The following is a 144179-nucleotide window of genomic DNA, read 5'->3' on the forward strand; positions in this document are numbered from 1 at the left end:
GAACAATAAATATGTTTTAGATAAAATTAGAGTTTCATCTCACATATTATGTCGTTCTCCGCATCCTGTGCTTGCATAGAACCAGAAGGTACATTAAAGTTCCCATGAGTAAAGCTAATAATTTCATTTATCAGAGTAAAATAATCTATATGCCATTGCACAGTTGGCAAATTATATTCAGACCAGGACAAAATTTTTATTAAGTAACAAACAGGGCCAAAATGAGTAAAGTTATCTAGAATGACAATTTTATACCATTGCACTATGGCTGAGTTGAATATTTGTTTTATTATCGGCTAAATGGGAAGGAGTGCACGAGCTAAGTCCACAGACGCAGTCAGATGCAGGTTGGTGACTTCCATTAACTTTTTACCACTAAGCTTTCATGCAATCAGATGTGTATTTTGAGTATTAATTTTCCAACAATATTTTCATGCAGTCAGATAAAGTTCAGTTCAGTTAAATACGCAGTCAGATGCAAGTTTTATTAAAGACTAAAGCAGTCACATGCAGTTCAGTCTAGTTTATATAGAGAATTTATATTAACAACACTTTCAGGTTAGCATGGGAGCACATACACGTCAACTGCTATTATCCATACAGTAAGCATGGCGACAGAGTATTCGTTTGAAGAACAACGAGATATGGTTTTTGTTTATGGACGAGCCGATGGTGACGCGCATGAAGCTCGAAGATTGAATGAAGAACGGCATGCAGCAAGATGCCACCCACACCCACAAACGTTTACAGCAGTTCACAAGCGACTTTGGCGAAACAACCTCGTAAGCGGGATATCATGGTGACGCTGGAAAACCTCAAACACGAGGGGATGCTGCATTTGAAGAGACTGTTCTCGAAGGCTTCGTGGAAGCAACTACGACAAGTACTCGAGCTGTTGGACACGACATGTGGATCACTCATTGGTGAGTCTGGGAGGTTTTGAGGGATGACCGACAGCATCCATTTAGTTTCCACCCTGTCCAAGATCTAAATCCTGTCGTGGAATATGAACACACGCTAAGGTTTTGCCGGTGGTTTCTGCGAATTGTTGCACGGGATCCCGACTTCCCCGACATTGTGTTGTTTACCGACGAGAGCACCTTCACCCGGGATGGCCTTTACAACACTCGAAACGTTCATTACTGGGCAACGGGAAATCTTCATGTCACGTACATCCACGGATACCAGGAACCATTTTCCCTGAATATTTGGGCAGACACTGTGGGTGACCATCTGATTGGGCCGGTCGGCGTACCACCTCGACTTACCATGGAAAATTACCTTCACTTTTTGCAAGAAACTCTACCCCTACTGCTGGAAGATATTTCCCTGGACATACGACTAGGCATAAGGTGGCGGCATGATGGGGTGCCCGCACGTAACAGTCGTGCTGTGCTCGGATATTTAAAAGAACTCTTCGACGGCCAGGTAATTGGCAGACATAGCCCCCATGATCATCAGACCACACGCCATCGGACATTTTCCTGTGAGCATTCTTCTAGGTTCTAGTTCACCCACCATATAAGAAACGAAGAGGAATTAATGGATCGCATCCAACACCCGCCGATCACATCAGGGCAATGCCAGGAATCTTTGAAAGAGTTCGGCAAAACACCATTAGACGTTGCCAAGCTTGTGTCGCGTCAGCAGGTCGCCAGTTACAGAGCCTGCTTTAAGTAAGCAATGTTCTAGCTACAAAAGAGGCCATTTTCAGGGCCGAAACTGTCTGTAGAAGGCTTCCTGCACGCGAACTAACAGCCATTGATGGGTTTCTTGCCGGGACGTCTCATCTTGAAACTACAATGGATGTGTCGGGACGACGGTGGATTCGCTCCCAGGCCCGCGGAGTAGAAGGCTGGCGCACTAACATCCGGCATTCAAAGCATTCACGATCATGCGTTGTCCATAGTATCTGGCAACAAGGCAGTCCCGCGGCCAATCGGAGCGTGTGGCGCCAAGATTCCGTAGTTTAAAACCGGTGCCTTATATAGAACATAAATAAATACTCTATGTCCAGTGAAATATATATTTGAGCATTATGTAAAAATTTATAGTAAATTGATCAAGACCTCTTCATGAATGTTGGTCTCAATGTTACACAACGACTTATTGTTACACAGGGTGTTAGTAAAAGGTACGGCCAAACTTTCAGGAAACATTCCTCACACAGAAAGAAAGAAAATATGTTATGTGCACACGTGTCCAGAAACGTTTACTTTCCATGTTAGAGCTCATTTTATTACTTCTCTTCAAATCACATTATTCATGGAATGGAAACACACAGCAACAGAACGTACCAGCCTGACTTCAAACACTTTGTTACAGGAAATGTTCAAAATGTCCTCCGTTAGCTAGCATAAATGCATCCACCCTCCGTCGCATGGAATACATGATGCGCTGATGCAGGCCTGGAGAATGGCGTATTGTATCACAGCCGTACACAATACGAGCATGAAGAGTCTTTATATTTGGTGCCGGGGTTGCGTATACAAGAGCTTTCAAATGCCCCCATAAGTGAAAGTCAAGAGGGTTGAGGTCAGGAGAGCGTGGAGGCCACGGAATTGGTCCGCCTGTACCAAACCATCGGTCACCGAATCTGTTGTTGAGAAGCGTACGAACACTTCGACTGAAATGTGCAGGAGCTCCATCGTGCATGAACCACATGTTGTGTCTTACTTGTAAAAGCACATGTTCTGGCAGCACAGGTAGAGTATCCCGTATGAAATCATTATAACGTGCTCCATTGAGCGTGGTGGAAGAACCTGGGGTCCAACCAAGACATCACCAACAATGCCTGCCCAAACGTTCACAGATTATCTGCGTTGATGACGTGATTGCACAATTGCGTGCGCATTCTCGTCAGCTCACACATGTTTATTGTGAAAATTTACAATTTGATCACGTTGGAATGAAGTCTCATCCGTAAAGAGAACATTTGCACTGAAATGAGGATTGACACATTGTTGCATGAACCATTCGCAGAAGTGTACCCGTGGAGGCCAATCAGCTGCTGATAGTGCCTGCACACGCTGTACATGGTACGTAAACAACTGGTTCTCCCGTAGCACTCTCCATACAGTGACGTGGTCAACGTTACCTTGTACAGCAGCAACGTCTCTGGCGCTGACATTAGGGTTATTGTCAACTGCAGGAAGAATTGTCTCGTCCCTTGCAGGTGTCCTCGTCGTTCGAGGTCTTCCCCAGACGCGACTGGAATGTTCCGTGCTCCCTAAGACGCCGATCAATTGCTTCGAACGTCTTCCTGTCGGGACACCTTCGTTCTGGAAATCTGTCTCGATACAAACGTACCGCGCCACGGCTATTGCCCCGTGCTAATCCATACATCAAATGGGCATCTGCCAACTCCGCGTTTGTAAACATTGCACTGACTGCAAAACCACGTTCGTGATGTACACTAACCTGTTGATGCTACGTACTGAGGTGCTTGATGCTAGTACTATAGAGCAATGAGTCGCATGTCAACACAAGCACCGAAGTCAACATTACCTTCCTTTAACTGGGCCAACTGGCGGTGAATCGAGGAAGTACAGAACATACTGACGAAACTAAAATGAGCTCTAACATGGAAATTAAGTGTTTTCGGACACATGTCCACTTATCATCTTTTCTTTATTTGTGTGTGAGGAATGTTTCCTGAAAGTTTGTCCGTACGTTTTTGTAAGACCCTGTAGAGCAACAATAATGTAGGTTTTTGTGGATCATACATGTTCAAAAATGTGTAGTCTATGTCCCTGTGAACGTTTATTAGATTATTAGCTGAAATATTGAAGTAAATTGGCCAGGAACCTTACGAGATTTTTGGTAACAATGTAAAGCTCCTCTTTGTCTTGATACAGCTGCATAGATTTCCGACTGCTAGATATTGCCTGGCACCCTAGCACCTCTACACACTTTCATACACATTCAGCAAACTAACAATCTGAGCTTTTGCAGTAGTGTACTATTCTTGGTACATTTTTTTTGTATGCCGTCCAAAACTGATATCGTTTGAGGCTGAAGAACACACAGTTGGACGGTGGCCAACAGAGAGGAGGGGAAAGTCTCTCAGAAAGTCGAGACCCGTAAGAAGAACCCTGATAGCTCGCAGCACTGTTGCCAGCTTTTATCTGTGTAACGCTAACGGCTACAGGCCAAAACAATAGCTGCCAATAAAGCTGTGACCAACGCTGAGGTGTTAGTACACAGTGCCAGGCCTAGTTATCAACTATAGCTTTTGTTGTGACAGGAAAACGGGCACACTGTGCCTGACTAACATGCCTTCTCGCACAGCCCTCTCGCTGCTAATCTAAGCTACACAGATATTAGTTTAGCTCAACTAGCAATGCTCTGTCAATAATGTAACGTAATGATCGCATTAGGGCCGACGGGTGTGGCCGAGCAGTTCTAGGTGCTTCAGTCTGGAACCGCGAGACCGCTACCGTCGCACGTTCGAATCCTGCCTCCGGCATGGATGTGTGTGATGTCCTTAGGTTAGTTAGGTTTCAGTAGGAGACTGATGAACTCAGATGTTAAGTCCCATAGTTCTCAGAGCCATTTCAACCATTTGATCGTATTAGGTATATGTTTCGAAGAAATTTAATGATTTTACGTAGATATTGTTGAATAAATATGTGGCTATAATTATCATCAGTTGTCGTTAACGATGTAGTGCTTCAGATGCTTCCTCTGAATGTACTCCACTGATGTATAAGTCTGTCAGATCAGAAACTGCGTATTGTTGTATGTACATACACAATTGAAAAGTGTACCGTGCCAAGAAGGAGTAATATAGACCAGACACATGCAGGCCAGCTACACACCATTTATGTACATAATAGTTGATTGCTTACACAATATCTACAGACGGTGGTATGCTCAGTATATGTATTGGAACTGAATTCGACACCATACATAGTGTCAGCTCTTTGTGGGCAGGGAGCACTTAAGTGCTACTACATTCCGTGAATTAAATATTGGCTCTGAGCACTATGCGACTTAACTTCTGAGGTCATCAGTCGCCTAGAACTTAGAACTAATTAAACCTAACTAACCTAAGGACATCACACACATCCATGCCCGAGGCAGGATTCGAACCTGCGACCCTAGCGGTCGCTCGGCTCCAGACTGTAGCGCCCAGAACCGCACGGCCACACCGGCCGGCAATTAAATATTACTTTGTACTAAGGCGTAGAGAGCTTTTACCGCCGCAGTTATTAATTTCAGCGACACAGCTGTACATATGTGGTAGAATGTTGTCGAGAATATCACAGGGCAGATTACGTGTAGAAACCCAATTCATGTTATTCTGAAGCAATGGAACTACTAACGGTTTTTTTCGAACAATACAAATCAGGGTGTAATAACTGGATTATGTGGTTGTACCAGCGTCTTAAGCGGGAACGCGGAGCTGTAGTACTGCTACATCACAAGTTGTATCTTTTATCTTATGTCTCTGTTCTGTAACTCTATTTCCATCATGCCTCGGATTTTAGGTGATCTTAACAATTCGTAATTACTACGACCGCCGAGAAAAAGGAATGAATCCAATGTGCTCCCTCTCTCTGACTGTCAATTCTGTTTTCTCTAAGAACACTTATACTTCAAATGCTTGTGCATTAAAATGTACCACTCTAGATGGACAAATTGTAATTCTTTCTTTCAGACATTCTCACGTCATTTAGTGACACGAGAATGAAATTTTATTCCCGCTCCGAGATTATCAACTCTTCCCAAGTTTGTACTTGTATCCACTTGCTTTTAGTTCTCCACTTTATTGGATGTGATCGATTGTAAATTCACGCACACTATCATAAATCGGATTTTTACGTATGAACAGCTCCAAGTTCTTCTCAATTAGTTCTACCACATGTTGTAGTTCCGCGGGAGTTCCCTTTGTGCCTGGCGTAAACCTGCTAGTATTGTTGCGGAGACAATAGTGCAGAATTGCTTAATGCAGCATTCATGGGTAGTTGAGACTATCCATATGACGTTCTACTGCGGTTTTAGGGGTGTCTGCTGTTTCCTGTACGTGTCCCACTATGATATTCAAGTTATATTTGTCTACGCTGTCCGCTGTACCAGACAATGTCTTCAGCAATTTGCAACTTTCCTCCTATGTCTAACCATCCTCTTTTTCTTTGAACTATAGCGGCTGTCACGAAAATAGGCACCTCGTGGCCATCTCACTATCCTACAGCATTTCCAGTGACTGATAATTTGAAATGTTAGTGAATATCCCGGAAAAATTCTCCAATCTATATTTTTAGTGTTGAATGTGATGGGGTACCTTCTAAAAGAAAATCCTTCACAACTGCTACGAAAAAAAAACTAACGTTAAAAGAAATTATGAAGGGATTTTTTTTTTATTTCAACCTGTGGAAAAAGCAGAACCACTAATATATTTGGACTAAAAATAATATGTGAACATTCTCAAAGTTTATAGATGCGTGTGATACATGTTTTATTGTGAAAACATAAAAGGAATCCAAGACAAGAAATAACATACAGTAAGAAAAGTGAAATTGTTCCACCAGTGTAACGGAAAATGTCGTCCCTGGTAAAACTGAGTTCTGTGGGTCCTTGTAAGAGATTTCCTGCTAGAAGATCGTTAAGAAAAATGTGAAATTAATTTTGGTTGTGTCTGAGACATAGTTACTACATCGTGTCAAGTATTTTATTTACTAGAGACTCCGTGCACGACAACGCGTGAGTACTTTCATGCTGCCGCCAGGGTTTTAGTTCCAACGGCCCGCTTTAATATGGCTGACAATATTCCTTACTTGACGAAATTTTTTTATTTACAGCTCTTACTGACCCGTCGTCACAGAATCCATCACCATAATCACCGATACATGCTGTACAAGGAAGTAACTGTAGGTACTTTGACGCCAACATTTCTTTTGGAGTAGAGTGAAATATATTTTTGCGGGTGTTTTTGTGCAACCCAAGTTTTATCGGAATATAATACAAAACTATTGTCTTCACCATGCAGTAAATGCTTTTAAATAAAACGTCGTTCTTACTGCTGCAACGTGTCCGCATTCCTTTAAAAAATTTTGTCCTTCATTACACTTTCTGAAGTAAAATCCAAGTGAGTGGAGAAGGTACACAAGAAACGGAGGCCTCTGAAACAGAATAATCAATTTTTTCGCAGAGATCTTTCTGTAATTTTTTGACCGCCGGATAGTCTCCTCTTTCGTGGTATTGAAGTACATTTCCATGCACTAACTTTTTGTCAAATTCCGTTGTGATTTATACGTCTTTCTTGGAAAAAGAGAACACATACTCCCATGTAGAGATTCTGCGATGTTATTACAATGTTAATTTTATTGCACTATTAATGTGTAATACGGTCGATTGGGAAATACAAAAAGGTTTTGTTGTCATTTCATGAACTTGCGCCAAATTTATCGTTTTCCTGGTTTCTTCACTGTTGGTCAGATCACTAAAAAATTTATGTACGTTCAATATGACAGTTTCAGATTGTTTTCGAACATCTTTTCGCGCTTTATTCACGCCGACTTGAGTAGCTGTTGCTCCTGCACTTCGCTCACTACCAAACACACGTCAGTGCACCGTTCCACGGAGGACTGAAACCACACGTGAACACACAAAATCGCATGGAAACACGGAACATTCAGCTGCTGGTGAGCTGCACCGTTAACAGTGTACATGCAGCAACAAGTCTATGAGGTGGGCGTATCACAGTGCTTGCCGCCGCGAACCGCAGCGAGCGGGTGTGACCTTCACGTGTCTTAATTTCGTGACACCATCTGTAGCGACTGTGATTCCACGTTTGTTATTTGCTTTAGCTATGTTGTCAGTTTTCTGTACAATAATCTCAACTCTTAGTACGTATCCTGTATCTGTGATAGAACTTTCTGTGTGTGCTGTGTGTACTGTGCTGCACTCCTTGTGTAATTCCAAGAATACATCTCCTAACCTGCAAACCTCGATCTCTGTTTCCCATATGTCGAAAGCCAACCTCGGTGTCACCAATGGCCAGTCAGTGACACATCATGTTGTCTCGAGAAAAATATTTCAGAATTCAGAAGCTGATTCTGAACTGTAGTCAGTTCTCCTCCCCTACGAAGTGTAGCAACATCTGGACTACGCCAGTCCTCCCGGATGTGCATGTTTGTAGCCTAAGAGAAAGGAAAGTTTATCAGTTCATTCCTGATTCCAAAAATGCGTGCACTCAAGGGGGAAAAATGAATGGAGAAACCACTCCTATCCCACCTATTGACAAAAAATGGGTAGAAAATACTCCCGAGATCCATGACCATATGTAAGTAGGCTGTTTAGATTTTTATGTTGGTAACGCCACGTTGCGCTCTGTATGAAAATCACTGGCTGTGCAGTGTGCAGTCTGTGGCTGGTTGGCATTGTTGGAATATTTGCTATTGTAGTGTTGGGCAGTTGGATGTGAACAGCGCGTAGCGTTGCGCAGTTGGAGGTGAGCCGCCAGCAGTTGTGGATGTGGGGAGAGAGATGGCAGAATTTTAAGAGCGGACGATCTGGACGTGTGTCCGCCAGAAAGAGTAAATTTGTAATACTGAATATCATGGACTGATATGTATATATATATATATATATATATATATATATATATATATATATATATATATATATATATATATATATAATGACTTTTGAACATTATTAAGGTAAATACGTTGTTTGTTCTCTATCAAAATCTTTCATTTGCTGACTATGCCTATCAGTAGTTAGTGCCTTCAGTAGTTAGAATCTTTTATTTATCTGGCAGTAGTGGCGCTCGCTGTATTGCAGTAGTTCGAGTAACGAAGATTTTTGTGAGGTAAGTGAGTCACGAAAGGTATAGGTTGTTGTTAGTCAGGGCCATTCTTTTGTAGGGATTTTCGAAAGTCAGATTGCGCTGCGCTAAAAATATTGCGTGTCAGTTTAGTGTAGAACAGATAAGTAATGTCTGAGTGCGTTCAGTTTTGCTCAGCTGTTTAAAAATCAAATGACGTAAGAGGCTTACCAACACAGTAATTCATGAATTTTTCAAAGGGGACATTTCAGTACCCACTGACCAATTCTGTACTATGTTAATTTCCTTCCACATTGCCCCATCAATTCCTGATGTCCTAAAATTTTCATGTTCGCTCGCTTCAGATTTTCCCGAACTTCACACAACCGTTCCGCCAATTCCTTAACTGACTCTCCCTTAGCTTCAAGTTTAGGTCTTATTACGCCGAAAGAGACGTGATCTCTTGCAGCACGTCACCTCGTATGGCGAAAGGCCAGTATTGCTATCTTCAAGGTGACAATTATTGAACTCCATTAAAAAACATACAAAGTTACGAACTACGGCGTGCACACACTTTATTCAACATGTAAACGTCACTACAAATATTCGGACATAGGTTGTGACATGTTCGATATGCCTACCATCATAGACGATGATGTGGCGCAGACGAATAGCGCAATTCAGCATGACCCGCTGAAGTGTCGGAGCCCCGATGCTGTCGATGACGTCCTGAATGGCTGTTTTCAGTTCAGCTATGGTTTGGGGGTTACTGCTTTACACCTCGTCTTTAGTATAGCCCCATAAAAAGAAGTCGAATGTGCTGAGATCCGGAGAATATGGTGGCCAATCGAGGCCCATGCCAATGGCCTCTGGGTAGCACAGAGCCAGAATGCTGTCACAAAAGTGTTCCTCGCGGGCATCAAACAGTCTCCTGCCTCGATAGGGTCGAGCTCCGTCTTGCATGAACCACATGTTGTCGAAATCATGGTCACTTTGGGTAATGGGGATGAAAACATCGTCCAAAACCTTCACATACCGTTCAGTAGTCACCATGCCACCAAGGAATATCGCACCGCTTATCCCTCTGTTGGATATTGCACACCGCACAGTTACTCGGTGAGGGTGAAGAGACTTCTTGTTCGGATATGCGGATTCTCAGTCCCGAAATGAGCCAATTTTGCTTACTAACTAACCCACCCAAATAAAAGTGTGCTTCATCGCTAAACGAAATCATGCATGCGCATTTAATTTCCATCAAGCCCCGCGGCCAACCGTGCAGTTTGAACTTCCTAACACAAACCGTTCAGAAGTTATGACGATTTTGTTTCATATACTTCAAACATTTTCACCCGTTATTTGATGTGATAGGCCAAGACTATGAATTCAAAGTAGTGTCCCAGTTGTTGTTTTCGCTGTTTATACAGTGACTCATTATTAGACAAATACACGGTAACAAGTACGATTTCTGTTCACTCATTTGCCTGTGGATGAAAAGGACTTGCTGGGGGTTTCTGAATGTGAAGCAAATGACACATTTGTTTCATTATAGTTGATCCGAAATTCATCCCTTGTTCCGCAATTATGGTATGCGGTACACCAAACTGGAATAGCTTATGCTACTGTCTTAGCTTGTTGATGAGAAATTGCTCCCATAGCATGAATTCGATTGACAATGCTAGCGAGAATTCTTACAACACGCTTTCCAAGAACTGCAGAGAATTTTTGTTGCCACTAAGGTGTAGAGACCAATGAAAAACCGGTTGATTAGAAGGGTTTCATTGTTGTGCTGCCACCATGTAGTCTCCGATCATAGGAACCAATGCCTGATACGAGATAGATTGATGGTCGATAAATCAATAGTAAAGTGTCTCACGAAGTAATGCATCCCAGTAAATGGTCAAAATTTCGCTAGGACGAGTGCAAACGCGGTGAATGACTCGCGCAATATGGATGTCTGAGTATGATATGATGACAGGAAAATTTTATCGATGTTCACTGTAAATCTAGAGCTGATTTACCTGTGTTGTGCTGCATTACTGATTTTTTGTCGAGCATAAAATGAATTGAGATGGTATCGAAAACACTCCATATGATAGTGTGCTACAGATACTGAAGCAACAATTGGGAATCCGGTCTTTTCTACTGAAACCTAACAATGGTATTGTCCACAGAACAAGGTGCATTGGACATTGGTTCACAGATCTGTTCGATTTTCTGGACCGATTACCTCAAAACGCAGACCTTCGTTCAACATTCAATATATTTGCAATGAAATGGGACATCAGATACTTACCTGATTAGCACGCTTAAAACCTCAGAAACTACGGTTAGGAGATGAGCCTGTGGCAGGTAAAATATTTTAGTCAATCAGTAAAGCATACTCAAATAGCATAAATAGTTGCGCACTGTCTGCGAAAGACTCGAATCCAGGCATGGCACACGGTTCTAACCTATTAGCAAGTCTTTTCCAAGGAGTAAAAGCCGCAATAGTAGCAAGGAATTCCTACATGGTTGGTATCTTTAGAGAGGAACCAAAGTATCTGCTGACTTACAGTCGCGTTTTATTTAATGCTATGTCTTATAGATAAAGCAACCAAGGAAAATGCTGCTAAAATTAATAACAGCAACTTTAATTCTGTAACTATGTAGTAATACTTTCGCTTTGGTAAGCATGTCTAAGTTGAGGTACGTTTGTTGATCCCACTATGGAAGTGAATTTAGAGGTGAGGGATTTGCTGCATACCTTTATTACTGATAAACATTGCGCCTGAGTACAGCAGTTCAGTAGGCGGTATCAAAGAGAAGGATTTGGAGTATCAGCAACATGAATGTAGGTAGAGTACATTAAAACAGTTCCACTTCTGTAAAACATATCTGTTTTGGTCTAAAGCTAAATGATTTCAGTTATTTTGTACAAAACGTGTTCTGAAACAATTAACATATTTCAAACATTCACTACAACTAACAAAGACAACAAAGGATTCATATTAGGTGATAGGTGTCTCAGGGTTTCTTTCCTGTGAGTTAGTTATAACATTGAGCCAAACTGCAAAATTGGAAGTGTACATTTAGTTGAGAGCATTAGTGCACATAATTCTGTAAAATCTGCTCCACGCTTATTCTTACAGGTGATTGAAAACATTGTACTGTTCATTATGACAGGAAAATCTTTAGTGAACAACACTGGTCGCTCTTCCATCAGAAACTCTTTCTCCCACGCTCAATGAAACGCACACTTTCCAAAATGTCCACTTGTAAAGGCCTTCCTGCGTTTCTTGAGAAATGCTTAGTAAAGCTTAGCGATATTTGCAAAACTCTGTTTTCATATGAATCATTAATTTTCTGTTCCTCTGGCCGCTTAGACTGGCGCTTCCACTATGCTATTATTGCTAACCTCGTGGGCCAACAAAGCATTGCCCCTTTTCAGCATACAATAACACTGGTGCCCTCCTGGAATATCATTGTCTGGCGACTTTTTCTCAATATATCTGTTTCTCTGAAGGTAACTCCTTTTAAATATAGTCCAGTATAAGTAACCAAATATGCAACAGAGTTCTTGTTTCCTAAGACTGGAGGCTAATATCCAGCCCCTGAAGTCACTGTGTTTGACACTTTTAATATAAACATAGATTAAACTTGATCGTGAAATCCACTTGAGAGTTACGTAATTGATATGTAAGTAAAAAAATGTTTCAAATGTCTCTAAGCACTATGGGACTTAACGTCTGAGGTCATCAGTCCCCTAGACTTAGAACTACTTAAACCTAACTAACCTAAGGACGTCACACACAGCCATGCTCGAGGCAGGACTCGAACCTGCGACCGTAGCAGCAGTGCGGTTCCGGACTGAAGCGCCTAGAACTGCTAGGTCACAGCGGTCGGCTTATTTAACTCACAAGTGGACAATAACGCGAGATGGTTTACAGTTACAGGATCAGCTGATCGCGACATTCTGGTTGCTAATAAGATAACCAATACCACAAGCTAAACTGATAACCATGCTTCTCGTATCGGAATTTACACGGAGGTGACAAAAGTCACAGGATAGCGTTATGCACATATACAGATAGCGGAAGTATTGCGTATGCGAGATAGAAAAGAGCACTGTATTGGCAGAGTTCTCATTTGTACTCAGGTGATTGACCTGAAAAGGTTTCCGACGTGATTATGACCGCACGACTGGAATTAACAGACTTTGAATGCGGAATGGTAGTTGGAGATAGGCGGATAGACATTCTATTTCCGAAATCGTTAGGGCGTTCAACATTCCGAGATCAACAGTGTCAAGGGTGTGCCGAGAATACCAAATGTCAAGCATTACCTCTCATAACAGTCTATGCAGTGGCCGATGACCTACACATAACGACTGACAGCAGTGTTTGCGTAGAGCTGTCAGTCCTAAAAGACGAGCGACACCGCGTGAAATAACCGCAGAAATCAATGTAAGACGTACGGCGAACGTATCAGTTAGAACAGTGGGGTGAAACGTAACGTAATTGGGCTATGGGAGCAGCAGACGACTGACGCGAGAGCCTTTGTCAACAGCACGACGTCGCCTGCAGTGACTCTCCCCGAGGAATCGTTAGCGCTAGGATTTCAGCCGAAACAAGTCCCGCCCACTCACCTCCGGTTTTCCCAGTCTTCGTTAGGCGCCCTGGCATCGTTTCAGTTGACCCACGTGGTTTACCGCGTTCGGCTGCACTCGGAGTGAATGTTAAATTAATATTTGGCTAGGCCTTAAATTTTGCCAGATAGTTAAAAGTCACGTTACAAAAAAGTGCACAATCGGCATCAGCTGTGCCAGGTACTTCCACAGCAAACAAAGAGAACACAATTTAGCACTGAATTCTTTAAATACGAGAACTCAGTATTCAGATGAATAGCCTATGAAGAAACATACTTCCATGTGAGAAAAAGCACCCAAAGCTAAAACAGGAAAAACCTACCCTCAAATAATAATTTGCTTGGAGAAAGAGGAACCACAGTATACTTGACACTTAAGTATCAGAGCTCAGACAATGTATGTGAAACAAGCACCAAAGTTGACTATACTTTCAGAGGGCATTAAAATTACTTTGTTCATGCTAGATCGATGCAAGCTTTTTTTGCGTGTTATTCACTAAACAGTTTTGCTGAAAAGTTGTAAGGGTGGAAGAAGAGCTAGCACAGCACGAAGGACGTTATACAGCCGTGAAACACTGCAGCATTTATTTCTTCCATAACTTCTCTGTGAGAAACATGCACATCATCATTATTATTTTTAAAAAAATGGTTTTCAATGACATTTACTAAATTAATAAATCTTTTGGTTAAAAGCAGACAGGACAAAGAACAACGACAGATTATTTTCCTGAGACGTTTGCAACAACATATAGAACACTAATCACATAGAAACAGCCACAATTCTTTATAACCTCGTTTATAATGCGCAGGTATGGCATTAGAAGAATTTACAAGTTAAAATCCACCCATTACCCACGCAAATACTAACGAAATATGTCATATAAGCAAATGTCTTACTGCTTACATTAGGCATTTCTACTTTATGGCATTCTTATATTCTTTAATTTTCTTGAGCTACTATGAGGGCCTACATAAACAAAAAGAGTTTGACTTCTTTCTATATAACGTTGATTTTAGACAACAGAGTTATTCGACTGCATCCGTGGCTTTACTACCGACATGACAGATTCAAGGCCATTGTTTTCGCTTTGTGTGTTTGCTATGCTGTTTCCCTCAAATAAACGTATTATAATAAGGTAATCAGTTAATGAAAATTTGTCCTTATTGCCATTAAATAACATCACGTTATTTTTTATTTTCTATTGCTGGTGATGCTTTCAGTTCTCTATAAATATTTTTATTTCTTTGATAATGCAGATTCATATTATATTACTATCCAGAAAAACTTAAATTTCTTATCATTACTGAATTTCATCACAGTGTAACATGTGTTGGACTGTTACGATAACAACTTTGATGTAGCTTCCAGTTTGCGGAAATGGCGGCTGTTTAGAGGAGAGCCTTACACGACGGATAGGCATGGAGGGGGGTGAATAGGCGGGACTTGTTCCGGGTGAAATTCTAGCGCTAAGGGCACGACTCTCCCCATCTCGTGACCATATCGGTTGGATACTAGACGACGGTAGAACTGTGGCTTGGTCGGTAAGACCTGATGTGGCAAAGATCTCATGAAGGCATGGGCTATTTTTCCATGGAATCGACTGGGTTTTGTAGTCCAACTAAACCCGTCGTTGACTGCAAATAGTTATATTCGGTTATGTGGGGACCACTTGCACCCATTCACAGACTTCTTGCTCTCAAACACCTATGGAATTTTTATGGACGACAATGCACCATTTCACTGGGCCACAGTTGTTTGCGATTGGTTTGGAGAACATTCTGGACAATTTGAACAAATAACTTGACCACCCACTGAACATTTATGGGACAAAATTTAGAGGTCAGTTCAAGCAAAAAATCCTGCACAGCAACACTTTCGCAGTTATGGACGGTTATAGATACAGTATGGCTCGGTATTTCTGCAGAGGATTTCAGACGACGTGTTGGGTCCATGCCACATCGAGTTGGTGCACTATGGTAAGCAAAAAGAGGTGAAACACGATATTAGGCGGTATCCTACGACTTTTGTCACTCCAGTGCAAACAGAACTTTGAAATGAAGGCTATGACAATCGATGTTGAATCTTTGGATCTTTCTAATCATACTCGAACTTATTTCAACAATATGTACGAGACCTAATTGTACCAAAAAACGTTTAGAATGGTTTCTATGGTTGTCCTAGAATGCACTCCTTTTCAGTTGATGTAGCTCTTAAATCTAGCTGTGCAGAAAAGCAGTTGACTAGTACGGGATTTATGGATCTGTAATGTTCTTCAAAGCAGTTATTTTGTTCCTAGCACACAGCTTAGTACTAACGAGATTTCATGGTGAAAATTGTAAAAGTATTATAAAATGGCACATGACAGCACCGATGAAAGAAACAAAGAGAGACAAAGAGATATCGAAGAAACAAAACGCAGAAAAATGGAGTCTATCCATAGGCAAGCAGAGAACATCCCGTGTCTCCCGGCTTCGCAACAATACTTTAATCCTGGTCATTAGGAGGTCCGATGTGACAGCACGGCCTGCTGTCGAAGAGCATAACCAGCAGGTAAAGAGGAACTGACTCAGTACGACAAGTATCCACAAGGAAATAATGGCCAAGGTGAAACATTTATCAAAGGGAGAGAGGAGTTTGTTGCGTGGAACCAACATTGCCTGGTACGTCAGTGTGACAGCTAAGACGAAGGTGGCTAGGACGTTCAGGAGGAGCGCCGGCCCGAAGTGCTGTCGGCAGAGGCGGGCGCTGCGGTGCAGGACCAGCCTGGCTCGCTGCAGCCGCCGAAGCCGAGGCTCCAGCGCCACCGCCGCCCCCAGAAGTCCAGCGCGCATCACCATCACCTCCAGTTCCGCCTCGCTGTCCACTGGAGGGCGAATACTCCTCAGCAGCTGCACGTTCACACCGCCCAGCCGGTCCCGAACCGCCAGCACGATGCTGATGAACTGGACGTGCCAAAAGGTGGAAAATACTTGGAGTGTAAGAAACTCACTTATGCCTGGTACATAGTTGAACATGCCACTGATGATACACACGAGGGGTGCACTTGCGAGAACTACTAGGATACCCGTTAACGAGGTCGCTATTTTTCGGGTTCTGATGTATTCTGTCATGCCGTCAGAGTTTTTGCAGCGGGCGAGTAATGTATCTACTTGTTCCAGGAGATCAATTGCTTCTAGTAGATATCGGTGTCTAGTAACCAGACAAGTAATCAGTATTGCAGCAGGCTCCACCCAAGCAAGCAAAGATGAAAGTACATTCGTAACGCAGATTAAGGGTGTGAAGTCAGGTTGCTGTCCTGATTTAATCACGTTGTATGTTCCGCGTATTCCAACAACAAGCACGGCAATCAGCCACAGAAGGCTACAGGAGGATCCAACGATCCATGTCAGACACCCTTCAGCACCTTTAGCTCCTTGCCGTTTCACACAGCACGTCACTGGTGCGAGTCCGCACGTTTGGCTCAAAACAAACAATTGTCTGATGGCGATTGTAAATCTATATCCACTCATGATCTTTTGGTTAAGAGGCGGTAGATTCTCCCGCATCTCCAGGTCCATGTATCATGTGAGGCACTGTTACATACAAGTAGGTGTAGACTCTCTTTTGTTTCATACAAACACACGTCCACCCAGTGAGCTGGAAAGCAGCAACCGACTATTCACTACGGAGTAATGTTCACTTGACAACGCATATGTATTCTAACTATTGCCTCAGATAGGTGTTTCTTCTCTCTTGACAGTTATTGGATGTACTGCCACGTATTTGACCTGCTCTGCACTTAATATCGTTAATGTAACAGCGATCGAAACTCGTTGGCCTTTTTTCCTTTTAGTCTGTCGTGCTACAATTCTGTGGAAATGCAGGCGTTAATTCACATCATCGTATAATTAGCCAAAAATTGGTTTTCTCTTTCTGTGCGCGAGGACGTTCAACACATTATTCGAAAGACAGTTCTCTTAATTGTTAACGTTTTTTTTCATCTTTCAGATTCATTATCATCCTTACATTCTGTATACTGAAACTCTGCAGATAAATTACAGAACAAAACCTTTAAGTTTCACAGTTGTTAATTTTTTTCTGAGTTACTTTTACACATAAATTTGCCGGTGACAAGTTTCCAATATAATTTTGTATCGAGGATGTACTTCTTCATAATTTACAGATCTAACCTTTCCTCCGTTCGTCACTTAATAAACTTAATGGGCCACTGTTTCAGAAATCTCTTTCAACTGCGTCTGCACGACTTGTTCCCCAAATGACATTGTACAAACTCACACTGTTCTGTCAAAAGAATGTCAGTAACAGAAATCTAGGTTGTACACAACATTCACGACTCGGACGCTTCTATTAAAGTTACAAATGGTTAAGAAGCCAGGCGAAACTAAATCACTGATTTTGTTGCAATTTCAGTGGAATTCCTTTTAGATAGTAACGAAAGCAGAGGTGGCACTAGATCTTTTTGGATGCTCACCAGGCCACTTTGGGTGTGGAGGGGCTCCACTTAACATTTACATAAAAGGGGGCATAGGCTTCCGTTTAGAACGGAACTTTCCCATCCTGCACCCTGCATTTTCCCTACAGTACCTGCCCACAAACCCTATCACTACCGCTCTCAACACGCGTGCCATGCCGACTGCGCCTGTACCGGCTACGGTATTCTGTGTGCACTCTACACTGGTTTGGGAAGTTTGCTCAATAAGCCACGCCAATCTGTTTTGGCTCCGCCAGCAGTGTGCAATAATACAGTGCCACGCTGGTTTCAATTTCTTCCAGGTCACAGACATGTACACTCGACAGCAAAAAAAGTGCGTCACCCCTAAATTCCAACGTGTAGGTTGCACCTGAATGTATGCAACCAACATAGCATTTGAGTCTCCGAAGCGTCTCTGTAACACACACTTGTCGTTCGAGCCTAACGATAACGAATCTGGCAGCCCACCTCTGAATTGCTTCGATGTCTTCAGTCCGACCTGCTGTGGATACCGGAAAGTCGAACAGTACTCAAGAACAATTCCCACTAGCATTCTATGAGTGGTCCCCTTTACAGTGTCTGCACTATGGCCTAAAGTTTTAGGCTGGAGGTTTTAGTGTATTGCAAAGTGGCTGGCTCCTCCCTTTTTTCCTTGCGGTCAGCCAGCCACTTCCATCTGCCATATTGTTTCAGCTCCCTCTACCACTTTCTTCCCGTGTTGTCCATGTTTTACTGCTGACGGCATGTTTCGTCCCACGCTTCGGTGTGGGTAGGCACATATTTTTCCAAGCATGTTACCTGTGTTTTACGTTCTGTTTTATCTTACTGTTCTGAGTATTTTCTTGACACCCGTCTCATTCTGTTACTGAGCGGGCACTGAAGACCTTCCCGTCGTGCGCCTATACAACCCTCTACATCATCACACTTTACAGGTGAACCACTCTTCCCTAAAATTCTCTCAATAAACCCAAATTGACCATTGGCCTTCCACTTCATATCGCTTTGAAACGTTACGCCTAGGTATTTAAGCGACTTGACTGTGTCACGCAGGGCACTAATAGTACTGTATCCGAAAATTACAGGTTTGATCTTCCTACTCATCCGCATTAACTTACATTTTTCCACATTTAGGGCTAACTACCATTCATCACACCAACTGAAAATTTTGTCTAAGTCCTATGTCTTCCTACAGTCACTCAACTCGTACCATACACCACGACATCATCATTAAAGAATCGCAGATGGCTACCCACCCTATCAGCCAAATCCTTTATGTGTACAGGGAACAGCAGTGGTCCTATCACACTTCTGTGGGGCATTCTTGACGATATCCTTGTCTCTGATGAACACTAGCCGTCGAGGACAACATACTAGATTCTATTACTTGAAAGTCTTCGAGCCACTCACATATCCAGGGTTATCACAATTAATGGCGTAAACGCATACAGTTCAAACTACACGATACGTGAAGCAAAAAAGTCTCAGTAAACATAGGGTCGAAAATGCATACCTTATCAGCTACAAGCAATTTTTTATCTTCGATACTGTGATACAAATCTCTTCTACTGCAAGCTCTGTGCTTTTCATGTTTTTGAAAGTGGCAATATGGACCAAAATAAGAAAAAAATGTCCCGCAAACATGTGCTCTAAAATGCATACCTTAAAGGTTATGAGCATTTGCTGATTAGAAGAGTTATGTTTCAAAGTAGTGAAGATGAAAAAGTGCTCATAGCTCTTAACGTATGCATTTTAGAGCACATGGTTACTGGACATTTTTTTCATGTTTTGGTCCATACTGCCGCTTCCTAAAATATGGAAACCAAAGAGCTTGCAGTAAAAGATTTGTTTCACAGTATCGAAGATAAAAAATTGCTCGTAGCTCTCAAGGTATGCATTCTCGACCCCATGTTTACTCAGACTTTTTTGCTTCTAGTATCGTGTGGGCCCTACTCTTAACTGTGTGCGTTTACGCTATTAATTATGATACACCAAGTCTATGAAATTTTTCCATATGCTTGTTTCTTCGTCAACAGCCTGCAATGGGGCACTTCTGCTTTCCAGAAGTCTAGAAATATGGAATCTGAGTGTTGCCCTTCATCTATTGTCCGCAGAATATCTTGTGAGGAAATGACAAGCTCAGTTTAGAACGAGCGATGCTTCCCAACACCATGCTGAATCGTGAACATAGGCTTCTTAGTGCCAAGAACGTTTATTATATTTGAACTGAAAATACTGTCAAGGATTCTGCTGAGAACGGAAGTCAGGGATATTGGTCTGTAATTTTGCGTGTCTATTCGTTTACCTTTCTTATGTACTGGAGCCAGCTCCGCTTTTTTCCAGTCGCTTGGGTCTTTGTACTGGGCGAGATATTCTTGCTAAATGCAAGCTAGGTAAGGGGCCAATGCCGTAGAGTACTCTTTTAAAATCGAACTGGGATTCCAACCGGACCTCGTGATTAATTTGTTTTCACATCTTTCAGTTGTCTCTCTACGGCAAGTACCTCATTTGAGTGTCGTCCATACGGGAGATTGTCCCATGGTGAAATGACGGTATGTTTGTACGGTTCTCCATTGTGAATGACGTCTTGAAAGTGAAATTTAAAACTTCGACTTTCGTTTTGCTATCTTCAACTGCCACACCAGACTAGTTAATAAGGGACTGAATGGAAGCCTTAGACCTACTTATTGGTTTTACACACGACCACAATTTTCTCGGGTTCTCTGCTAGATCTTTTGCTAAGGTGTGGTGGTGGTAGCTGTTGTATGCTTCGGGCATAGATCTTTGCACAGGCGCTCGAATCTCAGCTAACGTTCGTTTGTCGCCATTTTTGCGTCTCCTTTTGAACCTAAAGTGCAACAGCCTCTGCTTCCACAGCATCCGCGAAATTTCGTTATCTATGGTGGTGGTAACTTGATCAACGAATAAACAAGGCGGTGACTACAGGCTAGTAACACAGAGATAATTGTAACTAAATCAGTTATGATCTTCATAAAACACAGTAGTGCGAGGTAGTCTAGTTACAAAAGTGGGTCTTTGCCAGCCCAAAAGTTGGGACAGTATGCTGATCTCCATGTTGATGCTGTGGGTAGAGCCACATGTAAGCGGGAAAACGTAGACATGTATCAGAAATAATGATAACTTGTCGAGTCCCTGGAGACCCAAGAAACCTCAGGAATTTGAATCGAGATTTTCAGCAATGATCCACCAGTAACCACGTAATACGACTACGCAGAGAGGAGCAACGTGATAAAGCTTACCGTTCTAACGTTGATGGGACCGTAATGCTGATTTCTCGTGGTGCAAACGACATATTTGAGTCTGAATAACAAATGTATGTCCTACAGCGTTCTCCTGTGGATGCTGCGAAAAAAGGTGAAAATAACAGTACATGTTAGCTTCTAAGGTGGTGGAAACCAACACACGTATTGCGAAATAAGGGGGCCACTTCCGCACTATTACTAGTCAGGAAGTGATGACTGTCAAGAACTGCAAGAGACTGACATTGGGAAAGTTCATCTCAGAAACTTTGGTCCTCAGACGCTGCACTGCAGTGTGTTTTCTCCGACAGAAAAAGGTTTCTGTAGCCTACGTGACTGGAGTGGCAATGCAGATGGTTGCTATGGCTGTATGCTCTAGGGCAGCTTGGTCCGCCCAGCGTACAGGTCAGGCATTCCCTGTCAACAAGTACAACAGGTTCCAGAAAATACATCTGAGACTCCATAAGACGATACAACACATAAAATTCAATAAAACATACAAAAAGAACGATTTAATTCCAGTTTATATTAATTTACAGGTTAAAAGCAGTTCTGCAGTGGCACAAAAGTCGAAATCAATCGCAGAACGATATTGATTACTAATTAAATTAAGATGCTATATTTCAAAAAACAGTACCTAAACATGATGCTCTATGAGACTCATCTAGAATTGGGACAAAACATACGAAACCCCACAGTTCTCATGGCACTTGTAGAAAAAACTGAACACAACACATACACAGCAGTGAAACATTTACGAAACAAACATAAACAGAAAATAATGAAACTAACAATAAAAAATACACAAAAATATATTTACATTTTAAAAGTGAAACCACAAGAACACCAACGCACATTCCATCCACGTTTAGTTACCCTAACAGAGATAGAACTACACGAAAAAAAGAAAATGCTCTTCGAAAAGGGTTGACACACTGTATCAATAGCAAAGAAACAACCAGTCTCATAGTAGAAACTGAACGCATCATTACACGTGAAGAACAACGAAATTATTGTGAAATAAACATAGGACTGACAAGAGAACTAGTAAAAAAAGGAAATGAAAGGCATAATAAAACAAACACAGCAGACACACAATAAGGACAATCAAACAGAAGCAGCCACCATGAAAAGGTTAAAACAAAAGTTAATAAACAACAACATACTAATAAAAAGAGCAAACAAGGGAAATGTAACTGTACTCATGGACAAGGAGGAATACATCAGAAAAACCTAGGAATACATAAATACCAATGCCATACAAAAACTGAAGTCAGATCCAACTACACAATTCCAGGCAAGCCTGAAAGTAACACTGAAAAACATTGAACACACTCACAGACAAACAGAAATACCACATAACACAGAAAACCTCACAAGCAACCTACCAAAGGTACATAAAGATGGAATGGCAATGACAGCTGTTATTAACTTCAAGAAAGCCCCAACATACCACATAGGTCATGTTAATTACAAAACACTATAAAGCAGAAAACAACAAAACAGTGATATACACAGGAAACCTAATAGAACACATCCAGAACATACAGGTACCACACACAGCATCACTGATTTCATTCGACATATAAAATATGTATACCTCCATCCCCATCACAGATACAATAGAAATCATAGAACTAAATCTTTCATCCTACACCAAACCTCACCACAGAAGCAATAAAAGAAATAATAAATGTGCTCAAACTGACAGTGGAACAAAACTGCTTTCAGTTAGAGAATGAATATTATCTACAAAGTGATGGACTGCCCATGGGGCCCCCAGTATCAGGAACATTAGCAAACATAGTCATCAGTCATCTAGAAAATCAGGCATTTGAAAAGATAACTACTAAAGAAAGTTTCAAAATCATTTATTGGTACAGATATGTAGATGACATTATTTGTTTGGTAGATGAGCCAATTAAAAAAAAATAGATAAACTACACTCAGAAATCAAGAAAACTCATCAGAACATAAAATTCACACTTGAAAAAGAAAATCAAATAAATTTCTTGACACAACAATAAAAACAACCATCTTTAGAAAACCAACAGCCACAGACACAATAATACATTCCACATCCAACCATCCCTGCAACCAGAAGCTTGCAGCACTAAGATATATGTTACATTGATTAAACAGAATCCCACTCAACAAGTGAAACAATGAAAAAGAAATGAATACAATCATACGAATAGCTAGGAACAATGGGTATTACACACATGTAGTACACAGGCTCAATCAACAAATAAAAGCACAAATACAAAACAAGCACAACACTTTCGCCGGCTGGTCTGGCCGAGCGATTCTAGGCGCTACAGTCTGGAACCGCGCATCCGCTACGGTCGCAGGTTCGAATCCTGCCTTGGGCATGGATGTGTGTGATGTCCTTAGGTTAGTTAGGTTTAAGTATTTCTAAGTTCTAGGGGACTGATGACCTCAGACGTTAAGTCCCATAGTGCTCAGAGCCATTTGAACCATTTTTTGAACAACACTTTCAGAATACAAGAAAACTCACAAACTGAAAACTTACAAACACACTCAACAGACACACACAATGACAACACCACACAGAAAACAGCCAGATTGTACACCATGACCTACACACATAAATTAACACAGTGTTGCAAACATCCTAAAGAGACAGAGTCGAATACCATATAAGTTTGGGCAAACCCTCCAATCACACCCAAGCCAACGAGCTATCAAGAGGGATAAATACCAACGATCAGGAATATATAAACTTGAATGTCAATGTGATGCAGTATACATAGGCATGGCATGCAGGAATTTTAAAAGACGATACAAACAACATTTCAGGTGTCGGAAATACGAAACAAACCATTCCACATCTTCAGAATATTTAAAACAACATAACCACCATTCTAAAAACAAGGAACAAGGAATGAAAATATGCAACCATGACAAACATCTTGTACAGATACAAGAGATCTTCCACATTAAGAAAGCCATCGCTGAAAACAAACATGTGGTAAATGAACAAACACATATCAGCACAGGCTCACTACTACACTTAATAACAGAAATGATAAAATAAAAGTCGTCCCTCTCACACAAGCAGAAGAAAAATATCTCTCCCTCGCCTTTGCCTTCTTTACACGCACACGCACGCACACATACACACACACACACACACACACACACACACACACAGACACAGACACACACACGTGCACACGCACGCACAAAAAATGCAAACACAAACAGATCACAAATTCTTCAAAAAATTACACTCGAAAGGTGCCAACACCTTTCGGTCTTTGACAAGAGCATCAGACAGTCGGCATCATAAAACAAAAACATTGCATCAAAACAAGTGTTCAGTTCCTAGTGCTGTTAAACGTGCGAAAAAACCGCAATGTAGAAACTCGTCCACGCAACCTGTAAGTAGAGTTCAAAATTTTACTACATAATAGCAAAATCCCGCCACCACAACTGTTTATGACCTATAGGTACATTATCCAAAATGTAAACCAAATAGTTTCAAAAGCTGATGACTGTCAGTGCACTAGCAGTACTCACCCACTACGGATTTTCAAGAGAGGAACAGTGTTACACAATGATTAATAAACGCAAATGGGATTTTCCTGGAGACTTATCGAACACGTATCGTTATCCTAATGGGTTTTCACTTGCACTACAGATTTACTCATATGGTCACTTAGTGATGTGAAAATATTTGCCAGTAACCTTTCCTGTTTGCCTAAAGACTCTCACGTTCAGTGGCCTCACTGGTTATGGAAAGGGCCAGAGCGCAAACTGTTGTGGTGCCATATGAGGAGGGGGGAGGGAGAGGGGGGGGAAGTGCAGCCAGTCTGGTGAGTGAATGGGTGGCTAAAACGACAACAAACGTGGCACGCTGGCTCGTATGTACAGGTGGTCGCGCGGAGGGGGTTGAGGGGGAGCAGTGGCCTGTTATGCAGTCAGCTGGTCACAGCTGGCTTCTCTTTGAGCCTCGTCCACAGCCAAAGTAATTGTAGCACCACTCCAGTGCCGCAGTTACCAGTCCATAGACTACTTGGGCCCTGAGTGGCATCCACTTCACACCAAGCTGTTTCCACTCTGAACTGTTCATGGTAACCCTCTGTTTCTATGACTGAAGTTTCTGTTGTATCCTGCCTACTCGTCGAGTATGGGGTGCCCAGGAAACCTGCGTTCTCGGATCGCTAGACAACAATTCAAGCAAATCGTATTAATGAATTTTATTTACAGAAAATAAATGATAATACTTAACTTTGTGAAGTTTACAATGACGTGTCGCAAGCAAAGGGTGACATGCAACATACGCAGTCTCTTCAGTTCATACAATTCGTAATACAAGAGAAGTAATACCGTTCCTAAGTCGCTGCTACACAAGTGCCTATTCTTGATGCCGCTGTCGAAGTAGGCGAACTGCTACTCTTCAACTGGGCAGCGGCCAGGGTCGCGGCGCTCATGTCTTCTTCGTATCGAGGGCGCTGCCCTCGGGTTGTAGTCCTAGAGAGGGGTCGGCCAGCGTACAATTGGCTGACGCCTTCTCCACAGCCCTCTCTCCTCTAACGTTCCCGCCTGGCGTGCCGGTGCTTGATTTTACTCCGGAACAGCTTCACTGCCACTCTCGCACTCCTGTAGGAGCTGCCAGGGACGAAAAATCTGTGGTGGCTCACTTTGAAGCACTCCTGTCTCAGACTCCTGGTTTTTCATATATGTACATTGAATAAATTAGACATTATAATACCTATGGAAAGGTAAACAGACTCTTCATGAGTTTCAGTTTTCTCGGCTGCCTTCCTTTCTCAGTGGTGTCTTTCATATTTCTTGAGCATTTTGATGTCTTTCTGTTTTGTGTCATTCGTACACCCCATTTTAAAGACAATATCGTTTCCTTTAACTACTTCTCAAATATTAATGCTTAATTAATTGCTTCCCTGGGTTTTACCCCTCCTGTTGAGAAACAGACAAACACTGTTGAATTCATTTTTTTCATTTTCCCTCCTTCTTCTCTTTCCGACGCTGATGAGTGAATGTCTCTTCTTAGACTGTGCTATTTAAGCAGAAGCTCTCAGACAGAACGGCTCTCAGACAATAAGGGAAGTGCCTTTCCTTTCTCTACAAACTATCCTATAATCATGGGAGTCGCTGGCTGAAATGAAAGAGAAACCAGACGCCATCCACTGGGCTGTCGATCTCTTGTCGAGCTTACTGTGGATCATTCCTGCATGTTGATAACCAACATTCATCTCGTTTCGTCTCCCAAAGTCTGTTAGGACCATGATGCTTTCTGCTCTGGTTCCTGGTTATTCCATAATCGTCTTTAATTTCTTCCATTCGTGCCTTTTTAACTCACGCATCCTGGTTCATTTATGTACCCTTCGTTAAAATTTTAATCCGCGTTCCTTATATTTGGAGCCTCCATTTTTCGTGCATGAATCTACTTTTATGCAGTGAACAAACACAATCTTACGTCATTGTACTTAGTGCATATCAGCGATACGTGTGTGGATGTCGCGTTTGCTATCTATTGATTAAATTACTGAAGGGGAGTTCAATCACGGATAAGTCATCTGATCCGGTATGTATTCGGCAAGTATCTGAGGTGGGGGACGCGTATTTCATTATTACAGTGGTTACATCAAGTCACGCATGGCAGTCAACTGAAGGAAGCCTTCTGCTGAGAGACGAAAAGTCCCCATGTTGTTTCCACGAGAGACGAAAAGTCCTCGTGCTGTTTCCACCTCGGCAAGTATCTGAGGTGGGGGACGAGTATTTCGTTAGTACAGTGGTTACATCAAGTCACGCATGGCAGTCAACTGAAGGGGGCCTTCTGCTGAGAGACGAAAAGTCCCCATGCTGTTTCTACTGTCCATAGCTCCACCCACTATCTCCAAATGACGAAATGACAGTAACTCAACTCAAATAGCAACATTGGACTACAAAATAAATATGACAATCGGTAAATAAACCCATAGCAACCGGAATAAGAATATGTAAAACAAAAACGCTACGAAATTACGCAGCAACCCATTATCTTTCACATCGACGGAGACGGCAACGATGGCTCCAGCAGGTTAGAAAACCCAAAACTCGGCCCATAAGGTTATGTCACGATCCAGCTAAATAACTGACTTTAGTTTTTGTCACTTGACAGTACCGTTTGCTCCTCCAAACTGGGAAAAGTTTGGTGAGGTGTCATCAAAAATACGTGAGATTGATTTACTATGAAGTTTCAGCTACTGATTCGACACAGTCTACATCAGTCCCAGTTCCTCCTGAGTTTGTTTCGTCAACGCCCAGGTTAGGAAGCAAATCTTTGATGGCAGATTACTGTCTGGCAATGTTCTGACTTGCACAGTTGAGCGTAGAGTTTCTACCCCAGTACTGGTGCTGAGCGAGTCAGCAGAGAGTCAGATGCTATTTAATAAGAGGCCCAGTGTCCAGTTTGAGTATCGGAACTCTCAAAGAGTTTTTCTTTGTAAATTCCCGACTATGTGTTCCCATGTGAAATTCAGCCCAAATTTAACTGTCACTTTCTAAAAAGTCTACATATTACCAAAACTATGTACCCGCAAATTCCTATCCAATTTAAACTTGTGTGGTACAATTTGACTAAGCAGAACTTAATTTGAACTGAACTGTAACTGGTGTGAAAGAAAAATTTCTTTACATTTAAACTCGCAATTTCAAGTGAAAAATGTATCTGCCCCTAATCAAAATTTCCACCTACCTCGGGTCTGGACAACATTTCGCTAATTCCTTGAAAGCACAACGGTAAACAACAAACAGGCAGCGGCTGAGCTAGATTTCTATTTTGAAATTCAAATTCCAAACAATATCAAATCTGTTGCATACCATAAGGTACAGTGTGGTAATGCATAAAATTAAACCTTCCTTAAATAGTGGCCGCGTGGGGTAGCCGCGCGGTCTAGGGCACCTTGTCACGGCTCCCCCCGTCGGAAGTTCGAGTCCTCCCTCGGGCATGGGTGTGTGTGTTGTCCTTAGGGTATGTTAGTTTAAGTTAGATTAAATAGTATGTAAGCTTAGGGACCGATGACCTCAGCAGTTTGGTCCCATAAGACCTTACCACAGATTTCCAAATTTTTTTCCTTTAAACTGTAGGATGGGTGAATGACTGTCCCTATTGCTGTGGCCGCCCACTTCATACATCGTAGCGCCTAGTGCACTAGTATCCCACTTTACATCTAACCAACACGGGATGCCTGCATTACAGGGCATATATTCAGCAGGAAAACCGTTGTCATCTGTGTTGTCAAAATAAATACATACTGGCGGCCACAACACAACATAACATCAGGTCTCCACCAACGGCAGCCACTGACCGCTACCCGTTCGTAGAGCCTACAGAACAACTTCAAAAGAGGTCGCAGTTAGCTCAGGAACTATTTTGATACGCCAGGCACGTGATCGCAAATAGTTCCGGCAGATACCTCCGCCAACGGGCTTTATAAGGCGGCGCGCTGCCGGCAAAAGCCAATTCGACGCACCGCTTGGAAGGATACCGAGCTGACGCCCCGCAGCCACAGCCAGACGCCTCTTCCAGCTGATCGATCTCTTGTAGATGGACATGGTATAGCCGACGAACCTCTTGTTACTGTATAATTGTTTATTGTGTTCTCTCCCCGTGAAGAGTCGGGCCTTTCCTACTGCCATTTCTTATCTTATATTTGTGTCGATCCGCAGTTGGGATCCAGTCTGTTGTTATTTTGGAGACTTTATTATTGTTTCGTTTTGGCGAGTCCAATAAATTGTTTTCGGACTTGTGTTTCCCAAATTTCTATTCTGATAGCGCAGATAAAATAATAATCCAAGATAAAGATTTTAGAATGAAGTGTGTATTCAAAAAGAGTAAAAGTTCCCGTGATCTTCGCACATGGCATTGATCTAAGCAACACTATGCTTAACGTTAACAGAGAATTTGTATGAAAATATAACACCTTTATCAGTTGGTATGTTACTGCACGACTCAGGGAAGTGGAATGGTCTTTCTCGCAGCTCCGAGGAAGTGAACAAAGTTAACTATCTGACAACAATCATTTCGACAAAGTAGCTGCGATGTGCTGCAGTCTTAAGGTAAATCTTCTTCTCTTTAAGAGAAATAACACTACTCAAAATTTATATTGTTTACGCCATTCAGTATGTAGATCATATTCATTCTTGCTGTCCCTTATAATACATCTTTCTTCATCTCACAGATACAATCACGAGTCAAAACTGCACTGTTGTATACGTCCGTCACCCACTGCACTTCAACTAGGAATGCGTCAGACTGCGCAGAGGCAAAGGCTGTGCTACAAAAGAGACCAAAGACTGTTTAACAGTAACCTACTTTGCTCTCTCTCCCACATGCACATCGGTAACTTACAAAAATCAAAATGACGCACCCACCACCAGTTCACCACATGGCCCTCTTACAGACACAAAGGAAATGATTCAATTGATATGCCAGAGGATGCCAGAATGGACATGAAGGCATCTTTGCCCATTGTCAGCGTACAACAGTCTTGAGAAATTCTCTTCATCGTGTATTATTGGCAAGAAGAGCGAAATCGCTGAAATATCTTTAGTGAATGTCAAGGTCGTTCCCCTAACCACTGACAAGCCTCAAATATTCAGGGCCAAAACAGGTCTGGGCAGGCAAATAGTAAGTCGGGAAATAAGTGAAATAGTAATTATTGGCCAAATAACCCAAACTACAGGAACGTCACGTCACTATATTTTGTAAATTCGCGAGAACTAAAGCATAAGTAAACAAAAAAATGTGTGTGAAATCTTATGGGACTTAACTGCTAAGGTCATCAGTCCCTAAGCTGACAGAATACTTAACCTAAGTTATCCTAAGCACAAACACACACACACCGATACCCGAGGGAGGACTCGAACCTCCGCCGGGACCAGCCGCACAGTCCATGACTGCGGCGCCTAAACCGCTCGGCTAATCCCGCGCGGCTACAAGTAAACATTAGCAGCGTGCACCTATACGCAAGATGCAGTAGAGTGCCCCACCTGTGGTGATGGTTTTCATTACCAAAGTCACGTCGGAAAACTGGAAACCATAACACAGTTACTACCACTTGCCGTTTGTAGCGACCTGAGAAGGCAAATGAACTGACCGTTGAATCCTTCAGAAGATGAGCGCCTTGTCAAAGAATGATCCTCAGTTCACCTCTGGGGCCTGGATCACTGACATGCGACAGCATGAGGTTACGATAAATCGGACGAGTATCCGTCATGTGGCAGCAAATCCGACTGAAAGATGTTTCAGAGAACTAACGAAGCTGTCGGAAATTCACTGGCGCACGAAACACTCTAAATGGGTAGAGTATTTTGGTCAGTTCTAATAAAATAACTAGTAATCTGATCTACAACATTTTTCGTTATTCACCACCCGAGTTGATGTTACATGGACCCTTACTCACTCCAATAAGAGAGATATCGAGACTACCCTCTTCCCTAAGAAACCAAATTAGCAGTTGGGTTGAGGAGAATCAGAAGAAAGAAAGCTTTGAGAAAATAATGGCACGACCACACTTTCAACTTGGAGGAGAATGGGGAAAGTGTGCGATCTATTTGAGTTTGAGCAAGGGCAGATTGTGAAGGCTTGGAGGCTCGGCGCGAGCATTTCGAAAACTCTATGACTTTTCGGGTGTTTGGGAACTGCTGTGGTGAGTTTCGTCAACACGTGGTGAATCCACTTCCAAACGTCGTGGGGTTGGGCAGCCACCCCTAATTACAGTTGTCGGACGTCATGTGCTGGGCAGACTTGTAAACCACTGAAGGCTGCGAACTGTGGAGAGACTAACATCAGACTTTAATGCTGGACAGAGTACAAACTGAAATGAGAAAATTACTATCAGCGCTGGACGTTGGCGCAGTGGCAGAGCGTTGTATCGTCTGATGAATTCCGATACCCTCTTCATCATGCCGATGGGAGGGCACGAATCCGTCGTATTCCCACGGAACAGCTCTTTGACACCGGTAAGGTGGGTTGCTGGTGCCAGCTCCATTCTGCTCTGGGGAACATTAATATGGGCATACATGGGTCCGTTGGAGCTCATGCAAGGCACCATGATGGCTAAGGAGCGTCGTGCGTCGTGCACAAGGTCAGGAGTGTGATGGAGTTGATCGCGGATTACAGTTGATGTACTGCCACCCCCCCCCCTTCCCCCCCCCCCCCACCCCCCCACAAGTCGCCAGATCTAGCCAATCGAACACGTCTGGGATGCGACTGAATGAGGCATGAGAGCTCATGACCTCTCTGCCCGGAAGTTACGGGAGTTGGGCCTCTTGTATGTGCAGATGTGATGACAACTCCCTTCACTAACTTATCAGGGTCTCACTGCTTCCATATCACGACGCGTCGCCACTGCTATCCACGCCAAAGGTGGACATACCGGCTACTAGGTAGGTAGTCATAATGTTCTTGCTGATCAGGCCTGTGTATAATTATAAGTTATTGCACGGTATTTGATAAAACCAGATGAGTCGGCGCAATGAAGCCGGCCCCTGTGGCCGAGAGGTTCTAGGCGCTTCAGTCCGGAACCGCACTGCTGCTACGGTCACAGGTTCGAATCCTGCCTCGGGCATGGATGTGTGTGATGTCCTTAGGTTAGTTAGGTTTAATTAGTTCTACGTCTAGGGGACTCATGACCTCCGATGTTAAGTCCCATAGCGCTTGAGCCATTTGAACCATTTTTAGGAAATGAAATTCCAAATTGAACAATGGGAACATTTCTAATATGCTCTTCTGTTTGACTTCAATAGATGGGTAACAACGGCGGAATCCTTAAGAAACATTTGCGTCATGTATGGAGATACCGTCATTGTACAGTTAGATACGGCAGTAAAATAGTTTTCCCGCTTTAAGGAGGATTGTTTTGACGTTAGTGTCTCTCCACGTTCATAAGACCTGTGAGGTTTGATGAAGGTCGTTTAAACGCATTAATCCACAATGATTCATGTCATTGCACTCGAGAACTGGCAAATGTGATGAACTGTGATCATTGCACTATCGTGCGACATTTCATGCGTGGGGAAGGTTAAAAAATCAGATGTATGCGAACCATAGGCTCTAAGCTAAAATCACAAATATCAGCTGGTGGCCTAATGTGCAACTCTGCTTGGTCATCACGGATTGGCTCGTGAACAGCACCGACAATTCCTATCCTGTATCGTTACAGGGGACGAGATATGGTGTCTTTAAGCTAACAACGCTAACATAAGGGATCTCTAAGTCCAAGAAAAGCAGCGTCTCCCAGTAAAAAAGACCTGCGCGCGTCTGCAAGGGATAATGTTGTACATATCATGGAACAGAGCCGGTGGGATGTAATGCGAATTGCTTCCACGAGGTGTAACCAGCACTGCTGACGTTTATAATCGACAACTAAGACGTCCTGAACAACGACCAGGAAAACTGCGTGAAATGATGTTAATCCACGATAACACACGCCCGCGTTCTGCCAGACTGAGAAAAAGCGCTATACAGGAGTTGGGTTGGAAAGTCATTCCACATCCACCTTATTCGCCTGATCTTACGCCCTCAGATTTTCACCTTTTCTTCTGTCTATCGAATAGTCTTCAAGAAACATTCTTTCCGGATGAAAATGCTCTCCGAACATGGTTCGACGAGTTCTCCGGCTCAAAACCACGTGACTTCTACGGTTGCGGAATCTAAAAGTTACCCCAGCTTTGGCAGATCATTATAAAAACTGAACTCCACCAGAAAAGGCCATGAAGGCCCAACGGTACTGACCAGCCACCGTTTCATCCTCAGCCCATAGGCGTCAGTGGATGCGGATATGGAGTGGCATGTGGTCAGCACATCGCTCTCTAGGCCGTATGTCAGTTTCCGAAACCGGAGTCGCTACTTCTCAATCAAGTTCTCCTCTGTTTGCCTCACAAGGGCTGAGTGCACCCCGCTTGCCAACAGCGCTCGGCAGACCCTGTGGTCACCCATCCAAGTGCTACGCCAGCCCAACAGCGCTTAACATCAGTGATCTGACGGGAACCGGTGTTACCACTGCAACAAGGCCGTCGGCTCGTTGTAAATAGTGATGGAAAATATATTATTGATGGCTAAAGTCTCTATTATGTGTGTCTGTTGTGTTTCTTAAACTTACAGAAAAACGCACCTAATATTTGATTCACTCTTTCTGCCTGAGGGGCTACAATGAGATGCAAACCCAAGTTCAAACGTGCCTCTGTAATCAAAGGTCGCAGCGCTCAGCGCACGACGGAGCGAAATCCACAGAAAGTACACTACCGGCCATTAAAACTGCTACACCAAGAAGAAATGCAGATGATAAACAGGTATTCATTGGACAAACATATTATCCTAGAACTGACATGTGATAACATTTTCACGCAATTTGGGTCCATAGATCCTGAGAAATCAGTACCCAGAACAACGACCTCTGGCCGTAATAAAGGCATCGATACACCTGGGTATTTAGTCAAACAGAGCTTGGATGGCGTGTACAGGTACAGCTGCCCATGCAGCATCAACACGATACCACAGTTCATCAAGAGTAGTGACTGGTGTATTGTGACGAGCCAGTTGATTAGCCACCATTGACCAGACGTTTTATATTGGTGAGAGATCTCGGGAATGTACTGGCCAGGGCAGCAGTCGCTGTATCCAGAGAGACCCGTACAGGACCTGCAACATGCGGTCGCGCATTATCCTGCTGAAATGTAGGGTTTCGCAGGGATCGAATGAAGGGTAGAGCCACGGGTCGTAACACATCTGAAATGTAACGTCCACTGTTCAAAGTGCCGTCAATGCGAACAAGAGGTGAGCGAGACGAGTAATCAATGGCACCCCATACCATCACGTCGGGTGATATGCCAGTATGGCGATGACGAATACACGCTTCCAATGTGCGTTCACCGCGATGTCGCCAAACACGGATGCGACCATCATGATGCTGTAAAAAGAACCTGGATTCTTCCGAAAAAATGACGTTTTGGAATTCGTGCACCCAGGTTCGTCGTTGAGTACACCACCGCAGGTGCTCCTGTCTGTGATGCAGCGTCAAGGGTAACTGCAGCCGTTGTCTCCGAGCTGATAGTCCATGCTGCTGCAAACGTTGTCGAACTGTTCGTGCAGATGGTTGTTGTCTTGCAAATGTTCGCATCTGTTGACTCAGGGATCGAGACGTGGCTGCACGATTCGTTACAGCCATGCGAAAAAGATGCCTGTCATCTCGACTGCTAGTGATACGAGGCCGTTGGGATCCAGCACAGCGTTACGTATTACCCTCCTGAACTCACCGATTCCATATTCTGCTATCAGTCATTGGATCTTGACCAACACGTGCAGCAATGTCGCGATACGATAAACCGCAATAGCTATAGGCTACAATCCGACCTTTTACAAAGTCGGAAACGTGATGGTACGCAATTCTCCTCCTTACACGAGGCATGACAACAACGTTTCACCAGGCAACGCCGGTCAACTGCTGTTTGTGTATGAGAAATCGGTTGGAAACTTTCCTCATTTCTGCACGTTGTAGGCGTCGCCACCGGCGCCAACCTTGTGTGAGTGCTCTGAAACGCTAATCATTTGCATATGACAGCATCTTCTTCCTGTCGGTTAAATATCGCGTCTGTAGGAAGTCATCTTCGTCGTGTAGCAATTTGAAGGCCAGTAGTGTAGATCCTTTACTTCACAATGCGCAAAACGTAGAACGTAGAACGCAAAACGCTTTCTGTCGTCTCGACACCATGTTTACTGGAACTGAAGTGGGCGCACAACGCTGATGCCAAGCGGGAACCATGTAAAACTCGAGAATTTGCTCTTTCCAACAGTACGTTGTTCACGCACATATCTCAAATAACATAATAGTTTTTATTTTTTTTTAAATCGGGTTGCCGGCCACTGTGGCTGAGAGGTTCTAGTCGCTTCAGACTGGAACCGCGCTTCTGCTGCCGTCGCAGGTTCAAACCCTGCCTCGGATATGTGGGTATGTGACGTCCTAAGGTTAGTTAGGTTTAAGTTGTTCTATGTCTAGGGACGGATGACCTCAGATGTTAAGTCCCATAATGCTTAGAGCCATTTGCACCATTTTTTAAATCTAATTGTTGTTTCCGATACACCATGGATAATGAGTACACTTTGTGTTTCAACAGCGTTGAGTGTAACAGATGATGTTAACTAGAGCGTCTGTATTAGATATACCATAGTTCACATTGCTGTATCAGTTTCAGTGACTACTTGGTATTACGCTGCTAGTCGGTAGTGCTAAATGTAATGTTCGAAATGATAACAAAACTAATAAAGCAAACAGACTAGTTGGCCTGTATTTGGGAAACATTTCGATTGATTTAACGGTAACGGTTCTGCCAAGTTACATACTGCTGTGAAGATATTAAAATATTTGTTTCCAAAGATATAGCAGATGGGGTGTACAGTGCACCGACCAGAAAGATGGGCGTATGGCTACCTGAAATGTACAAAAACATACGTAAATTTGATAACAAACATTCACGAGGAAAGGTAACGAATGTTTTTAAAAAGCGAATGAAATGTTATCGTAAATCTCTTATTGAAAAATCAAGGTCTAATTGTTTTCTTGCTTTCATGATAAAGCACCATACAAATGAAGCAGTTCGGCAGCTACCTTGAGTATGCGAAGATAAGAATGTTAGTGGAGGAGGGGAATGAGCGTGAGGGGTGGAAGGTGCTACCCCCACCCCTGCCCCTGTCCTTCACTCGGGTCGAGTCTTGCCTCACTCAGGTTGTGGACACGGCGGATGTCGCACGCCAGCAGCAGCTCAGAAGGCAGCGAGGTGACAGGTAGCTGAGGTAAGCAGGTGTTTCTTGTCTCTCATACAGTCGGACTGGCTCAGATATTCTCCTGATAGTGTAATACTTCTTGTCGAAAAGCAGAATTTTTGGAAATATTTTTTGCTCCCAAATGGTTCAAATGGGTCTGAGCATTGTGGGACTCAACATCTGAGGTCATCAGTCCCCTAGAACTTAGAACTACTTAAACCTAACTAACTTAAGGACATCACACACATCCATGCCCGAGGCAGGATTCGAACCAGCGACGGTAGCGGTCACAAGGTTCCAAACTGAAGCGCCTAGAACCGCAGGGTGACACCGACCGGCTTTTGCTCCCAAACAGCACACTACGATGGTGATTTCTAGTACCACTGTTTATACTTTCGTACCGAATTTCCCAAATATAATCGTGTTTTAGCTATTATCGCATCAGTTTTTCATTCCATGAACGAACTACCGTTCATTCATGGAATGAAAAACTTAAGTGCCTTGCTTAGGGGCAAGCCAATGTATTCTCATTATTATAAGTGGAACCCGTCCTCCTCCACTCAATATTGTGTACTCGCCATTTTTATATTGGTTATACAGTGTGTTCAGTCGTAATGTTCTTTCTTTCTCTCGCTAACTGATTTTGGAGCTGCAACTCCTTTCTACCCATGCTGTTTTAAAATGTGGATTAAAGATGTTCCTGAGCGGTTCTAGGTGCTACAGTCTGGAACCGCGCAACCGCTACGGTCGCAGGTTCGAATCGTGCCTCGGGCATGGATGCGTGTGATGTCCTTAGGTTAGTTAGGTTTAAGTAGTTCGAAGTTCTAGGGAACTGATGTCGTCAGAAGTGAAGTGCCATAGTGGTCAGAGCCATTTGAACCATTAAGGATGTTTCTCCTTGACATCCTTCCGTTGCGCACGGGAATACTTGAGGAGAAATAGTTAAGCATTAAAAAGCTTGTAAATGGCCAACATGTAAATATGAACTTTCATTTATTTTTTAGTTGTAAGTTGCATATAAGTGTTCTGTGTTTGTTCTGTTGGCACAATCCACATCACAACTTTTAACGTGAACTTCATTTTCGGAGCAAGTAACTAACTAATTTACGAACTATTAAGGACTACCTTTTCTGGGCATTACATTTTACTTAATTTATCTAGAGAAAAACCAATTAAAAAAACTATTTATAATGAATACCTCACTTATTCCGCCACGAAGTTTTTGTCTTCTGCATCAGTCAAAAACCTCCACATTTGCATTTAATGTCTCACAAATGACTGTACTTCAGTGCTCTAATGACACATTTTAGTTTTTCATTCTAGGAAGTAATGAAGCAGCAAAAGGGTCATGTTGGGGTCGTTTACACACCAGATAAAATACAATATAATTATTCAGTGTACTGGCTCTTAAATATTGTGAATTCATTCTTGCATGTATTGCATATGATTTGAGATGATTACTCGTAATTGTCTGACACAAATCTGTCGTCTCACTCCACTTCTGTTGATAAGTGTGTAATTTACTCATTTGAACATACTATGCAGCTATATTATCCTGTCAATTTTAGTTTGTGAAAAGAAATGATATGAGGTGCAACAGTCTATTGTGAAGAAGTGACAGTGTGTGTTGCAAGAGGAGAAGTCGTAGGCGGAGAGATGAAGGCAGGTATTACAACTAACATAATTATTCCCAACCTAAAAGTTACAGTTATGGATAGCCATTGACTAAATGTCTGTTAATAACGAAAGCAGGATGGGTTCGTACGATCTCCAAGCTGTAATCTCGTACGTATCGTGTTGCTCTGTATGTTAATACTACTGTAACGTGTTGTGTCGTACGTTCTCGTCACTAACAGTACTCCCAAACAATTTACCAGGACTTTGTTCGTAACTTTCATACAATTTTAAGGTAACCTCACCAACGTTCTGATGACTGTCGGTGCCCTAGATATTTTTTGTAAATTTATTTTTATGTATTCATCTTATCACGAAATTACTTGGCCAATGACACTTCACAATTTGTTGGAATATTTTGCATCTATATCTGTCTTCCTTCATTCAAACTTTTGCAGTTGCACGATGCTCTGTCGTTCATTAACGTCAGTGTTGTAGAAGATGCCTGTCGGTGTAGTTAGTTCGTTGTCTATTATCTCCACATTTTTCTTCAAATGTATACAGGAAAAAGATCAACACGATAATTATTTACAAACTGTGATTAGAGGTTGCTGTTACGCTTTTAATGGCGCTCACGCCATACGTTCCATCTAAATTGTGACTGTAGATTCCCGCGGCGTGTCAGTGTAATAAAATCTTCTCGATGATGTTGCCGATCGCAGTGTTAGCGCGACGTTTTTGGCGAGGACCCCGTGTATCTCAGTAGGTTATTACATCTAAATTATGTGTTTTGCAGTTCTTTCTGTGTTTTTCGTACTTTCATTAGTCTTATTCAGTGCCGGAAAAAATTGTTACACATCTTTAGAGGTTTCCATTTCACTCAAGATTTATTGTTGCAACAGTGCATATCGAGTAAACGAGATGACTACATTTTTACTAGGTATCGAACCATGCTGAAACACTCACATCAGAAGAGGTTTCCATTTCACTCAAGATTTATTGTTGCAACAGTGCATATCGAGTACACGAAATGACTACATTTTTACTAGGTATCGAACCATGCTGAAACACTCACATCAGTACGTGGTGTTGCCTCCCCGGGCGGCAATGAAGGCACTGAGTCTGGCATTCAGTCGATCGTACAGATGGCGAACACTGTCGTGGGCTACGTTATTCCACACGTGCTCGACCTGTTCACGTAGTTCTGTGGGACTAGTCGGTCGACAAGTCGCACGAAGCAGCTCTTATCGCATCATATCCCGCACGTGCTTGATTGAAGATATGTCTGAAGAACGTGCTCGCCGTGCAAGTTGCTGCCCATCTTGCAAAGCACGTAGAGTTTCACGGGCAGTATTTGGGCGAACATTATTCTGCTGCCACAACACATCATCTTCAAAACAAAAAAAATATCTAACTGCATTCTGCGTGTACCGAGCGCTGGTTAGCGTCCCTTCCAGAACAACAAACATGAACGAGGGTTGTAGCTTATCGCTACCCAAACGATGACGTCTGGAGTGAGGTCAGTGTGTTTTGGATGATTGAACTCTACGAGACAGCGCTCACCAGGTCTACGTCGTACCCACCAATCAACATCACTTTCGTGCAGGCAGAAACTGTTTTCATTACTGAAGATCACGGCGTGCCATTCTATCTTCCAAGCGATCTTCTGAGGGCACCACTCAAGCCATACAGGCCAATGCTGTGCACTGAGTGGAAGACGGGCTACTTCAGTCCGGAACCACGCGGCTGCTACGGTCGCAGGTTCGAATCCTGCTTCGGGCATGGATGTGTGTGATGTCCTTAGGTTTAAGTAGTTCTAAGTCTATGGGACTGATGACCACAGATGTTAAGTCCCATAGTGCTCAGAGCCATCTGAACCATTTCAAGACGGCCTAGAAGTGTGCGTGCCTGCACTCTCACTACTGATAATCGGCTCGCCACTGTTCGTGTTGACACGTCTGGGATCACAAGCCCTCTTATCTGCGCTGCGGAAAAAAATGGTTCAAATGGCTCTGAGCCCTATGGAACTTAACTTCTAAGGTCATCAGTCCCCTAGAACTTAGAACTACTTAAACCTAACTAACCTAAGGAAATCACACACATCCATGCCCGAGGCAGAATTCGCACCTGCGACCGTAGCGGTCTCGCGGTTCCAGACTCTAGCGGCTAGAACCGCTCGGTCAGCCCGGCCGGCTGTGCTGTGGTAGCTGACGGACCTGCCACTGCTCTTACAATACGACGAACCTGGCGGGCGGATGTGCTTTCGTGGAAGTCCAGAACCTCGTTTACAGATGTGAGAACGTTCAGGTGGCCACTGATATCAGCGTCGTTCAACAACTGACGCAGATCGTCCAGCTTGTGTAGCTGTCCTCCGAAAGGACTACCCTCTGCTCGGTAGGCCATAATTTGAAAGTTTCAAACTCGCTGAGTGGGCAATAGGAATTACGAGTGCGTCTCTGTAGTACAGCTGCCTCCTTGCTTCACACCCCTGCGCCACACTGAGCCTTCTGGTTGCGAGCATTCCACATTAAATGGTAGACAGAGATGACGCTCTGGTAACTCCGACAGGACGCTATCTGTTGGCGGATGACCTTGAAACCATAATCCCCACGTCTATTATCCCCATATTGCATATGCAATCATCGGATCAAAATCGACGTCTTCATTGCAGGTGTACTAATTTCTTTTCCGGCAGTGTATGTCCCGCTCTGTCGTTGCGCACATAGGTAGTTAGCACTCCGTCGTCAGGCCACGAGTGGCCTATCGGCGCCATCCGACCGCCATGTCATCAGCAGAGGAGGCTGCGGATAGGAGGGACGTGGAATCAGCACATCGTTCTCCCGGTCGTTATGATGGTATTCTTGACCGAAGCCGCTACTATTGGGTCGAGTGCACATAGTTTCTACTGATTACTTGACGTGTGTGGTTTCACTTATAATTTGTAGCCGGCCACCGTGGTTCTAGGCGCTACAGTCTGGAACCACGCGCCGCTACGGTCGCTGGTTCGAATCCTGCTTCGGGCATGGATGTATGTGATGTCCTTAGATTGGTTAGGTTTAAGTAGTTCTAAGTTCTAGGGAACTGATGACCTCAGACGTTAAGTCCCATAGTGCTCAGAGCCATTTTATAATTCGTATTTTGTAGTTGGCTGCATTTAATAGTGTGTGTTTTTGTATCAGAAGCATTCCACTCAAACATCATATCAGTTTCATTCAGTTAAGGTACTTATAACTAAAGTGCACCCGTCCATATGTAGGTAACCTTCCTTTGGTCAATTGGTAAGTCTGTCACTTTTCATAGGAAGTAATGGAGGAGTGGACGAGGGAGCAGATCCGTAAGCAGACGCAGCCCCGCAGCGCACAGTTGGAGGGAGAGCGCCTGGGATTGCTGCAGATGGCCGGCCACGGCAGGGAGATACGGATGGCTGGGGAGTACCAGCTACTGGACAACCACGACGGCGCCAGCGACTCTGGCTGCGACAGCGCAGATGAGTTCGTCCCGGTGGGCGACCTGGAAGCCCAGAGGCTCCATCAGGAGAGTGACACTGGCGACGAAGACGTGGACTGCAGCGACAGCGACTGGGATGGCACTGTTTGGTTGGACGGCTTGTCAGATGAGTGGACAGCAGGCTTTTCTCCGGTAGGAAGCTCTGGAGAAGATGGTTCCGATGAGGGAGAGTTCTCGGACGGTTCGGTTTGTGAACCTCTAGAGGAACTCGTAACAGATGATGAGACTCGGTACAGCTCCACAACTTTGTTAGGGGACGATGAAGATTTAGAAGGGGAACTATCGGAAGAGTCTCCAAGCCTGTCTCCAGACAGACAGACGTCAGGCGAGTGGTTGGACTGCAGCTGCTCGGCAGGGGGCGGCTCTTCCGGAGGCGGCGAACCAAGGGACGGATCCACACAGTAAACGGCGTGCCGTACACATGTAAGTTAAATACTGGTCAGTAAATGAAGCATCAGTATATCTGTATTTGCAGACACTAAATTATTCGTTCGAAACATTAATTTCAGAAACGTTGTCTATACCCTATGTTCATTCACGTGCTTATTATTGTACTCATTTTACAGTCGTCGATCGCCGGCCGGGGTGGCCGAGCGGTTCTAGCTGCTACAGTCTGGAACCGCTACGGTCGCAGGTTCGAATCCTGCCTCGGGCATGGGTGTGTGTGTCGTCCTTAGATTAGTCAGGTTTAAGTAGTTCTAAGTTCTAGGGGACTGTTGATCTCATCGATCGAAATTGTGCATGCTCAGTTAGTTACGTAAGCTCGCCGGACAAAAGAACTACCTACCTGAGTGCACACGGACAGATGAAAGGTTACTCCTTTAGAGTTGGAACAGCGATCGAGCCACATGTTCAACAGCAGGCGCACTGCCTCTGCGTGAGCATAAGCCAGCCGCAGTAATTCAGACATTTATGTTTCAAGGAGACATTGTATGGAAACATGGGTAAATACGAGTATAAGGACGCGATAAAGTGACTAAACGGGCAGACGTGTGTGACCGTTCCCGTAGCCACATGATGTGTGAATTTGCTGGGTTTCTTGGAGTTTCAAGGCAGAAAGTTCAACGTGGCTGCAGGCAATGGTGCAAGACACGTGGCCACGTAAAGATTGTGGTCGCAAAGAGATCCTGACTCAGAGGGACTGGAAACGCGTTTCACAGCTTCTGAATCAAAATCGTTTCTAAGCCCCACAACAATTTCGCAGGCAGTGAATGAAGGTCCATCCTCATCCGTTACCGAGAGAAAATTGCGCTAACCTCGTAAGAGGCCGTTGCTCACAAAAAGGACGTAAAACAGCTAAGTTCTTCGGGCTGGAAGAATATGTGATTGGTTTCTTTTAACAGCCCACACCCTATTACATCTCGACTTGCCTGCAAAATCACCTGAGTTGAACAGAGCAGAAAATTTGTGGGACATGTTGGAACAGCGGATAAAACACTGACTTCAGCATCCCCGCAGTTAGGTGTAAATATGAGCTCAAATCCTTAGCGAGTGGACGCGAAGTTCCTGCACAACCTTGCGGTCTCACTTCCTAACCGAGTCCAGGAGATTATCAAGTCCAGGCGCGGAATTATCCATTGTTAAATGATGTTCGTAGAATTGTCCTAACGGTGTCTAATTTTTGTGCGATGAGTTTAAAAATAGTTGAATGCACGGAATATTGTATTTAGACTCAGAGAAATCTTACCTACTTCTTATCCTGTGTATTTCTGGCGAAGGAAAGCCACAATTTGTTTCATTTCCGACACACCAATATGAATTTCATTACAGAGTATTTGTTTTTCTTTACTACAGCTGTCCGCCTTCACAGCACAGTGTTCAGCGTTTCTGGTTGCTGTATGGAGGGTCAAGGCTCGATTCACTAAACCTTATGATTGCAACTGTGGAGCTATTTACGTGAGAAGCAGCTGTTACGAGATCAAGAAAACCGACAACGATCGGGAGAGCAGTGTGTTGACCCCACATCCGTCCGTACGGCATCCGGTGACACCACTGAGCGAGGATGACATGGTTGTCGGGAGGTCCCGACTAGCCCACTAGGGCCAGAACACCCAGCCATGTACTTTTGCTTTTATAGCAGAGCTAGTCGAATAAACATTTAACCTCTAATAACTGTATATTTACTTTTTTCATGTGGTACAAATGTCACTAACTCAACTTATAGCTTGTCAAGTTTGATAGTATCACCTGGTACATTCTCATTCCAATATAAAACTGCCTTTGAAATTACCTTCTTCTGCATAATGGAAAATTATGTATGTTTCATGTAAATATACTGATCCATTCAATCCTTTACTTGGTATCGGGATTATAAGCACAAAACATTTAAATTTTTCGCTTCACTTTCTGCGAATTATTCGTAGGTACAGTTACAAGTTCAACTAACGAAGCTAATGAAACAAGAGTGTTCTTAAAGCATCCTTCTTGAAGTGCCGTCCTCCAGTTAATTTTCTTACTGTCGGAGCGGTGTTCCAATATAGATTGTAGTTCCCTGTGAAATCTCTGCTTCTTCCAGGTCGAAGTTATAAAATTTGCAGTGGGTCGACAAGTCAACTGACAGTACTGTGCTATTTGGAAGTTGCAAAACAAACAATGTTGTTATATGCAACTGCAAATACATGTGGACTTTAGGATGATTATTGTTGCAATTTCTTAAATTTCATTTACTCTATATGACTATTAGTACTTTTTTCTATATGTATTTCATTATTGCTTTCATTAAAATTCTTCCCACATAATTTGTAATTTGCATCTTTATTTACCTAACCAAACTTTTCTCCCTGTCTCATCTTCATCATGGTATGGTTTTATTGCTTTGTTTACTGAGTGGCTGTTTATTCTTCAGGTAATGCTGTGAATGACAAACATTTGACTGTAGGTACTTACATAAATCGCCACTTAAAAATGTTCCCAAGTTACCAGTGTATCAGTGCTTGGTATTATAGCTGAATCCTTGTAACACAAACATTGCTGAAATGGTGATTTGACATAATATGCATCTGCAAATTCATTGAGGAGGATTATGTGTAACCCTAAGGTGATGACCTTGTAAAACTAATTTATAAACTTGTTCTGTTCGCTGGCACCTTAGGAAAAGTATTTCACAAATCACTTAATGGTTCTAATGACAGTCAGTGTTAGTCACCTACCCAAAAGGAACATAAGTCAACAATTATACTTTCAACATTCATAAAGCAGCTGTTGTATAATAAATTCGACGCGGCTTTAGAATACAACATAACAACTTCTGCAACTATTACCCTATGGCTGACAACACATAAATATAGAAACTAGCCGTGTGTTAGAGCTGAGATTATACATTGTTTTCTAAAATAGAAAATATGTAGGCAGGAAAATCTATTTTTTCTTTGCACAAATGCATAATGTGTGTAAGAACATAGAACACACTTCTTCCAAAGATCATGAAAGAAAATTTTCACAGTTAACTAAATGTGATATTTTCATATATAATGTTCTAGAAATGATGACAAGAAAATTTTCAAACCCTAGTACTATAAGGTGAAGCTCCTTAACTAATAGTAGTAATGGCTATTACTTGTTAAGCAAAACAACAAAAATGTTAAGATGCGGTTATGTTTTCTTGTCTATGACTCAGACTTTATTGGTCCCATAAATTACACTGCGTACATATATGTAATCAGAAAAATGACAAGTCATTATGCCTGTAAGGTAGATAATGTATACAAATAGTAGTTTACGAAGTATGCATATTATTTTATGTGTAACACAGGAAGTTTTACAACTCACAGTTGTTTACATGGTGTGACCTATGATAAGGGAATTGACAAACAGTTTAAAATTATGGTGCTACAACATACATTAATATCTTAACTGCAAATGAATGATATAACACAAGAATAATATTCGAATTTCTATTAATGTGGCGTATAAAAATTTATTGGACACAGGATGCTTACTGTTTGCCCACATACTATGCCATTCTTTCTTTATGAAATATTTTTTCAGAATTGCAGGGAAAGCATCAGTATTGAGACTGTACGTTTCTTGGCAGTTCCTGTATTATTTAATACTAGAATATCGACATACGTTTTGCGACCCGTGTCGAAAGCACATGAGTTGTTTTCTGTTTTGCTTTGTGAATATGAACTATCTCAACTATCTCATTGGTATCCAGTTTTGCAGGATCGTGTAATGCAGCCAAAATGCTCCTTCATATATATATGGTGTGGGGTGCTACTTCCGTTCGTAGCAGGACGACTTCGGTTTCCATTTGCGGCACTCTTACAGCACAGCGATGCATCGACTATATTCTGTGCCCCATGTCGTTCGCTTCATGGCGAGCCATCATTTCAGCAAAATAATGCTCGCCTGCAGTTGGTGAGAGTCTCTACTGCTTGTCTTGGTGCTTCCCAAATCCTGCCTTGGCCAGCAAGGTTGCCAAATCTCTCCCCAGTTGAGAACGTTTGAAGCATTATGAAACGGGTCCTTCAACCATCTCGTGATTTTGACGATCTAACGCGCCAATTGGACAGAATTCGGTTCGATATCCGCCAAGAGGACGTCCATCAGCTCTATCAATCAGTGCTAAGCAGAATAATTGCTTGCATAAGGAAAAGAGGTGGACCAATGCGTTATTGACTATCTCAATTTGTGAAGCTCTTTTTCTGGAATAAACAATCCAATTTTTCTCAAATTGTAATCATTTGTTTGACTGGACATCTGCATTACATCTACCAATTTCCATCCCATTCGGGTAATCCCTTCATGGTGTATGGCTTTATTTTTGTCTTACCGTGTATAAGTCTAGAGTCATGTGTGATGCAAAAGATGATCTGCAAATATCTATAGTTAGGCAAATATCTATGGTTAGTGATTTGTCCTCACTATCATTTGATTTCTAATAATCAGTGCACTGTAGTTAGGTGTAGTGGGAGATTCAGCCAATGTCTAAATAACATACTATCCTACTGACCACATATAAGATCTAGGACACGTTGGCTAAAGTTTCCAGTCGTTCTCTACTTGATTATACTGCAACAACGACAGTGTGTGGTAGAAGGTGACAGGATTGGTGATACAAGTGTGTTGTAGATATTTAGAGTCTAAGATGTGTTACAGAGGCTGGATTCAATTGTATTTCCACTATCGACAGGTTTAGCGAAAGTAACAAGAAGTGGTGAGACAGCCACTGTGTATTATTGCAGTAGCAGCTGCTGGCCGGTAACCACATTCTGGTAACGTGGGTGTCAGGAAAACATCCACATAAGCAGATTGCAAGACACTGCGGTTAACAACCAGAAAACTGCACCATGCAGTGCTAATAGCAGCAGCAGGCAGTTCGGCGTCACCACACAAGGGGAAATCTCTTGTTATGGGGGACGTGACTAGGTACCAGGTTTTAGTGAAACAAATGTGGCTCGGAGCGATGTAAATGTGTCTGAATTTTGAAGCAGAGGCATTGCTTTTGCTGGAGCCCAGCAGCACCACCATAACGCCAGGACCACGCTGAACTGCAAGTTGATTGGGCATTGCCAGCAGCAGCCATGGGTTCAGGACTGGGCTGTGCCTGTCGCCTCTGGTACTGAGTTCCTCAAGGGACTTTGTGCCACAACACCGTCAATCTGCCGTCCGCGCCTGCTATTGGCTGCACTGAGATCCCCACAGGTCTTAGTGAATCAATGGCAGCTACCCTTTGACTCCTGCCAGGGTGCAGTGGGACGAGTCTCGTGCACAGCACTCTTCACGTGCCGCCACGGTGAACATATGGCGTCGAGAGGTTGCTCCAGCACCGTTGCCAACGGTGTAGTAGTGAGCTGATAACGTCACAGCAGTGACCTTCAGAGGAAGCTGTCATCCACAGGTCAGTGCCAGGCAGGGGCAACAGAGTGAGTCCTGTTCTGCTTCACTGAGCCATGAAAAAACATACACCGATGTCGGATAAAAGATTCTTTACTGTCAGCAGTGTTCCCACTGCGCCCTCTGGTATGTTGCCACCACTACTCACATCAATGAATGAACTGCGATCTTCACAATTATTGCTTATGGGATAGGGTTTGACAAAAGTTAAAGAACATGGAATAGAACAAATGTTCTGGGCTGGATACTAGAACTAAGTGAGTAAGATGGATTGGGGACTATACTATCTCGATGCGTAACGTATTGAGATGAACAGAAGGAGGGGTAGCATCAGTTGAAGATACTAGTTTGCTAAGTGGTAAGTTTCTGTGAGGTGTAGGATTCACAGATTTACAGATTATTTGTAACTGAGCTCTCCCTACTTGAGCCAGTATAAACGGAAAACGATTTACCGTATGCATACCCCACATTATATGAATGAAGTTAGGATTATGCGCTGCAATATTTGCACTATTAGTAGTGTTAGTACTGGTACATCGAAGTAGGGCTGAAACGAGAGCATGAATGTACGTTACGGATGCAGGCAGTCAATATTGGCCTAGGCAACGTGAACAGGGTCTTACTCGTAAAACTGCTTTATCGAAAGACGTTACTCGTAAAACTGTTTTATAAAAGTGCCTTACTCGTAAAACTGTTTTATCAAGACAGCAGTAGTGCTGCAGATGCATTAAAGAAATACCAAGATGTACTCTTTCTGCACCTGGACTGAAAAACATGATTCCGATATTCGAATTTACTGGCGGTTTGGGAACTGTTCATGGGGGAGACCGATTGCCAACTGCAAGTAAATTGTTGAAAAAATTACTGTTACCACGGCTGAGAGTTCTGGACGCAGTGTGAGAACTTCGAGCAGTGCACGAGTTGTGTCACGAAAGCTGAACATTCCATTCGAAAAGTGTTGCGAACAACTGTAAAATGGTATCCATATTGTCGTGGATGCAGATGGTCGTCGTACTGTGCAACGTTTGAAGCTTGAAACGTAAACGTGGTACGTGGTTAACAAATGTCACATTCTCTTATGGAATTTAAAATTTGTTTCTTTACATGGTTTATTCGTTATTTTTCTTCCGCCTGTCTTAAAAATGTTTACACCTAGTTTTATCGTCTTAAGATCAGTCGTTTTTCATGGAGGCCATCTCAAGTAGCGAAATATTATTACCATGCTGTATTATAAAAGCATTGATAACTTTACTAACTAATCTAGGATATATGTAAGGGAGAGTAAGGGAGAGTAATCGCACACAGAAAGAATATCACTATTGGCCTTTTGTATCTTTCTTTATGTACCTATAGTATTTACAGTCACTACATAAACAAACTTTACTAACAAAATTACGGCCGCACCGATAACTATATTAAGAAAGAGGTAGGAGCTTCGTAAAAGCTATGTTCTGGGAAAGGTGGGCCATATAGCTGTACCAGTGATTAAAAACCGTACGCCGTACAACAATTTTCAATAAAGGCTATGTTCACTACGCTAATCATTACAATAAAAGCAATCTACAGTGTATCACACTCACCACAGGTTTCAGGCCATTATCCCCCAGTTGCAATCCTAAACAACTTTTCCTACAGATTATCTGAGAATCAAACTCTAGCTTTCCAAGATGAATGGCAGAAGAACTATCCAGATATAATGGGGAACAACCATTAACTACAAACAACATACTTTTCACTGAAGCTTGTAGTGAGCCCCCACGCATTCGTAAGAAATGTTCGTGAGTTGCAATAATCGAAATAGATGTTTGATGAGAGATACGAGAGGAATGGTTGTACAATGTCCATTGAATTTACTATTTCATCTGCGATATTTGTAGCAAATTTGGGATACAAATTGCTATTAAAACTGCAAATAAATATGTAAATGAAAACTCTGTTAAACGTAATGCTATCCAGGGTCCATCCATGCCCTTGATGTGTTTTAGATGTCGAACCATCCAGATTTCTTAGTAGCTGTGGCCACAAAATTTCATCATATATCTGATTACTGCACTCGAGCAAAATGTTGAGGTCCGTTTGAGTCTGCATTCCAATATACGCTGCAGTGCATACAACAAGAACAGGAAATTCAAGGTCGAGCCGTTATTACAGTAGCGCTAAACACGATGCAATTAGACTCTTGAACAATGTGGTAGCATCGCATTGGCCTCTGTCTCACTTAAAATTACAAGACGTGAAGATACCGTGCCAGAAGAGTTGCATTACTTCCTCTAGTATACAGGTGTACAACGACCAACGGATGATACAACAAGAAATCGTCTGCAGTTATTCTCATAAATGGTTATTGGTTCATAGATTTAATCCAAATCTCTATTCGCCATTAATCTGCCGAATGATTCTACTTCCGCCGACATACATTGCGCGTGAGGATCAAGAAAATAAGAGAAATTAGGGCTCATACTGAGGCGTACACACAGCTGTTTTTCCCTCGCTCTGTTTGCGAGTGGAACAGTAAAGGAAATGACAAGTAGTTGTACAGGGTACCCTCCACCAAGCACCGTACTGTGGCTTGTGGAGTATGTGTTTTTAGATGTAGATGTAGACGTAAAGGCTACTGAAGTGTTACACTTGGTGCTTTATTCTTAAGTCTGTAGCATTGACAGTCCGCAGTCAGTAGGTAAAGTTTTCTGGTATGTGGCAAATAATTCTGTAGCAGGTAGTAGGTTGTTTACCGCCTGTTGCAGTAATTTATCCGACAGACTGTTTGAGAAGTCAAGACGCGGAATTGACCACTCTGCTCACGTTCATCGCTATCTCGTCAAATAATTCTGCTGTGGGCTTGCATTACAGAAAAGGACTTATCGTGTTAAGAATACCAACAGCTTCCGTGGCATACCTAACAATCATCCCATTTCAGTATTGAGCAATCAGAACGTTTAACGAATAAAGGTACTAATTTCTGCAAATGTGACAGGTGAGACAGCCTTTGCTTAGTCAGTCGCCAAGTGTTTATTTAGCCTCCAGCTGCGCAGCTGTTAGGGCAAATACATTGTTATTCAATTTGATTACAAATTACATAAAAATGCATTTGATCAGTTTGCATTGAGTTTTAGACACAGTGCTCTCTCTTACTTAACTGTATAATGTCCTTAAAAACAACACAGACATGTAAACTTCATTATTATAATTTTTTTCTTTATCAATTGATGTAACAGCCTCATGCACAGAATGTTAATAATTAACAATCGTATTCACCGCCGTACGTTTTACGAGGTTCTAGCAGCCCGCCTCTGAATTGTTTCGATGTCTTACTTCATTCCAAACTGGTACGGAACCTAAGCAGTAGAGCAGTCTTCAAGAATAGGTCGCACTAGCGTCTTATAGGTGGTCTCTTTTTACAGGTGAATCACTATTTCCTAAAATTCTCCCAATAAACCGAAGTCGACCAATCGCCTTCCCTACCATAGTTCTCACATGATCATTCCACCTCAATCGCTTTGCAACATTACGCTCCGATGTTTAAACGATGTAACTGTTTCGAGCATGACACTAGCAATACTGTCTCTGAACATTACAGGTTTGATCTTCCTACTCATCCGCATTAATTTACATTTTTCGGCATTGAGGGCTAGCTGGCATTCAACAAACCAGCTGGAAATATTTTCTAAATCGTCTTGTATCTTCGTACTATCACTCAATTTCGATACCTTACCGTAAACCACGGCATCATAAGAAAAGAACCGTAGATTGCACCCCACCCTGTAGGCCAGTGTAGTGAACGAATTTTTATATTATCGGTTTGTTTGTCTGGAAATGAGTGATGAAGCGATTCTTGATGCATCTCAGGCGCTTCATTCGTCCCAGTGCACTCAACAATCCATTACGGTTGTGTTATTTTTAATTCCAGGGTAACTGCTAATGATGGACATACTGTATGTAATGCATAAGGAAGGAGAATATAGTTCTCCCCACACATGCTTCCTCTACCGACCAAGGTAACTTCAGTAACCAGTGCAGGCAAAAGGAGGCCTATAATCTGCACGTTCCATATTGGGACCTCAGTATCATGATGCTTCAGACACGTTTTCAACAAAATACACTTTTCATTCAACAATCACAATCTCAAAAATATAAGTATCTCTATACTGTAAGATCATAATGAAATCAACGGTGAGTTGCCCACTGATACAAGGCCAGTTTTTGTTTTGTAAAGAAAAATTAAAAGTTCTTGATGTGGTACGTTTCTCGAAGTTCGGGCTCTTTTATGAACTGTCCATTACCACGTACTCCCAAATACAGTTTCAGTAACCGATTTTTTAATACCGATTCGGGCATGTAAACCTTCCAATACTGATTGTGGAGATCTACATCTACATCTACGTGGTTACTGTGCAATTCGCAATTAAGTGCTTGGCAGAGAGTTTATCGAAACATTTTCATACTGCTTCTCTACCATTTCACTCTCGAATAGCGCGTGGGAAAAAGGAACACCCAAACCTTTCCGTTCGAGCTCTGATTTCTCTCTTTTCATTCTGATAATCATTTCTACCTACGTAGGTGGGTCTCAACAAAATATTTTCGCATTCGGAAGAGAAACTTGATGATTGAAATTTTGTAAATAGTTCTCGCCGCAAATAAAACGGCCTTTCTTTCAGTGACTGCCACCCCGACTCGCGTATCATATCAGTGACACTCTCACCCCTATTGCGCGATAACACGAAGCGAGCTGCCCTTCTTTGCACTTTCTAGATGTCCTTCGTCAATCCTACCTGGTAAGGATCCCATACCGCGCAGCAATATTCCAGCAGAGGACGGAGAAGTGTAATGTAGGCCTGCGGTTCTAGCTGCCGAATTTCCTTTCAAGCTACTGACTTTAGTTGCCATATTAACGTAAAACAGTTTTTTTAAAAAAACTTTGGTTGTTAGATTCATAAATGGTTTTAAAAGAGTTGGCGAATGTGAACGAAGCTATTTCTTATGGAGTGAGTGAAAAACAGCAAGTATTTGTCTGAGCAGAAACCTAATCACTTCTTTTATGTAACCGAAGGAAAGCACGTCCTTACTACAAGGAAGGAGATACATAAATGATTATACATGTGTTGCAAGAAAAAAACCCAGCTGACTGGCACCAACCGTATTTCTCCATAACAGCTTAATTTGTTGACTGTTACATCCAGTCTCTCTATTAGTGGCAAAGTGTCTCCTACACAATGTCTAGTGGCAAAACATTCGTTAATTCTGTGCGCAGGGAAGTTAATGGGTTTCTACTCATTTAAAAGTTCTCTAGCCATTCCAAGTTTTCACAACGCTGGAGCAGAACAACCTCCATGAGTGATCACTTCGCACATTTCCCCTCGACATTCGTAATTTTGGAGGGTTAATAAAACGGTTTCGAACAAATTAATTGTCGTGGCTAAAGTCTTTAAATATTTCTTCTTATATAATTTCCTCTTCCTTACGAGTTCACGAAATCGTTCTCTTCCTTTATAAAAAACGTTACAGATTTTCCGTCAACTTCACTTTTTCGTGCAGAACGAAATTCGATAGTTAATTACAGACACCATTCATGTAAAATAAATGGCGCTTGCAAAACCAGTATTTAATCGGGCTAGTCAATTAGACTCAGGACTAACGTGTATACATGACAGCGAAAAACGGTTTCCGGAATTCGATTTTCATCTTCCAGGAATAGTGTGATACGTAGAGCGCTATTCGAAAATGTCCTCGTCTCTCAACTGACACTCTAGTACCCACTTTCAGTGAAAGTTTCTAGGAATCTACTGGCGTGTACAAATACTTACTGCGAAATAACTACGGAAGATTACTTCTTTCCTGTATAAGAGGTGGTTGCGCGAGTTCGCTGACTTAGCTTGTTCTGAAAAGAGCTGGCAGTTGCTTCGATAAAGCAAACCTAGAGACAAGCCGTTTCACAAGTGATAAATGCACCGCATAATGGGCCACATCCTCAGCTTCGCACACGCAAAAGCGTAGTTTCGTTGAACTGTTATCACTGGCCCGTCTGTCTGGCACTCGCAGCACTTTACTGATTTCGGTTGTGGTTCGAGGAACGGCTTCCGTCGAGCATTCAGAGTGGCACGGAGAAGGAAACAGTGTGGAGGAACCAATTGCTACTTCTCTGATAGAGTTCACTAACCATAGCTGCATTTTGCTCAGTACACCGAGCGTCTATGAAGAAAGAAGTGACACATGGATTAAACGAAACACACTAATTTGTCGCTACGGTAAGCAACGAATGGACAGAAAACACTAGCTGCACTACCTGAATCAAAACTAACGAGTCCACATGCCAAGCTGAAGTAGTTACGCAGCATTTAACTTTGCACGCACTCATGTTCCCAGCAGTAATACAAAACATGAAAATAGTACTAGGATAAAAAAAAAATACGAAAACCTGAAGTGATTAACAATGAAAAAGAAATAAACCACATGCAGGGATACACATGTGTTCAACAGCCTGCCACAGTAACAACTGTTTCGCTTTAATTAAATGGAATTTAAAGCTGAATTAAAGGCTTTCCTGTTGGAGAACTCTTTCTACTCCATGAAGAGTATCTTCACAGAAACTCTTAATAGTCCCTTCTAATTAATAGTAGCGACGTAATACTAACATTTTTGGTAATTTTTATTATACTGCACTTCGTTGAAATGTGCATTCACCACTTCATGGTACCAATGTAATCAAAGAACTACCAGTGTTCATTGGGCTCAAAATACGCATTGGGTTGTGGCGCTTTTAAGGTAGAGCGAACGGAACATTTCAAAACCTTTTAAAAACAAGTTTCCTAGTTACCTTAATTTCTGTCTGTTGTAGCACTGATTCTCAGGTCTTTATCACCTCTCTTGTCCCTTCCCACCCAGAGGAATGTGTTACGTACATGCTGTTGCTTGAATCATCCCCTCGCTATTGTAAAAATAATCTTCATAGATTTCATTAGTATTGCAAGACCGTTCAATGGATAAGATTTATTCAGAGAATACAGGCCACATTTGCTTCACGAGAATTTGATACTTCCCCGAGTGTAAAAAAGTATAGCAAAATTAGTATAGAATTATTTAAAAACTTTCGTTGAATTCGCACATATACATTCCTGAAACATCCCGCCGAAGAGCCCATTTTTCTCCTCTAAAAACACAAGCAAAAGAAATATCACACAGACAGCTTAGTTATTTTGAATGTATTTAAAAAGTAATACTTATAACCTTATAAATTATACGTCAGTAAAAAGTGTAGACTTTAAAAGCTGTACCCAAAACACAACAAGCGTAGTCACCTCAGTGCCTGCATTAAACGACTGGATACAACTGCAACTTTCTAAGATATATCCAGTATGAACATAATTAAACGATGCTAAAAAGAAGGTTTCGTGTGGTCTGTGCCTGTTACAGTGCCGGCCTTGTTAACAAGGGGTGCAAAACATAGTATTTCAGAGCAACGGCACATAGCAGGTATACATAATGTACAGAAAAGAAGATTACGCAAAAGATTGCTCATTCATAAATCGCATTTCAATGTTTGGTAGTTTTTGAGAAAACAGTGTTATGTCACGTTTAAGGACAAAGGTCTACCAGCGCTTGACAGAATTCAGCAGCATCAAGAAAGTGGCTTATCGAGACGGCGGTTCTTTGTTCGGCGATATTGTTGCACATGTCGGTGGGGATTCCAAGACTGTCATGCGAATATGAAACCTATCGGTTCAGCAAGATCATACTCAATGTCATGCACCATCTAAGACGCCCCACATGTTTAGTGACTAGTACCCGAGAGGGCAAGCATGGTTCACTCAGTTACGCAGGGTCGTATAGCTACGACTAGTAGCCTGAGTCAGGAGAATAGCTTCATTACAGCAACACAGGTATCCACACGGACAGTGCTACGACGTCTGGCGAGCCACGGACTGTCAGCACGGCTACCATTGTGACATCGCTTGGTGCAGCAGCTGAGAGAGGAGCGCCACATTGGTGAGCCACAGACAGCACTGCACACAGGAGAGCCACCACGTCGTCTTTTCAGACGATTTATCGTTCTACGTCCATCATCACGGTGGACATAACCCTTGTTGAGTCTCCGAGTAGAACGAACATTACCAGACTGCATTCGTCATAGTCATGTGATCCAGTACCTAGCATGGTGGTACGGGATGCCAACTGGTGTACTTCACGATCAATTCTGGTTCACGTACCCGGTATTTCGGACAGCAGTGCTTTTATGCCTTTATGACGGATTATGGTCGGTGACTGTGCTCTATATGTTCGATACTCCCATGAAGTTATCCTTAACAGGATAATGCAAAACCATATGCCACGCGGGGTAGTTATCTAAGGCATCTTGACACGCTTTGTGCGGCTCACACTGTCGGAGGTTCGAGTCCTGCCTCGGGCATGGGTGTGTGTGTTGTCCTTAGCGTAAGTTAGTTTAAGTTAGGTTAAGTAGTGCGTAAGCCTAGGGACCGATGACCTCAACACTTTGGTCCCATTGTCCTTACCACAAATTTCCAATTTTCCCAAAACCATATGTTGCTTGTACTGTTCTGACCTACATCGATACAGACAGCGTTGTACTGCGGCTTTGGTCAGTATGTTTTGCAATTCTCTCACTTACTGAAAAAGTCTGGCAATGGGCAGAGCCGTTTTAAGGATGCTCAGGGCCTGTAGAAGAACTTCGAAGCCCCTCTTCGGCAATATGTATTCCTATTTAGAAATTATTATATTATTTCTGTATAATATGCAAATTTTATGTCTCATATAAATTCATTTCACTAATTTGTGCAGCTACAGACACTACGCTCTTAGATTTTTGAACTATTGTCTGGCAACGTAAAAAAACGTTCGTCCATGTACCAAAACTGACTGATATAGTTTCATGGTAAGCAGAAACAACTGTTAAGGCAAGTAAGTAGTGAACTCTCACCACTGTGTTTTGTGTACTTTCCTAATCAGAAGAGTGTAAACCTGCTGAGGCTGCCTTGGAGTAACTTACCAAGACTGTCAGAACGTGGAGTTGAGTGCTGCTGTCTCTATTCGTCGTCAGGGTGTTCCAGTTCGTTTCTGCTGGCCAGTCACAGTGCCGTTTTCACTGCTCTAGGTACTGCTGGGATAGATAAACATTTCCTCCATTGTCACGCTTTACACACACACTATGATTATGAATACAGAAAAAGGAGCCCACATTAGATAATACGCAGATATACACTTTTACCCGAATGGGACGTAAATCGGCGAATCGGTAGATGTTACGTATATGTACAAACAAACAAATAATTACAATTTCAGAGGAACTAGATTATTTATTCAAGAGAAACAGCTTCATAAATGGAGGAAGTCAATAAAGCGTTGATCAAACTCTGGTCCTTATGCAAGCAATTATTCAATTTGTCATTCATTGTGAGAGCTGTTGCATGTCCTCCTGACAGATATCGTGCCAATTTTGGCCAACTGGCGCGTCAGATCGTAAAAATCCCAGGCCGGTTGGAGAGCCCTGCCCATAATGTATAAAACGGTCCCAATTGAAGAGAGATTCGAAGACCCTCCTGGCCAATGAAGGGTTCACGGAGAAAAGCAATAGTGACTCTACGCATCTGCTCTCGATAAAATACAATCCCAGCATGGCTTGCCATGAAGGGCAACAAACCGAGACGTAAAATATCGTCGGCGTAATGCTGTGGTGTAAGGGTGTTCCTGATGACAACCAAAGGGGCCTTGTTATGAGATGAAAGGCACCCCAGACCACACTCTTGGTTGTCGGATCGTGTAAGGGTGACAGTCAGGTAGGAACCCTTCCGCTGCCTGGAGTGTCTCCAGACACATCTTCGTAGGTCATCGAGGCTCAGTACGAAGAGGGACTTATGAGTGAAGACAATTCCACACCAGTCAATAAGATTCCAGACCAAAGTCATGTGTGGAGACGCCCCGGACGTTTAGAATAAGTATGAGCGGACACACGTGAAAAGTGAAGGAACCGATTTCGACACCATCTCCTGCCGGGAAATTTAAATGATCTCATTGTAATCGTATTCCAAATATTCAGCATAGCATTTGTGATACACAGCATGTTCCCGTAAGTGATGAAGAGAACCACAAAATCCTCTCACATTATTTGCGGTTGGGTTGTCGCTGTTACAAGTGCAAAACGTTTGTTTAATGAGCCTTTTTAAGACCTGTTTCCATCCTAAAACAGAAGTAAAATTTTTAGACCACTACCCACTGATGATGTGCATACCCTAATACAGAGTAAGTGACCTGGGTGTTATTTTCAACCTTTGTCATCAACTTAAATGGCTAAGATAATTACTGTTGTAGGTTTTAACCATCACTAGAATAGCTACCAAGCTTAACCGACAGTTTCCAAATCTTTCAAATGCAGAACGTCTGGAAAGTCGCTCTAAATTATTACAGCTCACGTTATAAATTTAAATTTAACGTAATTTAAATTTAATGTTTATACCTCTTGATAAAACAAGATTTCGCAGCACACTCATACGACTAAGAAACGCAGTAAAATACTGCGACATACAACTTGGAAAAGCGTAATCTCCGTTGAGGAACGTGGTGGACGTGTGAAACCTAATACTGTGACTTTGGCAGGAAAGAATCAGCGCACTGGTGTATCTGAAAGAGCTAAACATTAAAACATGGTCGATAATTTTACAGAAATGCTTAGTACGATGGTATACTTACTGTGGCCGAACTTAACATTATTGGAACGAATGTAAACCAGGATCGTAGGAACAGCAGTATTAGAGCCATATTGACACTAACGTTAATTCAGATGAGTAGCTTATTAGACTTTCGGAATATACTGTCTTGTTTCACTTAGCTGTCTAAATTTTTTGGTGCAAGTGTGTATCAACAAACAACTTCCAGACGAACTTTGTTTACAATGCAAAACAAATAATATCAGTCGAACAGATTGTGGGGCAAGTTCACAACATTGCATAACATTCTAAGTAGTCGGAGCAATACACGGACGTGGGAGCAGTCATGGACTTCCTTTTGCATGGACTCAAAAAATAAGAAAGAAGCAAGAAATAACTAGCCATGCCGCCTTTACAGCCTCCATAAATTGCGAAACTGTTGCCTGTGCAGAACTTTGAGTACGCACTGACGTCTCGGTTACGTCCCGTAGTTGTTCCGCGAGTATTATGTCGGGAAATCTGTGATACCAAATCATTCGTTTGAGTTGTCCAAAATGTTCTTCAAAGCAAAAGTGAACGATTGTGGACAGGTGAAAAGCGCACTGTGATCCATAAAAATTCCATCGTTGTTGGGAACATGAAGTCTATGAATGGCTGCAAATGGTCCCCAAGTAGCCGAACCTAACCACTTCCAGTCAATGATAGGTTCAACTGGACTTGAGGACCCAGTCCGTTACACGTAAATACAGCCCACACCATTGTGGAGCCTCCATTAGCTTGCACAGTGCCTTAATGACAACATGGGTCTCTTGCTTCTTGGAGCCTGAGCCGCTCTCGAACCCTACCATTAGCTCTCACCAACTGCATCAGGACTTACCCGACCACGCCACGGTTTTCCACTGGTTTACGGTCCAACCGTTTTGGTTACGAGCCCAGGAGAGGCGCATCAGGCGATGTCGTGCTGTTAACAAAGGCACTCGCGTCCGTCGTCTGCTGATATAGCCTATTAACGCCAAATGTCTGGCACAGTTCTAAGTGATACGTTCGTCGTACGTTCTACGTTGATTTCTGCGGTTATTTCACGCAGTGTTGCTTGTCTGTTAGCACTGGCAACTCTACGCAAATTCCACTACTCTCGGTGGTTAAGTGATCTCCGTCGGCCCCTGTTTTGTCCGTGATGAGAGTTAAAATCCTGAAATTGTCTTGATACTGTCTATGACGGAATACTAAATTCCCTAAAGACTTCCGAAACGGAATGTCTCATGCGTCGATCTCCAATTACCATTCCGAATTCAGGGTGTGTTATTCCCATCATGCAGACATAATCACATCGGAAACGTTTTCACATGAATGACCTGAGTACAAACGACAACCCCGCCAGTTCACGACCCGTTTATACCTTGTGTACGCGATACTACCACCATCTGTATATGTGGATGTCGCTATCCCACGACTTTTGTCATCCCAGTGTATATGTATACAAGACTCTTGTACCAGACGGTACACGTAAAATGTGATTTTATAATGTAGAATTACGATGACTTCACTCTCCAAATGTTCGAGAAAACAATATCTTTACATCAGTGATATATTATCTTCAACGTTTTAAGAATACTGTACAATCATGCATGCATAATCCTAAATCATGTCATAGTTTTCACATCAAAACTGCTACTTCTTTAGTTTTACGATTCATGATATCTGACACTGAGGTCAAGTAGCGTGGAATGACGTAGCAGTGTCTGTCATCCAAGCTTTAGTCGACTCGATATCCGGGGCGCTTACAGCTGTTGTTGTCGGAGGCTGTGGCTTTGTACGCTACATTTTTCGAATCGCTTACAACTTTAATCGCTTATGGTTTCCGCAATACTTACACTCATAATAAGTAAATATTTTTATTTGCTATTCTTCCTGCTGTTGCAATGTTAATGGCGAGCAGTGCAGTTTACGTCAGCTTCAAATAATGGTACGTATGATATTACGAATCCCATTTGCACGTTGTTTTAAAAATCGTGACCTTTTCGACATTTTCTTTTTGTTGCTGTTTTGGTCTTTAGTCCGAAGACGGGTCTGATGCAACTGTCCACGCTAGTCTATGCTGTGCAAGCAGCTTCATCTCTGAATAACTGCTGCAACTAACGTCCATTTGAAGCTGCTTGCTCTATGCATCCGTTGGCCTCCCTCTGCGATTTTACGTCCCTCACTTTACTCCATTACCAATCTGACTCTTTCTTGATGACTTTGGACATGTCCTGTCAACCGATCGTTTCAGTTAATTTGTACCACAACTCTCTTTTCTCTCCATTTTGATTCGGTACCTACTCATTAAATCTTCCCGTCTAATCTACAGTGCCCTTCCGGAGCACCATATTTTACGAGCTTCTGTTCTTTTTTTTTGTTTCAACACATTATCGTCCACGTTTCTCTTCCGTAGAGGTTTTGTCGTTACTTGCAGTAATAAAGCGCTCTCGGTTGGAGACAGAAGACTGCGACGGTGGGGCCGTTGCCCGGCAACAGTCTCCACGAAGCCTCCACGGTACAAGACAGGCGCGGCCGCTGGCTCTGCAGATCAGCTTCACTGGACGCTGTAACCTTCCCATCGGGTGAGTTTGGCAGAGGCCACTGCGAGAAATTTGTTACTATCTTTAAACCAGTAGTTTTCTCTCTTCCTGCTGTTTCGTTGTATCATCATATATGATTAAACTCCGCGAGTCTACAGATTTCTCGTTTGGAACTTACTTTCAAACCTCGGCGTTTTCCCAGTCTTTCCTACCTGTCCGATCTACGCGAAAAGCACGTGGCTCGAGACATACAGGTTGTTTTAGCCACAGGCAGTTTAAGTCTTCCAAAATCAGAACTGATGTATAACTAAAAACCGTAAGTGCGAAATATATCCACGATTACCTGGAGTTCACTGATTTGTTAAATATTATTCGCCTGCCAAAGCAACGCCACTACATCATGACGACATCCTACTCTAGCTCGTTTTGGAATGGCGCACAATTTCCTTTATGAGATAATTTAAACGGTTGTCATGAATGCCTATGTACGTGTTCGTCCAGCTAGGATGTTAATAGGGCTCTCTTGCTCTTCCTGATTCCACTAAGCAACACTTTATCCAGGAAGTGAGGCAGACGGGAGGGTAACTAGTGTCAGTTTTTCCGTGAACTTGGCCGTCCGTGAAAATTTTTGCCAGAAGGAGCAAGATTGAAAATTGTTATTTTTTATCCAAGTGATTGATTATTTTTAAAACGTTTCGTGCCAGAAGAAGTAAATGTGACAACACGTACGCTAACACAAAACATTTTGTATCTCAAAAGATCGACAGTTATCTGCCTTGCATTTTTAGAACTGATTACTTTGATTCCTGGGTGGTTGGCATATTTCATTGGCACATGCAAAGTACACCTCTTTTTATAAATATGAATGCAACATTTCTTCCTCAAAGATCTGAAATTACATCCTGTTTCTATGTCGACCGTCATAACTAAAGCTGCATTCACAGGGAGCCACCAAAAAGCACTTCTCCGCGACGCCCACAGCCTTAATACGGCGCCAAAGATCTGCCGCTGCTGCCGCGACTGCGTGTTTCGCTTCCGTCATGGAGTCTGATGAGCAGCATGCCTCACTTTTACCTCCCTTACTCAATAACAAAATCAAAAATAGTTAATTTAAAAGTTTGTCCTTGTGTCTCTATTTCTTGAAGGAGGAATAGTTAAATGTTTTCTAAAGAGGCGGCCAATTTACCCAACTGTGAGGCTGTTACACATAGTAAACGTAAAGGTTTCATCGAGGCAACTGATAGTGGGTTCTTTATTACGACAGCAAAAAGATTTTCTCGATACTGCTGCTAGCCGTGTGTGCTCCCCCTCACAGATTTACACTCATTGACGTAGGAGGAAACGGAAAATCGTCATATTGATCTGCGTTTAAGAACTGACCGCTTCGTAAGACGTTAAGTGACAATGAAACTAAATTTCCACGGAGCAGGCGGTTGTATGAAGCCTATGATTACTTCCCTCTTGTAACTGTTGGTTATTAAGTTTTCGGCATGTAATTTTTCTCACTGCGTTAATATAGAGACACTGTCAGAAGAATTTTCAGATGCAGCCTCTGTAGTGCTAGAAGATATGTTGAATATATTTTTAGAATTCATACCAAAGAGTGCAGGATGTTTAGTCGGCTTTCGAATGTATCTCCAGATTTTGCTGAAGATATTATTAAAACTTGCTGTGTGTTGCACAGTTTTGTTCGTGATCTAGATAGATAAAGTTCTGAAGACACTTTACGTACTTGAGTGTTACATGACATGTCAACAGATCCAACACAAGCGGGGAGAAATGTGAGTGACGCTCACCTGCCGTCTCCTTCTCTGAACGACATTGGGCTCTAACGTTTGGTGAAAACTTTAATTTTTTGCATGTTATCTGGATATCCCCCATTCTATATGTTGCATATCAATGGATTTTCTTCTGTCTTCACAGATGAAATCTTCTATATAGACTTCCATCTCTAGCCGACAGTATGACCTACACGACCGTATTATAAGATAACAGAGGCAGGGAATCCCAACATGTGACGAACCAACAGTTAACACGTAATGTTACCTGCTGCTTGCTAGGTCAGCAGTGCCACTAGGTGGCGTCACGTGAAGGCCGCTGTTGGCAGCAACGTTCCGTCAGCGCCCGTGGCTCTTCTGCGCCACCGGTGGAGGTGGTTCGTCACTCAGCGCGACAGAAGCGCGCTGGCGCTGCACGTTCCATTTAAACGAATGCTCTGCCAGCGGATCCACTTCTCATTGGCTCCACGTGGAGGCAGCCTAAGTTGAACAAATATATGTTGAAAGATACACTTTAAAGTTGGTTAGGTAAAATGTAGTCTAGTGCGATAACCAGGGCAGTTAAGGCAGCTGTAACAACCAGGAGGAGGGCTGTCGCGGCCTCCCCTTCACAATGGTCAGCCGAACTGGGGCAAATGCGCCAAGCAGTACGGAGGGCGAGGAGGTATTACCAGCGGTGTGTCGTCTGGCACGTAAAGCAGCGATGGCTGCAGATATACAGAGAAGCCAAAGAACAGTTCCAACAGGAACTCAAGGCTGTCAGGATGAGGAGCTGGGAGAAATATGTGCAAAGCCAATTGGCTACTTACCCTTGGGGACTACCTTACAAAATAGTAAGGGAAAAAATTAAATCACCTATGGTGTTATCTACCGTCAGGAGTGGGGACCGGATGACGGAGACCTGGCAGGAAACTGCGGGAGTCCTACTCCGTGCCCTATTACCTGACGATAGAGAGGAAGATGACTCGGAAGAACAACAGAGAATAAGAAGAGAGAACCAACGGGTCTATGAAAACAACCATGTGGTCTACCCCTTCTCTGAAGAAGAGGTAAACTCCCAAATAAAAGCGCTCTAAAAAGGCAAAGCTCCTGGCCCAGACGGTATTACTGCGGAGGTGATACAGTACCTCGCCCCCCATCTGGTGGCACCTCTCACTCAGCTGTACAACGAGTGTTTACGGCTTCGGACCTTCCCCTCAATATGGAAGAAGGCGAATGTAGTCACAATCAAGAAAGGCCCGGACAAAGACCCCAAAGAAGCCAAGTCATACCGACCCATATGTCTGCTGGACTTGTTGGGCAAGCTCTTTGAGAGGCTGCTGGCAGACAGGTTGGCTGCACACCGAGTCCTATGCGGGATGAGTGACAGACAGTTCGGTTTTCGGACGGGGCGGTCGGCGTCTGACGCAATCGCCCTGGCTGCGGATGTCTGTGACTCTGCCCCGCACAAGTACATAGTCGGCATCATGGTGGACATCAGTGGCGCCTTTGACAACCTGTGGTGGCCTTCGCTCATCTCCTGCTTGCGGGAGAAAGAATGCCCAAGGCCGCTATATGGCTGTCTGAGGAGCTATTGTGAAAACAGGGAGGTCTGGCTATCGGCCCCTAGCGGCAAAGTCAGTAAGAAAATCACCAAGGGGTGTCCTTAGGGATCTGTCCTGGGGCCACTCTTTTGGGATATGAACATGGAACCACTCTTGGAAGAACTAAAGAGCAGTGAAGATGTGCTAGCGGTCATAGCCTACGAAGATGACCTCCTCCTGCTGGTCGGCGGCCGTAGCCGCGAAGATCTGGAACCGAAAATGGAAAGACATGGTGTCACAAAACTAAAATGACTATCGCACCCAATAAGTCAACTTACCTGCTGCTCAAAGGCCAACTCACAAGAAATCCTACCGTAAGAATAAATGGCCTACCAGTCCTCAGGCGCCGTGAAGCCCGGTATCTTGGTGTCATCGTCGACGAGAGGTGGAACTATGCATCGCATATAGACACAGCAACACAAAGATCACTCACAGTATTACATAACCTAATAGGAATAGGACGTAGAAGATTCCACCTCCCACCTGATCTTATTAAATTATACCATAACAGCATTCTCACATCCATAGTAGGTTACGGGTCAGCGGTCTGGGCACACAGGCTCACGAGGGTCATGCCTGCCATGGCCATAAGAAGAGTGCAGCGAAACATGCTCCTACGTTCAGTGGGCGCATACAGAACAACTCCAGGAGGGGCACTTTCAGTACTGATGGGGCTATGTCCACTGGACAAAAAATCAGGGAACAGGCCACCTGGTATTGGATAAAGAAAAATCGAAGGGAAAAAATAGTGGAAATTATGGGGATATATGTAGGCGACAAACAAAGCATCAAAAGAAGGGGCATGGAATTATGGCAAAGTCTCTGGGACAGCGATGAATCTGGCCGAAGAACACACGAACTGCTTCCCAACATAATGGAACGGCTACAACTCACCTACATCAAACCAACAAGGGGATTGCTGCACTTTCTTACTGGGCACGGACCCTATCCAACATATCTTTGTCGGTTCGGGAAAAGGGCAACACCAGCGTGTGACTGTGGAGCAGTGCTGGGCACTCCAGACCATGTGGTGTACGAGTGTCCCCTCTTCGACGATGTTGCACAACAACTTAGGGAACAATTGCCGAACAACGACACGTACCACTTGCTCAAGCACGAAAACACATTCAACGTCCTGAACCACCTAACAAACAAAATATCGAGCAAAGTCCTCAGAGAATATCTTGGTAACAATCGATAAATAAATAAATACCGGACTTGTCGCGTACGCCCCCCTGTTCCGCCGGGACGTGGACTTGGCCAGCCGCCTCACGGCTGGAATCCGCCAGGTTTTCGGAATAGGTTGGGGGTAGTACATCACCATCGGACTTGACTATGCACCGATCATGACATTAGACATAAGGTTAGTTATAAGATCAAACTAGGATAATAGAAATAGTATAGAACTGCAGCGAATACGTCACCTGCCAGCCCAGGGCCAGGGGCACTCCCACTGGGATTAGCTCAGTGGGAATGGCCAAAAAGTAGGTTTGTATCTATTCTGGCACACTTGTAACGCTGCAGGTAGAGTAGTCATAGTAATAACAACCATTAGCAGTTGTATCATAACAAAATAAGCTAAAATTAAGGAATATTAGACAAAGAGTAACACAGAATAGTGAGTATGGTAGATTAATCCCCATAGTGGTGATGGAGTGTAGTAAGAAAAACCTGTAGTGTTAAACATCATAATAGCTGCAGATAGAACTTAGAAATAGTAAAATATAGGACCTACTAATGTATTTAGGTAGTAGGTTACATTGTAACATGATAATGATGAAATAAAGATTTTTTTTTAAAAATAAAATGTAGTCTACGATCAGATGAATTTGCGAAACCTCCCAAACCATCCCCATAGTGACTCAAATCTTAGCAGCTTGGGACTCATCTCTCCAGTTTGACAAGTTATTGTGCTGGCATGCAAAATGCAATGCAAAGTTCGTACATCTGTGACTGGGTGTGGTACTACGATGCACTCATTAACTTCGAGGAGGTCCCAATCCTGAAGTACACTTTTTCTGACCTTTAAACACCTTTTTCCGTCTGTTCCAACGTAGAAAATGTAGTTTTTTTGTGCAAATTTGTTTAGAAGCACTGATTGCCTTCTTCCGGCTGCAGCGCAAGATGTGACTTTGGAATGTAAAACTAAATGTAGAATCAGTAAGCCACCGTGGGTGTCCTTGTCCACAGACAAATGGTAAATTACTGTTGTGATTCCACTGTGCAGTAATGAGGTCCACAGGAGAATCAGGAACGGATGGCTCTGAGCACTATGGGACTGAACTGCTGAGGTCATCAGTCCCCTATAACTTAGAACTACTTAAACCTACCTAACCTAAGGACATCACACACATCCATGCCCGAAGCAGGATTGGAACCTGCGACCGTAGCGGTTGCGCGGTTCCAGACTGTAGCGCCTAGAACTGCTCGGCCACACCGGCCGGCTCGGGAACGTATGATTGGCAAGTATATTGCTTCCACGTTTATCACATTTAGAGATCTGGCGATAATATCCGCGCGCCAGGGTGTTAGACCGACTCCTGTCTGCAGCACAGTAAAGGGTTGAACGAAGAACAACAGAAAAGTGGTAGAGACATTATAGCGGCAGTGTTCCATAAAGGTTTGCATCCATCTTGACTGGAGAAAAGCGCGAAAAGCGCAGTCATATTACGTAAACGGGCTAATTTCATATGAATCTAAGTGATAACCAATATACGAGACATGTCCAGAAAGTTATATTTTTATGTTTATTTCAGTAAAACTATACTTGAAAAAATTATTGGATGTAGTTGATACACTTGTTGGCTATTTATCCACATAATAGCCATCTCGTTTAGTGCGTGTAGTGATCTGTGGCACACGGTTCTGCATGCCCTCCTTGGAGAACTCTCCGACCACCTCCTCTCCCCACTTGAGAACCTCTTTCTGCACCGGCTCGTCAGTTGAAAACGTAATTCCACTCATGTGTGCCTCCATGGAGTTGAAAGCGCCAAGTCAGGGGAACACGTGGGCGGGGGTGTGGGGGTTGCGGTGAGAAAGAGGGGTCGAGACATCTCCACCAAATGAGTCTGAGAACGCCTTGGTGGCTAAGGCTGTGCCATGACGTTCGTCGTACTGCAGCAAGTACACTCCTCTCGTCAGCATGCACCCCACTTTTTGTACTGAATGCTTCTTTTGAGGTTTTTAGGGCCTCACGATATCGTTGAGAGTTGATGGTCTCGCAGAGGCAGAAATTCTACCAAAATGATGCCTTTACAGTCCCCAGACACCGAAGCCATGATTTTTTGCCTGAAATTGTGCTTTTCAATTTTTTGACAGATGTGGAATCGGTGTGGTGCCACTATGAATGCTTTATTTTAGTCTCAGGAGTGTAATGAGCCACCGTCATTTCACCTTCAGTCACAACAGAACTCAGACGATCATCACCTTCCAGTTAAAGTCGCTCAAGGAACGCGTGGTCACTATTGACCCGGTTTTTCTTGTAATGCTCTATCAGCTGTTTTGGAATCGATGTTGCACACAATTTCTGCTATCCCAATGTTTCTGTGACTGTCTTGTATGAGAGAGTTCTGGAAGCTGTGGTAACACCGCAGGAGTTTCAACCACGGTCAATCGGCGGTCTTCACAAACAGCTTCCTCGATTTTCTGCACCAACTCACCACTAAACGTGGAAAGTCATGAACGTTTGTTCTGCCTCCACTAAAGTCCCTAGACCACTTAAACACACCCGTTCTGTTCATAATACCTTTGCTGTAAACCATTCCAATTTGGTAACACATTTCGGTACGTGTCGTTACTTCTGCAAGAAGGAATCGGATCATTCGACGTGGATGGTAGTTGTAAAGATTTCTTAAGCGACGTCTTTCACACAACCGGCCAGTACAATGTGAATTTAAATTTTACTTTCGTGCTGCGATGTTCGCTCTGTTCAGGGGATCCCCTTCTACCATGAAGTGGACTGACAAGGCAGCCAGTCCACAGTGACGGGTAGCCGATAGAAAGGCACACGTACACACTCACGCCGACGGGCGTCAATTCTGGAACAGGATAACTATTGAATGGTAGCAAGAAAAGTACGTAGCTGTTTTATACTTAACTTTATTATTTGATGACTACAGCATTCTTCTTGAGACATTTATACTATAACTCTCAAAGTAGGTAAGGCTAATGGCGCCTTGCTAGGTCGTAGCCATGGACTTAGCAGAAGGCTATTCTAACTGGCTCTCGGCAAATGAGAGGAAGGCTTCGTCCGTATGGTCGCTAGCAATCTCCTCGTACAACTGGGGCGAGTGCTATATCGTCTCTCGAGACCTGCCTTGTGGTGGCGCTAGGTCTGCGATCACACAGTGGCGACACGCGGGTCCGACATGTACTAAATGGACCGCGGCCGATTTAAGCTACCACCTAGCAAGTGTGGTGTCTGGCGGTGACACCACATTCCTCCCCCGCAAATCGGCGAACGGTCGTGAGCTAAGGCTTCCGCCCGCCGTGGGGAGGACCCCATGTTGACGTATGCGACGAGGTGGGGAGCCTAACAACAGGCGACGCTGTGCCACCCGCACCCGGCCATTCGGTCCGAGGGGAGCTAGGAAACGCCTGAAAAGCTAGTCCAGGGTGCACGTCGACATGCGGTGTAGGCGCCCGTAAAGAAACATGAGGGGCCGAAGTGTCGAACTCCATTGCGTCGGGGTAGCCGACGCGCGATGACGTCATGTGGTCCGGAGCGGTCGGGAGTTCCATGGCGGAGGACAGCTGGTCACGGGAAGCGATCGGCGGCGCGTGACCCTGGGAGGCGCTTGGCGGCTGCAGCGAAGCGTCTAATGCGGGCGGCGCCGGCGGGAGAACAGGCGGCGGCGGCGGCGGCGGCGGCGGCTGCGGCGGCGCGTCGCCATGGGGCAAATGGGAAGGCATCGTCTGTAACACCTGGGGATGAGGCGAGCCAGTAGATGGGTCCCCAGGGCGCTGACCGGACGGCACCGTCGCTGAAAGCAGACGGGGAGCGGCAGAACCCGTGCGACGACAGAGGCGCAGCTGATTGAGATGCCGACGCACCTCACCAGAGGCCCCCAAAACAAAATACATCGCGCGGCCGAGGCAGCGAAGAATGCGCCCTGCGAGCCAACGCCGTGAACCGCGATAGTTGCGATAATATACAACGTCGCCTGGAGCAAAAGCAGGAGTCTGCCGCTGCACAGGAACCTGATGCGGCGGATGCAGCAAAGACATCAAGGTGCGATGAGGACGACCGTGGAGCAACTCAGCCGGCGAGCGACCATCTCGGGGCTGAGAGTGATACGAAGACAAAAAGAGCAACAATGCGTCCTCCCGAGAATGCGACTCTTTCAATTTCAACATCTGTGACTTGAAAGTCCGGACCAATCGTTCAGCGGCACCGTTGGACTGAGGCGAAAACGGCGCGGATGTCAGATGTTGAATACCATTGGCCTGGCAGAATGACTGAAATTCTGCGGACATGAATTGTGGGCCATTGTCGGAAACAATAGTCTGCGGAAGACCTTCAATGCAAAAGATAGCAGACAACGCTTGGATGGTGGTGGAGGACGTCGTGGAAGACATCCGGACAACAAAAGGAAAATTACTGAAGGCATCGACCAGTACCAACCATCGAGCATTCCAGAATGGACCAGCAAAATCAATGTGCAAGCGTTGCCAAGGGGAAGTGGCTTTTGGCCATGCAAAGACTTTCCGCGGCGGTGCGGATTGTTGTTCGGCACACGCCATGCAAGAAGAACACATATTCGTAATCGCAGCATCGATTCCGAACCAAGTACAGTGCTGACGAGCAAGTTGTTTCGTTCGCACTATACCCCAATGTCCGTGGTGAAGAAGCCGTAAAACAGAAGACTGTAACGAACGTGGGACCACGACTCTTGACTGATCATTATCAGAACGCAACAACAAAACACCACGTCGAACAAAAAGTCTCTCCTTGTGAGCAAAAAATCGGCGAACCAACGGATCCTCGATCCGAGACTTTGACAAAGGCCATTGCATAGCAACAAAACGCAAAACAGTAGCAAGGACAGGGTCAGCAGCTGTGGCTGTAGCTACACGACGATAATCAATCGGAATTGATGCGACCACTTCATCGGTTTCCGAAACAATGAACATGCAAGCAAGTTCGGAAGAATCGAATACTTTATCCTCAGCAACAGGCAAACGGGACAACGCATCGGCGTTTCCGTGCTTAGCAGTGGACCGATACAAAATATCGTAGCGGTACTGCGAGAGGAAAATAGACCAGCGAATGAATTTCTGCGCTGTACGTGGAGGTACAGGCTTGGTCGGATGAAAAAGCGATGTCAAAGGTTTGCGGTCTGTGATGATGGTGAAGTGACGACCATACAAGAAATCATGGAACTTAGTAACACCAAACACGAGAGCCAAAGCTTCTTTCTCTATCTGTGAATAATTTCTTTGCGCAGACGAGAGCAATTTGGACGCAAAGGCAATAGGGCGATCATGGGAGCCAACTTTGTGCGCAAGCACAGCACCGATCCCGAAATCCGATGCATCTACCATCAACAAAAGGGGTTTCTGGGGATCGAATGGCGTAAGGTACGTATTAGAAAGCAACGCCGATTTCAACTGGCGAAAGGCGCGTTCGCATTCCGTCGTCCAGACGAACGGAACACCTGTACGGCGTACGCGATGAAGCGGAGCCGAAAGAGAAGAGGCATTGCGCACATTCACTCACACCTTGTGATTCTACATTGTTCAATGTTCTTGCGACCTCCTGACGCAATGCGTGAGGAACATTGCGCGCTCTGAAAAATTGCGGTTGCGCGTTGACCTTCAGTTCCAAATGTGCTTCATAGTTTTTAGCGCAACCTAAGCCTGGTGCAAAAATGTCTGCAAATTCGTCACATAAGCGAGAAACACTGTCTGAAGGCACAGTCTGATTCACTGAGAGGACCTGATTTACAATAGACATGTTAAACAACTGAAATAAATCTAAGCCAAACAAGTTCACTGCCGTAGAAGAACGAAGAACGTAAAATGACACCAGTTTTGTTTGTCCCTTGTATGTGGCAAGAAGGCTGCACTGTCCTAACACAGGAAGTGTCTGTCCGGAATAACTTTTTAACTGAACATTTGCGGCACGCAACGGAGGTGCGCCCAGTTGTTGGTACGTGTCGTGATTGAGCAATGAAACTGCAGCTCCGGTATCGAGCTGGAATGGTATCACTTTGCCTTCAAAGTCTAAGTCCACAAAAAGTTTATTGTTCCGCTGACGACAAGAGCGACTGTTTTGTGCAATTTGAACAGACACTGGTACAGAATCACTTGCTAATTGACGTGATTTCCGGCGACGTCGACGCACAGTTTTTGTGGGACGAACACAGGCACTGTTAGAGAAAGTGTCACTGGACGAAGTGGAATTAACGACATGAATGTCCATGGGCGAAGGTCCACGAGCCTGAGTGTCCTTGGTTCGATTCCGGCGCGAAGCAAAGGGCCTGGAATGGTTGTGATTGTCTGAACGGAGCTTTTTCTGGCAAACACTTTGAACATGTCCTTTCTTATTGCAGAAAAAGCAAATAGCTTGGCGTGACGGGCAATGTTCACGCGAATGTCTAGTAGCACACCGCGGGCATGATTTCACTGCATTTGTGTGCTGGCGCGGCACACCTGGCTTAGCGCGCGGCGGCAGCTGTGCGGACGTATGCAAGGGCAGTTGACCGGGCCGCGCAGCTCGAGAGCGCCCGGCGGGCCGGTTAATGTTACACACAGCTGGCGAAGTTTCAAAAGATTCCTGAGCACAGTCAAGTGTGTCCTGTCTATCCAATATGTCTATCACTTGTTGAAGGGAGGGATTAACTAGTTTCAAAATTTGCTCCCGTATGCGAACATCAGAAACGTTCTGTGCAATTGCATCACGCACCATTGTATCTGAATAAGAAAGACCACAGTCACATTCAAAGGCACAGTCCCTAGTAAGTCCTTGCAATGTTGCTACCCACTCCCTATTAGTTTGACCGGCCGTACGTTTTGTACGAAAAAACGTATACCGTTTTGCAACCACATTAACTGTTTCTTTGAAATAGACATCTAATGCAGACAAAATTTCCTCGTAGGACAGAGTTGCTACGTCTCGTCGGGGAAGCAATTTCACTATCACACGGTAGGTGGACACACCGACACAAGAAAGCAAAAATGGCTGCCGCTCATTACCTTGAATTCTGTAGGCGGCGAGGTGGAAGGCAAACTGGCGGGACCACTCTTGCCAGGTCTCTTGGTTCAGGTCGTAGTGCCTAAAAGGCGGTGCAACGGCAGGTTGTGTCGGCGGTAGCGGTGAAGCGGCGGCGGCCGCATCGGTGTGCAGCGCACGTTGACCCTGGACGAGCTGTCCAAGGGCATCCAATAACGCCTGCGTCTGCTGATTCTGCAAGCGATAAAATTCGGACAGTACATCTGGCGAAGCCATGACACAAATAAATTAGGGCAAAGCAAAACACAAGATCCTTTGTAGACTCGTCGCCAATGAAGTGGACTGACAAGGCAGCCAGTCCACAGTGACGGGTAGCCGATAGAAAGGCACGCGTACACACTCACGCCGACAGGCGTCAATTCTGGAACAGGATAACTATTGAATGGTAGCGAGAAAAGTACGTAGCTGCTTTATACTTAACTTTATTATTTGATGACTACAGCATTCTTCTTGAGACATTTATACTATAACTCTCAAAGTAGGTAAGGCCAATGGCGCCTTGCTAGGTCGTAGCCATGGACTTAGCAGAAGGCTATTCAAACTGGCTCTCGGCAAATGAGAGGAAGGCTTCGTCCGTATGGTCGCTAGCAATCTCCTCGTACAACTGGGGCGAGTGCTATATCGTCTCTCGAGACCTGCCTTGTGGTGGCGCTAGGTCTGCGATCACACAGTGGCGACACGCGCGTCCGACATGTACTAAATGGACCGCGGCCGATTTAAGCTACCACCTAGCAAGTGTGGTGTCTGGCGGTGACACCACATACCACACAGTATTAATAACTCTCAAATAACAGGAAACCACAGCCCATTACGAAACTACAATAAAATCCAGACCATTATCTGCTTACAGTCGTTGATAAATGTCAACGGGGACAGTTGAAATTTGTGCCCCGACTGAGACTCAAACCCGGGATCTCCGGCGTACATGGTAGATGCTGTATCCGACTGAGGTATCGAGGACAAAGAGGATAGGGCGACTGCAGGGACTTATCACCGGCATGATCCCCGTGAGACCTAGTTTTCCAACTTACTGCCCACACACTACATTTGTAGTGCCCCTGCCCACTATACTCATTAGTCGTGGCAGTCAATCTACCGATTCCAGTAAGAGTTTGAGTAATGTGAGTGAATCTGCACTGAAGAAGATCATTGGCCAGTAAGCCTTATCTATATGAAGGTGGTGCCTGTTCTTTCGGGCAATTAGCTTCATGGGGTGGGAAGGGAATGTTATAGGTTTAAATTTTAGGATCACCATACTTAAATATAGCAACGGTATTAATGTTTAAAATTTCCCTTAATCTCTGTTAACAAAATGCATATGTGATTATAATATCCAGTCATACTAATGTGACCACCCATCAAAAGCCTGAATTACATTGTGAGATGTGCAGGAAGAGGTACTGAAAGGTAGCAGCAGGGACGTGGAGCCATGCCGATTCCAGTGCAGTGGGCAACTACATTAGGTTTTTTGGTTGAGGATTCATGACGCGAACGGCACATTCGAGATGGTCCCACAGTTCTCGGTTGGTTTTAAATCCAGCGAGTTTGGTGCCCAGTGGAGTATGGTAAACTCACCCTGGTGCTCTTGGAACCATGCCATGTATGTCGTGAGCTGTGTGACACGTTGAATTGTCCTACTGGTAGATGAAATGGTACCAAAGAAAAAGAAATGGCATATAGGGATGAACATGGTCCCCAAGGGTAGATGCAAACTTGTGTTGATCTACTGGCGAGGTCTAAATGACGAGGTCTTACAGGGTTGTTGTTGTTGTTGTTGTGGTCTTCAGTCGTGAGACTGGTTTGATGCAGCTCTCCATGCTACTCTTTCCTGTGCAACCTTCATCTCTCAGTAACTACTGCAACCTACATCCTTCTGAATCCGCTTAGTGTATTCATCTCTTGGTCTCCCTCTACGATTTTTACCCACCACGCTGCCCTCCAATACTAAATTGGTGATCCCTTGATGCCTCAAAACATGTCCTACCAACCGGTCCCTTCTTCTAGTCAGGTTGTGCCACAAACGTCTCTACTCCCCAATCCTATTCAATACCTCCTCATTAGTTAGGTGATCTACCCATCTAATCTTCAGCATTCTTCGGTAGCACCACATTTAAAAAGCTTCTATTCTCTTCTTGTCCAAACTGTTTATCGTCCATGTTTCACTTCCATACATGGCTACACTCCATACAAATACTTTCAGAAACGGCTTACTGACACTGAAATCTACACTCGATGTTAACACATTTCTCTTCTTCATAAACGCTTTCCTTGCCATTGCCAGTCTACATTTTATATCCTCTCTACTTCGACCATCATCAGTTATCTTGCTCCCCAAATAGCAAAACTCCTTTACTACTTTAAGTGTCTCATTTCATAATGTAATTTCCTCAGCATCACCCGACTTAATTCGACTACATTCCATTATCCTCGTTTTGCTTTTGTTGATGTTCATCTTATATCCTCCTTTCAGGACACTGTCCATTCCGTTCAACTGCTCTTCCAAGTCCTTTGCTGCCTCTGACACAATTACAATGTTATCGGTGAACCTCAAAGTTTTTATTTCTTCTCCATGGATTTTAATGCCTACTCCAAATTTTTCTTTTGTTTCCTTCATTGCTTGCTCTATACACAGATTGAATAACATCGGGAAGAGGCTACAACCCTGTCTCACTCCCTTCCCAACCACTGCTTCCCTTTCATACCCCTCGACTCTTATATCTGCCATCTGGTTTCTGTACAAACTGTAAATAGCATTTCCCTCCCTGTATTTTACCCCTGCCACCTTCAGAGTTTGAAAGAGAGTATTCCAGTCAACATTGTCAAAAGGTTTCCCTAAGTCTACAAATGCTAGAAACGTAGGTTTGCCTTTCCTTTATCTTTCCCCTAAGTTAAGTCGTAAGGTCAGCATTGCCTCACGTGTTCCTATATTTCTATGGAATCCAAACTGATTTTCCCCGAGGTTGGCTTCTACTAGTTTTTTCATTCGTCTGTAAAGAATTCGCGTTAGTATTTAGCAGCCGTGACTTATTAAACTGATAGTTCGGTAATTTTCACATCTGTCAACACCTGCTTTCTTTGGGACTGAAATTATTATGTTCTTCTCGAAGTCTGAGGGTATTTCGCCTGTCTCATATATCTTGTTCACCAGATGGTAGAGTTTTGTCAGGACTGGCTCTTCCAAGGCCGTCAGTAGTTCTAATGGAATGTTGTCTACTCCCAGGGCCTTGTTTCGACTCAGGTCTTTCAGTTCTCTGTCAAACTCTTCACGCAGTATCTTGTCTCCCATTTCGTCTTCATCTACATCCTCTTCCATTTCCATATTATTGTCCTCAAGTACATCGCCCTTGTATAAACCCTCTATATACTCCTTTCACCTTTCTGCCTTCCCTTCTTTGCTTAGAACTGGGTTGCCATCTGAGCTCTTGATATTCATACAAGTGGTTCTCTTTTCTCCAAAGGTCTGTTTAATTTTCCTGTAGGCAGTATCTATCTTACCCCTGGCGAGATAAACCTCTACATCCTTGCATTTGTCCTCTAGCCATCCCTGCTTAGCCATTTTGCACTTCCTGTAGATCTGATTTTTGAGACATTTGTATTCCTTTCTGCCTGCTTCATTTACTGCATTTTTGTACAGGGAATGCCACAAAAATTCCCAAGACCATAACGCTTCCTCCTCTGACCTGGATCCTTCCGACGATTGTTGTGTGTTGGCTGTCTGTCCACTAGAGCATAAAACATGATTCATCTGAAAGGCCACCTGCCTTCAGTCGCAGAACGTCTAGTTGCCATACCGGCGTGCAAATTCCAGCCTTCATTACTGATGAACAACAGTCATCACGCGTACGTGAATCAGGTGCCACCTGTGGAGGTCCACATGCAGCAAAATTCACTGAACAGTTTTCGAGGAAACATCGTTGGCAATCCTTTGACTCATACGAAAGGTTCTCTGCTCTACAGTTTTATATCATCTCTGCTGCTTCTGATCACCCCTGTCATCTATGGCCCATGGTGCACCACAGTTTCCTGGGCGCCATTTAGAATGGTGCCATTTTGCCGTGCACTGTTTATTTTAAGTAGAATTGCACACGAACAGTCTATGGACTTTACCATTTTGGAAATGTTTACACCCATGGCCCGATAGTAAATTATTGGATGTTAGACAAATCGCTATATTTCTGCGTTTCGATGACAACTGCACTCTTTTTCACATCCCTCCAAACATGCTTTTTATAACCTCCACTGTTCATCCTGCCGCATATCGTCTGTAAGTGGTTACAGCAAGTTGACATGGAACATAGGCGGTGCTCACATTAATGTGGGTTGACCGTGTAATATGAATCAGGACAGCAGTATGCTACACATAATAAGAGGCCGCTAACCACTGGGTACTGGACAAATACGATACCGTCTACCCCTTGATGTGGCTTCTCATGCGGTATTTTATGGCGGCAATTCGAGGAAAAGTATGTCATGGGGACGTTGAGAAAAACTGTAACAGCTATTATCATATTAGACGGAGCGAACTTCTACATTTAGAGATACTCTGTCACGAAGTGATTTGAATTATACTATACGTGTTATCTGCGCCACATAAACTACAGTACGAAGTTTAGCTCTAACCTTTCTCCGTGATTTCTCAGGAAGGGTGGTTTTCTGAAGTAGAACAGCTTAATCCATTAAATTTCGGGCATGCAGCCACGCAAATAAAATTTCCTCCACTGATATTTCGGCCGCGTATCGTCCGGCCATCTTCAGAGTGAGTCACAAGACTGACGACAAGATGTTTTTTTTCTTTATTGTGATTTTAAACACCTTATACAAAGGCGGGCTGTCAGCAGCATAGTACGCCGCTCTTCAGCCTTGAGTTTGACAATAAGTATTACATAGAGGTGGCACAGAGAATACAGTCAAAACGGCGGGCAAAAAATGTAGACACTAAAAAACAAAAAAAGAAAAAACATGGAGCCGTTCACGCTGGACGAGAAACATCACTAACACAAGTTACACGGCGCAAATAACATGGATGATGGCTACGGCACACGTGAACGGTGGTGGCGTGACGGCGAACAAACACTAAATACAAACGAAGGCACACACACGAGACACTGATGGCGATGATCTCCGGCGCGCGAATGTCCATTGAGCGTGTGCGAATCCGGGGACCTGCCAAGAGAGGAGGAGGAGGAAGGGGAATGGGGGAGGGGGAGGGGAGAGCAGAGATGCCATGGGCAGGGGAGATAGGGGTAAGGAAAAAGGGGGAGGGGAAGCCTGGGGGAAAAGGGGTGCAGGGGGGGACGGGGGAAAAGGAAAGAGAAGGGAAGGGAAGAGAAGGGAAGGAGGGTGCCTAAACGAAAGGACACAGGAAGTGGGGGAAGTATCAAAGTTGATAGGAGGGGTAGATGGAGGGGAGGAGGACATCATCAGGGAGGGGGAGCTGGCGGAAGCCACCTTGAGAGAGGGTAAGGAGGGTGGAGAGTCGGAGACCGGGTGGGACGTGGGAATACAGGTGCGGCAGTGGGTGGGGGTGGGAGAGGATGGGTGAGACAAGCAGATGAGGAGGATCGAGTTGGCGGCAGATGTACAGGATCCGTATACTTTCAAGGAAAAGGAGGAGGTGGAGGAAGGGGATGAGAGCATACAGGATCCGCATGGGGGAGGGGAGACGGATGCAATAGGTGAGGTGGAGAGCATGGCGTTCAAGGATTTGTAGGGATTTATAATAGGTAGGGGGGTGGGGAGAGCGTAGATCCAGGCTGGATGGGCATAACAAAGGATAGCGCGGATGAGGGATTTATAGGTGGGGAGGATGGTGGAGGGGTTCAGACCCCACATACGGCCAGAAAGGAGCGTGCCTTGGCTTGGTGCCTTGGCTTGGATTGTCCGAAGATGGGGAGTCCAGGAGAGGCGACGGTCGAGGGTGACGACAAGGTACTTAAGGGTGGGAGTGAGGCTGATAGGACGGCCATAGATGGTGAGATAGAAATGAAGGAGGCGGAAGGAAGGGGTGGTTTTGCCTACAATGATCGCCTGGGTTTTGGAGAGATTGACCTTGAGCAACCACTGGTTGCACCAAGTGGTGAACTGATCAAGATGGGATTGGAGAAGGGGTTGGGAGCGCCGCAGGGTGGGGGAAAGGGCAGGGAAGGTGGTGTCATCGGCAAACTGGAGATGGTGGAAGGGGGTGACGGCGGCAGCATGTGCACTGTATACAAACGGTACAGAAGGGGGGAGAGGACGGAGCTTTAGGGCACACCGGCGGAGGAGAAAAAGGTGTAGGAGTCGGTGTTATGGATGGTGACGTAGGAAGAACAGTGGGAGAGAAAGGAGCCGATCAGACGGACGTAGTTAATGGGAAGGGCGAAGGTTTGGAGCTTGAAGAGGAGACTGGAATGCCATACATGGTCATAAGCTCGTTCGAGGTCCAGGGAGAGGAAGATTGTGGAGCGACGGGAATTAAGCTGGTCGGAAAGGAGATGAGTGAGGTGAAGGATAAGATCGTCGGAAGAGAATGATGGCCGAAAGCCACACTGGGTAACGGGAAGGAGGCGGTGCTGACGGAGATGCTGGTGGATGCAGCGGGTGAGGATAGATTCCAGGACCTTGCTGAAGACCAAGGTAAGGCTGATGGGAAGGTAGGAGTAGACAGCGGACGGCGGTTTGCCAGGTTTAAGGAAAATCGGGACATGGAAGGTTTCCCACAGGTCGGGGTAGTAACCGGTGGACAGGACTACATTGTAGAGCCTGGCCATGGTGGAGAGGAAAGAGACAGGAGCTTCACGAAGGTGATGGTAGGTGACACGATCGTGACCAGGAGTGGTGTTGCGTTTTGTGCAGAGTGTAGCAATGAGATCCTGTGTAGTGATAGGGGCATTGAGTTCCATGTGTGCAATGTTGTCCAAGTACTGGAAACCATGTGCGAGGGGAGGGACAGAGGTGTCAGTTCGATCGCTGACATTTTGGAAGAGGGAGTAATCGAACTGGGGATCATCGGGGATAGAGAAAACATTGGAGAGATAGGAGGTAAAGTGATTGGCCTTACTAAGGGAGTCAGGGAAGGGGTGATCATCATGGAGAAGGGTATAGTAGGGGGAGGGTTTAGTTCCGGTAAGGCGACGGAATGCTGACCAGAACTTGGACGAGTTGATGGGTAGGGTAGCATTTAAACGGGCGCATATCTGTCGCCAGTCCTGGCGTTTCTTAGCCGCGAGCAAATTACGAATGTGTCGCTGGAGTTGCCGGTGGCGTCGTAGTGTGTCCGGGTCACACGTGCGGAGGAAGGCACGTTAGAGACGGCGGGATTCACGGAGGAGGAGGACGGCCTGTGGGGGTAAGGTAGGACGGTGGGGGTGGACGGCGACAGTAGGGACGTGGACCTCCACGGCCTCAGACAAGGTCTGCTGGAGCAAGGAGGCGGCATGGGTTACATTGTTAGGGTGGTGGTAGGTGAAGGGGTGGCTATCGACCTGGGTGGAAAGGGTATCCCGGTAGGCATTCCAGTTGGCACAGGAATAGTCATGGACATACTTAGGGGGAGGGTCATTGCGAGGGTTGGGGTGGGGGCGACGACTGTCTGAAACGGTAAGGAGGACAGGGAGATGGTCGCTACCAATAGGCTCCAGGACATCCACCGTTATGTGGCCAAGGAGGTTGGGGGAGTAAAGGATAACATCGGGTGTGGAGTTGGATTTGGGATGGGTGTGCTGGGGGATGGGGATGAGGTCGCCTTGAAGGGGGGAGAGCAACCGATGCCACCGCCGTAACTCGGCGGCAGAAAGACTATGGATATTGAGGTCGGCGGCGATCACATAGGAGGAGAAGTTACAGTCAATGTGGGGGAGGAAGTCGAAGGGAATAGGGGTGTTAGGACGGACATAGATGGTGGCGCAGCTAACGGTAAGGCCGGGGAAGAAGAGACTAAGGATCAGGTCTTCGGTGGGGTCGGGAAGGAGAGATTGGAACTGAACGGGGATCTGGCGGTGGTGACCAATGGCAACTCCACTACGCGCATTCGGGAGGGGATTATCGGAGTGGTGAAGGAGGTAGTGCAAAGTGTGGACGGTGTGGTGGGGTTGGAGGAAGGTTTCATTGAGAAGGAAGGCATCCACACGGTGGGTGGCAAGGGTGTGCAGGAAGAGGTTCTTGTTGGTGGGAAGGGAGTGGATATTGTTGAAAAGGATACGGTGCTGTCGCGCCGTGACAGGGATTTGAACAAGGGTGTCAAGAGGGGAGAAGGTGAAATGGGCCTGGTTGTTGGAGTAGGTGGCGTACATTTTTAGTTGGAAAACGGAACGGGTGGCGAGGGATATCTGTTGGAGGGTGTGCGGGCGCTGAAATGGATGAACATTCTGAAGGACAATGGTGAGGAATCTGATGATGTCCTCAGCGGTAGGGGGCGGGTGAAGGGAATTGCTGGGAGGGGTGGGGGCGTCCAGAGTGCGGACAGAAATTGTGAGTTCAGGAGTGGTAGGAGAGGGTTGGGCCTTACATTTCTGGGAGAATGAAGGATGAGGGAGGTTACAGGTATTATAGGAGGGGGGAGACTGCAGATTGGGGCACTGTCGTAAAAAGTGGGCTTGCCTACAGTGCGGGCAGGTGGGTCCTCGCGGCACTCAGATGTTGGGTGTGCATTATACCACAAGCACCTTTGGCAGCGGAAGCATTGAGGAGGGGAACGGGAGGGGTCAACTTTATAATGTTGGTTAAAAAGGAGGGCACCCTCCTTCAGGAGACGGTCTATGGAGGGGGCGTGCTCAGAGAAGACCCACATAGGGCGGGTGGGGCCGGCAGCGTTGTGGATGCGATGAACCGCATGCACCTCCAGATGGGTATGTGCCTGAAGCTCCGCCAACACCTCCTCCTCCGTGATCGTTGGACTAAGCCGAGTGATCACGGCGGTGAGGGTCGGCGGGCGACGCAGGGGTTGGGGTTGGTGGAAGAGAGGTGGGGAAGGAGCAGGGGTGAGGGAGGCATTAGGGCCAAACCGGGTGACAGGGATGCGGGAAAGGAGGCCTATGTTGAGAGTAGGGCTGGGGGAGGAGATGAGCACCGAATCATGGCGAGGAGTGAGGAGGGAGATGGGGACACCACGAAAATTCTGGTGAAGGAAGAGGGTGAGATTCCGGGCTTCAAGAAGGGAGGGATCAGGACAGAAGAGGAGGTAGCAGTAGGAGGAGTGGGTAGAGGAGGAGTGGGCAGAGACAGGCGGGGAGACATCCATGGCATCATGGGTGGGGGAAGGGGGACGAGGCGGAGCCTTTTTGGGAGTAGAGGACGCAGGGGTGCCACTGGGGCCCTTGACGGCGGCGGAGGAGGTGTGGGGGATGGGAGCGACTGGACTGGCTGCTGGCAGGGACCGGTGCTGATGAGGACCACTGCGGGCTGCTGGCAGGGACTGCTGCTGGCTGCTGGTGGGGACCGTTGCTGGCTGCTGGCGGGGACCGCTGCTGGCTGCTGGCGGGGACCGCTGCTGGCAGGGGCCGCTGCTGGCTGCTGGCGGGGACTGCTGCTGGCTGCTGGGGGGACCACTGCTGGCTGGACTGCTGCACGCCGATGGTCTGACTGGTTGGCTGGCTGGCTGGAACCTGCAACACCTATCGCTTCGATTGGTACCGGAATAGCACAATCGAAGGGCGGTATTCAACCGAATTACCGCCGGAGATGTGACGACAAGATGCCAAACGCGGCCTTATATGCTCCACCGCGGCGGTACTGCGCATGCGGGTCACAGATGCTGGTTAGCGGCGGAGACATACGCTTACATGTGCGCCGCGTGTGGCGAAGGCGTACAGACATTCGATTCGCTTATCGATGTTTGATCGGCGGCGATGACACGATAACGACCTCTCTGCAGTTTAATTACTCCAAGAGCCGGATTCCTTGCTTTGTACAAATTAAAACCATTATCTCTATTTATTAAATTGTTAGCTAATCTAATTTCTATAGCTTCCTTGAATACAGATTCCCAAAAAGAAGAGGTGGATGTTAACATCCTCACATCACTGTAATTCATGGAATGACCTGTATCAATACAATGTTCGGCCACAGCTGACTTGTCTGGCTGCAATAAGCGTGTGTATCTTCGGTGCTCCACACACCTCTCATTAACGGTGCGTGTTTTTTGACCTGTGTATCATTGCTCACAATTTCCGCAACGAATCTGATACACATCCGCTTTACGAAGCTGTAAATCGTCCTTCAAAGAGCCCAGTAAAGCTGCATCTGTGACTCGCATGTGCAGTGCCGCTGCCGTGGAGCATATAAGGCCGCGATTGGCATCTTGTCGTCAGTCTTGTGACTCACTCTGAGGATGGCCGGACGATACGCGGCCGTAATATCAATGGAGGAAATTTTATTTGCGTGGCTGCGTGCCCGAAATTTAATGGATTATTCATTACGCCGCGAGAAGTTGAAAATGCACAGCTAGTACAGCTTGTCTTTGTGTATACGCCTATATGACGAGAACCACTGCTGGGATAAATAAAAGGTGTGGTATCGTTATTGATACCTTCCTACAGGCGTCACAGTTGGCAATGGAATTACAGTTTTCCGTCAGGCGCTTATAGCGATCGGGCGGGATCTGGAATATACAGTAGTGCGTGCCCGTTGAAGCACTCCTCCAGCAGCTCCGGACTGCGGGCGCGTTCTGGCGCCGCAATACAGGACAACCGTTCAGTCCACTTGCGCTTGGAGCCTCTTCGCTAAAACGCCATTGCTCCTGCTTGCTTTAGGCAGCCTCGTCCTTTTGCACGTCGTGATAGCTAGATTATACTTCTTGTTGCAGTATAGAAAGTAATACATGCACTCGTACACTTGTCCGGTCTCGGAAACTGACATCCGGCCGGGAGACCGGTGTGCTGACCATATGCTCCTCCATATCCGCATCCAGTGACGCCTGTGGATGAGGATGACACGGCGGCCGGTCGGTACCGTTGGGACTTCAGGGTCTGTTCGGAAGGAGTTTAGTTTTTTTATTTTTCCTTCATACACTTGGATAAATACAACTTAAGAAATTTTCTGCTTCTTGTGTTAACTTCTTCTCTAATAATTTCTGCTCTTGTTCAACTTTCCTAAGATGACAGTTTGAAACGTTTCTTTTTATTTGTAAATAAATTTAAGTCCCGAAACTAAAATAATTTATGTAAACTTACCGAAGAACCGTTGTAATTTTGTATTAATTCCGTTTATTGTCTTTAAAGTGTCTTATAATGTAAAACTAATTAATTCTTAAATGCGGGAGAGGATACAGATATTAAAATTAGCGGAAGAGAGCAATAGTACGTTTTAGTTGGCAAATAATGCATCAGACGCAGCGCAAGCGGCGTCAACTACCAAATTTTACGCGATCAGCCGCTCCAGAAAGGAGCGCAGCGAAGTCTCTCGAAGATTTTTCCACGCAGGAGGCTTCCAGAACAGGAAGAGACTGAGGAAAAATGACGGTACAGTTGCAGTCAGTTGTCTACTTGTATATAAACGGAAGCGGCGTGTGGCTCACTCTCTCTCGATCTCTCTCGCCTGAGGTCCGCTCTCTATTGATGTCCCCGCTCTTGCCGATCACTCTCTCTGAATGATCGCTCTCTCGAATGATTTTCTAACGGGCAGCTGTACCTGAAAGATATTTTCAAGGTGTGTGAAGTATTTATCTATGTAAAGTATCGTCAGTATGTGAATAATTGTTATTATTTATCAATGTTTCATTGCAACAACACTAAACGTGCCTGCCAACTTTCCCATGTTTCAGCTAAGAGAACTGCGAGACTGCCGACATATCGTTTGCTGGCGGCTGCCGAACATTATTGATGTTCGAATTTTTAGCAGCCACTCCTGCGACCCTGAGATCTGTTAAGCCGATCTGTAAACGCAGTTTCTGGGCAGCACTTGTATGTATAACGTCTAATATTAATCATCGGCATACAAATGATGTGAGCCGTCTGTCCACTCCACGGTATCAAAGCAGGCTAGACATAATCTTGAATTATTAATTTTCTCTCTCTTAGTGATAAATTTATCTGTGCCATGTGATAATTTAAACTTCCCATTTTTTTCTTATTTAGCCGCTGCTTTAATTAACGGGTCTCTAGTTAATTTCCTCTTGCCAAAATATATTTTTCAAAAAAAAAAAAAAAAGAAAAAAGAAAAGAAATGGTCAAATGTGTGTGAAACCTTATGGGACTTAACAGCTAAGGTCATCAGTCCCTAAGCTTACACACTACTTAACCTAAATTATCATAAGGACAAACACACACGCCCATGCCCGTGGGAGGACTCGAACGTCCGCCGAGAGCAGCCGCACAGTCCATTACTGCAGCATCGAAACCGCTCGGCTAATCCCACGCGGCTTTATTTGTCAATTGCCACTAAAGAGTGCTACATCAAATACAGAAAAGTTTCTTTTTTAAAATAATCATAGAAACTGCCATACCATTCTGTAGCCCACCTCTCCTTACCATTGTGTAAAAAGTAGTAGACAACGATAAGCTATGCAGCTGAATTGGAGGTATTTCTCTAGCAACGACAGTGTTCTGACATAATTATTTTCAACTTCTTTCTTTTGATCACTAGTAAGCATTCCAACCAAGTCACACTTAGTGATTTGTACTGCACTTTGTTTCAGTTTTGCTTCAGAAATGATTGCCTTTTTTTTTTCAATTGTTAGGCTTACGATCACACTGTAATTGCAAAGTAACTGATGTAGAGATGGGGAGTTACATCTTTCAATTTTATCAACGAAGGAAACTTGAACAGTAAGGTCTATAGACATAGTCTTTCGTGTTTTATTGAAACTCACGAAGGCTTTCGGACTCTTGGTTACATCATCAGGTACCAAATAGTTTTAATATAATGATTACTTCTACTATTAAGTAAGATACGGTGTTACGAAAATCCAGGAAGAAAATTTTTAAAGTTTTAATGCCGGCAAATGTTGATTTATCCATTCTGTAACAAACACATTTCGAGGCGCACGCTTACTTATCGTACATACTCCCAGCGGTTCTAGGTGCTACAGTCTGCAACCGCGCGACCGCTACGGTCTCAGGTTCGAATCCTGCCTCGGGCATGGATGTTTGTGATGTCCTTAGGTTGGTTAGGTTTAAGTAGTTCTTAGTTCTAGGGGACTGATGACGTCACAAGTTAAGTCCCATAGTGCTCAGAGCCATACTCCCAGGATCTGGAATTTATCATGTGATTCAATAAAACACTAACAAATTGTCACTGAAGGCCATTTTCATACATACCTCCAGCGTATCGTATGCACTCACATCCTCAAATGCAACATATGGCTAAAACTGAACGAAATTTCATGATTATTCGATAATTTCATTGTTAACTGTCCTGGAAAACAGTGGTATTTTACATTGTTTAGACACCACTCGAAGTACTGCTGTCTTGTGTGTAGACGATGTAATCGATGCAGTGTTATGCCTGTCACGAATTTCTAGTTTAGTCTCACTATCAAAGTACACCATTTTCTTATTTTGGCCTGTTACCTTGGGAAGTGGACAGGGATTTGCAAGAACGCGTGTCTCATGTAATAGCTACTGATTCGAGTTTAACTATAAGGAATTCATTCATAAATATTTTCACACGGAAGGTTCAAAGGCATTCTCGACACTTGCATTTAAGAGTGAAGTTAAATTCTACGTAACCCAAAATACTACCCTAAATATTATCTTCGGTACCATTAAAAGAACTGAAAAAATTAGCAATTCATATGTCCAAATTCCCATTTGTCAGAGAGGAAAGTGGCAACCGACGTAGTGATAGGACAAAGGGACATTGTGTACTTCCACTAATGATTGAAAAATACTGTTAACCTTCAGGGGTTCGGAGATAAGGTGCTGTAAGGAAAACTGCAGCTCTAAAGATGTGTGACTTTTCTTCATCAACGATACAGCACGTACGCATCTTACCGCTTTAGTGGATTAATTTTTATGTATTTGAAAATGACGACCACATTAATTCATCATTGACGCCTCTGCCTGCACGTCAGCAATCATCAACGCTTCTTCAATATGCACATTCTTCTCTCTGTGGAGCGGAATCGTCTGGAAATGGAGCTCTTTCCTAATAGCCTACACTCCACCTCGTTCCCAAGCATTATGTCGCAGACACAAGCTAATGAAAAACATACCACTTATTAACTGTTTCGTTTTCCGTGTGAAGCCTTTCAGAAGTTTTCTAGCTTCATGTTTTGCCCACTGTTGTATATCAAAGATCTTGTGAGCAGACTTAACACCGCTCAGTAACAGCTTCGACATCGTTAAGTATGCCCTAAATTGTTGACTCAATTTAATTTTTAGACTGTGGTGTGTTACAGCCTCACAGAGCTCATACGGTTCTTCGTGGTGTTATCCCATTTTCATTACACGATCGGTAACGTACAATTCGTTTTTCACTACAGGTCTAAAACTTTATTTGTGATCAGATAGTCTGCCTTATCCCACAACGGAAACTTCATTTAAGCAGATAAGAGTTAAGAAACAGATCTCTAGGCGACCTTGTAATTTGTGGTCTGTGTACTTTTCGCTTCCGAACGTCAGTTTATAATCTTCAGAAAGGTTATGAGAAAGTGAGCCTGGAAAATCCGTAAACTGGCACTGTTCGACCGAGGTTGGCCAGTATAGTATAGCGGGTAACGTTAATTCATTACCTGATTTTGATCTCCGCCTGGATGATCTCTGCGCTCCACAGAATTAATATGTTTGACGCTATGCTACATGAACGCGTAATTAATCAGCTGTGTAATGTTAGAGCGGTTAATATCAGCATAGAGCAAAATGAAGTTAATCTCAGCTGGAACAATATGTGCTGTATTTGAAGAGCTACAATCATTTGCACGAAGTCTCCTTGACTGACAAGAGAGGACATCTCGTCATTCGCTCGTTGACAACGTGGAATACGACGTTAAGTGTTCCGTGCTGCCGTTATCTCTTCAGTGTTCAGGAAGCTTGCCGGTGGGACGGATCAAGCGTAAGGAGTTGTTAGCGGTGTGCTTAACCAGAGGCAACTATTTATTTCAGGCTGACTGTGTCTGAATGATACATCTGAGCAACACGAAATTTGCAATGAATAAATACAACTTCGAGAACGCGAACAGACCGCTTCGTTTGGTGTGCTAAACCTATGGCCTCAGTCCACTTAGAGTCTTGATAGAAACGGAACAATCTGGAGAATTTTTGGTACTATGGTATCTTTAATGTGGCTTTTGTGCATCGCACGAGTGGGTGTGTGCTGTACATTAAGTCACACTTGCATAATGAGTTGTTCAGTTACCCTACCAACACTGGAATTACCTGTATACCTACTCTCGACATTGCTACGGATAGAATAAGCTATTTTTTTACTTAGTCAATATAGGAAGGTATTAATGACCATAATGTCACTGTGACTTCAGAGTCAGTGGAAGCTGCAATTGGGAAAGGAAATGAAAGTATCATTAATGAATGTCTTCATAGTCAGCTCAAAGCATTCACCGCGGGACACAAAGGTGCTGAACATCTTTGGTTGGAATTTCAACGTATTGTCCAACACATGCTAGAGAAGTATGTGCATACCAAACATATAGGGGAGGGAAATGATCCACCTTGGTACACCAAACATATTAGAAAGTTGCTGAGAAAGCAGAGAAATTTGTACAGTCGTTTCAAACGTAGTCACTGCCACGCTGACAAACATAAATTACGCGAAATGAAAGCAGCTGTCAAATGGTCAATGACAGATTCTTTTAACGTATTCGATAGCAATATTTTATCTGCAGATTCTAAAAATAACCCCAAAAAATTTTGGTCTTACGTAAAATCTATGAATGCTAGAAATAATTCAATATCTTGTCTTGCTGCCAGTACGGGTAATGTAACGCATGATGATAAACAGCAGGCCGAAGTTCCAAACCTAGCTTTCGAAAACTCGTTTACGGTAGAGGAGTGCAGCACCATTCCCCCTTTCAATTAGTGAACAAACGCAATGATGGCTGACATAGTGTTTAGTGTATCCGGGATTGTAAAACAATTAAGATCCTCAGACGCCAGGAAGGCATCTCTCCCAGACGGTGTCCCCATAAGATTATATATTGACTATGCTACAAATATAGCACCATAAAATCCAACATCTATCAGAGATCATCGGAACAGCTGAAAGTTGCAAGAAGGTCCAAGTCATAGGAGTCTATAAAAAGGTTATAAAATCGGATGCACATAATTACCGTCCAATTTCAGTGACATCGATTAGTTGTAGAATCATGGAACATATTTTGTGTTCAGACATAATGACCTTTCTATACTCTGAGAAGCTCATCTGCAGCAACCAGCACGGTTTTAGGAAACAGCGGTCATTCGAGACATAGCTGGCCCTCTTTGTGCATGATATAAAACAGGCTCTAGATAGCGGGTTTCACGTTAATGCCATATTTATCGACTTTCGAAAGCCGTCCGACTCAGTTCCGCATTGTCGCGTGCTCCAAAAAGTGGGTAAGTGCGCGCTTACGGTCTATCCGGTGATATATGCGGTTGGATAGAAAGTTTTCTAACAGACAGAATGCAGTATGTCGTCATGAATGGGGTGACTTCAACAGAAACAAGCGTAACTTCAGATGTGCCCCAGGCCAGCGTAATAGGTCCGCTGCTTCTTACAATTTACATAAGCGATCTGGTTGATGATATTGAAAAATTCCCTTAGAAAAATTTATGAATTACTGTGCTGATAAACCTCTTACATTATTTGATTTTCAAACAGCTGAGCAAAACTGAACGTACTCAGACATTTCTCTCTTTACTTGTTCTGATCAACACTAAACTGACAAACAATATTTTTAGCGCAACGCAGTCTGACTTTCAAAAATCCCTACAAAAGAATGGCCCTGACTAACAATAACCTATACCTTTCATGAATCACTTACCTCACAAAAATCTTCGTTACTCGAATTACTGCAATACAGCAAGCGCCATTACTGCCAGCTAAATAAAAGATTCTAACTACTGAAGCACTAACTACTGATAGGCATAGTCAGCAAATGAAAGATTTTGATAGAGAACGAACAATGTATTTACCTTAATAGTGTTCAAAAGTCATAATATACATATATCAGTTCATGAGATCCAGTCTTACAAATTTACTGTCTCTGATGGACACACGTCCAGATCATCCGCTCTCAAAACTCCGCCATCCTTCTCCCCACATCCACCACTGCTGGCGGCTCACCTCCAACAGCGCAACGCTACGCGCTGTTCACATCCAACTACCCAACGCGACAATGGCGAATGTTCCAACAATGCCCCAGAGTGCACACAGCACAGTCAGTGATTTTCATACAGAGCGCTACGTGGCGTTACCAATATAAAAACCTAAACAGCCTACTTACAGTATTGACAGCGGCATTAGAGTGTTTGCCGATGATGCTGTAGTCTACAGGAAAGTAATGAACAAATCAATGATGATTTGCAGAAAATAAATGCGTGGTGTAATGACTCTCAGTTATCTCTCAATATCAGTAAGTGTAACCTACTGCGTATGACAAGGCGAAGATCCCCATTAATGTATGAGTACAAAAGAAATGCCCAGTCTCTGGAAGCGCTAATATCTGTCAAGTATCCTGGTGTGACAATTCGAAATGATCTCAAATGGAATCATCAGATTACACAAGTAACGGGCAAGACGACCTCTATATAGCGGTTTATTGGTAGAATCCTGAAACGATGCTTCAGCAAAGGAAATTGCTTACAATACGTCAGTTCGTCCAGTCTTAGAGCATTATTCGTCTGTGTGGGACCCTTACCAGTTGGATCCCATTCAAGAGATTGAAAAGGTCCAAAGAAGAGCGGCAACATTCGTGACTGGTACCTTTAGCCATCGCGAGAGCGTTACAAATCTCAAAGAAAGTTCGAAGTGGGATACACTTGCAAATAGACGACGCGTAAACAGTAGGGCTGCTCACTACATTCCAAAATCCGATCTTCGTCGAGGATGTAGAGCATATATTATTACCACCAACTTTCAAATCGCGCAATGATTACCATTCAAACATAAGGGAAATTACAGCTCGTACTGAGGCGTTCAGACAGTCGCTTTTCCCTCGTGCGGTCCGCGAGTGGAACATAGAGAGGGGGGAGGGGAGGATGGGGTGTAAATATGACTTTGGCCCGAATTGTGCCCTCCACCACACACCACTTGGTGGCTAGCGGAGTATATAGTAGGTGTAGCTGCGTGTGTTATTACAGGAAAACAGCATATACGGGAAATTATTCATTTCATTGTCACTGTAGAGACAATACTATCATATAATAGCAGGACTTGTATCAAAACGAAATTTATCGCTACTACATTGCTGTCGTTGTTTGTTTCGTTTATTGCTTTTGTTGGGGTACACAGTGCCGTTGGTTGGTTTGGAGGTAGAGAGAAAAGCACGCTCTTCCTTTATAGAACTTTGTCATTTATGTGGCAAATGCAGGTCTTAGGTTGTGTGATGGAGATGCGAGGATGGCTTGGCCCGCCTCTGTGAACAGCACGCCGGCCCTGCCCTGGAACTGGCAGTGCTCACTCGCCTCGTCATGCCCAGGGGCATCACCGTGAGCCGCGGCTTTGTTCAGCTGGCCAGGAAAGGCTTCTTGTACGAGATGCTGCCTTCCCGTGTATGTTGTGTGGCTGTTCGCTGTACCAGGTGGCCAGCTGGCCTTTTGCTGGGTCTGTTCCTGCGCCATGCGAGCGCCGCCACGACAGACAGGTTGATCAATAGGGTTACGCTCCTCATGGCTTCCGTTTTTCTGCCGAGAAGACGGTCTGTATTAACTTCTGGCGCTACAAAGAGTTTCTCCCACCGTCCTTACTCCTCGGTCCCGTTACCCTCCCGTTCGTGGAGACAACAAAATTTTTAGGTCTTACATTTGACAGGAAACTTAGCTGGTCTCCACATGTGTCATATTTGGCTGCCCGTTGTACACATTCCCTATATGTTCTCCGTGTTCTCAGCGATACGTCGTGGGGAGCGGATCGAACCGTCCTACTTCGTCTATATTGGTCGATCGACCGCTCAAAGCTGGAATATGGGAGCTTTGTATACTCCTCTGCACGGCCGTCCATCTTACGCCGCCTCAACTCTATACAACATCGGGGGTTACGTCTTGCGATCGGAGCGTTCTATACTAGCCCCATGGAGAGTCTTCATGCTGAAGCCGGTGAATTGCCACTAACCTACCGGCGCGATATACTGCTTTGTCGGTATGCCTGTCGGCTATTATCAATGCCCGACCACCCGTCATATCGTTCCTTTTTTTGATGACCCTCTCGACCGTCAATACGGGTTGTATGTATCTGCCCTGCCACCCCCTGGAGTTCGCTTTCGTCGCCTCCTTCAGCACTTTGATTTTTCACTCCCTGCAACCTTTAGAGTGGCCGAGAGCCAAACGCCACCCTGTCTCCAGGCTCAGGTTCGCGTTCACCTTGACCTCAGCTCGCTCCCGAAGGAGGTTACCCCAGCTTCGGTATACCGCTCGCGGTTTGTCGAACTTCGTTCGAAGTTCATTAATATGTTCTTCATTTATACAGATGTCTCTAAGACCAATGACGGCGCCGGGTGTTCTTTTATTGTCGGGGCACACAGTTTCAAATACCGGCTCCATGGCCGTTGTTCGGTCTTCACAACTGAGCTATTTGCCCTCTATCAGGCTGTTCTTTACATCCGCCACCATTGACATTCTGCTTATGTCATCTGCTCTGATTCCCTGAGCGCCATCCAGAGCCTCAGTGATCCTTATCCGGTTCACCCTTTCGTGCACCGGATCCAACGCTCTCTTCAGCAGCTGGCGGACGACGGTTCTCCGGTTACCTTTATGTGGGTTCCTGGCCCTGTCGGTATCCCTGGGAACAAAGCTGCAGCTGCCGCGGCCAAGGCTGCGGTCCTCCAGCCTCGGACAGCTTCTTGTTGTGTGCCTTCTTCTGATTTTAGCAAGGTCATTTGTCAGCGCATTTCATCGCTGTAACATGCCGATTGGTCTACACTTTCTGAAAAACAAGCTTCGGCCCTTGAAACCTCTCCCCACGCCTTGGACGACCTCTTCCCGCACTTTTCGGCGAGAGGAGGTCGTTTTGGCCCGGTTACGGATTGAACACTGCCGGTCCAGCCATCGCCATCTGCTGACGGCTGCGCCGGCGCCGTTCTTCCCATGTCGTTCAAATCAAATGGCTCTGAGCACTATGCGACTTAACTTCTGATGTCATCAGTCGTCTAGAACTTAGAACTAATTAAACCTAACTAACCTAAGGACATCACACACATCCATGCCCGAAGCAGGATTCGAACCTGCGACCGTAGCGGTCTGCCCATGTGGGCAATTGCTGACGGTACGCCACATTTTAACGTCCTGTCCTTAATACACTGCGCATTGATCTTGGCCTGCCATGTACTCTGGATGACATTTTAGCGGATGACCCAGGAGCAGCTGCTGGCGTTCTTCGTTTTATCCACTTGACAAACCCGTCTAAGGACATTTGATTATGCTGTTGATGTGCCTTTTATAGTGTTGTCCTTTTTAGTTGCTGTTTTCACCTTGTGCCTTGCAGTGCACTCATAACATAGTCTGGGCGCTAATGACCATTGTAGTTGTGCGCCCTAAAACCACAACAAAAAAAAACGCTCCTCATGCGGCGCTGTGTGGCGTTTGATACGCTCCACATTCCAACGGAGAGGGTCCGATTGTCTGCCGCTGGTTTCTTCTGCATAGATATACGTTTCTTTGTGGCTGTGATTGGTGCTGTAGCCGCGTATGTTGTCATACTAGTACAGTTTGCACCAGACGTGAAACCTGTTTAATATTGATACTCAGGTTCAAAATTAAGGCCACAGGGAGCTGGGGGATGGAGGGCAGAGATAATTAAATTCAGCCAAATACTTTTGAAAATACCTTGTTTCTGAGTGCACAGTGAAACCTCTTCTGTGTGCTCTTGAGTATGACTGTTTAAAGTAAGTGGGTCATTTGAAGTGTACTGCCAGGTTCGTCTTTCACGATGCTAATAGGTACAAAGTGAAGCAAAGTGAAAACATCTACTGAATAGCATGAGCATGCAATTAAAGTTATTTACATTGTTATCGACTGATTTCGTTAGAAGATACTACATAAATGTTTCGTGTGCGTATTATTACAATTTCACATTCTATGGCGATTAAGAATACCACATGCTGGCTTCAACTCCCCTGCTGCCCAAACACTGTTGATGAAAATACACTCCTGGAAATGGAAAAAAGAACACATTGACACCGGTGTGTCAGACCCACCATACTTGCTCTGGACACTGCGAGAGGGCTGTACAAGCAATGATCACACGCACGGCACAGCGGACACACCAGGAACCGCGGTGTTGGCCGTCGAATGGCGCTAGCTGCGCAGCATTTGTGCACCGCCGCCGTCGGTGTCAGCCAGTTTGCTGTGGCATACGGAGCTCTATCGCAGTCTTTAACACTGGTAGCATGCCGCGACAGCGTGGACGTGAACCGTATGTGCAGTTGACGGACTTTGAGAGAGGGCGTATAGTGGGCATGTGGGAGGCCGGGTGGACGTACCGCCGAATTGCTCAACACGTGGGGCGTGAGGTCTCCACAGTACATCGATGTTGTCGCCAGTGGTCGGCGGAAGGCGCACGTGCCCGTCAACCTGGGACCGGACCGCAGCGACGCACGGATGCACGCCAAGACCGTAGGATCCTACGCAGTGCCGTAGGGGACCGCACCGCCACTTCCCAGCAAATTAGGGACACTGTTGCTCCCGGGATATCGGCGAGGACCATTCGCAACCGTCTCCATGAAGCTGGGCTACGGTCCCGCACACCGTTAGGCCGTCTTCCGCTCACGCCCCAACATCGTGCAGCCCGCCTCTAGTGGTGTCGCGACAGGCGTGAATGGAGGGACGAACGGAGACGTGTCGTCTTCAGCGATGAGAGTCGCTTCTGCCTTGGTGCCAATGATGGTCGTACGCGTGTTTGGCGCCGTGCAGGTGAGCGCCACAATCAGGACTGCATACGACCGAGGCACACAGGGCCAACACCCGGCATCATGGTGTGGGGAGCGATCTCCTACACTGGCCCTACACCACTGGTGATCGTCGAGGGGACACTGAATAGTGCACGGAACATCCAAACCGTCATCGAACCCATCGTTCTTCCATTCCTAGATCGGCAAGGGAACTTGCTGTTCCAACAGGACAATGCACGTCCGCATGTATCCCATGCCACCCAACGTGCTCGAGAAGGTGTAAGTCAACTACCCTGGCCAGCAAGATCTCCGGATCTGTCCCCCATTGAGCATGTTTGGGACTGGATGAAGCGTCGTCTCACGCGGTCTGCACGTCCAGCACGAACGATGGTCCAACTGAGGCGCCAGGTGGAAATGGCATGGCAAGCCGTTCCACAGGACTACATCCAGCATCTCTACGATCGTTTCCATGGGAGAATAGCAGCCTGCATTGCTGCGAAAGTTGGATATACACTGTACTAGTGCCGACATTGTGCATGCTCTGTTGCCTGTGTCTATGTGCCTGTGGTTCTGTCAGTGTGATCATGTGATGTATCTGACCCCAGGAATGTGTCAATAAAGTTTCCCCTTCCTGGGACAATGAATTGACGGTGTTCTTATTTCAATTTCCAGGAGTGTATATTGCATCATCAAAGCTCTACGTTATTACCCACGAATCAAACACCACTCCTCTACTACCGTTATTGCCCTTGGCTTTGCAAGTGTATCACGGAAAGGAATGATTAATTCTTTCGTGAACGTGGGACTCACTTATGAAACGTACCCTATGAACAATTATAAATGACTGTGCTTAAACTGACACACAATATTTTGTTAGCGCAACGCAATCTGACTTTCAAAATTCCCTACAAAAGAATGGCCCTGACTAACATTAAACTATACCTTTCACAAATCACTTACCTCACAAAAATCTTCGCTGCTCAAGCTACTGCAATACAGCGAGCGCCACTACTGCCAGCTAAATAAAAGATTCAAACTATGGAAGGCACTAACTACTGATAGGGATAGTTAGCAAATGAAAGATATTAATAGAGAACAAAAAATGTATTTACCTTGATATCATCATATATAAATATAGCAGTTCATGACTAATTTCAAAACTCCGCCATCTCTCTCCCCACATCCACCACTGCAGGCGGCTCACCTCCAACTGCACAACGCTACGCGCTGTTCACATCCACCTGCCGCTGCCCAACACTACAATGGCAGACAACAATGCAAACTAGCCACCGACTGCACACAGCACAGCCAGCGATTTTCATACAGAGGTGGCGTTACCAATAAAGAAACCTAAACAGCCTACTTACATAGCCCCCATGCTCCCCACAAAAAATTTTACAAATTTTTTTGGGCACTGGCCAATACATATTTGTTAAAATTTTTTTTCACAATTACAATAACAAAGAAATCAAAGGCACACACTTATTGATACAATGTTGGTCAAAAGCTAAAATTTTCTCACAGTCCATAAAGACAGTCCTCATCATTCGTCACCGTAAAATTGCAGTGTTTTTCTCAGAGTCTGAGCAGTAAAAGACAATGCACACAGAAGTAGTGGATTTCCATGCAGTCTTGAAGAAGTAGTGTTGTCCTTCCAACGGAAAGACAGTGCTGACTCTTGACATGCTGACAGGTAGTGGGCCACAATGGAGCAAACCCACAGCAGAGTCATTCGACGTTTTGAAGAATATTGGTAGGTAGGTCATCACAGAGCAGACCAACTGTAGTCCTGGTAGAGATTACAGAGTAGGGGTGCAGACCCACTGCAGTCCTTGTAGAATTAATGGTATTGGTGTTCCATCAAAGATGCAGACCCACTGTAGTCCATGTAGAGACGGCCAGCAGCCATCTGTTGCGATTGTGCAGGTGCACAATCACCATCGAAGAGTCTTGCAGTTAATATAGCAATTCCATAACCACCACTTGTGCACTCACAAAGTTTTTTGGAATTGTCCTTAGAACCAGCAATGCTGTTATCCAGTCCCTTGCTGAATTATCAACACACGTGCCAACACTAACAGTCCCTACTTCTCACATATTGTCCATATACTATGACCAACAGAAACGTGTGCAGTGAAATGGAACTTACAAGTTGCTTAATTTGATTAACTGGTGTCAATCACAATATTGTAACACGAAAATATAATTACAAAGGTACAAAATACATCATTAAAAACATAACAATACAGATAACATTTGTAGTACAGGCTTTACAAAAGAATAGAAATAAACAAATACATCAGTGTTACAGGAATTATGACATGAGTACAAAAATAAAAGATCAGAATCACTTTCGAAACATCAACTTCACACATGAGTATTAAAAAGAACAGAATTAATAATGTCTAACATCTTTACAAAGTAAATAACATATTATTAATGCCAATTATATTCGAGGATAACAGTATTCCTCATCATAGTGAATGTAGCTTAATATTAAAAGAAGAAAAAATTCTATGAAACTACACAGAGACAGGAAGAAAACAAATACACAAGGGTACACAAACACATAGTGGGATAACACCAATAGGAAAGGACAGGGTTCGTTTTCAGTGTAACATGTGGTACTGCAGTCCAACCCAAAACTTCATATATCTTTCCTCTTATTTCATCCTTTGTTTCCACCAAAAAAAATTCTATCTAAGCATGCTTTCTGTATTTATATGTTCACACATTTCTTACCTCAACATTTATTTCCAAGAAAATCCTACCTAAACCTGTTTTCTGTACTTTTTTTCGTATAACTTCTCAATCCATTTCTTCCAAATCATCGCGACTCATTCTCTTAGAGGCTACCCCCTCTTAAGCTAACTTAAATCTACTGAGCTCAGATGCTAAACTAAGGGACGAGGCAATGCCACAGCACAAAATAAGTAACACAAACAGCAATGACCAAAAAAATGGAAAATTGCAAAGCAAGCTACAGTAAATCTAAATTACCAAGCAATGCAACATTACAACTAATATGAGCCAATGTGCAGCAACAAGAAAAATAAATCAGTAGTAAACTGGCTTAGCAGAGTAACCCAAAGTCAAATTCAGTAACACTATGCCTGGCAAACAGCAGTAACTTACCCGTATACCTAAACATGACATAGCTCAAGCAGAATAAATATTACAGTAAAAACAACAATGCAGATAAGGGAAATGTATATTCACATCTTAATGTCTATGTAATTAAAGTGGTGCACCATAAATTATTCTACAAAAGAAATTACCAAGTACTTGAAAAGAAAATTATAGATGCAGTTACTGTTATTAGTCCCTTCTTATTGTTCTCTCCATTCCAAGAGCTCCTTTTTCGAAGAATGTGGATCAGAAAATACTTATTTAATAAATCTGTTGACAGAAAGTGTTCACATTAGCAGATGCATTTAAGTTTATTTTATAAAACTAATGCTGTAACACAGCTGGAAAACAAGTATCAAATGAAATAAGCAAAGCATACAAATATCATTCAATAGTCATGTGACATTTCATAAGTTAGTAGAAATTCTCTCAACTCTCGTAGAAAGACGCTTGTCATAATCAGGTGTGCAGATGTAAAAATATTTCTCGTCATTTCATTAGGCATTTCAGTAAATATCATAAATTACGAGCTCCACAGTATGCTTTCAACAAGGAAATGTCAATAGCGAGGACAATGGCCTCCCCTTTCTTTTATTCTACCTGTGCTTCTGATGAGGCACTCACTAATGACTTGTTCTCCCGGCGTCTGACACAGCTGCATGCCCACGATGCATTACGTGCAGGTGGTCACTTAACTTTCTTACGGAAATATTTACAACAGCAGTTTCCGCTACTGTGACAGTCTCATATACAAAATTTCACGGGTCGAGAATTTGCGTTGCAAATGTGTAGAAACAAAACCCTATAAATATAAGTGTCCAAATAAAATATTCGTCAGCATTGTGATACAGTCACGCATTTACGCACATTTCATAACTCTTAAAGTACGATTCTTGGTTTCCAACATACTTCTTATTCCTCATATACGGTAGCATCATCTTATTGATCATAAACATATCTCAACAGCATAGTACACATCGTCGTCGTAATAATAACATCATAACACCTCAGTCAAATCTGAAAAACGTCGTAGCTTTCTGCAATAATTTCAAAACCTAAAAAAAATTCTCTGCTCATTTCAATAGTGTCATCTACCTCAAACGTACTTTAAAATCATGCTCCCTTACCAAATACATCATTCAAAGCTCTCATAGTATCACAATGATTCCGAAAAAATATGAACAGTTTACAAAGTACAGACAAAATACAGTTTCATAAGTGTGAAGTTACCCAACTGTGTATTGCGTAAACATGTGTCACTGATGTAGTAAAAAAATGTTTATCTCTCAGTTAAATGATCAGATAGCTGTGTAATTTGTGTGTTAGAGAAATATGGTACCGATGTGTAAAGTTGTATAAGCAAATACCATATTAGCTAGGGTTCCTTGTGGATGCCACACACATGGTACACAAAGTAAGCGTGTACCCCCTGAGGATTAATGTAGTTATACCCTCAGGTGTTACAGATTACAGCAATGGAATGAAATGTATCATGGAAAACTTTCTTTGTAATTCAAAAATCTTTAAAAATAAATGTTTTAAGTACAAAATTAATCACTCAAATACGTGTACTGTAGCGCTAAATGTGCGTCTTGTTGCAGCATAATCTGTGTGGAAGTGTCGTAGTTATCGTCCTCCGAAAGCTAAGTTCTGCAGAAGTCAATGTACTTACCTCATAATACACAAAAGTGAAATGCTTTGCGTATAAATGTCTTAGTTATTACGCTTATTGCCGTGATGAGGAAAGTACTGTGCTGTAACGTATTGCTGTGCTACGGAAAAGGCAGTCTCATTGTAGCTATACCACAAAAGTTACTACTAAAACCTGTTTTACTTTCCACAATAATTCAGAAAAACTGTGCAGATATAAAATAGATATAGCGCAAAAGCAACATTGTAAATTGTCACTCATTAGTAGCGTCGTGATAAAATCGTGTATCTGTCACATAAACTAATCACTCTGTCGTCTGGTATCTCACAGAAAGTACTTTAAACCCAGAATGTATTTTCAAGTAAACCAAAATGTTGCATTAAAATCTGATTAGCACTACTGGTAAATGTTCTAAGTATGTGAGCCTTATAGTCGTTATGTAATCGTGCAACTAACGAAGCAAGAATGTACACACACAATAACACTGTGTCATCTGTTCACAATAACAATGCATTAGTAATTTCTGTTTCAATAAGTTCTCTTGGTTCTTGACTGGATATTTAACTTGAAACATTGTTGCATGTTAACAGATTCTAAGTCTGACAAGCATACTAGTAATGTAAAGTGAAAAGTTTTATGGCAAAGACAAAGTTAAAAAGCAGATTATCTTTCAATAAACGGTTTTACATGTGAAATATGGTGTAAACCTTTACTCTTCCTAGTGCACAGAGTTTCAACTTCAAAGCAATTATCATGTTGTATACATCGGTAAAGAATGCTAAAATTTTTCTCAAGGCTAGCGTCTTATGTTATTTTTCTCGGAGCCAGCCGGCGCAGGTGGCTGCCTGCGGCGCGAGTCATTGTCTGCCTCTTTGTTGGCGCGCGTCGTTATTGGGATTTGGAGACCTAACTTCTACAAATTCACCGTGACGAGAGGGCCCTGCTCTGTTTGAATCCCGCCAGTTGTGATGCAATTCAGGTCTGTCATTACGATCATATCGTCTGTCGTCATGTCGGTAGATTCCATAGTTTCTTTCTTGTCGGTCACATGGTGGAGAATTTCTCCCTGAATCATAACTGTGCGCTGGTCCGTTGCATCTAAAGTTATTCTGTCTCCCTTGATAAAATTTATTTTGGTTCCCATATTGTCTGTTTCTCTTATTGTCTCTGTGATAGTCATTACCATGGAGAGGTGATCTTTCCCTGTAGTTATTACTACTCTGCCAATGGATGTCATATGGGTGGTGTCTGTTTTCGTCACGATTTGTGTTGTGAGAATAACCTTGTCGTGTCAGGTTATTACTTCTTTCATCGCGGAATTGCGACGGATGTGACCTGTAATTGTTGTGTTCCTGGTTTTGCGTTCCGCGATTGTCAGTGTCAATTTCTAATTCTTGTAGGAGTCCCTGAAATGCTTCAATGTCGTCTTTGCAACGTCCTGCCAAAATAATATGTCGTAAATGTTCGGGCTGTTTGATTAAGCAAATGCGGATGAGTTCTGAGGGGCTGTATGGGTTTGAAAGATACTGATTCTTATGCATGTCTTCAAAATATTTCATAAGACTGGAAAATTCAGATTGTTCGAAACGTTTCATCATTATGATGCTATGTTTTACTCGGTCTTGTGTGGCTTGAGACCAATATGCTGAGAGGAAGGCATGGTAAAACTCTCCTTCACTGTGGCAATCGTGAATTACCGATCGCATTCTCACAGCTGGTTCATTCTCCAAGTAGCCACACATAAATTCTAATCTGTGTTCTAACGACCAGTTGGGAGGAAAACAATGCGAGAATTGATGGAGCCATGCTTGTGGATGAATGTCGTTGCCAGAATTTTCGTGTAGTAATGAACAGCTTATAGTCAAAATCATCATGTCGGCGAGTCGCATATCGGTCATTGTTAGGTCGTGTCGGCCGTTCCATCTCAAAATTCGGTGCACATTGCCAATTTCTTTCATAACTTCCGAAATGCCCTGTGTTATTATTTTGTGGCTGTTCCGTATTTCTGTGTCCCTCTTCCCGTATTGGGGCGCGAGTATCCTCTGAAATACGTAATTCTTGTATTACCTGTGTCAGCTGATCTTGTACTTCCCGGATTTCTCTTTTGTACTGTGTATTGATTTGATTTTGATTCTGTTTGAATTTTCTAATTTGTTCATACTCTTCTGTGTCAGTGAAGGCTACAGGTATTGTGTCATTCAGATCATCATCTACCTTTGTAGATAATTTAGTGACCTGATCCGAAAGTTCGGCTACTTTCTCTGATAGTGAACACATTTCCTTAGTGTGTTTTTCTGAACCAAGTTTCAGAGTGTCCATTTGTGTTGAAATCGAATCTACTGTGTCCTTTAAGTTTTCCTGAGTTTTTGCAAGTTGCGTAACCGAATCGGTAGATGCAACTGAGTCAATTTTAGCCCACAAGGTCTCATGAATTTCATGAACAATGGTTTGCAGTTCTTTTATGGCTGCTTCGTGATTCTGTAATGCATTTTCATGCCGCGAAAAAATAGGTTGAAAATGCTCACAAATTTGTGTTTTTACGTCATTACAGACTTTTTGACATTTCGATTCAATGTTATGTAACTCAGTAGTTAAATCTTCACGTGTTTGTTCAAGTGTGGTGTCTAACTTTTGAAGATTTTGTTCCATTGTGTCTAACTGTTTCTGTGTTTGTCTCTGGTGTTGTTCCATTGTGTCTAACTGTTGCTGTGTTTGTCTCTGGTGTTGTTCCATTGTGTCTAATTTTTTAAGATTTTGTTCCACTGTGTCTAACTTTTTAAGATTTTGTCCCATTTGTCTCTGATTTTGTTCCATTTGTTGCATTAATTGCAATAATAATGTATTAGTGTCTGGAATCTGTTTCTCTACGCTTTTCGGCAGTGCATTTGCACCGGCAACATTCACATTTTGACAAGCAGAAAATGTGTCTTGACTTATGTGAGAAAACGGTGATAACCCAAAACCTGAATCTACAGTATTTGCGAAATTGTGTCCTGTCATTTCGGATTCCTGAGGCGAGCTGTTGCCGACCGATCGATCGATAATGCTTCCCTGTTCACTACCTGTTCCACTGTCTACACCATTGTTTGCAGCCCGCTCCATTTCCCTATGCACAATTACCAAATTACTACTTTGAACATCAGTTAATTCATTACTCGGTGGCGCTAACACACTGCTTTCATTTTCACTGTCATTTCTCAGTTTACTTTGGAGCCTAGTCTAACGTTTTTCACACGCCATTATTGTCACAGTATTTCACACGACAACACAGAAAAACACAATTTGAAGATCAAAAATAAGAGAACACATTAACATAGCACTGAAAATAATATCTAGTTAATTGCAGCTGCGAAATGCTTGGTGCAAATCTACATGCATGCTACAACTGTTTTACTGTACAACAATGAAAGACTGCAACTACAAAGGAGATTTTCTCTACAATTACGCGCTAGCAATAAACAATAGCTACACTAATTACACAAACTACAAGAAAAAATCAGAAGATTCCAGTGAGGTATCCTCGGCTAAGGGTCGCCATATGAAACGTCCCCTTTGAACAATTATAAATGACTGTGCTTAAACTGACACACAATATTTTGTTAGCGCAACGCAATCTGACTTTCAAAATTCCCTACAAAAGAATGACCCTGACTAACGTTAAACTATACCTTTCACAAATCACTTACCTCACAAAAATCTTCGCTGCTCAAGCTACTGCAATACAGCGAGCGCCACTACTGCCAGCTAAATAAAAGATTCAAACTATGGAAGGCACTAACTACTGATAGGGATAGTTAGCAAATGAAAGATATTAATAGAGAACAAACAATGTATTTACCTTGATATCATCGTATATAAATATAGCAGTTCATGACAAATTTCAAAACTCCGCCATCTCTCTCCCCACATCCACCACTGCTGGCGGCTCACCTCCAACTGCACAACGCTACGCGCTGTTCACATCCAGCTGCCGCTGCCCAACACTACAATGGCAGACAACAATGCAAACTAGCCACAGACTGCACACAGCACAGCCAGTGATTTTCATACAGAGGTGGCGTTACCAATAAAGAAACCTAAACAGCCTACTTACACACTTTACGCAAATTTTTTATATATGATTCTTTGTCCACTTCGTTTTCGATGATTATTAATGCACTCTCTCTTGTAAGAATACAACATGTTCTCTTGCATCACTGGCCCAGCACAAGATCTGTTGGGAACTGGGTGTTTCTATCACTGCAGCTGGTGAAAAAGTGTTGTCTGTGCATTCGGTAGAAAAGAATTTTGCATTATTGTAGTAACAAGAGTCAACGAGGTTCATAAGTCTACATGTAAATGTTTCAATTCTTTTTGTAGAATACAGTACAGAAAATTGAAACACTACCTGTTGATGCTACACCACAAAATAATAAAGTGCAGATGTATTTAACATGTTTACTCAAATGATAGAAATTCCTCACATTAATATAAGCGTATTTCGTATTGGTGGTACTTATCTTGAGTTTCTCTGTATATTACAGTGAACCTGGTTATGCTTTCAAACCTCATTTACAGCTGAACACTAAAACTGCCCATAAATGCTTATTTTCAGTATTTCTGAGCAGATGAAATTTAGGCTACAGGTACATCAGAGAACAGTATATAATGTGAATATTAGAAATGTTTTTACCGTAAATATACTATAAACCGGGAAATAAAACGTACAGGTACCAATCAGTGCAAAGAAATCTTGTACATTTGAATTCTCATACCGTTAATCATCAAAAGATGTGTTAAATTCTCTTATATGAATTTATTTCACAATTCACTCATACCTATGATAAAGATATCCTGAATGTTGATATGAAGCAGTATGTTTAGTTCGATAAATATCAGCCTGCTTTAACCGTGACCTTCACCCAAATCATTTCACATTTCGGATCTCCATCAATTTCCTTCGATACTATTGCACTTCTTACCGCTATAAACACGCCACCCCCTTCACTGTCCAGCCTGTCTCTGCGGTATACATTCCAATCTGAGTTTAGGATTTCATCACTATTTACGTCTGGTTTCAGCCAACTTTCTGTCCCTAGTACTATATGAGCGTTGTGACCGTTTATTAATGAGAGCAGTTCTGGGACCTTTCTGTAGACGCTCCTGCAGTTTACTATTAGCACATTAATATTTTTATTCCCTGTTGCATTTTGCCTACTCCTACCTTGCTGCGTCTCAGGAGGCGTCTTGTCGGGCCTAGGGAGGGGATTCTCTAACCTAAAAAAACCCCATGTGCACTCCACACGTACTCCGCTACCCTTGTAGCCGCTTCCGGCGTGCAGTACACGCCTGACCTATTCAGGGGGACCCTACATTTCTCCACCCGATAGCGGAGGTCGAGAAATTTGCACCCCAGATCTCCGCAGAATCGTCTGAGCCTCTGGTTTAAGCCTTCCACTCGGCTCCAAACCAGAGGACCGCGATCGGTTCTGGGAACGATACTACAAATAATTAGCTCTGATTTCACCCCGCGAGCGAGGCTTTCCGCCTTCACCAATTCCGCCAACCGCCTGTACGAACTGAGGATGACCTCTGAACCCAGACGGCAGGCGTCATTGGTGCCGACATGAGCAACAATTTCCAGTCGGGTGCACCCAGTGCTCTCTATCGCCGCCGGCAGGGCCTCCTCCACATCTCGGATGAGACCCCCGGCAAGCAGACAGAGTGAACACTGGCCTTCTTCCCCGACCTTCCCGCTATTTCCCTAAGGGGCTCCATCACCCGCCTAACGTTGGAGCTCCCAATAACTAATAAACCCCTCCCCCCGTGTGCCTGCTTGGACCTTGCTGAAGGAGCAGGCACATGTCCACTCACAGGCAGAGCGGGCGATGCCACACGGCCAGCCTCCACATTGACCCTCCGCCTCGTGCGCCGCGAACGCCCCTGAACCCGCCACTCCCCTTGGGGAGAGGGTGGCCCAACCGCGCCCAGTACACGCGAAGATGTCTCGACAGCAGGGACAGTGGGTGAAGCATGTAACACCTGGGGTGTACCTTGTGACGCACCAGACTCCCCTCTGCCGCTACACTCCGAGGCAGCAGCCTGAAGATGGCTGACCGCAGCCATCTACACGCTCAGCTGTTCGCGAACAGTGGCCAGCTCCTCCTGCGTCCGTACACAGCAGTCACACATCCTATCCATCCTAAGGAAGTGTCCCCACGTAAGTGAGACTCTTACCTTTGACACTTTAAGTAAGAGAATATGTCTAAAACCTGTTATCGGAGGTCACATTTCTCTTAGTACATGAACCGTGTCGTTAGCCACGGTTCCTGTTTTTCCCTTGATTTACTCCTGTTTGGAGTTTCTGCGCCTTCCTAGAGGGCGTTGCGGAGCCTGTGCTGGAAGGAGGCGCTGTGTGCCGTGCCGGGGGCATACGAGGCAGTTGAGACGAGTGTTTGACCCTGGACTACCATTTTGCTGCGGGACGTTCGGTCCCTCTATGCTAACTCTGGATGGGCCCGAAAACCCGGGGCGTGAGGACACAAGAGGCCGGAAATCTGAGGAAAACGTTTGGTTTCCGTTCATGGGCTGGGGAAGCTATGAAGTCCGCCTGCTGCTGCCGATAACCTCCAGAAGGTGGTGTGGTCACTGAAAGTAAGATTTTTCATCTAGTTAGTGCAACGGTCGTCGTCTGGCGAGGCGAATCGCCCCGTGTTGTGGTAGCTATTAATAACTGTGTGCCGGCCGTAGTGGCCGAGCGGTTCTAGGCGCTTCAGTCTGGAACCGCGCGACCGCTACGGTCGCAGGTTCGAATCCTGCCTCGGGGATGGATGAGTGTGAAGTCCTTAGGTTAGTTAGGTTTAAGTAGTTCTAAGTTCTAGGGGACTGATGACCTTAGATGTTAAGTCCCATAGTGCTCAGAGCCATTTGAACCATTTGAAATTGGCAACGTCTCTCTGCTTTGAGTTTATGATCCGAAATTGCCTTGCGTGTGTGTTACCGCCCACTTGCATGATCGACCATTTGAACGCCATGCTGACTTAAGGCGCGCGTCGTAAATAAACAAAGAAAAAAAGAAATAATTTTTTGGCTGTGGACATTCTAAAAGCCTTTGTTTTCCCATGGACGGCGTAAAATGTAACCATGTACTGTCTGGCGGAGAGACAGAGCCAATTAATTTTATGGATGTCTGAAATGCGAGATTATGTCAATGTTCGCCAATATCTGTTGTGTATTTGTACGTAGCCATATTTAACTTCAGTCGTTGTTATTGTGTATATATTCCTGTGTGAAGGAGTTTAGTCCCAGTGGAATTTAAGTGCTTTATTTAATTATATTTAAAGCAGTGCTAGAGTTTCTATTTGGTAATCCGCCTAGCCACGACTTATGTTGGTTGCTCGATCTGTCTGAAATGTTGGGTCTATTGGGTAAAGATCGTTGTTGACTTGCTCTCCTTAGCTCCGAGGTCCCGTATTGATTCTACGACGGTAGTCCTGCCGGAATCTCATTTGTAGGCTGGGAGAATAGTTTATCGATTGATCCCCTAGAAAGAGTACATCAGTAAACTCAAGTGGCTCTACCATTCTTATTACATCATCATGTTGGCTATTGTTTTGTTATATAAGATCCGTTGGGCAGTGAACCAACACAGGTTCCTAAATTTACTGTAGTTTGACTCAGGATCACCTAAAATAAATTTTTTGACACTGTACTTAGCGGGTTTGCTATGTAGGAACTGCTGAAATGGATACTTATCCTAAACGCTAAGTCTTTTCGTCTTCAGTAACACACTCGATTAACAAAACGTATTTCTGAAAATTATGTATAATTATAACGAGTTGTATTTCTGGAAATTATATACTATTATTTCAGACATGTTGTCCGTGGGATTACTACAGCATTTATTCTAGTTTGATCCGTCTTCGCGCTATGGTCTACCCTGTACAGGCCTTTTAATCTTTGTATCACTTGTGCAATGCAACCCACATGCACCTGCTTCTGCTTAATTTAGTTAAGCCTTGTTCTCCCACTACATTACTTCCCACAAACCCCCAGACCCACGCACACTGTTCTCCATTTCCTAAATAATAATTTTTTGTGTCCTTATTATGTGTCCTATTAACCTGTACCTTCAAGCTATCAAAATATGCCACAAATTTCTTTCAACATCCTACTCGATTCAACACTTGATCACTAATCACCTGGCTAACCATCGGCTTGCTTCTGAAGCAAACTTGAAAACTCTTCTCCTAGTAATTTAATCCGTTTTTCCAATTTATCTTCTATTTTCTTTACGATCTGCTAAATTAGTAGATTGAATAGCTTGAGAGAGAAACCACAATTTTGTCCATATTCTTCTTAACTACTGTCTCTCTACCATGTGCTTCAACTCTTCTGACTGTAGACATGTGTCTATACACAGTTGCAGATTTTATGTTAGTTTCAGAATTTATCTCTATCAAACGCTCTCTCTACAGCTACCTTTTGCTATAGATATGTAACAGCCTTTGTTCTAGACCAAATACGAAAATCACTAAAGCCTCACACGTTCCCAAATTCATGTGTACCAACAAATGTACCCTAAGCTCGGCTTCTACTAGTCTTTCAATTCTTGGGTAAATAATGTGTTTAATGTTTTATGAATGTAAATACAATAACGTAATTTTAGACTTGATAAGGAATGTTTAATGTCCAACACTTTGATAGACAGTTGCGTCTCATAGCAGTTCAGTAAGATAGAGAATTTGTCAGCTAAAAGGTTATCACTTTTACAAGTCTTTTTCAGAGGATGACAGTGTAATCATTTGTTCTTTCAACCAGAGAACTGATTCATATGTACACTTGGGGGCGAGGTGTTGATTTACAGAAGCTTATTTCTAATATGTGGATGAACGGTGTGACAGTTATGTACACACACCTTTCACTTGATACAACAGTAGTCGCAAATTTATTGAGTGACAACACATTCCAAACATTTTCTGGGACATACGTTAAAGGAATGAATCTTAGTGATATGTGATGTGGGGGTTTGCTTTAGAGAATGCAAGGGTATACTGGTCTATTTATAGGTACCCCTGAGGTTGCAGAAGATCACTGCGTGAATACTAAAAGAGATGAGATGATGATGCATATCATTTTACTGAGTGTTTGAGTCTATGTGTAGATATTTCTATTGATGGCTGAGGACAGTGTACTGAAAACATTACATCAGTATTTACTACATAGGCAGAATAATAATTATGACTATTAGGAGTAGTATATTTTTGAGTTGATTAACACTTTCGACTACATTTGGCAAGAGCAAGCCGTTAATTCTTACTTTCCCCTCGGCAGCTGGTCAGGTGTTGATGTGTAGACGCATGGATGAAAAATGGGTAATGTATACCGAAAGGCTAGTCCACTTAGTGGAGCCATTATGGACACGCAGAAGAAAGTCATGTCTTAAGGGCTGGGACATGTTTGTGGGAAGACTATTCGATGTAGAGGGAAAACGACCAGTACACTGCTGTTTTACATACCAGGTAACACATAACAGCAGTTATACCCATTACAACGTGTATAGGGCGTCTCTCCGAGTTAAGATTGTTGGCGGTGTTGCAGACAGCCCCAATGCATGGCGTATAATAAAGTGATGTATGTGTTTTACATCCATAAATACGCTAAAAATATGAATCAGTTGTGATACTTCAGCAACGATTTTTTACCAGATATCAGGTAAAAGCTCCAACACCCAGTCCACAGATGTTACAACACATTCCTTATAACTGCTTGCCTACTCGCTGTTAAGAAACCTGGTCTGCTGAGATCATCAGCGGAGAAAGTGGAGCATATGGGGTAACAAATTGGTCACGAGTGTGTAGAAATCAAGTATACCGGAGTCAGCTCTCTGTTAAATTGTACACAAATGTGTAGATCTAAGACCATATCGGTTACAGTTGCTACGTGTGCTGACTGCTCGGGTAAATGAGTTTCGTTCTGACTTTTGCAATAACTTACAGCGACTACTGGAGGAAGACGGTTTTTCAGACAAGTTACTTTTCAATGAAGAAGCCGTATCACATGTGCCTGCATAGGCGAATCATAATAATGAACGAGTTTGAGTCACAGAAGATCCACAGGAGTTTTGTAGCACATACGTGATTCGTGTAAAGTCCACATTTTCTGTACCATGTCCTTTTCCAAGTTTATGGTTCATTTTTCTTTATGGAGAAACTAAATGGTTTAATGTACCAGAACTTGCTGTAGTAATGGGTTATGTCACAGTTACAGGAAGACAGTGGAGATTTCATTTTGCAGCAAGACAGCGGTTCAGCACACACAGTTTCAGGCGTTTGTGACTACATTAATAACGATTTGCCTCAGCACTGGATTGAACAAGCTTCCTACCGTGATCCTTGTATCACGTTCTGTGTCTCCCACGCTCAGCTGACTTCAAGCGATTTCTTGTTATTGGGTTATATCAGAGATCCAGTGTTCCGGCCTACATTGCCACTTAATCTGGAAGAGCTGCAAGGAAGGATTGTTAATGTGGGTTTCTCGTCAACAATGCCGTGTGGGGACTTGTATGGCATGAGTTTGGCTATAGCATTTATGTTTACTATGTCACAAATATTGTTCATATTGAGTACATGCAATATGAGTTAAGAACTTGGAGAGATGCTCTAAAGGCTGATATTTTAATTTATGTATGCCTTGCAGTTTTCACGCAGTCATCTTCTGGAACCCTGGAGTTACTTATGAATAACACTGCAGCATTCCTGATAAGTATTCCATTGAATACTTGTACAGCTTTTATGATACGAGATGTAACTGTATACTTCAGAATGTTGGGAGTTCAAATTTTCCTTATCAAACCTTGAAATAACTTTACCACATGTGGTGCATGTAGGGAACAGAATCTCTTAAAGTTTAGTGGAATTTGCCATTCCAAAACTTTTGTGCTTCCAGTTCGTGTCTCGCATGCTTATGGAGGAGGGATTAACAGTGAATGTGTGATGCACCCTCGTACTAATCAACGAAAATTGTAACCTTTTCGTTCTCACGCCATATCACAATTAAACGTAGCTATTGGTACATGATTTTTATTTATCACGATACTAATTAGCTTGAGGCTTCAGCTCCTTCTTGAGACTACGCTGCATTTCGAGGTCAATCTCTGATTCTGAGACTGGCTTTGAACGTTTTGACCTGACGAGCTCGTAATGTTGAACTTTCATATGAAATAAAAGTAACTGTAAATTAAGACTGACAGACACTCTGATTTCGAGAGACGGCAGTTACCTCCATTTCCCTCCCCTCAGGATATCTTGGACTCTGACTTCACTACTTCCCACGTGTTGCACGTAATGTTGGTAGCCTCAGGTGAGGTAGACTAGCAGTGTCACCGTTGACACAGGAGCGGCTAAAAAGAGAAAACTCGTCTCACAAGTAAGTACAGTTTCTCTTTCGTTTCACAGAGAAAACTTACAAGCGCAAGAAGGCTGTCCAAAAACTAAACGATTCCTTCAAACTGAACTCTACCCAACTCCAATGAGGTGTTTAGATTCTCGTTCATTTTACCCGACAGTCAATAGTAGTCTGACAGTTCACGATTCACACAACTTATTCAGTAAGTTGGAAAGGAAGTTATAATAGTGTACTGCTCTGTTTATCATAATTTTATTATCTGCCGAAACTGCCATAAATTTTACATCCTTACCTTAAAGTTTGTTACTTGTTGGTGACGCCATATTTATTGTCTGTAGAGGGTTTCTTTGTGACGTAACTTACTGTGACCTGTGGTATACAGTGGTACGAATTGCTTTACTGCAATTGCTGAAGTGGAACTATTGCAGTTATTAATAAACGGGAGTGCATCTTTTCATGTTCTTCGCAGGTATGCTTCCAGATATTATCGTCTTCACTACACGGTATTTCGGGGATCCATCTGGCCGCTATTTTCAGGTGCGATCGCTTAGTACGCAATCTTGCCGGCAGTGAATGAATGTTAGGAGCGGCGGCTTCTTAATACCCTGGGTCCAAACCACTGCGCCTGCGCGAGAAGCAGAAGACCAGCGCCGGTAGTAGAAACTGGCGAAAGTGATAAATCGCATATTAAGATGTAGAGGGTCGAAAAACAGACCGCTCTTGTCTCATATCCGAAAAAATAGGGTTCCATATCGTTTTAAAGGAAAACCTTTATCTCTATTAATAATGTCATCAGAGAATCGCATTTCGATGCATTCCTTGAGCACACAGTCCCTGTAACGAGAAGACGGAGCAGTGATTTGCGTCTGTTCAAACGACATGCTATGCCCTTTATTGACACAATCTTCGGCGACAGCAGATTTTTCAGGCTGGAACAAACGTATGTGACGCTAATGTTCCACACATTGATCATGAACAGTGCGAACTGTCCGTCCAATATAGGCCTTTCCACAATGGCGGGGAATTTTACAAACTCCAGGCCTTCTCAATCCCAAATCATCTTTAACAGATCCAAAGGCAAAAGGAAACCTTTATCATATTTCCTGAGAATTCTAGAAACTTGTGAAGAAATACTTACAGCAAAGGGTGAAAAGCAACTGATTTACTAATATCCGGCGAGGGTTTCTCTATGGTCAGAACTGAAAATCACGAATAATTTGATGATCGGTATATCCGTTGAGCTTGAAGACAGCCTTAATAGGATCCAGGTGAGGTGACCTCACAGACCATGGAATAGGACCTCCCTTTCCAATCCAGTGACCACGAAATACTTCCTGGTAATCAGGCTCATTCTCCTCGCTTCCTTGCAGGAAATAATGAATCTGCTTGTAAACAAAGAGCACAGAATGATTAAAATTATATGCATGTTAGTTGTAAATGTTCTGGAAAACACTAATGCTAGACGAAGCGGTAGACAAGTTTACTTCTATATCTCCTTAAGCAGGCGTCTCCGACTCCATGTTCCCCACCATGTTCCCCACCTCAGATTGTTCAGTGGAACATTCTTTATGTCCTGTTACATTTTTGCACGCTCTTACAGAAACACCCTGTGTTGTATATATAATCTGACTGTTAAGATATGAGTGTCAGGTATCAGATAAATCACTGACTTATGATACCTGATACCACACACACACACACACACACACACACACATACACACACACACACACACACACACACACACACACACACACACACATACATATATATATATATATATATATATATATATATATATATATATTACCAGGAAGTATTTCGTGGTCACTGGATTGGAAATGGAGGTCCTATTCCATTGCCTGCGAGGTCACCCGACTTGGATCCTCTTGATTATTTCCTATGGGGATACGTAAAGCTACTTGTGTATGGGAGCCCAGCGGATACAGAGATGAAATTAGTTGCCAGAATTATAGCTACCTGTGATGTGACTCGAAACACACCAGGGATATTTTCAGGATACTTCAGAATATTGTTGGTGATGTCATACTTGCATTGCGATTGATGGCCATCAGTTTTATCAGATTTTGTAAGATAAAATACAATGGTACGTTCATTGTGGCAGTGATGGAATTTTCAGTGTGTGTGTGTGAGTGTGTGTGTGTGTGTGTGTGTGTGTGGGCGCGCGTGCTCGCTGTGATTTATCAGGTACCTGACGCCCGTACCTTAGCAGTAAGCTCAACATCTGATGTCGATTTCAATTTAAAATCCAGTCAAATGAACCCCCTCCTGCCATTTTAATGATATTCTTAACGACGCACAAGTTGAATGACGTGATATGATGCAGATTAAGGTTTGACGACCAATCGGCGGCGAAGTCATTACGGGCACACCACGAAAATTAAACGCGTAAGGGTTTGGAACAGTATCGACAGTGAGCTTCTCAAAGTAAACACCGTAGCATTCGTCTACGGCTTTTTCGTGAAACCGAGGAAACCCCGCGCCGTTCTTGCCAGATAGAAAGTTCAGACATACCTTACACGGACATGTTGACAGAACTTCAACGATAGATCTCCCCACTCGATTGTATCCATCGTTACTATCACAATTATACATATTCTATTTTGGACATCGAAGTCCATGGAGATGGAAGACAACTTTATTATTTTTGGGGTGTCATTGTAATTGTCAGAGACGACAATGGGCTTGGAGGATCAGTTGAACGGAATAGACAGGGTCTTGAAAAGAGGCCATAAGATAAACATCAACACAACCAAACAGGATAATGCATTATAATCGACCCAAATGAGCTACTGCTGAGGGGATAGATAAGACTTAGAAACGAGATGCTAAGTGTAGTAGATTTCTTTTGCTATTTGGTCAGAAAAAGAACAGACGATGCCCCAAAAACAGTGGATATAAAGTGATTTCCAGTATCGAGAAAAGCAGTTCTGGAAAAGATAAACATATTAACTTAGGATACATATATTTAAAAACTGTATCGCGTGTTCTGAAAGCATCCGTTTTGACTCTACCGCTGTAACGAAGAGAAACAAGATTAGATGCTTTTGAAATGTGATGTTACAGAAGAATATTGGCAACTAGACGAGTAAGAGGTACTGAATCAGATTAGGAAGAAAAGAAATTTTGGTTCAATTTGACTAAAAATATAGATTGGTTGATTTGACACAACCCCAGGCATCAAGCAATTATCACATTGGTAATGGAAGGACGTTGTGAGTCTGTGTGTGTGTGGGTGGGAGGGGGGGACGGGGGGAGGGACAGAGGGATGAAATTTGAGATGGGAACCTACGCTTCACTGTAGTAAGCAGATTCAAACGAATGCAGACTGTATTGACTTTGAAGATATGAAGAATACTGCCCACAGTACACTAGCATCGAGAACTGTACCAAACCAGACTGAAGGTCACAGCATTATATGCACTATGAAATCAACTTTCATCAAATATCAATTTTTGTTCGGTAAAAGTAAACCTACATGAATTATATTCGCTTACAAGAAAAGATATATCTTTGTTTTCTCGTGAGATTTAATTGACATCTGAGTTGTACAAGTATTAGTTCACTCCTGCAAAATAAATGACATGTGAGGCATCATAGTATGGTTAAGATGTTTAACTATTTAACTGTGAACTTTCAAATTTTGCCAATGAACTGATCGTTTAATGAAGTTTGTGGTTGCCTGCTCGTGATTGATAACTATTATTTAAAATATATCGACTTGACACGGCAAGTCATCTTCAGGTGAGGTATGAAAGACTGAAGAAGACTTCCTCATTCCACAATTTACTTAGGATAATGCCTATATTATGTACATGCGTTAAAGCACTGATCACATCAGTTAGTTGCAGTTAACATCAACCGACAAGAAGCCCAGAACTTCTTTGAATAGTTAGTTTGTTTATTACTCATTCACAAATCATTTAAAAATAATAAAGAAATGTCATAATAATTGTAGAAAAGTAGCTACCACACACCTGCAGCAGTATTATCTCGTATAGATCTATATTAATATACTCGTGTTCTTGATTCTGATATGTTACGTGCAACAAAGGAGTGTACGTAACATATCACTCTTTTGTTGCACGTCTTTGCAAATAAGTTTGAATTGCTCTAGTAAAACATTTTTAAGCTATTCATTTGTGTCTCATCACTGGTCACTGCCCACACTACACAGATTCACACTTGCTACACCACACACACACACACACACACACAAAACACATACGTACAGTCTTTTATCTTAATCCTACTGATGACTTGCAGTAGCTCAGTCATGCTTTTTCCTCATTCAGTCTTGTAGAATCTGCAAGCAACTGGAGAGAGAGAGAGAGAGAGAGAGAGAGAGAGAGAGAGAGAGAGAGAGAGAGAGAGAGAGAGAGCAGGGGGAGGGGGAGGGAGGGAGAGGAGAGAGAGAGAGAGAGAAAGAGAGAGAGAGAGAGAGAGGTAGAGAGCGGTTGCTGTTGTCTCCCGCCAAATTATATTCAGTTCTGACCAAAATTGAAGCTCTGGCGACACAACCCTCTCAAAATGTGTTAGTCTCGCATGTATAACTGTTAACGATCTTGCCTCTTTCACCAACTGATTCTTATTTTCCAGATGCTTCTGTTTATGCAATTCATTCACAAAGTCTCTTTTCTCCCACAAGACAGACCTTTCCTTCTCCTTGTCCAACACTCTGGTCCAAACTGGGAGATAAAATGAATTTTATGTCAGTTGTGTATGACTTCATACACAACCTTAAGAAGAGGTGGGTTACGAGGTGGTGTGGCTTCTGTCGTTGTAGGAAAGCTGGACAGGAACATAGATAATGAATAAATAAGTTACGATAGTAAACTTGTATTTCTGCAAGCACAAAAAGACTCATTAGGAATAATGCTACAGTCCAGTTCTTAGTCAACAAGGGAGAGGCTCTCTGAAGTAAAGCACAAACGATGGTGTCGGAGCCTCGACGAGGTGGCGTCTGTATAGCATCATGTGGCGAAGAGGCTCCAGGTGTGAGTGGGCTGTCCGGCTGCCGCCGGCCGCCCTATACTGCGGCAGAGGCCGCTCATAGTTCAGAGTCGCTGGAGGCGTGGCTCAGCAGGTGTGCTCCATTGGGTCCGCCGGGTCCCGCACGACTGCTGTCGTCACGTGACAGCACTTGCAATTCCGTTGCCAACTTTGATGGTTGCAGGGCGATATCCATACGTGGTACCAATTCCCTTGGAAATTCTTAACTATATATTTTGAGCTATTTTCTATCCCCTTCAAAATTTCTACCTTTACTTTTACTTTGCTGTTTGGCTTACTTCCTAGATATTAGAAAGTATCTACTTTTATCATAATTTTCCGTTACAACTTACTTCCTTCATTTTTTAATATTCGCCGCTAATTTTCATTACCTATCGTCTTCTTAAGCTTATTTCCATGACTGCTTCTTCAGATTCCCTCTGCCAGTCACTTAGCAGTTTTGCCTATTTTTTTCTCATTGTCTTCCTATATCATCACATTGTCACCATATGCTGTTTCTTTATCTTATTTGCTGTTAAACCTTGGTGAACTTTCCTTACGCTATGGCCCATGATTATTGACGAGCTCTGGGGAGAGGCCACTTCCTTCTCAAATCTGTTCTATCTGTTCTAAACCACTTTAGTTTTTGCCGCCTATTACAAAACAGTGCAGACATTTGTTAAATAAGTGTCTAGCTCTGAACTGCATTCCTTTTGGCAGTTACACTATATTCACACTTTGCCATATCTATTCCCTTCTAAAGTGTCGTAAGTTTCTTTTTTGTACCTATGAATGTGATTACAATGTACTTCCAACATTCAGTTACTTTTACGTGTTGTAGCTCAGAGATTTTTTTCTGATTCATTGTCGAGTATCTGCAATTGATGTAACAGAATTATTTCAGTGGCTGTGTAAGCGTACATTTATTTTGCAACCTTGCTCCTGACCAGCATGCCCTGGAAACGATGAAACAATCCCACTGAGTGTTAGGGTCTGTTTAACTTGCACAAACTTTACTCACCCCACGGTTCGCTAAGATCATCACCAGGCGATATCAAGCTGGGTTGTGTTTCTCGTCTTGACCGTCTCTGCATGTTCTGAAATTTGAGAACTCTAACTAGACCTCACAGGATACAATGTTGGACCTCAGAGCGAGCATAGTAGAGTGTTTTAGAAATAATAGTGTTATTTGTGGCTTAAATCATAATTTATTTGTGATACCATACAGTATAATCAGCAGTCAAGGTCACCCGTTCGCAGATACCGTCGTTGCCTAATTTATTTGTGATAATACACAGTACGTTCACTAGTGAAGGTCACCTGTTCATACATGCCATGACCCTTACACCAAACAGAGACACCTTCATCTTCACCATCTCTACAACGACCACAAGTAAATATAGTCATTTGCCCAGTAAAATACAAAAATAGCTGTTTCAAGGTCACTTTAGCAGCTCCTTCTTTGAATGTTCCTCGTTGCACAGTTTCTTGCGCAGCGTACGTCTACTTCTAAATCTCAGTCTCCCCCAAAACTATTATGAAACGGACGGCAGAAGATATTTCCCATTGCAGCATATATAAAGGCGTGGGAAAAATGTCTTCTTAAATAGCATTGTGCAAGCTGTACTCTGATTATTTTTATGGCTAGGATCACTGCAATAACAGATGCATAGGGAACTGATGTATAGTCCTAGATCCCTCATTTAAAACTGGTACTTGAATTGTTGTGAGTTCTCTTTCGAGGAATGGTTTGCGTCGAACTTCAAGAACCTTCCAGCTCAGGTTTCCTGCAATTCTGTCATGCTCTGTTATGATCAAACAAACACGTGAGCAATGGTGCTGCCCCTCTTTGTATACTTTCAATGTCTGCTATACTGTTACTTGGTACGATTCCAACTCTCTAGACCTATATTGTGCGATGGGTCATGTGAATGTTTTCTGAGCAATTTCCTCTCTATAATTAGCGATTGTTTCAAATATCCGACCAATGAAACCACCATAATCAAATAGTAAAGTTGTGAGAACTAAAACTGACGATTTTAAAGAAGCACTTACCTCATCCACTTTTGGACGCATAGCTCTCCGAGACCAGGAGCTTCCAGATCATCATAATTGCTTCGTGGTGGATAACATTAGGCGTAAAAGTTTTTGAAAATCAGTTCCTCTGCTTTATATATTTTATGGTTTTCATTTTCATCATCAGAAAATCCGTATGTAAATGTGCAAATGGCAGGTGTAGTATAGGAAACAGATGAGGACAGAAAATGACGATATATTACCTCAAAGAGAGTAGGTCTACGAATTGCTTTTTAAAAGACATTACGTAAATAACTTTACTTTGAATCTTCATATCTTACACATTTCGAGTTGAATAATATATAAAAGAAAGTTAAATACTTGTTTCGACGTTCGTAACTGTTTGCAAAAGTGCTCTGGATAATTTTTCAGCTGTTGCAAGAACGAGTAAAGCTATCCACGGTATGGGCTGACTACATTCAGTGTATGCAACCATAGCTCTTTTGTCTCATTGTAGATAACCATGTTTTTTGTGAATGTTTAACTATTATTGTCCTCAAACATTACATAGAAGATACTTTCTCCTTGGCTCATTGCAGGTAGCCTGTCCAAATAGCAATATGAGCAATTGTACAATAATTGTTGTTGGCGAGAAGTGAGACACCGGCGCTATCAGCTATCTACGAGCAGCGAAGTTGCAGCTTCAATGTAGCAAGGCTCATGGCGAGCAGCGAGCAGCAGCGAGGCTGCATAATAAATGTACCCAACGTGCTCAACAGAGCAGCTGCCAAAAATCGAAGACCTATTGGAAGGTCTCAGTGTGCCAAACAATGTGGACATCATAGACTTTGAGACTAACCTAGCATTATGATTTTATTTGTGAATTTGTCTTACTGAAGTGTCAGGTTTGCAGTAAAGGACGAACTATCTACAGAGTCCATTAAATTAAATCAGATCAATAATCTGTAATGGGTTTCAGGTGATTGTGCATTTAATAGTCAAACATGTACATATGTGATTGCTAATAGGATTGTATTTAGTGGGTTAAGCGTTTACCAGATGCCTATTTTTACGTCTTTGGGAACAGAGTTCGTCAAGTGAACCAACTTCTAAAACTCAGTTTTTACTTATCAGCACTTTATCTTGTTCAAATCAATAAACAGAACATGAGTTTAATACCATAAGAAATTAATGATGAGTCCTCGTCCACAAGCTGTTAAAGAAACAGGAGACATTTCATTTTAAGACAGTGATTCTGGAGGGACTTTAAAAGGAACAGTTTAACTGTGAATTAACGTTAATGAAAATAAAGGATTTCATTCAGGACTTTTCACAAAAGTGCCAAAAATCATAGCAAATAAAAATGCAGCAATAAACGTTCACTCAGATGACAATGCCTGTTTCAAAGGGGTAAAGTCGAGCTTCACAGGAATGTATCCTGTAAATAAGGATACACAATGCATGTCTAAATATATTATGTACACTAAAAATTAAACTTTGCGTACATAATGTTTCCTACTGCGTTGATACATCTTCCTACTTCTATATTGGAAAAACAGATTGAAAGCATCACTTCTAACAACATCTATGACATCCCATTCTCTGATTACTACTGGCTTAGTGTGGAGACAAGGAAGACGAGATAGAATTTTGGGTTGAATCGTGATATATTAGGAAGCACAGAAACATTTATCTAATCATGTTGCAGCTTGCTTATACAAATACACACCATTTCTAAGGCGCAAAAATGTTTCGAGCCTACACGGAAGTGCACATCCTCATCAGGCTTTAGTTGTAGTATTGGACAGCTGTTTGTATTGTTTTTGTTCCAAAGAAAAGTTGGATGCACGTTTAATTGGTTGTTGACAGTTTAAGCTAGTCTACTGTATGATGAACAGTGTCAGGCATACGCATAAAGTAGACAAAGTTTAGCAAGAAACTGAAGCTGACTTTTGTAATTTATGCTTAGACAAGAGACGTGTTAGAACCAGTTACTGCTTGCAGTCACATCAGCCACTCTGGTTCACATTCCAGTAAGGTAATTTTGCATTCACCATTTAGCGTAGTCTATTATATACACTGTGAATATAACTATAGGATCCGAGTTTGAATTGTACAGAGGCAGATAATAATAGCCGAGCCTGTGAATGAATAGTCATTGCTCAATAATATGTCCAAAAATAATTGCACAATAATATGCCCGAAAGATAAGTTACCCTCTTACTTCTGTAGACAAAATATGGAGAAAGGAGGAGCTGCCACATCTGTTGAAAACAGTTTTAAATTTAAGAATATTGATATTAATAAATTTTTCTTAGAGCAGCACTTAGGAGCGTGAGCAACAGAGACAGAAGTTCATAATAGGTCCTTTTTTACAGCATCCATATACAGAGCACTATCAGGAAATTTCAACCACTTTATAAACGGTATTGAATATTTATTATCTCACCTAAATTTAAAAAACAAAGTACTAGTGGTTGCTTGTGATTTTAATGTAGATATCCTGAATAACACTGTCAGTGAACAGTTACTGAAAACAGTAACATTATCATTCAATTTAATTTCTATTGTAAATTTCCCAACTAGGGTATACAAATGTTCTAAAACTGCCATTGATAATATCTTTATAGACAACTGCAGGCAATTAAGCCACATAAAAAAAACAGAAGTAAATGGTCTATCTGACCATGACATGCAACACCAAACATTAAATTTTGAAAATTGTCAGGGTAAAACCTCTATCAGAACTGAGTACAGAAAGCCAATAAAACAGTCAAAAACTGAGAAATTTAGGACATTGCTCAACGAAATTAATTGGATGGATGTTTACAGCATCCAAGAGACAAATGGAAAATACAAAACATTCATTAATAAAGTTAGCACCTTATATGAAAATGGTTTTCCCCCTAAAGGTAACTCAAATTAAGCAGAAGTCTAATAAGAAACCATGGATCACACAAGGGATAAAGATATCATGTGAGACAGAAAGGAAACTGATATATTAGGACACCTTTGATACTAGCATTATAGCTCATTACAAACATTACTGCAAAATATTGAAGGTTATCCAGAAATCTAAACATCGGCATTATGAGAAGATGATAAATACATCCAACAATAAAATAAAAAGAATATGGGATACAGTTAAGTCAGAGACAGATAGGACCAGAAATGAGGAGGAACAAATAGCTCTAAAAATAAATGAAACCCTGGTAACAAATGCATGTTGTATTGCAAACCATTTAAACAAGTATTGGGACACTGTTACTGATAGCATGGGGTTGTTATGTTTAGTAAATAATGCAATGGAATATCTGAGACGAGTGCACACAAGCAATCTCAGTGAAATGGAATTGACACTTTCCTCACCCAAAGAAATGGAATCCATCATAACGTCCTTGAAATCAAAGCATCTAGTGGTTATGATAATATATCAACAAAGTTAATAAGAATGTTCATGTGAGCTTAGACATATCTTAAGTTATTTGTGTAATCAATCACTTATCACAGGAACATTCCTCGACTGCCTTAAATATGCTGAAGTTATTCGTCTCCACAAGAAAGGGGACAAAGAAATGCCATCAAATTACGGACCGAACTCACTTCTGCCAGCTTTTTCAAAAATAATTGAAAAGGTTATGTTCAAATGTCTGCTTAAGCACCTTAGTGAAAATAACATACTGTCATAGTCACAGTTTGGGTTTCTTAAGGCTTTTGCTGTTGAGAAGGCTATTTACACTTACAGTGAAAATGTTCTTAATTCATTAGACAACAAATTAGAGGCAATTGGCACATTCTGTGACCTGTCAAAGGGTTTTGACTGTGTGAATCACAGCATTCTGGAAACCCAGAATCTACTCTGTAGGAATCAACAGGGATTCTGGAAACAGCAATCATGTGAGACCCAACTCGCTTTATTTGTTCATGAGACCCAGAAAATATTAGATACAGGCTCCCAGGTAAATGCCATTTTCCTTGACTTCCGGAAGGCGTTCGATACAGTTCCGCACTGTCGCCTGATAAACAAAGTAAGAGCCTACGGAATATCGGATCAGCTGTGTGGCTGGATTGAAGAGTTTTTAGCAAACAGAACACAGCGTGTTGTTCTCATTGGAGAGACGTCTAGAAACGTTAAAGTAACGTCTGGCATGCCACAGGGGAGTGTTATTATACTATTGCTTTTCACAATATATATAAATTACCTAGTAGATAGTGTCGGAAGTTCCATGCGGCTTTTCGTGGATGATGCTCTAGTATACAGAGAAGTTGCAGCATTAGAAAATAGCAGTGAAATGCAGGAAGATCTGTAGCGGAGAGGCACTTGGTGCAGTGGCAACTGACCCTTAAGATAGCCAAATGTAATGTATTGCGAATACATAGAAAGAAGGATCCTTTATTGTATGATTATATGATAGCGGAACAAACACTGGTAGCTGTTACCTCTGTAAAATATCTGGGAGTATGCATACAGAACGCTTGAGTACTGCTCATCAGTGTGGGATTCGTACCAGGTCAGGTTGACAGAGGAGGTAGAGAAGATCCAAAGAACAGCGGCGCGTTTCTTCACAGGGTTATTTGGTAAGCTTGATAGTGTTACAGAGATGTTTAGCAAACTCAAGTGGCAGACTCTGCAAGAGAGGCGCACTGCATCGCGGTGTAGCTTGCTGTCCAGGTTTTGAGAGGGTGCGTTTCTGGATAAGGTATCAAATATATTGCTACCACCTATTTTTACCTCCTGTAGAGATCACGAATGTAAAATTAGAGACATTCGAGTGTGCACGGAGGCTTTCTGGCAGTTCTTCCCGCGAACTATACACGACTGGAACAGGAAAGGGAAGTAATGACAGTGGCACGTAAAGTGCCCTCCGCCACACACCGTTGAGTGGCTTGCGGAGTATAAATACAGATGTACATGTAGATTATTTTAAGTAAATTAAAGTATTGTGGCTTCACTGGTAGTGCTGTAAAGGAGTTTCAGACATGTCTTACTAATAGAAAACAGTGTCATTACACAAAATTTCAGCAGTAAGCAATCAGACACCATCTGACTGGGAGGAAATTATATGTGGTGTTCCCCAAGGTTCCATACTAGGTCCACTACTTTTTCTTGTCTATATTAATGACCTGTCATCTGTTACATTACCAGATGCCAAGATTGTCTTATTTGCTGACTATACAAACATTCTAATAAATAGTAAACCCTATATAAATTTAGAAATGGCAGCTAATCATATTTTTACTGACATTAATAAGCGGTTCATAGCCAATTCACTGTCATTAAACTTTGAAAAGACCTGCTATATGCAGTGCAGAACTTCCAAGAAATTTCCTCCTACTGTGTGTAAAATATGATGACATGTAAATAGGAGAAGTTGAGAGTGTAAAATTCTTGCGATTACAACTTGATAATGAATTCAGTTTAACGACATACTAACGAACTGCTAAAGCAATTAAACAAGTCTGTGTTTGCAATGCGAATGATGTCAAACATAGCAGATATCAATATAAAACAACTGTCGTATTTTGCTTATTTTCACTACATTATGTCATATGGTATCGTATTTTGGATAACTCCACAAATTGAGAAAAAATTTTTCGAGTAGAGAAGCGTATCATAAGAGTGATGTGTAGTGTAAATCCAAGAACATCATGTCTAAACCTATTCAAAGAATTGGGCATACTGACCACAGCTTCTCAGTATATTTATTCCTTTATGAAGTTTGTTGTAAATAATTCAACTTTTTTTTCAACTAACTGCTTAGTATACAGTATCAATGCTAAGAATAAGAACAATGTACATAAAGATTTAAAATCATTTACCCTTGCCCAGAAAGGAGTCCAGTGTTCAGCAACACATATTTTCAATAAGTTACCAGCTGCTATTAAGAGTTTTAGATGTGCAGTGACAGATAGTATGATATGAGTGAACAGTGTCGCATTACATTATTTAATAAGTTATCTGTAAAATAAGTATCATATACCAGGAGTAAATCTAATGATTGTCTCTAACCAGAAGTCCGTAAATACATGTGTATACGAATTAGCTTATTTCAAATTGGTCTAAACTTGTAAATACCTTTACATATCCTATATCCTTTTAAAAAGAGATCTACATATGAATAAAGCTACTACTACTACTACTAGTACTAGTACTACTACTACTACTACTACACCTGTATGGAAGGCCAATGCTGTGCCTGTTGCTAAAGTGTTTGCCAGAAGAACCGGTGAGAGTACTGGACAAAGAGCTTGCTCCCGACATGCACAGCTCGTTAGTTGAAGCGGAAGTGAAACAATTGTTGCTCCTCTACATCGTACAGAATCATCGATTGAACAGGACGTAACCTGTACAGGCAGTACTAGGAAACGGTACAGCGCAGATCACGAGAGAAAGGAAGATATGCAGAATTTTGAGTGTAGAGGGGTGTATGGGGTGTGACCTACGCCGCCCTTTGATCACAAGAACTTCCTTTCAGTTCATAACTTTCAGAGTATAAGGATTCAGCCAGTTCTTTAAAATCCACGAGTTTCATCGGCCAGTTCGATAGCAGATTGCATCCAGATTGGCCACTAGTATATAAACTTGAATTAGTTAGTCATGCACATCGAATGTTCGGAGAAGATGTGTGGCATAGCGCCTTCCTGCTGTACCTACAAATAATTCGGAGACGAATTTTTGAGCAACTATTAGTTGCAGGAAATGCAGAACTGGACCAAAAGGGAAATCATGCCAAATCATGCCATGTGGGGATTTGGAATCGTTCGGTTTCAGAAGCCCACTGAAACTTGAATACCTATCAAGAAAAGAATCAGTTTCTCGACAAGACATGTAATACATAGGAATCTATCCAATTTTGCTACTTGAAGCCCTCACTTCAATACCAAAAATACTTGGCTGAGCACTGTGGGAATGATATCGAAATGTTTACAAGCATACTGACAAAATGAGAGAGGTTATCCATAAATCTGAACATCTGCACTATGAGAAGAAGATAATACATCCAACAATAAAATAAAAACAATATGGGATATAGTTAAGTCAAAGACAGGTAGGACCACAAATGAGAAGGAACAAATAGCTATATATATATATATATATATATATATATATATATATATATATATATATATAGAGCTATGATGTGATGTTTAAAAGATTACAAATCAAGTTCTATGCAGTGATTGATTCATTTTGCTTTGGGGAAAACTTGTGATTTGTCATAATTACATTTTCTCATGCTGCAGATGTTGAGGAATCACAATAAGAAAAGGACCATTATATCCAACTAGCTTAGCGCACGGTTCTTCCTTCACAGAGACTGTACGGCTTGCAGAGGTTTTTTGTTTCTATTTAATTGAATTTTTATGTTGTTCTGAAGTTGCGACACATTCTAAATTTTTGATGCTAACTAAGGCCATAGAAGCCAGGAGTTTTCCAAATGTACTTCTGACCAAAAAGCGATTCAGGTAGCTGGAGTCCAAAGTTTTTATTAATCGTGCATTTTGCGGGCTTGTAGAGATTATTTCCATGGCAACTTTCCTCCCCTAATAAACACCAATTTTTATAAATTAAGCTTTAAGGTTTTTTTAATGTAACGAAATATTTTCTTGATAATTTTCACCCCATATTGCATTCCTTTAGGGGTTGAATTTCCAGAAACACTTAAACAAGCAGTGTGTATTTCTAACCGAGAAGTCAAATACCAGTTGTAACAGATGTAGCACTCAAAATATGTTAGTAGTTCCTTAGTAATTTTTTATTTAAAAAACATTCACCCAGTATTTTACGCACTTAGTAGTTGAATTTCCAAAAGTGTCGACACACGTCCTTTCTGTTTTCTGAGTGAGAATCAAACTACCCATTTTCTTGTTCGTAGCTTCAAAATTACTATAGCGGGATACTTTCAAAAAGTCTTTCATCCCCTACTTCACCATCGTCGAAGAGGATTTTCAGACAGTCCTTTCTTAAACGATGTTCACATTATGAGGTCCACAACCTCTCCAAATGTCAAGTTTCTATCCTTAGCGGTTTGGATTGGGATTTGATGAGTCAGTGAATTAGGCTGACACTATTTCATCCCCTTACGGGTTGACTTTCCAAAAACCGTGAAACACATTTTTTCACCTCTAACCTAAAAGCCAAACACTAGTTTTTAAAGTCCTAGCTTTAAAAAGGTTTTCTTGATGAAATTTCCTTGCACAACTTTTCACTCCATATTTCACCATGTTAGGCAAATTTCCGAAAACAGTGATATGAGTGTGTTTTATTTCTAACAGAAAACCCAGATACAAATTTTCGTGTAGCTTCAAACATGCTTGCACAACGAAATATCTCCGTAAATACTTCCATCACCTATTTCGCCCCCATAGAGGTTGAATTTCCAAAAACAGTGAAACTGACGTTATTTTATTTGTTACTCAGAAGCCAAATTTAAATTTTCACATATAGCTTTAAAATTCTTTCACAATAAAATATTTTCGTAAAAAAAAACCTCATCTTCTATGTGACGCAATTAGGGGGCCAATTTCCAAAAGCAATGAGACACGTATTTTTCCTTCATAGCTGAGAATTCAGTTACCTGTACTCATAGATGTGGCTTTAAGAATACTTTAGTAGTTCTTTAATAATAATATACTTCCGAAACCAGATTTCCCGCACTATTTCACCCTCATAGGGTTAAATTCCCAAGAGCGAGGAAACACGATTTCTTTATTTCTCACTGAGAACCGAAATACCAATTTTCGTAGGTCTCGCATCGAAATTTCCCTAATTGCGACGTTTTTCAAAAATATGGCCTGTTTCAGCTATTAAGGTTGGAATTTAGATAAACGACTCTTATAAGATCGACAACATCGCCAAATTTCAAGTTTCTATTCTTAGTGGCTCTGGCTGAGATTATGAGTCACTCAATTGGTCACGTCACATCATTGTATTTTATATATAGAGATGTGCAAGAGATGGAAGAAGAAAAGTTAAGGATCGCCAGAGGAGCTGGGTTGTATGAGAAGGATGAACAACTCATTTCACATCGATTCTGTGTTGCTCAGTGAGCTCTATCACTGCAGAGTATCGTACTTTAATTTCATGTCAGTTTTATTGTACTTGTAGCTAGCATTGCATATAATTTGCATGTAATATCATATGTAGCTGTTACTATGTAAATGGATAAAGAAGCATAATTAACTATTTAGCATGATATGCTGTAATTAAGGTTTATATTAACCTAAAATGTGCACGGGTTGGCATACTAATCTGGTAACTGAGTCTGAAAAGTAACATGTAGTTTACACTGCATAACACAACACCAACGCCAAATACTTAAGTCCTATTTTTATTTAATTAAGAATATTCTTAAACATTCAACTAAATAGTGACATAAAATCGTTACATAAAAGCATTATGGAAAAGAGCATCATAGTGAATAATGTATGGGGAAAAGTATTTTTTATGGTTCCTTCATAATTTGAAACTAAGGATTAAAATCACTTCTAACTATCTACTGATTGTATCTGTGCATCTTGATGAATGTCTTTTGTTAAGGTTTTAATTAAGGTAAATTAAGGATAATGAAGAAATATTGAAATAGAGATCTATTTCCAATAATATTCAAAACTAGTGCATGATTTGGTTACTGTGTTGCGGCAAGCAGTGGACTGTTTCAATGCAAGAAGATCAAAGAATACCTCTCTCGGAAAATATGGATCTCTCGGAAAATATGGATCTCTCAGAAAACACGGATCTCTCGGAAAATACGGATCTCTCGGAAAATATGGACCTCTAGGAAAATATGTACCTCTCGGAAAATATGGACCTCTCGGAAAATATGGATATCTCGGAAAATATGGATATCTCGGAAAATATGGATATCTCGGAAAATATGGATCTCTCTGAACATATGGACATCTCTGAAAATATGGATATCTCTGAAAATATGGATATCTCTGAAAATATGGATATCTCTGAACATATGGATATCACTGAAAATATGGATATCTCTGAAAATATGGATCTCTCGGAAAATATGGACCTCTCGGAAAATGTCGAACTGTCGAAAACTATCGACCTCCGGAAAATTACGACACTCGAAATGTATCTGTCTCTAGAAAACTACTCACCACTCGAAAAATATCGATCTACCGACTTCTCGAAATACATCGACCTCCGAAAAAATACAGTACAATTGACGTCTCGAATAATATCGACACATCGAACAACATAGATCTATCGACAACATTACAAATACCGACAACTTGAATTATATCGAGAACTAAAATAATATCGACAACTCGAAAAATATCGACCACTTGTAGAATATCGAAAACACGGAGAATGTCGACAGCTCGGAGAATGTCGACAGCTTGGAGAATGTTGACAGCTCGGAGAATGTCGACAGCTCGGAGAATGTCGCCAAGTCGGAGAATGTCGACAGGTCGGAGAATGTCGACAGGTCGGAGTATGTCGACAGCTCGGAGAATATCGACAGCTTGCGAATAATTGACAACTAGTAAAATTTCAACATCTCGAAAGATATCTACACATCGCAAAATATCGACATATAGGAAGCTATTGACCATTTGTTATATGGCAACGATTCAAAATGTATCGATTTCTTGAAACATATCGATCTCGTGGAGGGATTAGTCTGTCGAAATAACCGATCTGTGGGAAAGTACCGATCTGTGGGAGAGTAAAGATCTGTGGGAAAGTACTGATCTGTGGGAAAGTACCGATCTGTGGGAAAGTACCGATCGAGGGGAAAGTACCGATCTGTGGGAAAGTACCGATCCGTCGAAAAGTGTCTATCTGTGGGAAAGTGTCAATCACCCGAAAAGTGTCGACTTCTCGAAAATGAAAAGTGTATCTTGAAGTAGATCGATATTTGGAAAATTACTGGTATGAAGGATATATCGACAAAATACCGATGTATTGATATATGTCCTTCTCCCTAATTATATCGATACCCAGTAGTAGTCCTATACATAGGTGTAGTTTGATGTAAAGAAAGACCTCGATCTATCGAAAATTATTGATCAAAGGAGAATTATTATCAGTCGTCAAATACAATGTATTGAAAAATGTCCATATACCGGAAAATGTCGTTATCATCGAAAATATCGGTATCTCTTTTAGTCTACATGTATCAAAAATATTGATATAATCAAAATCATTGAAATAAGGAAAAATTTCCCTATTTCGAGATATGGATGCCATATAATATTGATACCACGAAGAATATCGATCGATCGATTGAAAGATACAGATGTATTGAAAGATATCTGTCAATGGCCAGATCTCTGTCTACTGAAACATATCGATCTATCGAAAGACATACATATTACAAAATTAACAAGTCACCAATAATATCGATGCATCGAAAGACGGAGATATATCTAAAATAAAGACCTATTGAAAAATGCGGATCTACCGGAATATATCGTAGTCCTCAAAATAACAGTATCTCTAAATATATCGATATACTGGAAAGCATCGAGCAAGGGTATACGCTGATCAATCGAAACAAGTCAATCTATCAATAGAATTTGACTTAGAAATATAACGATCTATCAATAAGCTGCTATCTGTGAAAACTGTCGTTATATCAGAAAATACTAATATCTCGGAATACATCGATATAACGGAAAATGTCGGTGTCTTTCTTAAAATAACGGTTTGCAGCAAATAGTCGATGTATCGGAAAAAATTGATATCTCGAAAAATGCCAGAACTCGACGAATGTATATATATATATATATATATATATATATATATATATATATATATATATATATATATATATAAATTTCCGTTTTCTCGAAAAATAACGACATCTTTGAAATGATCAGTTTATCAAAGAATACTGATATACCGAAAAATTGCGATGTTGCGAAAAATATCAGTAGTCGAAGAATAATGATCCCCCGTGCAATATCAATCCATCGAAGGATGTTGCTCCATCAATTAATATCGGTCCTTCCAAGAATATCGATTTCTCGCAGAATATCTGTCTCTCGCAGAATATCTGTCTCTCGCAGAATATCTGTCTCTCGCAGAATATCTGCCTCTCGCAGAACATCTGCCTCTCATAGAATGTTTGCCTGTCGCAGAATATCTGCCTCTCACAGAATATCTACCTCTCGCAGAATATTGATCTACTGAAGACTATCGATCTAGAAAGATTATTGACCTGGTGTGGACTGTTGGCCAACCGGAAGATAAGATTTGTCGTAAAAATCGACCCTTCGGAAATAGACTCGTTGGAAACATCGACCCATCGGGAAATTCCGAACATCCGAAAACATCTGTACATCGAAGAATCCATCGTAGTATATCAACCTACTCGAAGAATATCAATTAAAAAATGTATACAGAATGAGATTTTCACTCTGCAGCGGAGTGTGCGCTGATATGAAACTTCCTGGCAGATTAAAACTGTGTGCCGGACCGAGACTCGAACTCGGGACCTTTGCCTTTGGCGGGCAATTGCTCTACCAACTGAGCTACCTAAGCATGACTCATGCCCCCGTTGGAAGGTAGGAGGCGAGGTACTGGCAGAAGTAAGGCTGTGAGGACGGGGCGTGAGTTGTGCTTGGGTAGCTCAGTTGGAAGAGCACTTGCCCGCGAAAGGCAAAGGTCCCAAGTTCGAGTCTCGGTCTGGCACACAGTTTTAATCTGCCAGGAAGTTTCAAAAAATGTATAGATTGCTTGAAGAATATCTATATCACGATGAATATCGATACATCGAAGAACGTAAGTCTGACAAACATCATCCATCCATCGAATAATCAGTCCCTGGAGAATAACGATCCATCGAAGAATATCTATGTCCCAAAGAATATCTATCTACCAAAGGATATCTAACTAGTAAGAATATCTATGAACCGAAGAATGTAGTTCCACCGAAGAATATCGATCAAACGTAGAATTTCCAACCAGTGAAGAATATCGAGCCACTGAAGAATATAGGTCAACCGAAGAACATCGATCGATTGTGGAGTATATACCCACTGAAGAATGTCTATCTCCGGAGGAGTATCGATCTATCGAAGAGTATAGAACTAGTGATTATCGATGTATCTATGCATACCGATTCAATGCAGAATATCGGGCAAACGGAAAGTATCAGTATCTCGAAACATTTCGGTACCTAGGCAAATATTGTTTGACGACAATATCGATCAGTCGAAGCATATTGATGTATAGAATAGTTCAGAGTTGTTGAAGAGTATTGATCTCTCGGAGGGTTGTGTCTTTGCGAAGATTATCGACCTCACAAAGTGATTTGATCTGTCAAAGAATTTCATAACATGGAGGAATATCAATCTGTCGTAGAATGCTGATATCTCGACGAATATCGATCCCTCGATGAATATCTATGTACCGTAGAATATCTAACTACCGATTAATATCTATCTACCGGAGAACATCTATCTACTGGAGAAGGACCGATCTACTGGAGGAGGAAGGATCTACTGGGGGTGTACCGATCTACCGGAGGATATCGTTATTCCGACGACTATCTTCCTCTCGGACAATGTCTATCTCTCAAGGAAGGGCGCACCATGAAGAATGTTGATGTCATGATAAATATCGATGTATCGAAAAATATGGATCTATTGAAGATTTATGAAGAACAATTTGATTGGTGAGTGAGAGTTACTGAATAAATTAGTGCGAAATTTAAGTTATGATGAATGCCCAGACTTTCAAATTGAGGGAAAAGGATTTAGCAAGAGTATTTACAGGTATCGTAGAGTAACTTTGTGAATGTGATATGGTAGTGTGAATTCTTGAATAACGACAAAACGTACAAGAATCATGATGGAACTGTTGGAGCTACAGGATTTCTTAAGGGGAGAGGGGAGAGGGAGAGATGAGGGAGGTTGATACTACCTTATCTTCGCACTTTCCTACCAATGGTTGCCTGCAATTCTGTTAATGCGTAGATTTCACAATGCCGAAGACCATGGCAAGTAATATGAGTTTTTAAAGTTTAATTTGGATTCTACGATTTGAGGGTACTAATTTCGCATTGTACCCTGATTATTTTTGCTGCAGCACCATAGGATATTTCCAGATGTTGTAATGTTTATTTCCGGTTAGAGATTTTTAATTTTATGTAAAAACCCAACAGAACAAAATATTTTTTGTCAATAACTCGATGTATGCCACAGTTTTAACACTAAGAAGGCTGTAATTTTAGATTTTCGAGTCAAAATCGTGTTATCCTTATTCTCATTAATAGCACACAAATATAACAGCCTATTTAGCTTTTATTAATGAAATATGCTTTCAGTTTCGATATAAAAATAATGTACCTAATAAAATCGAAACGATAACTGTTCGTTGTTCGAGACAATATGATTTCTGCATGCGTAGCTTGCCTCCCACGCAGTGGGCCCGGGTTCGTTTTCCAGCTGGATTGGAGAATTTCTTCGCTCGTGGACTGGGTGTTGTGTTGTCCTCATCATCATTTCATCCTCATCACCGGCGTGGGAGTCGCCCAGTGTGGTGTCGACCGCAGTAAGACCCGCAATCAGCGGCCGAACTTCCCCAGGTGGGGTCAAACAACCAGCAATACCATAAGATCATTTCATTTCTGCAAGTGATTACGAAATTTAGTTTTTGGGCCACTATACAAAAAATTACAATTTTAGAGTTTTTCCCTTTCTCAGATAAATTGCTGGGGACACCCAGCGTGGGAGGTAAATTAGTGTCATATGCTCACAAGTAATATTCTCATACAAATTATTGTAGAAGGTATGATTTACGTAAATATCTCTAATGAGCTCTGTGAAAACCGTCATGAAATCCCAGTTGAAGTACAGTAGTTCACTGCTCAGATAACATTAAGTCAGATACATGTTTTTTGCTACTACGATATTAAAATACAACACATACATGAAACCAATCGGGTGTTATAAAACAGTAAATATATTGTAACCTCCCAACCTACCAACAGAAAAAAATAAGCATAACATCACATTCAGTGTAACCTAGCACCAGTTCATTATTCCATTACCTAGCAATAATAACGTGACTAACCTCTCAATAAAATTGTGGCTTACTTATAATCTTTCAATAATTATCTGACTGTGAATCTAACTCATAAATCTGGACGTCAGCAGTGCTGCGTCATAGACCTGAAAGATCATACTGAATAAATTGAAAATTCGTACCTCAATGAAGTCTCTGGATAATGCATATATATCTGATCCTATAAGAAATTCTTGTAGCGCAGCCCAGTGCAATGCTGGTCGATAGATTTGTCATGTGTAAAAAGAAACAACTGATTTTTCTTTACAATAATCGGAATGACCATTGATTGGAGCTGGCCGGAGTGGCCGTGCGGTTCTAGGCGCTGTAGTCTGGAGCCAAGCGGCCGCTATGGTCACAGGTTCGAATCCTGCCTTGGGCATGGATGTGTGCGATGTCCTTAGGTTAGTTAGGTTTAATTAGTTCTAAGTTCTAGGTGACTGATGACCTCACTGGTTAAGTCGCATAGTGCTCAGAGCCATTTGAACCATGGATTGGAGAAATTAGTAAATTCTTTAAATTGAAATGAATGATTGTCAAAAGTTATTGTTTTATAAGAAAGATTATTATTAAGAGATTTTTAAAAACATTTACATAGGACTTGATATAACAATAGTACACATGAAAAAATGTTTATTATGCTGAAAAGTAGTAAACTTCGAATTAACAGGTAATGAAACGTGTACTTATTATGTATGTTCTCTAGTTGTCTTTCCCAAAACATTCAGTCATTATACTATGCGATATAAGGCATACTGTCAAAAGGAACTGCAACAAATACTTAAATAACTACATAGCATTTCTTAACTAACAGAAAATATATAAACTTCATCATTATCATTACCTGCAAAGAAAAATTTCATTATTCATTACCCTATTCTTCATATAACTATTCATCATTTATTATCATCTGCAAAAAATACACTTCATTGTTAATTATTCATATTCATATTACCATGTACTTCATACAACTATTCATTATCATTCATTACTTCATACATTATAGAGATTCTTACTTCTAGCATATTTCGTCACTAAAATTAACATGTGTAGTTCTGTCTGACAGCCTGCATTAATCGCCTCGTATTCTGAAAGAAAAAAAATTAGTTAAGACTGCTATTATACAGTGTGTATAGTATATTCTTGTTAATGCTTGTTAATTCTGATCGAGTTACTCTTCATGACAACGTATTGCGTTTTCTTTCGTTCATTCTGATGGTGAAATTTCCATTTCATACCACTGTGGTTATTTAATTTATTTCTTTTACACGGTATTACTTTCCGAAAATGATGAATATGGATTAATATCCTGCATTTAAATGACATACCCATTAAATAAAAACTTGTTTCTTGTGATGTAACTAAGCATACAGCATAGCATGACAGAAAACATATTAGGTCAAAAACATAGACAGTTTCAAGTGCGAAAATATACACACAATACATAATGTAGTAGCAAAAAATGTAGAGTAGTCAAGATATTGAGATATCACAAGAAAAAATGTCAAAGTCAACTTGTTTGTTGCATCTTAAAGATTTCATAGTGTATACAGAGAAAATTCTACTTTCGATAGGAAAATCATCATACATACACAAAAAAATGGAATTACGCACAGTCTGATATATAACGACAAGAAAAGAGACCTGCTAACCTTATCTTGCTGGGTACTTTCCATGAAAAAATATGATCATCATCAGTAAGAAGTCACATGAATATAATTGCAAGGTCACATGTTTTGTAAGTTTATCTGGAAAAATGTGCACAGTCTGATGCATAACGAGAAGAAAAGTGACCTGCTAACCTTACCTTGCCGGGCATTCACCAAGAAAAAATACAATCATCATCAGTAAGTGGTCATGTAAATATCTGGAAATGTCATTAAAGTGTGATAAATCATAAAGTATGTTCATTCAATAAAGGGTTTAATATTGGAAATATAGTGATTGTCCTTGCTCTTTCTAGTTCTCAAAGTTTCGACGTGTACTACATTGGGGTGACGAATGCTGTGAATTCTATATGGACCTGCGTATAGAAGATCAAATTTACTGCATCTACTCTTTCCACTGGTGGATAAATAATGTGTGCGTACTAATACCTTCTGTCCGATGCGAAAGTCACGGCGTGTAAAAAACCTGTTTTTGTTGTCTTCTCCGGCGCACTGCGGTACGTTAGATGTTGTTGAGGGCAATGTCAATTATTTCATGGTGGCGTAGCCGACGAGATGTAGGAAAAGATACTAATTCTTTAATTTTGTTAGGTGGTTCAACATTTTTTAATATAACAGTCGTAGATTCATTTGGTATGGAGATAATTACATCCTAGAATGAAAGTATGTGTGTGTCCCAATCAATATGTCTTTTATGGCAGTATATTCTACATAGTTTAGACTACCAATTTCTTTCATCAGTCGTTCAGAAGCGTTCGAAGAAGAGTGATACCTAGATTTATATATCGGAGAAATGTTTCTAGCTCGTAACATAGTCTCCATATCGCAGATCGAATTTGTGGTCCATTGTCAGAAATTACTTTCAATACATGTACTACATGAAACAGAAAATGTTTTACAAATGCATTCGAAATAGATTTAGCAGAAGCTTTGTGTAATGGAGTGAAGATAACAAATTTCGAATTGAGTTCAACAGCAACAAAGATGTAACAAAAACCTCTATTAGATCTGGGAATCGGACCAAAAATGTCTACAGCGGCCATGAGTCTCAATTTAACGGGTACAACGGGGTGTAACGGAGGTATATTTGAAGTTGTGTCTGATTTAGCTCTCTGGCTGATTTTACATGACACTAAAACTCGTCGAATACGTTTCTCCATGTTAGCAAAATAACAGTTCTGTCTCAGTATAAGAAAACGTTTCCTGGCTCCATAATGTGCGTAACTTAAATGAGTATACCAAATTAATTTGTTAACAAGCTTGTCAGGAATTCATAATAACCAGTTGTTACTGTCAGGGTGAGAGCGGCGAAACAGAACGTTATTGCGTACAGTGTAATGGTTTCTAATAGTAACGTTATTCTTATCTTGCTAAAGGTGTTTAATTTCTTTTCATGCGTTGTCTTTGCTCTGCTCTTGTGCTATGTCTCGTAATGACGACGAAATGAAATTTTCAAATGCCACTCGTTGAGTGTACATGACGCTAGAATTTGCTTGGCAGAAGTTGGTTGCGATGTTTTGCTGGTTGTTGCTGAGAGAACGGGATAGTGCGTCTGCTACAATATTTTGTCTACCGGAAATGTGAACAATTGTAACATTAAATTCCTGTAAATAAAGTTCCCCTCCCCTTAATCTGTCATGTGTAAATTTAGCGGAAAGTAAAAACTGTATAGCTCTATGATCTGTGTTAACGGTAGTATGGCTTCCAGAAAGAAAATGCCTAAATCTGGTAAATGCCCATACAACACATAATGTTTCAAGTTCTGTAACAGAATAATTATGTTCAGCAGGTGACAGAATGCGACTTGCAAAGGTGATGTTTTTAATTACTGTATTACCGTCTTCTTCAGTTACTTGAAAAATTTGTACGCCTAAAGCTGTTAGAACTGTCGGTGGCAATGGAAAATTTTCTGGTAGGATCTGGGTGTGATAAAAGTGGTGCGTTCAACAAGGCATGTTTCAGATTAACAACTCAGACTGTGTGTAGTGTCCCTTTTGCAATATTCATCCTTATCGAGGTGAAACATAAATAAAAATGACTGTATGTGACCCAAAATGAACTGCAAACATCGATTTATCTGTGAAAGGCAATAACACTAACTGTAAAAATATACAATATAGATCGATAAATGCAGAAAAGATATTATTTATATTGTATGAGATTATAATGTGATTATCTTTGTAAGAGTATAAAATACAATGCAATGCTCATTCTTCTATCTAGTCTGTTTTGTTCTGTTCGTTCTGGTGTTAGCTGGAATAAGGTATGCAAGCTATTGTGCTGCGTTAGCATTTGTTTCTGTCATAACGTAAATGCAAATATTTAATGGTGTAAACTGTGTCCCAGTAAGAATATATTAGTATAAAGTGATCTCCGTGTGTTATTTCAAGAACCTACGCCACATTTATCTTATGAAAAGAATATTTTATGAAAATTGTTTAGCATGTTTCCAGCTGCTGCGGAGCGAGTAACAGTGATCTCTGACTGCTAACAATTAGCCGCCATTACGCGGAACATTTCAAAATATTTTTTCACAGCACAATGTCTGATAGCCGGAGCGGAAGAAATTATGTAAAAATATTCAGTGAGATTAATTAAAGTAATCCAGTGAAATAATTTTATTAAAACTTGTCCATTTTCTGTGATAGTGAACTGGAGCTGAGTAATACTACGCTATTGCATTTACAATAATTTGTAGGGAGTCTGGCGCTCGATAAAACCAGATATAATACGTAATTGGCAACCTACGAAATTCATTATTTTGCTTATTATATCTCTTTTGTATTTTTTTGAAAGCTAAAAGTAAAAACTAACTCCACTAAAATTCAGTAACAGATCACGATAAATCAAAGGACAAACAAATTTACTAGGAGAGTGTTTCCCCTAAATAAATAGTTACAATATTTTTTAAGAGATATAATATGTGCTTGGCTATCCCAGGACCAAATAGTATTTTTACCCGTCAACTGGCATCGTCTAGGGGTGTCTAAAACAGCGTAATGAATAAAATTACGGAAAAAGTTAATTAAACCCAGAAAGCTACGTAGTTGATTCTTTGTCGTTGGAACAGTAATGTCACGTAAAGCTTGAAGTTTTTCCGGGTCAGGCGCAATGCCTTCTGCTGAAATTACATGTCCAAGAAATTTTATGGAAGTTACGCCAAAGCGCGGTTTGCTAAGATTAACTGTGATTCCTTGTGCGCGAAAAGTTTGCAACAGTTGTTCCAGAATCAAATAGTGTTCAGACCAGTTAGCTTCTGCGATAAGGATGTCATCTACATACGTTGTGAATCTCTCTGTAAGTTCTGCGGGAAGTATAGTATTTAAACCACGAATAAATGCTGCTAAGAAATTGTTAAACCAAACGGTAATTTGCAAAATTAATAACAATCACCAAAACAGAGAAATGCTGTGTACTTTCTGCGGTTCAGATGGAGCTGAATATGCCAAAATCCCGATTTTAAATCTAAGGTGGAATAAATAGCAGGAGCATGAAATTTCTATAGAAGTTCTTCTAGTTTCTGTGGTCGATCTGTTTCATTAATAATAATGTCGTTGACATGACGCGAATCAAGTACGAGGCGAAGTGAGCCATCCTTTTTCTTAACAATATGAAGGGGGTTTATGTACGGACTAACTGCCGGTTCAATAATACCTTGGTCAAGCATAGCTTGCAATTCTTTCTTAAATTGTTCTCTGTGAATATATGGAATGGGATAATGTTTGGCTTTAAATGTATCGTGCCGTTTAAGTTGAAATTCATACATAAAACAGGACATAGTACCAGAAACGTTGTCAAAAACTGGAGCTTGCTGTAAAAGAATATTGCGTCGTTGAGTACGTTCGTAATCTGTATTTGTACTGCTCTGTTTAACCTTATGTGAATTGATTTGCATAACGCCATAGTCGGTTCTTTCTGGTGTATCGTAGTTGTGAACATACGTATCTGTGAACATTGTGGAATGACAGTCTGTTACGTGATGCAGAAATGACCTCTGTCCGATTAATTGTTTGTTCTTCTGCAGATAAAGAGTGCTGAAATACTAATGACAGTAGAGTATTTTCATCCTTTAACATTAAATAGTAATTTTGAAAGTCAATGATTGCGTCGTGTTGTACCAATAAATTCGTACCTAAAATAACGTCTGTTGTCAATAAGGGAACAATCCAAAAATTTGAGTGCAACGTATGACCTGCAACACAAAATAAGTGTGTCTGTAATTTTACATCTACTCCTTTACTAGATACTGCTCCTTTTACTTTAGTTTTGCCTAATGGTAACGTAGGATAAGTATTCTCTTTGTTACATTCGTTGAATGTTTCTTCATTTATAACTGACATAGGTGATCCAGAATCAATTACTGCTGAAAATGTGGATGATCCAATCTTTACTTCAATGACAGGATGGGAAATGGTTTTTGAATAACTGGTTTTTCATGCATAAGTGTGTCTCGGATGTCGTCAGAAGTAATAACATTTTCGTGAACAAGAGTCTGTATGTCAAAAGTATTGCTTACCTTGCTGGAAGATTCAATCTGTACTGTACCTAGTAAAATTCTTTCTGACGTGGTGTTATTTGCGGGAGGATGCTATGGCATTTCGACTATTTGAACTGTTCTATTATTTCCTCCTGACGTATTAGGTTCGTGATGACACCGACTGTCTCGTTGATTCATGATAATCTCTTGTTGCGGATGATTCTGCTGCTGGTAAGACCGACTGTTATGCTGAAAACTGTGCTCATTACTTTTACGTCTGTCATTATAGTCATTACTATACGGCGCGTTGCGATAAGAGTTGAAATGATGTGTTTTTTGTACATAGTGATTTCCTTGTTGCTGTGCGTTATTATGTGGTGGGGCCGACGCTCTACGTGTAGGCGGCGAACCATTAAAGCTTGGTTGACCATGTACATTACATTGTTGGTTAGGTATTACGTTGTTGGTTAGGTATGCTAACCGGCTGGTTTTGTTGTTGTTGTGGGGAAAAGCCTCTATTGTCGGCAAAATATGTTTGCTGTTGCTGATAATTATGACGATACTGATGATTAAAATTTTGTCACTTATTAAAATTATATTGGTAGTTCGGAAGTGTCTAATGAAAGTTGTCACTTTCAGGTAAAACTTATCTAATCAGATATTCTTTACTCATTCCTTATCCTAGATAGATCGATAGTTGAGGAGCTGTTTTGATAGATATAAAGGAAAGTAAAAGAGTAGGCAGCAGTGCAGAAAACTAAAGAAGAAATAGCACTACTACGGCTCGGGGCACTGTACACGCTATGGCACATATTCATCGAAGTGTAATGAATCCCCTGAGGTCAAAAGCTGCAAATAAACTCTAGTTTCTGCGTTACTGACCAAGCTGGTGGAAATGCAAAAACAAAGTGTTGTATCCAGTCGAAGGTGTGAATCTGTGTTCTGTCACTTTTAAATACCTTAAATACCTTAAATTATCTCACGCATTGCTCCATAATCTGTTCAGTAAGTTGTTCAGTAGAGGTGCCAAGTTTTTCATTAATTTGTTTGAACGACCTATCGTGGTTTTCATTCGACTGTTTGAAACTTTCGTTAAGTTGTTTGAAATGGTTGTCGTGTTTTTCATTCGACTGTTTGAGATTTTCATTAAGTTGTTTGATCGATTCATTAATTTATAGCAATAATGCCATAACTTGATCCATGCCAAAAGTAGCTACTCTATTTTCTGTGCTGTGTGATGATGTATCTGCATGTGTCACGTTTTGTGTAACCATTTCCTCATTGTCTGATTTATGAAAAGGTTTGCTAATTGGATGTGCATTGTTGGTCACTACACAATTAAATAAATCTGACAAATTATGACTACATTGTTCATTTTCGTTAGAATCATTTATATGTTCACTATGTAAGTTTTGTAAATCAGGTGTATCAAACTGGGCAGCGTTCATTGTAACGGATCAATTGTCGTTAAATTAAGTGTGGACATAATTGAATTTGTTTGTTCATCATTTGAAATAACATCATTACTTGTGGTCGGCACACACTGATTATCCATAATTGGAGGATTATCATTAAGACACAGAGTATCGCTAGTATTATCGGTCAAATTATTCGAGTCGACTTTTTCACTCATTACACATCGCGATGTACTGTTAGAAGTTTTTCGTGGCATTTTCACAACTCTAAGGTAGGCACAAAATCAAAGACGAAGCAAAATTGAACAAATTCAATAACAACAAAGAGCAACAAATTGCCGATGATCTCTGAAAGAGGGAGTGACAAATTAATAAATGCGTTGCGCCAGATGCAAACAACATGTAACATTAAGTAAATAAGAGTAGATATGTAACTGACTACTTCTCAGAAATTCACAAAAAATACGATCCTGGCTGGTTGTCGACAAGTGTAACCTCCCAACAGAAAAAATTCGTAACCTACCAACAAAAAAATAATAAGTATAACATTCACATTCAGCGTAACCTAGCAACAGTTTATTATTCCATAACCTGGCAATAATAACGTGACTAGCCTCTGAATAAAATTGTGCCTCACTTATAACCTTTCAATAATTATCTGACTGTGAACCTAACTGATAAATTTGGACGTCAGCAGTGCTGCGTCGTGGCCCTGAAAGATCATACTGAATACATTGAAAATTCTTACCTCAATGAAGTCGCCCGATAACGCATATATACCTGCTCCTATAAGAAATTTCTCTGGCACAGCCCAGTGCAACGCTGACCGATAGATTTGTCATGTATAAAAAGGAACAACTGATTTTTCTTTACAATAATCGGGATGACAATGGATTGGAGAAGTTAGTAAATTCTTTAAATTGAGATGAATGGCTGTCAAAAGTTATTTTTTTATAAGAAAGATTATTAAGACATTTTTTAAAAACATTTACATGAGACTTGATATAACAATGGCACATATGTGCGAGGCTGCTTTTACCTTATACTACATCGCTCAGGCACCGCCATCGCTCCCCACCACCGGCCCAGCGAACTCCATACACACGACACCTAGCTACTACTTAATCCTACTGCCACACAGTACACTTGGCCACTGTTTCTATGTTTAGATACAGTGTATCGATACGTGGAACTGTTTCAGTGTTTCGGAACGGCTACGGTTCACTATTTCTAAACACTGGTGTTTCATTCCGCCCCTGTCTCGTATAACTGGACCGGATTCGATCTCGAGCCAGACACAGAAACTGTATCGTTGTTTCAAAATAAGGCTGTTTCAGTCCACCTCTGCTTGGAACGGAATAATTGTATCGAAACAGTGATGTTTCATTCCGCTCTGTGTCGGACGAGATTCGGGCTCGGCACAGGTACTGAAACACACTTAACATACCACTTCATGAAACACTTTCAACAGTGTCGAATTCTTTTCGACAAGCAATAGCATGAAGCTTAAGATATCCGAAAATAAAGCTTCGTTTCTAGCTGACTGTCATATTCCGAAATGGCGTAACATCCGCTTTATAAACACTAACCAAACAATAATACAACACATACTATTCACATTTAAAATAATAAATATGTGAAAATCATTCAGATAAATTACACTTTTTGATAACATACGCTTCTCTGTTCATGTATAGTAATCATATTAAGAAACGTAAGTGAGCCTACAACATTTTGAATAAAGAAAGTCATAGAGTGACAGTTATTAGACTTATACATAAATTTGATGTAGGTGTAATTGCAAGCAATCTGTTTGACATATCACTGATAGTGTAATGGTGAATGGGAAGGGGAGGAAGCATGGTGAATTTATAGTAACGGTTCGAAACACCTTGAAAGACAATATTTTTCTGTTATGTTTTATTATTTATTCGAATTATTTGGCGTTATTTGTGAGTCTATAGTCACTGTGCCTATTATCCTCAATGATTCCCTTTGTGTGCATGGAAATTAGCAGGATGGGTATATTATCCATACTAACGGAATGTGGGAATCCCAGTAGCATATCCGTTCTTTCTGCAGTTTGCTCCCACCTCCAGTTCCGTTCGTGGTGGCTCTTCTGTCTTCAGCTATGGCTGTCCTCAGCCAATTGAAAAGTATGAAAGTCACACTACACGAAAGCAGCGCATTTGCTGCTGGAAATACGAAACTGCCAAGACGCCTAAGTGATAATATCATACTTTCTGCGATATGATTAGCGCTCTCGCACCTCATTTGTGTTTATGTGGACATAATTATACAGTAGACAGTCAAGATCATAAAATGTATAGGTTTATTAGATTACGAAACACAAACTGTTTCACTGTTTCGAAACGGCGTATCGAAACATTACATTGTACTGTTTCATTTGTTTCGAAACAGTAACATGTTTCAGTTTGTCCATCTCTACCACACAGTTTCTACTGCAGCCAACACTGCTCTCTGCTCCGAGATTCTCTAATAGTTTGCATATCGCAGGCAGCGCGTGAGCAATCCATCGAAATTACATCTGCTCAAGTGTGCTCGCAATAAATTCCTTAGTCATGGACCTCTTACAATATGCATTCAAATCATACATCTTTTGCAAGCCTCAAAACTATAGGACAATCAACTTCACATGTCTTATTAAATAAGATACTTCTCTAATGTCCAATTCACAGAATACGTTGCTGGAGATATGTCAAGATAGGTGGTGCCAGTGTTCAGTTTTGTGAAGAATCACACAACTATGTTTCTTGATATATACTTAATATCGCGTCTTCAAGGGCAGAGCTATTTCTACGACGTGAATACAGTGCGGAATTTAAAAACAAAATGTGCACTTCCTACATCATACATGATAAAACTGTAGAACTATTATAAAGTAGGCAGTGCTAGCACCAAGAAATGACACAAAGAGAGATACATTGATATCAAGAAAGGAGGAAGCCTTGAAACGCATCCTGTCCATCGGCAGATGGAAGATATCTGCAGCCTTCCACGATCTCAGGAATAACAGAACTCTGCTCATGAGTAGTGTCGCTCTGGCAGCACGATCTGCGGCTGAAGAACACGTCCAGCAAATGGTCATCAAGCGGCACACAACTATGACTACCCACAGTGTCAACACGAGGATCTGGAAAAATTTCGCCTTCCAGGCCGTGTCAGCGTGCACTGTCTCTATTACAGCGTAGGAGAAGTTGATGGTGAGAAGAAAGTTACCAACAACGGTGAGCAACAGCGCGGGTCCGAAGTGTCCTCCGCAGAGGCGGGCGCAGCGGTGCAGCGCCAGCCGGGCGCGCTGCAGACGCCGCAGCTCCCCCTCCGCTGCCACTGGAGCTCCTGGAAGGTCTGCACCCACCACCGCATCCTCCAGCTGTTCCTCGCAGTCCAGTGGCGGACGCACGCTCCTCAGCAGCAGCGCATTCACACTGACCATCCGATCTCTGACCGTCAGGACAATACCAACGAATTCCATCTGCCACAACGTGGATAAACCGTGCAGTCCAACGAAAATGTGTTTCACTGGTAATTTATCGAATAAATCCGATACTACGCAAATGGCTGTTAGAGATATCAGAAACACTAGAACACACAACATCACGTTAGCAATTAATCGCGTTTTAATGTAAGTTCGTCTGCCATATGAGTTTTCACAACGAGTGAGCAATATTTCCACAAGTTCTATGAGCTCTATCACCTTCACCAATTTTCCGTTCGCTGTAAAGAGGCAGATGCCCAGCATTGAAGCTGGTTCTAGCCACGTTAACAATGAAGCCGTCGGATACGAAATATAAATTAACAATGGCCATTCTCCAGGGAAACGAACAGCGATGTGATTGTACAAGTACCACATACCAGCTACAACAATGACAGCGAAACACAATGGAGTGGCAGAAACACAGGTAATCCTCTTGAAACGCTTACATGAAGTTTCTGTTGAATAACGCTTGCCGTCACTTCTCACTGGAGCAAGACCACATACCGTGTTCACAAGAAAGAGAAGTCTGACTGCCTTTCGAAAGCTATAATCGCGCATTGCTAAATCCTGAGGAAATGACTGTAAGCAATGCATCCTACAATATTCAGATTCACACCGATATATCTCAGGTTACAAGTTTTTTCTTGTAACAGCTAAGATCGTCTTGCATCCGTTGCTGAAATTCAAGGTATTGCAAATGGAGAAATCTCACAGAGACAACAAGTAACGACTCAATGATAATTGTCAGTTGTCGAACTTTGTCTCGCCTATTAGAAAAGACACATACACATGGCTGAGTCCTTCCGACCATTAACAGGCTATTGCATTGCTGCCAACCATTAGACTGAATTTTCGCACAGGCAATACCGTTAATGAAACGTCGGTCGAAGTTCATTAATTTCGTGATACCATAGCCACTCATAGAATGAGTGATCAATAGATTCCTGGAAATCAAATATACACAGTGAACAGCAAATGTGGGTTCCATTTAATGTAATTCTCACTTAGGAAACTACCCCCGGGACAATTTAATTTATGGATGTCTCACAATAACGAAGTACGCATCCCAGTGCTGTTATGTTCATACGTAAAAAACAAAGCTTCGGTCACTGCTGTAACGATATTTATTTTCTTAAGGAACTCATTTTTAGATTAAAAGCTCAGTTTCTGTGTGAACACTTGGCTAACGTGAAGGAATGGATCAAACCACATTTTACAGCTACCCCAACCAAAGAGTAAAGATACAGAAACGCGGGTTT

The sequence above is a fragment of the Schistocerca serialis genome, chromosome 1 (genome assembly GCF_023864345.2).
Source record: "Schistocerca serialis cubense isolate TAMUIC-IGC-003099 chromosome 1, iqSchSeri2.2, whole genome shotgun sequence".
Lineage (NCBI taxonomy): Eukaryota > Metazoa > Arthropoda > Insecta > Orthoptera > Acrididae > Schistocerca > Schistocerca serialis.